At 41.7% G+C, this 114507-nt stretch overlaps 2 protein-coding genes and 1 long non-coding RNA gene across 5 annotated transcripts; 1 reads left to right on the top strand and 2 right to left on the bottom strand.

Annotated features, from left to right (window-relative positions):
- Nucleotides 1–29789: 29789 nt before the first annotated feature.
- On the bottom strand, nucleotides 29790–64740 carry PPA2 (inorganic pyrophosphatase 2). 2 transcript variants are annotated; one of them, XM_038135598.1, is made up of 12 exons: nucleotides 64384–64740; nucleotides 62686–62750; nucleotides 60968–61012; nucleotides 52540–52593; nucleotides 50001–50120; nucleotides 47542–47628; nucleotides 46112–46238; nucleotides 38496–38623; nucleotides 36630–36715; nucleotides 35556–35625; nucleotides 31009–31048; nucleotides 29790–29975 (listed from the first exon to the last, which is right to left on the bottom strand). In XM_038135598.1, the coding sequence occupies exons 1-12, from the start codon at nucleotides 64511–64513 to the stop codon at nucleotides 29947–29949; spliced, it is 981 nt and encodes a 326-aa protein (XP_037991526.1). In that variant the 5' UTR covers nucleotides 64514–64740; the 3' UTR covers nucleotides 29790–29946. The 2 variants fall into 2 exon arrangements, with proteins under 2 accessions (XP_037991526.1, XP_037991524.1); XM_038135596.1 differs by lacking the exon at nucleotides 60968–61012 and having other exon boundaries at nucleotides 64384–64580.
- An 8604-nt stretch (nucleotides 64741–73344) lies between these two features.
- ARHGEF38 (Rho guanine nucleotide exchange factor 38) lies at nucleotides 73345–112725 on the top strand. Its single transcript, XM_038135079.1, has 14 exons — nucleotides 73345–73813; nucleotides 84352–84551; nucleotides 87017–87140; nucleotides 91440–91587; nucleotides 94589–94606; nucleotides 98609–98808; nucleotides 99300–99433; nucleotides 101132–101236; nucleotides 102416–102538; nucleotides 104300–104620; nucleotides 106421–106561; nucleotides 107747–107945; nucleotides 108127–108386; nucleotides 109103–112725. Exons 1-14 carry the CDS (start codon nucleotides 73627–73629, stop codon nucleotides 109286–109288), a joined length of 2346 nt encoding a protein of 781 aa, XP_037991007.1. The 5' UTR covers nucleotides 73345–73626; the 3' UTR covers nucleotides 109289–112725.
- Nucleotides 81638–107889, bottom strand: LOC119700275. 2 transcript variants are annotated; one of them, XR_005256725.1, is made up of 3 exons: nucleotides 107559–107889; nucleotides 105581–105683; nucleotides 81638–81688 (listed from the first exon to the last, which is right to left on the bottom strand). It is a non-coding gene; the product is annotated as an uncharacterized LOC119700275 (long non-coding RNA). The 2 variants fall into 2 exon arrangements; XR_005256724.1 differs by lacking the exon at nucleotides 81638–81688 and adding an exon at nucleotides 101285–102216.
- Nucleotides 112726–114507: the final 1782 nt, after the last annotated feature.

Here is a 114507-nt window from a genome sequence, read left to right as displayed (position 1 = left end):
AAAAACCCCAAAACCATTAAAGCTGAAAACCTCAGGTATAATATAAATCACAATCTACAGAAAAGCAGAAGCAGTAAGAAAGTATGTCTGAATCATTACCAGGATGTACATCCTTGGAGGCATCAGAAAAAACCTTGTTCTCCTGGTCCCTTTCTTTAACTTCAGGGGATATCAGGACTGAATTCTGAAATAACCTATTCTGTGGGAGAAGATAGGAATTGCTCTCTCCACAGTTGCAAAATGTTTCTGTGACAATAACAAGAATTCTCAAGCTTCCTTTTTTGAGAGCCTGAGTTTGTCACCAGCACTGGTCCCCCCATCCATCAACTCCACACACCTTGGAAAGCCCCCCTGCTACACACATTCAGATCACTCAGTGTCTTGGGAACGTGGTGATTTCACACTCAGCAATCTGTAATGTTCCCCCCAGCCCTCAGTGTATTCCCAGATGGGAATGTCTAAAGGCAGGCTAGCACCCTTCAGCAGCCAAGTGCTGCCCTTTTCGGTGCAAAGGTGCACTTTCCTGCATCAGCCAGCTGAACAGACAGATGCACTGGCTTTAACAAAGCTCTCTCAGCCCTTTAGCCTTTCTTGGAAAAGAATCCTGCCATTAATGAACATCCCCACTTATGCCTTTCAGCATAATTTCTTCAGTGCACTTCCAGAGACCTCGTTCCAGAGGTGCTAACATAGCACAATGTTAGCCAAGACCCAGAGAAGTCAAACCAGACCTTCCCAGGACACTTCTCCCAGGAACACAGGCTCTTCCTGAGACTTGGGTGGTTTGCTGCTGTGCCTCAGGGGGCCGTGACCACTCACTGTCACCACCCAAACCACTGGCTGTAGCCATCATACAGTGGTTACTACTGGGAATGCCCAGCTGAGCATCCAAATAACTTCTGCCTCACCTTTTCTCTTCACTTCCCTATCTGTTGTGTCATTTCCCTCCTTTTTTGTTTCAGAAAAGCTCAAATCTTAGTTTTGTTACATGCACATTGTCAACACACTTTCAAAGAGGAAATGTTTTAGAAAAGCTCAAATCTTTTCACTCAAGTAAAGCCCCAAGCAGAGGAACAGGACCTTGTATTTAAACATGAACCCTGTGGTTTACCCTGTCTCAAAACAGAGCTTATGGAAATGCACATTCTCTTGCCTTTAGGCTGTTCCCAGGAGCCAGGCTCTGCCAGCAGAGCTCTCTGTTACTTCTACACTTGTGTGACAAGTGCCACCCCAAACCTGCAAAGGCTTGCTGGTAATCCAGCAGCACTGGCACTAAAACTGGCACATATCACCTCAGCAGCAAATTAATTCTCTGCTATTTTATTGACACAGTTACATTTGTTTTTTTCCTGAAAAAGATGCATCCATCAAGTTCCTGTTACACTCAACTCTGTTTACCTAATGCAGACACAACAAATAATTTTGAGGCACATTTTGTCTCAGAAGACTGACAGTTCCACCCCCACCAACCCATGAGCCACAATGACTGCTCTCCAGGCATCACTCTGTGACACACTCTGCTTTCTAACTATGTTTATACATTAGGCAAGTCCATTTACTTTGACCTGTAAATTATTCCCTAAGTTAGCTTAATTAGGGAAAATATTGTGCTAGGAGAAATTCTTGCAGAATGTGGGAGATAAGTCAGCTCCATGTTTTATTTGCCCCACCTCTAACCAGCAAAGGGAGTATCTGCCATCAGCACAGAAAGTGCTGCTTAAAGAAACAAAAAATGCTCATTCTTAGAGGGAAGAAAAATCTTGCACCAGGGGCAGGAACGTGAGAAAGAAGGAAGAGGTGTGTTAAAGATCTACTGCTGCCCTCTCTGATGGGAGAACAGTGAAGCTGGAAGCTGCTTACTTGACTTGGATGTTGCAACATGGGGGCACTTAAGCCCCAGACAAACACCACTGCTGCTGCAGCAGAGTGGGGGCCAGAGGCCCCTGAAGGCGGGATCCCCAGATGCTAGGCCATGGAGAAGGGAATGACATACTTCCTACAACATGCTGTAAACACATCTCCAAGGCTTTTCTGTTTAGAAATCTCCTCACTGTTGACTTCGAAAGGTCCCCTTCCTCGCAAGTTTGTGAGAACAAGGCACCATTCTTTCTCCCCCAAAACCATTTTGCCCTTAGTTCAGGTGCTTGGAATACTCACAGCCTTGGCACTCAGGTCCTCCATGTCTGAACAGATTCAGATCATCATCATTCTAAAAGGCTTGAAGTACTCTGGGGTACACAAAAGAACATCCCACCAACCCCCTCCATCCCACATCACAAAGAAACACTTCCTGCCATTATATGAAGGACTGAGGGAAGCCTGCTGTTCTACTTCATTTTAAAATGAGGTTTAATCCCCAATGTTAAAACCAGTGCCACCCTCTTGTTTCATGGCCCCAGCAGAAGCAGAACATCGCTGCTGGAGGCAGCCACAGGAAGACTTGCAGGGATTCTTCTTTTACAACCCAGCCAAGCCAATCTGTGTTAACCCTCTCAAGATTTGCTTCAACTACCACACTAAATACTTTGTCTTCATAGTATTTTACACAAGGAAAACCATCCCAGGGTAGGTACATTTCCTCCTAACATCATGGCAACACAGCTGTACACTCCTAAATCACAGCAGAAAAGCCAGCCTGGCAGGAAGAGCTTGGGATTGTGGTTCAGCTTCCTTTTAGTTTCCACTGCATTAGCAATTGGAGCCTCATTGCATTTTCAGGCGTAATCATTTTCCTCTTACTTTTCTGCTCCCATTGTGATTATTTGTAAAAATGACAGCACCATTATCTTCTTGTATGCAAGGCTTCATACAGACCACTTTGGTAAAGAGATTTAACTGGAGGGGATGGCTTAAAGTGCAGTCTGCTCTGAAAAGGGCCGGGTAAAGTGGCATCCTGGGGCTCCCAGTCTGCATTTCAATTATTGCTGTAGGCCAATGTGCCTGATTTGGAAAGGGGGGGTGGCATTTCCCCCCTCCCCCCCATCTATCCCTCCCAAAACAGATGTACCAGATCTCCTCTGACTGGCCCTTCTCCCCACCTGTGTAGTCCTGGCTCTGTTGACATTTGTACAGGCACAAAGCTGGTCAGATGGCAGCAATCCAGTTATAATTAATGGGAGCAAATGGTTTGCTATAAACAGAGGAAGGGTTGGCATGGGGGAAGGTGACAGATGTCAAGCAAAGGGAAAACATCTATTAGCTGTTCCATCCTCCACTGCCACCCCAGTGCATTTGTTTTGCATGACAGCCCTTCAGTTCAGGCCCTGGTTTAAAACATCCAGACTCCAAATATTGGGTCTATTGAACATTTGCAGCATTTACAAAGCCCTCCTAAGCCAGGACACTGGAAGGGACTGTATAAGACAGAATTTTAAAACCTCAGGCTTGCCTGCTCTTCAGGAATTTATACAGTCTTATAATCAGTAACCCTTGCAAATCTCCCCTCTCTTTGTCTCTTCTGTGAATGCTCTCCATACCAGAAGCAAGCAAAGGTTTTGTCAGAAGGCTGCAGTTTGTAGGCATTTATTCTCCCAGCTCTTAAGATGAAAATGATTGCTCGTTTGCACAAAAGAATTCCAGTACCTCTGGTGCAGGATGCAACCAAGAGCAGCCTGTTTCCACCTTGGTTCAGCTCCTGCAGGAACCTTAGGCGAGCTGCAGAAACTCCTCAGCTCAGCTGCTCCAGGGAAGACAGGGACCAAGTTCACAGCACAGCGCACGTGTGTCACAGAGGACACTCTGGGCTCCTCTTGTCCACAGTGCCATGCAAGAAATACTAGCACAGAGGAAAGTCATCTCTACCAAGACAATGCTGCTGTGAGGGAATACCAGCCAAATTAAAGCAGTACAGCGAGGAGGGGGGAGTCTGACAGTTCCTGGAGCACTCAAATCGCCAGGCAGAAATCCCAGCCACATCAGGTGACAAGACAAAGGTGAGCCTCTCTCATAGGACTACCAAGACAACATTTAGATTTGCTCTCTTGGTAATTTTCCCAGCAGTAACACACTGGCATTTTACAGAAGGATTTGCATCTCAGGACTCCTAGCCCCAGCACAGGCAGAACACAGATTCCAAGTTAAATCAAACTGAAAACCAGATGTGCTTTCGACAAGGAAACCAGGTCAAGTGTAGCCACAACATTTCAGATCTCCTGCAGCTGTGCCTGTTACATGAAGAAAGCAGTGCTGCCTCCTCCTCCACCACAGTCTCTGTTGCTGCACAGCAGCAGCTGCTTCCTTGGGAAAGCCAGGCAAACATCAGTTACACATTCTCAGACTCCTCCTGGAAAAATACATTTTAAGTGCAAGGGAAAGAAGAAAACTTCACAAAGTCTGAAGAGAACAAGTTTCCATGAATCTAGCAAGTATTTCTATGTGCTCTCTTCATGCATTGGCAGTTAGGCACTAAGGAACTACCCAGATACACAGCTAAGTATACATCTCACAGAGGATGGGTCAGGCTGGAAGGGACCACAGTGGCTCATCTGGTCCAACCTCCCTGCTCAAGCAGGATCAGCCTCGAGCACATGGCACAGGAATTGCATCCAGATAGTTCTTGAGTCTCTCCAATGAGGGAGACTCCACAGCCTCTCTGGGCAATCTGTTCCAGTGCTCAGTCACCTGCACAGTAAAGAAGTTCTTCCTCATGCTCAGGTGGAACTTTCTGTGCATCAATTTCTTGTCTCTTGTCCTATTGCCCGGCACCACTGAGCAGAGCCTGGCTCCCTCCCCTTCACACCCTCCCTTCAGATGCTTAGAAACACTGAGGTCCCCTCTCTGTCATCTCTTCTCGAGGCTGAACAGATCCAGCTCCCTCTGCCTTTCCTCATAAGAGATGCTCCAGTTCCCTCATTGCCCTTGTGGCCTCTGCTGGACCCACTCCAGGAGCTCCATGTCCCTCTTGTGCTGAGGAGCCCAGAACTGGACACAGCACTCCAGATGTGCCTCACCACGGCTGAGCAGAGGGGCAGGATCACATCCCTCAACCAGCTGGCAGTGCTCTTCCCAAAGCACCCCAGGATGCCATTGGCCTTCTTGGCCACAAGGACACTGCTGGCTCAGGGAAGGCTTGTTGTCCACCAGGACACCCAGGTCCTTCTCTACAGAGCTGCTTCCAGCAGGTCAGCCCCCAGCCTGTGCTGGTGCCTGGGGTTATTCTTCCCTATGCATATGGTCAGGTACAGCTGACATTTAACTAGCTGGGAATATTAGAAGACACTTCCTTCCTCTTCCTAAGAAAGCAGCTTGCTGACAATTGATAGTCACAAGTTGCATGTGGCTGTTAAGTTACACTGTGAAGATCTTTCTACAGAGAAAGCCACGGATTGTCACTCTAGGTTAGGAGTGTTATACTTGGGCTGATAAACAAATCAAAGGTTTGCTGCATATATGGGGCCTGCCTGCTTGCCTCTAAAGCACAGACCAAGCAGTCAACAGACACTCTTCGATCCATGGAAGGTCCTGCTGCTAGCAAGTATTCCCTAACAACTCCTGCAAAAGAGCAAACAAAGTGCTTGCCTGCTCAGTTAACACTGATCAATCAACTACAGTTAAGAAGAGAGATTACACATTACACAATCTCTTGCCACAGAGGCTGGAAAGATATCTCTTACCTACCACACACACAAACATCTCCCAAAATGCAGCTGGGTTCCTGTTAGGAGGCATGGTTGCTGTTGTTAAATGACTGCCAGAAGAGATTCAAGCCTTCAGTGCAGGGGAAAGAGCATTAGTCCAAGACATGCACCTCCTTGAGGAAGGGGATTCCTCCTGCCACTCAACCCAAATTATAATAATGCATGAGCTGGGCCAGAGGGAGAGAACTGCCTAAGGGGAAGCATGACTCTGTAGTATGGGAATGAAGAGCTTTGCTGCCTATTCTCATTTCTGCTTATGGATGTGATGTTAATATTAAACAGTGCATTAAAAGACAGCGCTCAGAAATGGCACTTGACCCCTGCCTTCCTCTTCACAGGCAAGCACCTTCCCCTGTAGGCTCTCTCCTTTCCTAGCTACAATTTAAAAGCAGTCAAAACAGAGGTGTGATGCTTGTCAGGAGCTTGGCTCCCCCGAGCAATGAGTCTACTTTGATCACAACTTTGGCAAAGAAACTCTTCATTTTGGGGTCAGGTCACATTTCCCTATGAGCTGTGCTGTGGGACTCCCATTCCAAGCAGTCCTGAGTGGGCATGAACAGAAAATCCAGCTGGTCACAGATGTCAGGGAGGTTCCTCACCTCCAAGGGTAAGTAGGGACTGACCAGGGAATAGACAGACTACAATCTGGATTTCAGCATCTAAACTCTGCTTAGAACCTACTTTAGATATCCAAGCCCCTAAAATCAGTTTCTAGGTCACAGCTGACTTCCAAAAGGTTCTGCTCCAAACCACATGGGAATGTTACAGCAATAAACATATTATCAATTTAAGTGTTCAGATACTGTGTAACAGCACCTGATTTCTGTATGCTTGAATGGGGTGAGCTCAACTGCTTTTTTTCTGTTAATGTTAACTTTCTTTTTTTCCTGCTTTAAACTTCCACTCTTATGAGGTAAGACCTATCAAAACACTTATCTTTTCCTCATCTTTGCTTTAAAAGTACCTCCTTTAGAGAACTGTTCTATTGTCAAGCAGTTTATTTAAAAAAAAAAAAAAAAAAAAAAGAAAAAGAGTGGGTGAGGGAGAATGAATGAAAGAGACAGCTTTCTGTAAAATCTTCTAGCTCATGGAGTCCACCTCAAAGCAGGTATAGAAGAGAATAGCTGCTCAGTGTGCGTGTAAAATTGTTTTACTAAATGTGGAAGGCAAAGCATTGATTCAGTCTCACAGACACAAGAAGTTAGGATTGCACAGAGCTGCCATTAGTACTCTTGCTGCTGTGAAATCTGAAAGGAGTGGAACGGCCACTTGCTCAGAGGCCAACATAAAGGCAATGAAGGAAGCCAAAATTACTCTTCTGAATTTCCTCTCACTGCTGCTATAATTGGGCACCCCAAGGTATTTTCTTCTTGTCACAATGCTGAGCAGTCAAACCCATCACTGCATACATAGTAGGCAGCACAAAACTGCCAGCTTTTTCATAGATTTTTATGATCAAATATTTCACTATGACCCATAAAATCCTATGTGCATCATCAAAAGATGGGAAAGATGTCGAACAAAAAAAAAAAACAAAACAAAATACTAAAAAAAAAACCCAGAAACAGAGATGCAGATGTAGTTACTGCTTTTTCTCCAGTAAAAGTCCATACAAAATGGTTTCCTTTCCAATTTCAATCACATCAAGTACTGGTGAGGGGAAAAAAAACCAAACACCATTGGCCAGAATCAACTTTCAGCTGGAGAAATGCCACACAATTCAGCAACCATGCTTGCAGTTGCCTCAACAGCCAGAGCAGTGTAACAGGACTGGCTCTCAGCACTACAGGTACACTGTATTCCCTTGCTTGGAAATAACAGCATGAAACACTAAACAAAGCAGCCCCCTGTGCAAACTTTACCAGCTTGCAGTGAACTGCCCCAAATGTCAAGCTGAAAAGTGCATCTTGCCACCGGTTGACAGCTCTACAGGCAGAAAGGCCCTATCCCAACTCGTCAGCAGTGACCTCGAAGAGCTGATGGGGACTGCAAATGGCTCTGGGGCAAAAGGTGTCTTCTACTCAAATGCATTCTTTGGCCCATTGGGGTGAGATAATTAGAGGTGAAGACACTGAAATTCTCTTCCTTGAGTGTAAATCCATGTGTGCAGAAAGCAAAACCCCCCATCACTGCGGCTGAAGGGCCATTAACTTTAGAGCTGGACTTGATGATCACTGTGGGTCCCTTCCAACTCGGATCATTATGCAAAAGAATGAAACGAATCTTGAAGTCTATAGAAAATATGTGGCCAAATACACTACAAACTCTGGAACCTTAAAAGCTTTCAAGCTGTGCATGCTGAAAACCTTGGAAAGCCACCTGATTATTGGAATATAAACAGGTACTTCAACTTCTTTTTAACAACTCACATTAACTAGCCAACACTCAGCTGGCCACTTTGAGAAGTATTTGAGTGCAGACTCACTGTGGATCTGACTACAGTAACATCCATTTCCATACTTATTGAAACATTTTTTTTCTTCCCCTAGTTGTAACTGGGGGAAGAAATCTGTAATTTGTAAATTTACAAAGTAAATATTTTTTAAACAATTTTTGATTGCTCACAAAACAGTCCAGATATATTCCAAAACTTAGGTTTTGCAGTGTAAGTAGTAGAGATTTTGGGAAATGGTTATGAAATGCAGAGCTTTCTCAGAGCCTTGCTTTACAGGGCTGAGCTCAGAGAGTGAGAGCTGTTTCAGACAGTGCTGCCCAGACCCTCTTGCCTTCTTAAGATCCAAGAAACCCTCACAACAGCCTAGTTTTCCAAAGGTCCTTCCCAAAAGGCAATTCATAAAGTTTGAGAGCACTAAGATGACAGTGGATATGGGACTTGCAGGAAAGCTCAAGGCAAGACAATGCAGCCATTCTGCAGAGTGCTGCAGAATAACCACGAAGGTGTAAGAACTGACATGGAAGGGAGTGAACTGCGCTCACCCTTGGCCATCAGTCAGCAGTACAACAACCGGGCAGAGTTTGCACAACTCCAGGCAGGCTCACCACAGTTTTTACTCCAAGATGCACACAAGCTACACAGAACCAGAAGCATCATCTGGTAACTGCTACCAATCACAATAAGATGTGGACTGGGGATTTCTGAGTGGATCATAGGTGACAGAGGAAAGACTGGCTTAAAAGAAAGAAGCAGCATTTTCCTTTATCTCATTCCATATTCTCCTTATAGAAAAGAAAAAAAAAATTACCAGAAGTAGTGAAAAACAGCACAATTCTAGCACAACACAGAAAGAGGAAGGAGAGGGAGTAAAGTCTGAGGAGATAAACTGTGACTGTTTTTTGCTGTGGATGTGATTTCACCATTGTTACAAGCTGCAGGAGTCAGGCTGAGACAAAGAGGATCATTCACACTGCAAAGACAACCTCCTGAGTGTCCAGTTTCTCCATGGGCCTCCATAAGCAGGGACCTGAACACAAACCATGACCAGACAGCACTACCTACAGAGCAGCCCCTGGGAACTGAGCTCTGTGCATCCATGGGAATGGCAGAGAAACTGATCCTGGCAGCCAGAATTCAGTTTTCAGAGCTGCAGCATGGGACTACCAGGACGTCAATAAAAACCACAAAAACCTCTCAATTTTATGCAGGACTCTGGGAGTTTCTGCAGCTTGCAAATTCCATCAGGGATTTTGAAGATTTCCTTCTTTGCATCCATTTTCAGGTGCTGAAGAAATCTATTCGTACAACAGGCTGGAAACAGATTTCTCCTAACAGAGAAGGAGGGTCTATAGTAAGCACTATTTCCAAAGCTGTTACTTCTGCTTGGGACACCCAGACTTTTATGCATCAGTTACAAGACCTCTTACATCATCTAAGAAATCCTGCTTTCCTCATCCCTCAATAGTCTCAGACCTTTAAACCTCACTGCACTGTGACTGCAGCTTTGCAGGAGCCTTTCAGAGATGTCCCCTCTTCTACCAGGATGACCACTCTAACTCAACAGCATCAGCTGGTAAAGAAATTTTAAGAGCAAAAATAAAAAGCCATTCTGAGAACTATTAGGTGAATTCTATTTGCCATTGTGCTATATCTGTTCACAGTGGAATATTTTAATAAATTGTGTGCGCATGCACTACCTTCCATCAGTCAAAAAAAAGCCCAAACCTGTTTATGTCTTCATGACATCTTCCTGCTGTGGATCTTTACTACTGTGGTCATCAATACTAATCCCAGGAAATTAACAAAAGCCTTCAACCATCAACAGGTGCTCACATAGGACTCTACAAGGGAACATCACACCAGCTTTTGCAGCCACCAAAATGCTTGTCAGCCAGAGTTTCCAGAAGAATCACACCTATGAGCTCTCTTCCTTCCCCTCCTCTCTTTTTGTTTAATCCACTCTACCCCCCTTCATAGCAACTCAATAACCTGCTTACCATGCCTACAGAAAACAGCATCATAAAAAGAATATTTGTGACCTATACGAAAATTAATAAAAAAGCTTATCTCACAAAGTGGCAAGGAATGAGATCTAAACAAAGATCTAAACCTCAAAATTCATTGGTATGCATTGTGACCCTTTCACATCTTCCACTTCAAGAGAAACAAAAAATACAACCAATAAAGTCCTTCACTTCAGATACTTTGAAAGGAAAAGTCAGTGAACAACACTCTCTTCAAGGACTCTCACATGGAAGCCACACTCAAAGTTTTTGGGTTTAGGACATCTTGAAAATGAAAAAGTTAAAATGGACCTGGGCTGGAATTCCCTTGAGCTGGAAGACAGCATGATGACTGGATCACTAATAAAAACAAATTATATTCAGAAAGTCTAGGAAACAAGTAATACACTCTAATGTTACTAGCAAACAGGAGGTAAGGAAACCCAAGGAGCAAACACCAGAACTTCCTCACACATTAGAAGCAAGTCAGTCCTACTCTTTTTCAATGTCTTTCACAGGAAGAAAACACCCACACTTCTGTGGCCCAAACAGAGCTCTTGTAAAATGGCCTGACTCATTCTGGATACAGTCAGCAGGCAAGTTTATTTATTTGGTCAACTGGCAGTAGGTTGTGTAAACAGTGTAAGATCACCAGGTTCCTTCACCTGCTCCGTGCCAGCCTTGCTCACACTGGGCTTGTCCCCATTGGAACAGGGACATTCCATTGCTAATGAGCACTCCAAGCCTCCACCCTGCCCAACCGGGAGCTGTCTCAGTTCCAATAGTTACCCTCCTAACACAGGGTGCTCCCTATCAGCTGAAGGGCGAGGTTTCAGCCTGCAAAGTAAATGCTTGCAAGCTCCACAGGAAGAGAGCCTAAGCTGTGGCTCCTTCTGTAAGGCACAGAAAGCATTAACAGTGAAAGTAAACAGAGAGAAAGGTCAGTGGCAGCCATTTAATAAACTAATTCATGCTTCGTAACTGGAACTCAGTCCCAAAGTTAGTAAAGATCTAGCTGAAACCTGAAATGTTTCCACATGCAGGCAGCATCTCAGATTTCTCTTTGGTAACCCAGGATTCAATGGCATCGCTCCCCTGGACAGGAGGTTTTACCTGTTTTCTTGGGCCCCAAGACACTAACCTAATTTAAACACACAAGCTCTTGTGCTCAATCGCGTATTTACTTCCAGAATGTGTTATTACACTAACAAAACAGTCCTACCAATGCTGTATTAAAAACAAACAAGCCAACCAGCCAGACAATCATTAGCTTCAAGAGCATTTAATCACAGCCTGAAAAAGGTTAAATGCAAGAGCAGACTTGTCCCTAAATCACAAAAGTCCTTTTCAATTTCCAGTGACAACACAGACAAGCTTTTCACTTTCTCACAGCCCATCAGAAGAGCCTTAATGACAGTCTCACACTCATTCAGTCGCTCATCAAGCCAGAACAGCTGCCACACCCCTTATCACAACCCATCCTTGGGTTTGCTCACCCCTCCAGGCAAGGAGCCTGGGACGGTATTACAGACCCTCTCCCAGGCTACTTTATCACAGGTAGAGCACAGAAGGAACATGGATAGTTACACCACAGCACAACCCAGAGTGGTTTTATAATTTTCCAGATGGGTTTTTTATTTAATGGGTTTTCTTATATTTCTTTTTTCAGAAGTCATATAATTAAAGCAATTAACCAAAAAAATAAAATTCAACTATCCCTTGTTGGTTACCAGGTGCTTTATTACACAAAGTATTTTCACATGTTTCAGTGATTTCTTTTCTGACAGTGCTGAGGGCTAGCAGCAAGGAATTCAGCCACAGTGGGACCCGAGCAGCTCCACAGGTGGCATTGCAGGGTATAACCAAACACAAGGCCCTGGGTGGAACTTAGGACTGTGTCAACAGAATCACTGAGCTCACCCAAAGTCCAAAGACAATCAGGTTCCTCAGGAGATGCAGGCAAGTGGCAGAGCCCAGCCCCCCTGGGACCTTCAGGTTTTTATGAAGAAGCAGCATCACTGGTCTATGATGCACATCCTCTGACTAAAAGAAAACACCTCCAGTCCTACTTACAAGGCAGGAGTCATTGCTTTTAGACCACGACTAATTGGGCATTTAGCTGAGATGTGGTAGATTAGGCCTAAAACCTTCTCCATTTGGGAGGAGATCAAATTTTATAATTCTTAGCTCCCAAGAAAGCATCCCAACACTTAAGCCAATAGTATCCCAAAGCCTGAGCTTTCTCCTCTCTTCCAGTGGCTGCTCATGCATTTGTCATCATATGGAGAAGAGCACGAAACACTAGAGCCTCCCTCTTCACTTCAGATATAGGCATTCAGACCACAAATCTCTCAGGTTGCAAGATTAATTCAAAAAGTTATGATGAAGGATGAAGGCTGCTCCCACTGAACAACCAATTGTTTCCACCTCACTGGAAAACTCCACTCCAAGGCATAAGGTGAGGACTCCAAGCCCAGAGCCCAAGGAAGGAGTTAAATTGCTGCCTCCTCACAATTACCTACTACCATAAACTTCTTTCCCCTTTTATTGAGCTTTGCATTGCAGCCACAGCTACCATTTCATGATAGGAATTACACTTCCACAGCACCAGAACAATGATACCCAAGATGGCCGTAAAGAACAAGTCCTGTTAAATCCTGTCAGAGCAGTCACACTGCAAGGAAGAGTAACACATACTCTGAGGTGCAAGCATGGTGGGAAGGGTAAGAGGCAACAGAAAAGACAGCTGGTACTCCTCTCCAACACACTCTTAAAATCCTTCACATTTTAAGCTTCAAGATTTCTTGCCAGTTACACTGCTCAATGCCTTCCATGCACACCAGTAGTAGGTATTAAACTGAACTCACCTTAACTTGTTTTCCCCTAAAAGCTGCCATGATCTACCTTGGAAAGAGACCTCCCCTCCTTTGCTCTCATTTTGTAACCTCACTTAAGAGGCAGCAGATGTACCCTGGGAAGGGAAAATCCTCCCCTCACTGCTGGAGAGCAGCCCCCAGCGCAGCACTGGACAAGTCCCAGTCACACCCACTCTGCCCAGCTGCAAACCCTCTCAATCACCTAACAGAGAACAGGTGAACATATTACTAAAAAGCTGTAGCATTGTGTCAAAACCAGAGTAGTTTCAGCTGGGTGCTCTCCTCCTTAACAATGCCTGTCATTTTCACCTATAAACTGAATCACTGTGCCCTTGACCGATTCTGTCTCATAGGTGCGCCAGTTTACCTTTAAAAAAGTGGAAATGACAAAACCTGCTTTTTGCATTCCTCACAGTTAATTGGATTTAACTGGGTGGGGAGGAAGGGAAAACTCTCTGCCCTGGTTTGGTTACCTGCCGTGTAACGGTGTAATTCAGCTTTTTCCTGACACTACAGAACCCAGCTATGCCTTGCTTAACAGCAAACTCCCATTCTGGGAGTCCAGACAGTTTCTGTGGCTCCACAGCAGACTGTCTGAGACTGCTGTCTGGGGCACAGAAGCATAATTATACTAATTATGAGAGAGAAAAGATAATAGATACAGAAGTTCTTTTCCCTAATCAGCTCTAGGTCAAAGCTTTACCTACAGCTAACAAGGAAATAATCTATTAATGAGACCACGTCAGGAACTGGCATAGTCTCAGCAGTGCAAACACAGAAAGTCATAATTTGCAACAAATGAGTTAGAGCTACATTTTTTAAAAATTGCAGTCTTGGGCTTATTTAGCTAAAGACATTATTATCTTTAAACTGCAACTGCCTTGGTGCTTGGTCTCAGCTTAGAAAGAAAGGATTCACCTAAAGCAATGAATATGATATACTGACATTTCAGAGCCAGGGCTACCAGAACAAATGCTGAAAGTACAAATCAACCTGAAATGAAATGAAATCAACCTGAAATGAGAATGCCAATGCATTATACTAGGTATTTGGAAGACAGTTTTTCTTAATCCTCCTGCTAAGCACGTTGCTTGTTCAAGAGAAAGACGCCATCTATTCTTGAATGATGCTAATGCATATATCACAGGACTCTGGGTGTTAGACCATCCCAGGCAGCTTAGAGCTTTCTAGAAAAAGTGGACTGTATTTTTTTCTGTACAACTATTTTATTGTGTACCTTATATACCCTTATATACAGTACATTGTGTACTGTATATATATATATATATATATATATATATATATATATAGTGTACTCTATATACAGTCTTTCTTTTGTTTTTTCTTTCAAGGAAGAAACAATTGCACAGATGTAAATCACAACTGACAAGTGCTCTGCTGGCAGCCTGTAGTAAAGGTGGGACATGTGGTCTGGGCTTTAGGGTAGCTCCTCTAATTCTATTTCAACTGTCATAATTGTATAGTTATTGGGGGAGTTAATGTATATTTTATATGCAGCCTGCTGGGAGGAAGGTTTGGGAAGAAAGCAGTGCCAAACGCTACCTTTCCTCTGTACAAGCACATTCTTCCAGAGTATTGTGGTGTTAATGGCCCCTAAGGAACAAGCTGTTAATCTTTTTGTGGACCTAGGTTTTTGGAACAGCAGGGCTGCACAAAAGGACATAAAACTATTGCAGTCTCCAGATTTTGCAGCAGAAGCAACAGTTGTGATTTCAGCAAGTAAGTTCTGCATGCAATGTGCAGGAAAGAGCACAGCCCATGTAAACTGCTCCCTGCAGCACAAGCTGGTTCAACCAGCGCTGGGGAAGCTCCTTAAATCCCCCTCTTCAGGGGCTCAGGCTGTTCATGCAGGGCAACAGGAGGCCCTGCTTTTTCTCTGCATTTCAGCATGCTGAGCTCTGCCCTGCCTACCCCTTTGCTCTCATGAGGAAGGGCAACATCTCTGCTACACAGCATGAGCAGAGGAAGCAGCAGTTTCCTTGCACTTCCTCAGCGGTTACAGCGCTCATTCAGGATGTGGGAATAAAACATAGTTCCGTGTCTACACGCTGGAACTCAGATCCATCTGTTCAGTTTTGCAAGGGCTGAATTTCCTCAGAAATTGGAGAACTGAACACTATGAACCATTGTGTAAAACGACCTGTCTGGAAGCTGCTTGGATGGAGCACTGCAGGGAGAGCAGCTTGTGTATGGCTCAGGTGACACAGATGTGCCACAGCACTTAGCCATGAAGAAAAAACCAGAAGTGTTTCCAACAATGGCAACAGCAGGAATGTCCAACTCCAAGGATTTATGTATGAAAACCAAGGATCACATGGTTTCCAAATTTAGATGGCCACAAGCGGGCTGCAATAGGAGCTGTATTAGTACTTCCTGCAGGCCAGGACTTGTGACTTCCATGCTCCAGATCAGAGGCAGGGCGAACAGCATCTCACATTGATGATAATCAGGCCCACCAAAACAGAGCCCAAGCACCCAGACATAAATAAATCATAGGAATATCTGTTCATTCAGAAAATTAAACAAATCATATCCAAGGCCATGCTTGCTTCCCTGTTACTTATTACAATTTCCCAAAAATAAACAACGCTAAAGCTGTGTACCTGCTAATAATTTGCCCGTAATTTCCCATGTTTTATGGCCAACCAGCAATCCAGGACTGCAGCCTGAGAAACACTCGAACAATGATGGTTCTTCAACTACTACCATCCTTTTCTAAAAAAATTTAATTTCTGAAGATAATGGGGAGCAACTATCCAAAGCCAGGCAAGGCAGTGTCTCATCTTGTGTTAGGAAAAGTCTGACAACCTCATGTCAAAGACAGAGGTCATAGCTGCTTTTTTTTGTGATCACAGTTCCCAGTTCAGAGACAAATAAGGAAAGCACTGACTGTAATGGAATTGTTAGGTTCAGCTGGGAGAATGGGAGAACTAACTTACACTCCAAACAGGATGAACCAGCTCCTACCGGTTTACATAAAACACCCTAAATAACAATGCCAACACCATGTGTCAAATCACTGAACCAACAGAGCATAAGATCAAATTGCTGTTGGATAATCAACAGGGCCTCTGAGCCAGAGTGTGCTTATCTTCAAAGAACTGCTATTCACCTACTGATTCTTAAAGGCATCTCATGCTCTTACACCCTAATTTTCTTTATAAAACCTTTGAATGCCAAAAAGATGGTAAAGGGAAAGTACAAGCATATTATAGAGAACATCTGATCTTCTCTTTTCAAATGCACCTTTTCTGGCTACCACAGGACTCTCAACATACACAGGATGGTCCTAAGCACTGCACTCCTCTCGAGTCCCCTCCTCACAACCCTGCATTTCTAATATTATCTTCTAGACTCTCATCCAGCTGAAGTGACCTTGGCTGGTGTGCAGAAATTACTTTATATTGCTACATACTGAATTTAAACATCTCTGCAGTGCACTGTGTTTCTGGTCTGTCTGGCTCGGGCAGCTCTGCCTCAGTACGTTCCTGTGCTTTTATTTCTGTACTGCAGCAACCATTCAATCACTGTACCATTCTTAAATATGATTCTAGAAATGAAACAACAGAAGTCCATTTTTATTTGCATCAGCAATTACTGATTACTGCCTGCTTCTCAGCTTTTGGGGTGATTTGCTTGTTCTTGAGTTTTGATGCTTTTTAGGGATAGGATTCTGTTTTGATTTGAAAATAGGAGAAAGAGAAGGGAAAGTAATTGTTAACCTTAAAAATCTGTATACATGAAAGCTTTGTGTTCTTTTTCAAGTAATGCAAGTTATTTCCCGACTTTTTATTTGTGATTGCAATTATTCTTATGTTGATAATGTAGGAGTCAGAAGCCAATCTGCTTGCTTTTAACTATGTTGACCATGCAAAGGAGATTTTAATCTAAACAATAAGCAGATTTAAGCCAGAACTAAATGTTGGTCTCCAAATAAAGGAAGCCTACAGGATATTCCCAAAGTAATATTTTTCAGGATTGGTTCCACTGATATTTGTTAAGTGAAATAAACTGGCAACAGTTCCCTTACTGACAATAATAACAGAAACCACAGTCATTCTAATAATGATTTCCACTTCTTAACATTTACAGAGACCACTAGTTTTTTGGGCTTTCTGGCTTTTGGGTTGTTTCTTTTCCCTAAATGATTACACAGCATAGATGTAGTTAAACAGAGGATCCAAAATACATCTGCCCACCTTTGCCAGCACTGCATTTCCCCTGACTTCAGTAAAAAACAAATTACACTCCAGATATATGGGGTCTGAAAAAAAGCCATTAGTGAGAATTTGATTTGCATAATTGAAGTATTACCATGGAAAGTAAATGTTATTTATTATCACAAAAAAGCAACAAAATTGAAGTGGTGTTATTAGGTGTTCACTTGCATTGCAATGGGGAGAAAGGTCAAAAGCATTTAGCATTTTTTAAAAAGCAAAAATATCTTCAAAGTCGCCCACTTCCAAACGCCTAATTCATTCCTAACAATTCACTATAGCTCCCATAATTTATGAATCCCGAGGATGCACTTAAACATCTGCAATTTCATGATTTCATATTTTATATCATTAGCTTAAAATTTTGACGAGTCATTGTGCAGGTAACAAGTCGAGAAGTTGAATATTACTACTGCAGGAGAAGCAATGAACACGGCTGTTCAGCCTGATCAAGAAAGGATTATTTCCTGTGACAGGTCATAGCAGAGGATTTTCTTGCTGTTGTTTAAACCTGCAACAGCTGAAAAAACAGCTGCTTGGTTTGAACATTTCAAAATTCCCCAATGAGAAAATAACCTTTGTTTTTAACGGCTTTTGTGTTTTAAGGAGGCTTGTTTGTTGTGTGTTTTTCAAGAAAAAATGCAGAGCTCACAACCAACTCATTTGAGACCTTTCAAATTCATAAAATCCCACTCCTCTTTTACCAAAGCACAGCAGTTTTCACAAAAAACAGCAGAGTAGATGTATCATAACAGCCTCATGAAATAAGCAAGGCTGTTTTATATATATACATTCAGCAAAAGGCACTGAAAATTTGGAGCATTTCCGGAATGGCAGTGAAATATTATGGAGCCAGTAGTGAAGAGCCTCTCATTCCTGCCCTTCCACAGAAATGGCCACAGCCACTGGTAGGGCAACATCCCTTGAAGATATCCCTTGCCTCACAGGACTTGCCTTTAGCCAGAGTCTAACCCCTGATTCCAGTTTTCTCTCCCCTTGTTATTTCAGGAAGTGAAGCTGAGGTCTCAACTACTCCATGGCTTTCAAATTCACACACTTTCTCCAGGAGTTGCTCTATCACAACCCATAGGTGCCTCTCACATCCTTTTCTGATGTGTTCCGTGAAGCCAAAGAATTACAGGAACAGCACTAAATTAGCCACTACCCTGTCTGCTTCTACCTCCTCTACCCAATTTCTGCATTTAGTGTTGGACTAAGTTTAGAGAAACTCTGTCTGATTCAGCAGTTCTGCTAAGGATCACACAAGGAACACCACTACTGGCTTGCTGCACCTAAATGGTAATAACTCCTTTTAGAAGCAGCATTCCTTTGTGGCACTGGAGTTTCAAACAGGCTGAGAGCAGTAATTCACCAGCTTCCCTTCGTCTAGGTCAGGTTTCCCAACCCATGGTTTCCACACCATGCGTGATGTGCAATGCCAGTTTAAGAGATATGCACTAAAACCAGACCCGCCCACAGTTGTTTCTGTGGAGGAAATAGGAGCAGTAAAAACTGCCCATGCAGCTCAATACTTCTTCCTCTTGTGCCTGCCAGCAGTCCCAGACCTGCCACCATGTCTCTTTGTGTGAAAAAAGTTAATGCTGAAGGTGGAAGTCAACAATCTTTGAGTATTTACTCATTTGGACAAAACTTCTTTTGCTGTCCTCTAGGCCTGGGTTTTCACAGAAGCAGGCTTTGTTCACAAGGGTATTTATTTCACTGTTTTCACTGCCCAGCATGAAGTACAGCATCAGAGATTCTCCACATGACAGTGGGTACCAGCAGTCCCCCTGCTTTCCCCTTCCCTGACTTGTCCTTCTGAAGTAACCAACAAATTACTTAGTGAGGATGTGAATAATGTGACCATGCAGCCATGCAGCTGTGCTCAGTCATCTGACTGCCATGTGGCATTAACTTGGAAGCTAATCTGGATGAAGCCGTCATTTGCTTTCCCTCAGCTCACCTTCCTTCTTTCCATACCTCATGAAAGCCTCCTCTAGGTTCAAATGGCTTTTTCCACTCAGGGTATTGCAGCATTTGCCACAAACTCGTTTCAACATCAAGAAAGCAAACTTCATAACCAAGTCCTGCAGGGGGGGCGGGAGAAAGAAAAAGCAACGGCAGTAACTCCCATCTCCATGCGCACCTCCACAGGCAGCAGCACGCTCCCAGGAAAGCGCTCCTCTGAGCCGACACCCTGCACCACTTCCCCTTTCCTGTCGCCGTCCCAGCGCAGGCAGAGAGGGGGAGAAGCTCTGCGGTTGCTGCCTCGGCCCCTTCTGCCAGGGAAGCAGGAGCAGGCAGGGAGCGGCGCGGCTGCCCGGGGAGCAGCGGCGGAGCTACCCCTGCTGCTGGCGGGCAGAAGTGCGGGGCGCGCCGGCTCTGCCCGCGGCCGGCCCCGGGCCAAGCGCAGCGGGAGCGCCGGGAGCCGTTCCCCGCTGCTCAAGGCCACGCTCCCTATGTGTAGGTGTTTAACCGAGTCACCCAAAGGTCACTAAATGACTCGGTCTGCAATAAAACTTGAAAGTCCTGATGCCGTAAATCTGCCACTTGCTGAAACCACTAAATCAGGTATAGAAATCAACATCTGTAGTAAGTCTTCAGTTTCACAAAGCGTGACCACGCTTCAAATTTGGGATCTGGAATGCAAGAGACAATTTTCCAAGTGCTTCAGGAGGGACAATTAGACTGGACTTGAGCCCACTATTTGTTTTCGATAGTTTTAAATTTGACTTAATATTTACATAGCTCCCTCCTCCAAGCATATTTCTTTTCATTTGCCTGCACCACTGAACTGTGCTCTCCAATCAACTTCCATAAGTGATCATCTTAATGAAATAAACCATTGTCTGTTCTAACTCGATACAAGGAATTGGACCAGGTCACTGGACACAGGGCAGTAAAAAAAAAAAAAAAAAAAAAAAAAAATCCATTAACAAAAATTGGAAAAAACACGGTGAATGCATGGATCAAAGGTTTCTGCAAACATGGAAGTTTGTTCTACTGTTTGAACTACTTCTGTTCCACCTGACATTTCCAGCTGCCATTTTTCTTCCTGGGTCCTGCATCCTACAGGATCTTTTCTTAAGGCACTGTAACAAGGAAAATAACACAAGATAGATTGAGAGCTTGACAGCTTTTAAGAAGTGAATGAATCAACTGTTCCCCCTAAGATTATGCTCCTTTCAGAAGTGGTTGGGGCCTAAAATAACTGGGGAAGTTGAGGCTACCACCTCTCTAATCCCTCACCACAGTTTGACCATGTTCTCAGAATGAGAAACAACCTGCTGTGGTCAGTGTGTGTCATGGGGTTTTGCAAATGACACAGAAAAGATGATGGGCTCTGAGACACAAACCCAGGCAAAAGGGGTCTCTTTCATTCACTCCTGCTCACAAGTATAAAATCAGAACTGTAATGCACAAAGTGGGGAAAAAAGATCTCTCACAAAAATCTGCTTCTTTCAACTTCACAGTCTCTCTTTTTCATACATATCACCTTCTTTCACCTTCAGCACCCAGACAACTCCAGTTCCAACACTTCCTACAAATCTGTTCTCCAAAAAGGAGCGCACAAGCCCTCAGCTTGCCTGCACCCTCACTATCCCCAGTCTCAGAAGCATCAGCTCAGCAAGCAGAAAACTCTCTAGAGCTCTACTGCTGCCTAATCCACATGCAGATCAATTTTTTCCTCTGTGTAAATTCCTCAGCTTTTCATTCTCCACTGTACAGCTCTTCTGCTGCCTTCTTGTCTCAAAACCAGTCTGCTTCTGAAGGCAGACATATTTCACACGGGATGCCAAATTCCATCTTCTGCAGAAATCACTAGTGGCTGGATCATACTATGATGCTAAGTTCTTGTCAGCCCTCTCCATGAACATCTGAAATGGGCCAAACTAGAATTAGCAACTTTGGAAGGGCAATAGGGAGGGAGAAAAAAAAAGAAAGAAAAAAATGGCCTAGTGTTTGCCAACAAACAAACCATAAAAGTTCCGTTGAACTTCTCCTTTCTGCCTTCCTCAGATGGTTCTCTTTTTCAGATGGAAAGGGGAACTGTATAAAGAAAGACTTTTCTGATCCTCTTTCCAAACTGGCTTAATGATCATCCATAGTTTGAGGTTGTTGTTAGGAGTTGGGTTTTGGTGATTTTTTTAAAGGCTGAATGCTTATTCAAATTCTGCACTTCATGGTCACATCATCCTAACCCTAGCTGGGACCCCACCAAGTAAGGCTCTATTCCTTACTGTTTAAAACAAAGTACAGAGATTTTATTCTTGCATTGCAGTTCCATTTCTGACAATCTATGAACAGACCATTTCCTCCGGCTGCAACAGAGATGGCCATCACTAACTGTTCATGCCTAGCTCAGTTACCACTTCCTCAAATCTGCTGACTTGTTTAGTCTGGTTATCCATCTGATAGACATTTCTATCAAAATGCCCTTGCTTCAGTTAAATAATCAAAGCTATAAAACTCTGAAAGACTGATCTGAGAGGTGGAAAGCTCATGAGGAATTTGCTACAGTTAGATATTGTGCATCAACAGCCTTTTGGGGACAGTCTACTCAACGGCATCAGTCTTACCCATAAAATCTCTCTTCCACAACTACTGCTTAATTTAACATAGCTAAATTGTGTATTGTCAAAAGAAAGACAGGTAACATTTTCTAGTTCCCTAACAAGAGGAGGGAGGATGGAATAAAATTCTGTACATACTCACCCTCCTATCCCTCACTCTCATGAGCTTCAGGTTCAAGCAGAATACCTCTTGGCATTCCCCCTCTACACTGCTGCACAAGGGATTAAAGTAGTGATTAGAGCACAACTTCTAACAAGGACAGATCTGCCTCAGCCCATTTGAAAAATCAGAGAGGAAAAAAAACCCAAGACATACTCAATTGATTATCACAGCTGTTTTTTGCTAGTAATACTGTAATTCAGTTAATAAAGTTGCAACTGAGTTTAACTTGGCTCCATGTCCTTTAATGTAAATTATCTGCTGCTAGCATTAAGCATGTTAACATTTGAGCATATGGTCGAAAACACCACACTTCTACTGAAACAAACATCATCAGCTTGAATAAAAACCCAAATACACAGACTCCTACACCGGAACATCTTATTAATGGAAATTTGCTAACAAATATAGTTGCTTATTGGGACTCTATGAACAGTTCAGCTTGGATAACTACAGTCTCATCATACAAATATTTTCAGCCACCCTGCCAAAGGAATTGCATCTAGTTTATACTTTCATTAACATACAAGACTGGAAGTAAGAAGAAAAGAAGGACTACATTAGGTCTGCATTATGTGCAGAAATTTCTTCATGTATTAAAAGATTTCAACTTCCCACCCCTGCCACCATGTGTGAAGTGAGAGATCTCTGTCAGTGCTGCAGAGGTATTTTACAGTAACACAGGCTAGGTAGGTGAGTAATCTCCAAGCCAGCTCAATGGGTTTGCAAAAACACTTTAAATGATGCTAGCTTAACCCCTGGAAGGCAGCAGCTCTTCACTCAAAAACTCTTCAGTCTGGTTGCATGTTAGAGAAAGACATGAATCTCTAGGATTCAGCTGACAAAAGGACACAACTGATAGGGTTTAGTTCCGGGGAAAAGAACTTCCTTGAGCTAAGTCACACTTCTACATCCTCTGTGAACACAAGGCTTCCTTTTCTGGACCTCTGCAACATGTGGTACATAGGTCAGCAAGACATTAAGATACAACACCATGCATTTAAGGTCCCAATAGCCTACATGTTTACTATGTAGAGTATGCTAAATTCATCCTTACATGGCTGTTTTGTGTTACAAGCAGCCAGTCTCCTCCACATAACACAGAACTGTCAAACAATAGCACCATGACATTGCAGTATGGAAAGTGAGGGGTCAGGGTCTGTATAAAGCTCACCTCTTTCACATACCAGCCACTGCCCCTGAGTAACCAACTGGTGTTCACGTGCTCCTCAAGTTCTCTCCATGGCACAACAGGAAAAGCATTTCATTCTTCTACCATATCTTACCTTTTTCTTATGCTTATGAGCGTTAGATCTTTGAGGTGCTATGTATATTTTGATGCATCTACTACAATGCTCTCTGATCATGATTACTAGTTCTAATAGATGCAGAAAATGGTTATGGCAGCAAAATTAGGTTTCTCCATTATTCATATTCTGGAAAGTAGCATCTTTAAAATCAGAAAAAAAACCAGTTTTCTAGATGTTATGCAGAATAAACATTTTTATGGATACTCTGTATCATTTGATGGGTCAGAATACTTCAGTATTCTGAAACATGGTTTTGAAATGAGTAATTTAAAAATAGGCATTTTTAAATAGAAAAATGTATAATTTAAAAATTCAGAAAGCAAAACCCAAAGAGAACCAGGAATGAGTCAGCTACATCTATTCACTATGCAACTAATCACCATAAAGAAACCATTTCTGCTGAACTTATTTTAATAAACTTATATTTAGAAACAGATTAGGCTTTCAAGTTAAAAGGAAAAAATCCTAAAGTTTTAGGAGCTGCCGTGCATATGTTCACTAACTGCTACAGCTTGCTTCGTCCCTTCTTGGGAAAGGACGTATCTCCCATCCTGTCCCTCATACCTATTTCTCCCGCATCTTTGAAGAGATTTCCTTTACATGAGATCACCAGATCACATACTCAGTGAAAATATCACGTGCTGTGCAACTTGCATACATTACACTTTCGGGCAGACTATAAGGATATTGGTATGATTCAGATTAGCTATACTGTGTATGCAACAAAGAGCCCATACGTACAGAAATATCATTATGGTATTTTCAAGAACTGTGTCACTTCTTCCAAGAAGTGTGAATTAAAGAGAGACATCTAAGACTAATTTGCATTTCAGTTGGAGGTATCTTGAACCATTCCAGCTCAAGATAAAGTGCTAAGTGAATCCAGGAGCAGACTTTACAAAGCAGATTAGTAATCTGGGAAGAACACCTTTACAGGGCTTGCAAATAAGGGACAAAGAGGTTGCAGTGACACTTAGGTCCACAAAAACACATCTCCAATCTCTTCTTGTATTGGGACAGGAGATGCCATTTCCTTTCCCACATCTGAGTCCCCTTGGTCTCTCCTCTTGTTCTCCCAGTTGCATGACTAGCTACAACTTTCTTTTCATATGCACTTCACAATAGCGCTTATCCTGACTATTTTCTCTTGCAGGATTTCCATTCTACATACACACAGCAATAGAAACTTTCTTTGACAAGATCCCAAAACTCCTGAACACTGAGAAGCTTTGTGCTGCCAACCTACAGGGTCGGAGAGACATCTGTTAATAATCAGACTTCTTTGATCTTTAAGGTTTTTAAGCCACTAATGTCCACAACATTACTGTAACATAAACAGATACTATCCCTATTTAGAGACACAAAAAGTGAGGGAGAGGTTTGTGTGGTTTTTCAGTTAGAAAACTCTTGATTCCCAAATAACATACAAGGAATCTAGTTATAGCAAGGCAGTATGAGGCAAAAAGTGAATTTCAGTGAACAGCTGTCAGGGGAATTTTGTCCTCACCTGACTGTACCTTCCCTCTCATCCCAGCTCTCCAAGGAAAGCAAGTTTCCACTCAGATGTGATTTTTTACTACACCATAAATGATTAAGTAGCAGGATATTTTTACTTTGACTCTCAAACCAGCTTTGTTCCCAGGTCTCCTATGATTTAAAGTTAAAATGCTCAAAACTCTCAGGTGGTCAGGAGTTATACTTTGAATTTGGCATTTCTTCACTCCAAAGAAACCCCATGAATAGACCCATTAGGGGACTTAAAGGCCTGCTTAAAAATTGAGTCTAGTCTCCTGAAGAACTCACAAGAACAAGATGCCAATTTACACCTTGAACTTTCATCACCACTGATGCTCTTTTCATTCTTTAAAATACTTATGCCATCAGACAACCCTTGGGCAGATCAGTCTGACTAGCAAAGCCTGCATCTTCAGCCAAATCCTGCAGAAAGCCTGTCAGTATAGCCCACTCCTCACTCTAAACAAAGCTGAATGAATCCTACATTTTCCAAGACACTGGAAGGAGTTCACCTCTCAATGTTGGGATAAGTCTCTATCAAAAATCAGATCACTCATAAATTTGTACCCATTTTACAGGTAGAATAAAGATGACTTGGCCTGCCCAAGCCCACGATGTATGCCCAAATCCACTATGGAGAAGCAGAATTTAAAGCTAATTATTTGTACTCCAACGTAAAGCTTTTGATTACAGGTAGATGTTTACTCTTCAGCAAATTAAAAATGTGAAATACAAAATGCTTGAGAGAATCCCCAAACTTGTAGTTGGTACAAAAGCAGCAGGCAAATTACACAGTACACCAACCAGTTGCTTAACATTCCAATATCCCTATCCTCATACACACCAATAAATGAGCATAGGACTAATAATAGCTACAAAGTGCAACCATTTCAGTGACCACACTTACTCTCTTCATCCCAAAAGAGAAGCCTACAAGACAATCCAGTGATTTTTTAGAAATGGACACTGCACAGAAAACCGGATTTTCAAGTCTGAAAAAAACCCCTGAGTTTCCAGGCAAGTATTAGTATGTACACAGAAGCAAACAACTAAGTGTGCAACTGAGCACACAAATTTGCATATGTGCTCTAACACCTGAGTCATGCATTTTTCTTCCAAAGATAATGAACAAAAAGGTTAGTCATAAGCTTGGTGACATCTGTAAAGAATCTACAAACTTTATGAGGATGTTCTTAGGGAAAAAGCTGAAGGGCAGCAGTGCACTGGCACATAAGAAATAGTCTTCATGCACAGAATAGTGAAATTATTTCTGGCTTCTGCAGTTTCCCTTACAAACAGAAACTCCTTTTTTTGACCCTTGCAAGTAGAGCAAATCATCAACAAAAATCTTACATACTGACTGAACACACTGAATCACTGACAAGACTGATTCATTTGTAACTCAGCAGATCTAGAATGAAAATTTTAAAAAAACATGCAGCACTACTTGAATTCTGCCCAGACCATTTTAAAACTTCTGCTACAAGAAGCAGTGAAGAATGAATTAGCCAAAGCTGACAAATAATTGCAAAGTGATAATCTGCTGCAGTGAGCTTGGCTTTTTTTGGTCTACTCTCTAGACCCCATCTGTAGCTTCAGGAAGAGAATGCAGCAGTAACAGTGAGCTGTGAGAAATCAGAGACTCTGTGTGGGTGTATCAGTCAGTCAACACTGCTGAGCACCCAGGTCCTACCTGCACAACCCAAGAGACTCCCAGGAAATCAACAGTAGATATGGCTGCTGCTTTCCATTATCTTCCCCCACTTAAGTGGCTAAAGATTAAAGCACTATTTCTGAGCACTTAGGGGATGCAATTACAACTTTTGTGTGGTAGGTAAACTTTCTTCCTTGGCAAGTGCATCCTATTGACCTCTCCAGTTGCATGAAATCAGCATTGTTACGTATTGCCCTTATTTTTTAGGCATGTTTTAAAGCATTTCAGTCACTCCTATTTAGAATTCTATTGTTAATTTTTTTTTTTTTGCTTGAATCTCTTAGATTCTTTCTGTTACCTTCAAAATAGTGAGCTTTTTCCTATTTGTTCTCTAAATCCCAGAACTCCAGTCCATAGGGAGTGGAATCCAGGTTGTCAAACCTGATAGGAAATCACCTTACACTTTACAGCAAGGGCAGAAAAAACAAACTCTTTGCACCCTAGTGATGTAACACTGGGTCTGCCTTTTCACCAGAAAAATCAAACTACAAGGCATTAAAAAGATTCAGTCCCTGTGAAAGCAAAGGGAAGCATGAAACACTTCAATCAGTTTAATACTGCTTTATGCTGTAACTCACAAGTTTTAAACACAGAAAAGTTATGGCAAGGAGTAATATCTCCTTGCATAACATCTATGAACAGTTCTCCCAAACACAGCTCAGAATGACTTCCTGTGCTTCCAGAGGTTTTCAGAGTATATCCATTATTACTAACAGCATGAAAATAACATCCTGACAGGGGCAATACCATCCTATTTTCACAGTCCTTTTATTTTCACACTTTAAAGAATAATTAACATTATTTCTGTGTAAGTAAAACTCAAACCCTACTTTTGACTGGGGGGATTGATGTGTGAACTCCATGCCAGTGAAAGGTACTATTCTGAGCAGCAGCTAATAATTTACGTGAGTAAAAAGAACTCTCACTGTTACAAAAGCAAGGGGAGAAAAAAAGTAACTGCTCCTTTCTCTGCAAAGAGGAAATCAGGACGAAAATGTACCTTGAAAGAAGTATGTACATGTGAGTATTATATATTCAACATAGAAAAAAAATACTGTTAGGATGGATTTACTTCCAGGAGAAAAAAGTGATGTTTCTCCTAATGTCCTCATTTCCAGGAGATATTAGTATCAGATATAAAAAAGTTCCTTTCATAAAACTATTGAAAAGTGGACACTGCTATAGTTACCTTCCTGCTAAAATGAAACCAATTTTAAATAGAACCATATATGCAAAGAAACACAAACAGAAGACCTAGCCCGTGAAAAAAGCGAAATCAAAACAAAAGAAATGCGTACTTCAGACTTTTTTTTCTTAGGACCTGAAAAATATATTCTAGTTTCTCTGTCCCATCTCTCTACAGGTCCTTTATTATGCTTAATTTCTGATAAATTTCAGTGGCATCCAGTGCATTCTTGCAGCAAGGCTACGTGTAACAGCACATCTTTATATCATACCTGGGAAAAATCTTCAAAGAACCTGCCTTTCCTCCAAACTACTTTCACCACGACAGTCATCTGCTTATATATTCAATATGAAAGAAATACTTAAACATTTTCAAATTTATGGTAGTATTAGGCATCTCTGATCACTTCAGTTTTCCCAAGTACTGTTTGTTATTTCCCTGCCCAAAGCCTTACCTGATTTAGAAATTTATTTTTGCTTCTGATATTCATAATCAGATTCCATAAATATACTTAGAAATTAAAAAATACTGCTAAAATTTACGTGAACTAAAAATGAATAACTTATGGCGTATCTTGACAGTTCAGCAGGGGTGCATTTGTAATCAATGTTTGGTTTTCACATGGGTGCAACTTTTCATGCAATGTCTAAAAAAAAGTTAAGAAAAAGGACAGCAGTGACCATGTAGAGGGAAAATAATTTGATTTTACACAGTGCCCTTCATTGTTCAGCTGTCCTTAAGCACTTCACAAAACAGCAAGCCTCCTAGGTGTACTACCATATGGGAAAATACAGCAGCTGTTCTGCGAGCTACAAGAGCTCACCTCTAACCAGAGGAATCTCATCCTGAGAGGCTGCATGAGAACACAGGGCACTCAAGAGACACTTATTCTGTTTAAGAAAACCTGGGGGTATAATGCTGCACATACTTGGAATTCTTAAGTATAAAACAAAGCATGGAAAATCAGTGCTGTAAGCGTATGTTGGATGCAACATGTCTCTTGACTACAAAAAATGTAAGTAGCCCTAATATCTGAGGTTCGTGTTGCATTTCTCCTAATCACACCTAAACCCTGAATATAAAACAATGCAAAACTCTATGCAGATGGGAGAACTTCATCTCCTCCAAAGTGCTGAGGCCCAGACTGAGACCTCTAAAGTGACTGGTGCTTGTACACTAAACAATACACTAGAGGAGTCTAAAGATGGGAAATTTTATCCTAAGTCAGAGACATTCCCAAAGATGAAACCTTTCTTACTAAAAACTTACTTTTTGTAAGGAAAAGTTAATCCTCTCTGGCAAGCCACAGCCTAACTTTTGCAGTTCTTTGTCTTCCGTTTCCACCCTATGTCAGCAGCGCTAACCTTCTGTTTCCGCCATCGGACAGAGCAGACAATGCTCACCTTTGGTCTCAGTAACAAGCTGGATAAAGCTGTCTGTCTATATTATCATTTCCTCTCTTTCTGCTTAATAGCTGCCTTTTTTGTCTTTAATGAACACTGTGGCCAGACATAATCCTGCAGTAGGAAAAAAGGGCATATATTTGTACCATGAAAGCACAAAGCTCAGTTCTGTACATTTTATTAACCTGGTCTCATTGAACAAATAATTATCAAAAGTACACACAGTTCTAAAAATGGAAGCCTTCCATAAGGAAAATCCTTCCCGTGTGATGAAACACACAAGTTATCAAAACAGGATGTAGAACAGAGAGCACACGTGCATCCTTACTTCAATTGTTATGGCATTAGTCCTTCCTAGTCAAATTAATCTTTGGAGGAATGTTGTATTTTTTTTAAAGCAAGTATGCTCTGTTCCTAACTCTATGAAGCCTGAGAGACAACTGGGCACACAAGTAAATGCAACTGAGGAAACAGTCACCTATCAAAGAACATGGTAAACTCCTAAGCCTCTTACATAAAGATTACTGTCAACTTCAAACGGATTATAGTCAGGGTGGCCAGAAAAGTCCTGAGACAGACATTAACACCCAATGCACCCAATGACTCAATTATTCCAAAATCTGGAGAACAGGGTTGAAGACAACTTATCTTTCATCTCATTTGGTACACTCCATGAGTGGGTAAGAGCAGTTCTGCAGTTTTGAGATTCAGAAACAAACAAGCAAGCAAGCCCCTCCTCTTCCCTCTGCTCCACCCTACACAGACATAGAAAGGAAGCATTCATTTTATAATGGCAGAGTTTATTTACATTAGAGAAGGTTTACACAAGTTGAAAAGTTGTTTCAACAGGAATCCAACAATCAGTGCTTTTGTCCATCTTCAAAGAAAGGGATGATTTTTAAGATTTGATGATGCACCTTCAGAAGATCTTGATCATCACTTGGGAAAAAAGTACCAGGAATCAACTAAAACAAACAAAAAATACAAGAGTGACATTAGTTCTATAAAACTAGTCATACACAAACACTTGAAAAAACAACATTCTGCCCTTTCAGCTACCTTCCCTCCCACAACAATACTGCTATGTTAGCAGTATTAGCTGTGTCAGCTCTACTCCCCACCCTGTGAAAAGCATGGCCTCAAAATAATATCTGTCCATTTTAACAGTTTGGCTGTACCAATCCTGCAACAAGTTGTGACCATCCCTGGAAAACATCACAGAGCAGACAGATGATGCTCTCACAGTCTGTCAGAGGTCTGAGATCTAATACTTTGGTAAATAAATGCTATTTATTGGCATGCCATATAAAGGCAAATGGAATGCAACTTGCTTTCCCATGACATGGGCTCCACAGATGTTGCTTCTCAAACACTTTGGCACTCAGCTCATAACTAAGTTTAACTTAGTATTTCTGTAACTCCCTCCATCTCAAAAAGCACATATGTCTTCTACAGTTCCTGCCAGTAGAAAATTTTTGAAATAGTTAAAACTGAAAATGCAGGATGCATTCTTATTTCTTAAAGAAAAACACATGTTCTGTTAACATGGAAAATAGTCATAACAGTGAAAGGATGAAATTTTGTCTTTAGAACTTACACTTTAAAAGTAGGTATGGTAATATCAATTTTAGGAAAAGCAGCTGTTTATTTGATTAGTTAGCTACTGTGCAGAATGACAAAAACTAAGGCAAAGCAACCTATCTCATTTAAAAAGGATAAATGTCATGCATTTGCCTTGCAAAATCAGTAAGAGAAAAATTTTGTCTTGTCTTTTTATGTGGACGACACTTTCACTCAAAAGTAATCTTCTCCCACAAAGCATTCATGAATTTCTGTTCATGTTCTATTTAGCAGGAGACAGGCAATACCACATGACAGGATATAACTATTCTAATTTTCATATACACAAAATTTGCTTTTTGCAACAAAGCAGTTTTCATGTCCATTTTTAAAGCCAGCAATTAAGAGAAGTCATATGACATCTGAGAAAAAAGATACCTTCTGGTGAAATAGGATCTCCATTCATAAATGCTGGTGCCTAAAAAAGAGAAAAAAAAATAGGAAAAAAACCTAAACCAACATCTCAGTACTTACTTAAGGTTTCATAGATAGCACCCAAATTCAAAGGTATTTTAATTCTCAAGTGAAGAGATATTAACTAAACCAGAATTTTCTGTTGCCCTCACAGGACAATATTCTACCTTACAGATTTCTCACCCCCACTGTACAAATTTCTTTGTTGCTCATAAATGACAAAAAAAGCACATGAACAATGAGTGATTGATTAACACCCTACCTAATGCAATGGGGATTTTTGATGACTGTATCACCTTTCAGAATAACAGGATTTGTTCTTTACATCTAAAGAGTATAATAACTAGAAAGGTATTTTTACATGTTTCACTGTCAGGTATGCATGTGAATGCATACACACACATACAATTTACATTAAATATAAGCAAACCATATAAAATAAATGATGTGTGATATAAAAAAATGTGTGATGATACTCTTTTGCAATTCCATTTTGACAGAATAATTCAGTTCTGTAGAAAGTAACCATTTGTTTTAGAATTCAGGTCTGGCATTTCAAAGATGGATATGCCACTATTGAGTCACAGGAGTGCACAGCCTGTCTTGTCCTGCAACTCAAAGCACAAAACTAAAAACACTTTTAAGACATCTGGAATCACCCTGCCTCATGATGAGGATGTAACAATTTTCCACTGCCCTTTCCTTAGCACAGCAGCACTCGGGCTGAGCTGCACTGGTGTGACACAGCCTTCCTACATCTGTGCAGGCACAGGGCTCTAAACACTGAAGAGCAGAACAAAGCCCCTGAGGAGGGAAGGAAGAAGCAGGATTCTTCTTCCCACTTTACCCAGGATAATTACCTGTGTGGGGGGGTTATGTGACTGGTCTGAAAGGAGGTGCCAGTATGACAAACATAACCTAGATCCTATCAGCAGACTATCCCCTCTCTTTGCAGCAAAACCCAAGCTTTATCTCATAAGGCAGGGAGATCCAGAGGTCACCATTTATAAGCAGGTGCCTGCCACTTCTGCTCAAAAAGCTTGAGATAAGGACTCAGTACTTTCCCACCATGACCAGATCAAAATCTCATCTCACTGAACCAAGAATCTTTTCACCACACAACACCTTCTTCTGAAACATCATTTAAAAACCAAATAAAATAATTAATTAATAAAAACACACGCCAGACTAACAACCTCACCAATCTTTTGTTTCACAACTGGCCACTACAGAAAATTCTACCTTTACTAAATCACAAATGGAAACATCCTCACAGAAAGCATGTATGGAGAAATGCAGCAAACAAACTTTCTTGATTAGATCTGAATTATTTAAAACACATCAATAAATATACAGATTCAAATTTGGTCAGAAATTTCTTTAAATTATCAGGAAAAGTAAAGTATTTCTCCCTGTACAACACTGTTCTGCATTTTATCAAGAGACAAGCAAAGCTTTCCTAGTTCACTTTCCAGTATTATAAGAAAGAATTATGCGATAAGTCTGAGAAACATTGCTCTACTAACTATATATAGATTGTCTTGGAGATTTTCCAACTTGCAAAGTCCTCAGCAGCTTCTTTATAGAGCAAGTAATTCTAAGGATTAATATTAAACAAAGGTTTGGTGGTTCTGGTCAGTTTTACAGACGGCAACACTTAAAAGCCCGAAATAAACAGTGTATCTTAGCACTAACACATTCATCTACAAAGCTCTATGACTCCCGGGTTTAGTGTGCAACATATACTGACACTGGAGCTGGGACACAGATGAAACAATTTTCAGAGGCTAGAGAACACCAGAAATTTTCACTATGTAGTGTTAAAATTCATCTAGATTTGCAGTTGCAGGGGTCTGGTGTCATTTTGGCTGGTTCAAATGTTCAGTATTTGCTCTCAAATGCACAGGTTATCTTCTATCTCTTTGGAATTGATGGTCATGGCAATTCACCTGCTGTGGAATCATTCTTAGTTTGTCCCCAACATGCCAACCATCTAGAAACTCCCTCAGTGGAGTGGAAATTCCCCAACCCAGACAAGCCATTCTAGTTCCTCATCTGTAAAGTAACAAAAGGTCAAATAATTCTGAGAACAACTGGACTACCTTGGGAGCCACCCAGTCAAAATCTATAGGAAATTCTGATTAGTGCACACTTGGTAAGGATTTGAATGTTTTCTGTTTGGTTCTGTTATAGTTCTCTTGCTCACCATGAAAACTTCCACAGCAATAGTGAGTGCTGCCTCTTGGCTTTTGGTCTCTTTGGGTTTTTTTTGTTTTGTTCCAGGGTTTTTTTGAGAACTCAGTATATCTGATTTAAGGCAATAATTACTCGCTCAAAAATGCTGCAACTGAAATCTGACTGGAAAAAGAATTGTAGGGAAGCAGCTCTCACTGCAGAAATAGCTCAGAAATTCTGCAGTAGGTGAAATACGTTTCTCACTGTACTTGCATACAAGACCTGCTTCAGCTTTCATTATTTTGTTTTTATCCAGGACCTAATAGGTGGATATAAATTAGAAGAAAATGTGTCTGGTTTTAGTTTAAATTAAATAAAAAAAACCATCCCAAAAACCCAAACAAAACCCTCTGCAAACACAGGCAGCTTTCATTTGAAATCACCACGGCCATTAAAATTCTGCAGCCAACACTCACGTACTTTCACTTCAGTATGAAAGAGATGAATGTCTGACAACCAAAGCATGCAGTGTAGTGTATTAGACAAAAAGATACCTGCTTAAAATGTGCACGTCAACCTCCCTGCTTATATTTAGAGTTTAACTGTCCACAATTCCTATCTCAAGGCCATTTTACTTTTTTAGTTATTGCAGATGGGCAACAGCACGCAGTATGAACAACAGCATTTCTAATACCGTATTGCACATTTTCCCTGTCTGGAAAGCACCAAGAGGCAGCACCCTATAAAGGTGTAATTAAAATACTTGGACTGAACTGAAACAGAATGATGGAAAGGAGTATGTGGAAACAACTTCACAAAAACATCATCACTTAAATGAATGTGAGGCACAAAAAAAGACAGGAAGTCATACTATTTGATAAGAAGGGAAGTTTTCAAATAAGAAAGGCATTACAGTTTGATACAAGGTATCTATTTTATGAACTGATTTTACTAACTTCCTCTCCTCCCCAAAAACCACGGGAAAAAAGATTTGTTATTGAGAAACAAAGTAAGACATACTGCTGATTTAATGATTATTTACCCTGCATTCCTCAAAGTACAAAGAGCAGAGAATGCAAAAGGAAATATTCCTTTGCACATTTGTCACAATTCAAATATATTTGAACTTGAAACTTTAGTTACATTTAAAGACTCATAGTTATTGTAAACATGAAAGTGCAGAGAAGGTAAATACTTGCTTATAGCTGTGACTGACATGTCTAAAATCATATTTGAATTCCAAAATGAGTTTTTCTTTCACTTAAAATTTACAGTCCCATTAATCAACATTCAAAAATGCAACACAGAGATGCTTTAAAAGAAGGGCTGAAAGCAAGGTATCTGAATAGGAAAAAAGTTTAGTTTGACACATCTTTATGACTTAAACCAACATTTCTTTCCAATTAAGAGTCTTACTTGCTTGTGACAAAACAGCATCCAGGACAACACATTCTTACTAAAAATGCTGTTGGAATGTTAACTGCACAGACAGTGGACAGCGTGTCCTTTGACACCTGAACTTGCATAATTGCTGTGACTGTTGGGGCGAAACACTGGGTGCCCTGGCAGCCATGCACACCTGCAAAGTACCTCATGTGGTCATGAGCACAGGCTCAAGCACAGCCTATGTTAGAAAAGAAAAAGTAATACTTGGGGGCACATTTCTCCATGTAATTTCTGGCAACCTTGCTTAATTTCTGGCATCGAAACTAGTGTATTTTGAAATGGAAAAAATTCTCCTCCGCTAACATTTGCACATGAAAGCATCAAACCTGCAGGACATTTTTCTTGCCTGAACAGGAAACCTGCATGTTTTAATTTTATGTTAATTTTCAGAATATGACAGCTATTCTTTAAGAAACATTCAAATAAGCATCCCCTCTCTTACAGCATTGCATTTAATTATGCAAGTAGACAAACAAAGGACCTGTTTAGTGATTAGGGACTACAGTGAGCTCGTCAATGAGTTCTAACACTGGGTGGTAACTCATGGCAACAGGGGAGACAGAGAAGACAGCAGGCTAGATGCAAATAGCAGTCCATCTTGCTATTCAGGATCAGAAGAAACAGCACCATAGAAGGAGAAAAAACAAAAGAACTCCTCCAGAACAGTAATGAACCTTCCAGAAAGCACAACTGGACCACTGCAATGAAAGGTTTATATCACAACACTTTCATTTACCCCACAACCTTTCTGCTCCTCCTTTTACTTAAATTTTTGCTTAAGGAAGGACCATTTCAATTTAGCTACTTTATTTCCGTTTTGGAGCTCTGAACAGTCTTTTCCAATTAATCATTAAGAGAAAAAGGGGGTGAAAAAAAGTAAATATCCTTACTGACTGCACAATCGATCGGGCATCCTCCTCACTGCAACAAAATGGGCTGCCACTCACCAGGATATTTGTGCTGAAAAATAAAATTAAAAACCTGCTTTATCCATCAGCAGAAAAGAGCCACACACAATTCAGTACTTATGGAAAAAACCCACCATCACACGTAGAGCTCAGAAATGTGTATCTGCAAGAGATGAGGAAGCGAAAGCCACAAAGTAATGCTGGAGGGAACAGGTGTGTGGAAGGGTGTTCTTTGTTTCTCTGAGTTTCAGGAGGTGTCTAGGCTGTGTATTCTGCATTAATGCAAGCAGTGCTCACACTCAGAGCTTCTGGCTGCTAGCTTGGGTACAGTGCAGAGGACCACAGCCAAGAAGCTAAATCCTCCAAGAAGTCAGCAGAAATAAACTGGCCCTTCCCAAGGGAGCTGAGGAACACCTAGATGGCTAGCAGAGATGATGTGAGTACACCCCATCTCTTGTGCCTTGCAGGATGGCCAGATTTGGAGGCAGATCATGGAAGTAACAACAGGTCACTTCAGCAACCCACCTGTAGTATCTAACAAGAAGAAAAAACAGGCCAAAATTCTGCACCTACATAAAGCAACAGATACCTACAGAATTTCCAAACTCTGGGACCACATCCTTGGCAGAAACGTTTCCCTATGAATCTGTATCCTTTCAAACCAAAAATGAGTTTGATTGTGAGTTTCTAAGGTCCTACAGAATAACTGCACAAACTTCAATTCCCCAAAGCAACAGAATGAACAGTGACAAGAGGCCCAAGATTCTCCCAAAACAATTCTGAACAAACACTCTGGGACCATTTCTTAAAAGCCAAAGTAATGAACGCCACATCTATGTAATCAATACATTTCTGGAGCCACTTACCAGTAAATCATCATCATACAAGGAGCAAATAGCCAATCATGCTTTATTATCAATTAATTATCAAACCCATTAATAGTCCTGTCATCTCAAATTTTAAAAAAAATCTAAGCAGTTAATGGACAGCTGCAACTTGTTGAATAGCACCAGTATAGTACAATATGAAGAGCTAGAGATGAGACTGGATACATACCACTTTACAGCACCTCCATCAACTTTTTTATGAAGCAAAGCTTTCCAGTGTTCATGGGTAGATTTAATAACTTCAACAGCAAAATCCTATTTTACAACAAGGAAAGTTTTGTAAATTAAAATGTTATTACACAGAAAAAAGCCACAGAACTAGTTTATTAAAACATACTATTTCCTATGTTATTTCAAGGCACCTCCTTTGAGGCCTCATTAAATTTCTGGAGAATATAACACCCTTTTTATGTAAAGAAACAAATTTCACTATTTATCAAATATATTGGCAACACATTCAGGACTTTCCCTCAGTCTGCAGCCACAAAACATGAATGCTACGTGAAAGAAATGAAATCAGCACTAGATGCTACAGAGATCCCTACTGCTGTAGAAAATTGAACCAGGCTCTAAATGGGATCAAGTGTGTGAGCTATGACTCCACCCTTACAGATGCAGGTCAGAATTTGGGTTTCCCCTCTAGAGGCATAATTTGCATTTACTTTATTAATGCCCAATCATATACTTAAGCATTTGCAAGAACATAACATGTCAGCTGCTTAACAGTTTCTGCTTGTTTGAAAGAAAAATAATATTGGGGGTGGGGCTGGGATGAAAAAGCTTCCAAAAATTAAAGTAAAATCTAGTGTCCAGATGATGACTGCTAAACTTGCAAAAAGCTGCCAACTAAACATTCACATTTGTTAACAAGGAGTGACTTGGAAAAGTGCCACTGGAACATTGTGAACTTCACCAGAGCTGCTGGAGCACAGCCACAGCTGCCTCGCCACATCCTGGGTCTCTAGAAATGCTTGAGAATTATTCAAGTGCTCCAAACCAGCTATCTCAGGGCATTTAGCGCCTTCACGCTGAACTCTAATGGCCTGACAGGAAACGCTGCTCTACTGTCCCTCTACAGTGCAGAACACCTCTAAGAGCAGCTCCTGGGAGAACAGGGGAGAGATCAGGTTATCAAGCCTTCCAACTCCACAACTGATTGACTTAGAAGGCAGTTTTAGTGCAGAGGGGAGTCAGGGCATTTCTTTAACCAGACAAAGCATGTGAAGTTGCCTGTGCTGGTTAGAGGGCATTATGTGACTTTGACAGCACCTGGCAAGGCTGAACTGGCTGACACATGGATATCACTCATGAGAAACCTGTGATTTTTTGCCAAGAATAATCTACACAGAGTATGCAATACACAAGTTGCAAAGCAATTTTACTCAAATCACATCCAATTTCTCTGGAAAAATCCAGGTATTTCCTTCAACAAAGTCTATTCCCTAGTCCAATCTCATTTCAAACACCAGTCATTCTCACTGTAAGTAGTTTTAAAAGTTGTTATTAAAAAAAAAAAAAAAAAAAAAAAAAGAAGAAGAAAAAGGCAAGTAATTTTTCAGCCTTCAAGCCAAACATTTCAAATGTTTTACAGAGATTTACCAGAAAAAAGTATGCCTTGAGCAAATGCAAAATACGAAAAAAATCCATAACCCATTGTCTTAAATTGCATACCCTAAAAACAAAGGTCAGAAAATTTTACCAACAGGACTACAAGAACACCTGAAAAGTCAATCTGTTCATTACTCTGACACGGAGAATGAAAATTCTTTGAGAAACATCTACAAACACACAGATGCATGTGTAAATCTCATCAGGATTAGGACTAAATTTTTTTTTCAGACTTTCTTTAATGACCTATGCATTTTTCCTGAACAAAATGGAAGGCAGAAAACATTATTTAATCCTAGCCTAATAAATTGTACACCGAAGTCCCTCCCATCAAAATTCTTTTCATTAAGCCTCCTCCTTTAAAATTCCAAAAATTCTAGAGTCCACGTAACAGAATGATGTATTTTTAATTTTGCATTATCTTCACCTTGTTTTTAAATTCTCCATTAAAAGCAAAGTGATTTTCTGGTTTACCATCAGGGACTTTATATAATTGGAACCAGTCAATTGTAGCCTCAAGATAACCCGGTTTGTGCTTCTTGACATCATCGATATCTGTAGGTTAAAAAGATTGAAAAAAAAAAAAGACTGATCATTTTCACTCACAGGTTTCAGAACATTATTTTTTTAAATTTTCCTAAAGAATCTGCAGCAATTTGATTTCACTGAACACTTTCAAAGTCATTGGTAAACTTCACTTTATTACATTAGCTGCTCATATTTGCTACCTTATGATTTCACAACCACACTAAGCAGGCAAAGCAGTCATCTCCTGTCCTTCATTAATTAAGACCCAAAGGTACAATGAATAAAAGGACCATATTTGTGAAAGGAGAAAATTCCATATTTATCTCAAAAGGTAGCTCTTGCAATACTTAGATTATCCACTGATGCAATTTTTTCCTCCAGCAACTGCAGGGGCTATGAGCATTTTTTGATAATGGAAGAATAACTAGAAAAACAATTTCAACGCATGGATCTTTAAACCAGCACCTCTAAACAAAATACAGACTTGACTTGTCAAAATTATATTAAAAGACACTTTTTTGCTCACATTAGTCCCAAATTAATCCCCTTCAAGACGTGACAGAGATGTGCCAGGAGCTCTAAACACTAACTTCACTGATAACCTTGTGGTATCTGTATACTCACACTGAGAAAAAATTCTACCTCTACAATCCTGATGGACAAAGATGTGACAGGACACAAAGAGGAATGTATTCCATTTGTGGGACACCCTTGTGAAGCAGAGATGAACACTGCCATGGTGTGTACAGAGAGATGAAACATCACAGCAATTCAGCTTGAAGACTACGCTGCCATATCAACGAGGCAGTTCTTGATCCTCCACCCCTTACCTGCTGTGCATATCAAATTTTAACGGGTTGTCCTTGGAGACTGCCACCACTTCTGTCACTTGCAATGGCGTGGTCCTATCAACCCCTTAACAAATAAATTCCCTGGCAACATGTTTACATGGAAAAACACTGTTCTAATTATTTTGATGTAATAAAGGATTTCATCCATCCCAGAAGCCAAATACTTTGTAACTGGTGTAGTCTTCTATTTCCTTTCCACAGTCACTTCCGATGGAAATGGGAGCTGACTTTTTACTGCTGTAGTCTATCAACTGTTTCATAACCTCACTCTGCTCAGGCCACCTTCCATGGTGTTACTCTCTAGTGTTTTGCAAGTCACTCACTCATGTCTCCCTTCCTTCTTGCTCTCTCTCAATACTGCCTGGTTCCTTCATTATCTTCTTCCACAGGTATGCCTCACTTGAGTCGGCAGTGATTTCTGCTAAGATACTCTTCTGTCTATCCAGTTCTTGAAAATCAGAGTTGCTTAGTCCATGGAATTGTTACCTAGTCATGTGCTTTCCATCTTTAAGTGCCTAAATGTCTTTTAAAATTTCACTGTGAACCTGAACAGACATTACAGTATTTCTGAAGAGAACAATAAGAGAAGAAAAAACGTCTTGTGCTACAGACCATTCAACTCTCAGTAGACCACCAAGAGAGATGACATGTAGACTGAAGTGGGAGGCCAGACCTATGTCTCAGAAGACATTCTGAGTGTTAATAGGCATGTCATAGATGCCACTGCCAAATTCCACTGCATTACCACTACCCAAAGAATAAAGCATAAAACTTTGAAGAACCCCATGTAAATTTTTGTTTTGCACACACTTTACAGGGCTACGTGTTTATAGGCGCAGAGTAAAACACATTTTGAACTTGGCTGCTGGCCACCTGTCTGTAGGAGATCAGGGAATTTCACTGGCAGAATCCCAGACAAAAAGCAAGGGCACATAAGGCTGTGCTAGAGGCAGGTCTTCTAGCTGAAATACGTGTTTAAGAGCACAAAAAGCTTTTCACTAGGATGGGTGGGCGAAACCAACCAAGAAAGAATGATTTAGAAAAGGGTGGGATCTTGGTTGGAGGCTGAATGCTTCACTTGGGCACTAATAACAGTGCAGCTCCAATTCAAATCAGTTTCAGGACTCCAATGTATCATCCTGTTCCCTCCAAGCAAGAGAACATCCCTCTTCCAACTGGAGCCATTGTCATCTTTGTCACTCTTGTGAAGTTTGAATTCACAGTATCTAACACTTGTTGAAGACACAGTATCTCCTCAAGTTCGTAAAGCAAACCAGGCTGCTGCAGCAATTTCCTTGGCTCCCAGCAAGGGACAAACTCCAGACCTCTATCTCCAGACACTATTTAAATTCAAGCATACTTTCTCACACTGCTGCTCCTTTTTTCTGGTTCCTGTTCCAGCAAATGTCTCTCCTAACTCTGCTTCTCCACTCCCCCTGCTTGGTTATTTGCCTCCTACTCCCATAAAAACTGTTCATCCAAAGTGCTTTACAGTCTACTAACTGGCACTTGGTACTTTTCTCCATCTGTTGTCCCTTATTTATAGGTTTTATTTATATTTATTTGAAGGACTCAAATATTAGGATAGGCTTTGAGACAGACTTTCACTACGTTCTTTTGTTAGAGGTTCTATCTTCATGGATAGAATTGTCTCCCTGGATTTCACACTCTCTCTACTGGAAAATACCTTGCCTAAGTAAAATGACTAAACACGATCGTACTACAGCATTATATAGATGGATTACACTCTGGTTTTGAGGACTTAAGAACGGGGGCATTGGATGCTTTTATTTCCTGGGTTCCTTGCAAGTTATTCTCCTTCATCCCTATGCTTCACTTCACTATTCTTTACTATAAAGGACAGCTGCTGAACATCAAATGAAATTTGAATGCTTGATTTTAAAAAAAATACTTCAGAACATCTGCATTACAACAGAAGTTGGTGGCAAGCAGAAGAAAGAAGTGCAACAACGCAACAAAACAAACCCCAGAAAAGTATCAATGCTGTGGAGTCAGCATGTAATACAAAATACAAGGAAAACAGCAGCTCTTGCGTCACTCACTCAACAGCCACCTCTTCAGTTCATTAAAAGTCACCACAGAAAAACCTGAAAGACAGTTTGTCTGCCACCAAAATCTAAACAGCCTCTTTGGGATTTCAGGGGGGAAAGGAGAAAAACCACATTCAGAAAACAAAAAAGTAAGCAAAGAAAGGTGGAAGAAAAGATCACACTAAGCAGTACAATAATATACTACATTAATATCTACAGAAGATAGCTTCAAATTATTATGATTTTTTTAAAAAGCAAACAACTTATATATCTTTTCTGCAGCAAACACTGTCAAGACAGTATTTTTTGATGTTGACTGCTTATCTTCCCTTAGAGCTATGTACTCACACTGATGTTAAAAGGGGCAGGCTGGGGAGCAGCGAGTGTTTACGTGGCCCAAAGCAGTTTCATCTCGGCCGGCAAGCCCTGCTTAAAGTGGCAGAGCAGGTCAGGCTCCCGCAGGTACGTTATCAGCATGTCCCCATGGCGCTCTAAGTGGGAATTTCTCTACACTGCCTGCATACAACCATAGGTCTCTTTTTTCTGGGCACCAAACTTAAGTGCCAAGGGTTAAAAAGAGACAGCAGATCACATTAAGGGTTGCAGTTCAGTGTCTGTAAGGAAAATCCCTAGAGGCTGGCACCATGAACTGCTGCTACCTCTCTGTCAAGGGAGTGAGCTAACATGAATGCAGATCCCAATTCTAGCCAGCTTCACAGAAGAGAGCAACAAAAGCATTTGTACAAAACTACCATTTTTAGTACAACAGATGCTGCTTCTTGCAAGGAAAGCTAAAACAACATGTTTGCAGCAAGCTTTCTAAACAAGGTCTGTGGGAAGAGAGGACATATGCTTTTAATAACATCTTATAAACATTTACAGGAAGCTGCTGCTACATCCCATATAAAGGCATTTGGTGCATTTTGTGCAGGGGGTAGGAAGGGAGCCTTGGTACAGAAAATTAATTTCTTTTACACTGAGTGCTTACACAAATCCACAACAAAGGTCTTCTGTGCCTCTGCTGCTTCTCTGTGAATAAATACACTCACATGCAAAGGTCTGTAACAATATTTAGTACAAAATATACAATATGCCTTAGTTTTGCCATTTAGGGTTTGATCACTAAACCCTATCTTGAGATGTCTATTGTAAAAGCAGCATGGCAACACAGCACAGTTAACTACACCAGCGCCAGCAAAAGGCAGCACAACAAAGCCAGCAGACATCACCAACTGCTGTTGAATAAATCCTGGCATCTTTCCAGGGAGCAATGGCAGCAAAAATGGCTGCTAAGATTCCTCCTAAGTAACTCACCTCCAAAATGCCATGGACTCATACATGATTAATCCAATTTGCTCCTTTTGCAAGCCAGACTTCATACACTGCTTCAAACACAATTCCTGCTTCAACTGCCAGTGATTTTTAAAACTTCTTGTCCAATATGAAGATGGCACAGACATTTAGACCAAATCACAGCATAAAATTATCACTCATCCCTTCTGAACCCAAACTAGAAAAGCATTAGATATACAAGTGAACTCCAATATATCTAATATATTAAATTCAATCCAGACTATGAGATAAGCAGACAAGCAACCTTTTACTACAAAAATTTACTTCTCCTCCTGGCTATTTTACAAAAAAAAAAAAAACAAAAAAAAACCAACAAAACAAAACAAAAAAAAACCACCAACAAAATAAAGAAAGCAACCCAGCCTATTATACCACCAAGATTTAGTGCTTCAGTCTGCAAGGAGGAGCTTTTAGGTATTTTCTCAGAGTTGTTTGGTCTAAAGTTGCTCCGCTGGTCCACTAACAGCCATCTGCCTAGCAACTGCCTGAGCAGAAACACAACAGCCATGAAGACAGATCTTAATGAAACAGTTGCTTTTAGACTTCAACCAGACATGTTCAGATTTATCTTTCTCACACAGATGTCTGCATCTGACATATTGCTTGTATTTGGTGAGACTGTCCCCATGCCCACCAGAATTAAGTGCTATTATTTCAAACAGATTACCTTATAAAGTCAGTCCAAAAAGACACTAAGACCCTGCTATTCCTACTGATGACACAGTTCCCACTTAAACAGGTACTAAACACTGCCTTTCATTCCTGGGTATTGTCACTGTCAACAAGAGTTTCTCACTGCTCTGTGTGAAACAGAGAGCTCTAGGCAGGGTTTCCAATTTAAACCAGTCTTTATCAATAAATGCCTGCACAACACAGTCCAGTGGAGTGCTGTGAATAAACAATGAGAAGCACTCAGAAGTTGTGACTTCTCAGTTCTGAGTTCTGTGAAGTCTCAGAAAAATCAATTGCACTCATGAGAAAGATCGCAATCCCAGAAGGAGAATATCCCAGGAACCTGGGGCGTGCTTAAAGAGGCAAGGGGAGTTAACACACGGTGCGGGCTCAGGATGGGGTTTGCAAGTAATCACCACTCTGGTGTCTTGAAATTATCTTTTCCAAATATTCACTGGGGGCTCTGCACATACTGAGCTGAAAGCAAATGCGATGATTCTCAGTGCAGTTGGAAATCTTTAACAAATGATACAGAAGTGACTGGACAGGATTAGAAGGCAACACTTAGCCTCATCTTCCCCAGGAGGCCACCTCCGTAACACAGCAGCACATCAATTACAGAGGGAGAGACTGGTTTTATCCATAGCTGCCATCCCTTTATGCTGAAATAATTAACAACTTTGGGAAGGGGGAAAAACAAGTACAAAAGGACATATTGTACTGCCTGCTCTGACAGATTTGTTTATTTTCAGACTGAAGAATGATTGCTGTTAAACACTGCGAGCCAGTCGTGTTTTCTGAAAGCAGACAGGGGCTTTTCTCCCCCTTTTCTTTCTTCTGTAAATTTTGGGCTGCAACTCCAATCCCAAGGGGAAATCATATTAAACTGGGTAAGTAGTTCTACACTTCACTGAATCTCAGGACAGTTCTCTTCTTGAAGTTTTGCACCTATTTCCTCATAAGAAAGGATGTACACAGGAATCAACTGCAGGCAATGGTTTGCCCATTCCTCCCACTACTTTTTCTTCTTTTTTTAAGACTACAGCTCTTACTCCTCCCCTCCCAAATAAACTAAAGCTGTAACAGAGCTGATATAAATCAGACATTACCTGGGGGAAAAAAACCCCAAACCAAAACCAACCAAAAAATAGAGAGAGCTTTCAAATACAGACAGTTAACCCCAAATAATAAATAATATTGGAATAAACTACAGCAGTTTTGCCCCTGCTTAGTGGACTCCTTCTGAATTCTCTCATCCACTTTTCTGACCACATTCCCTCAGAAATTGCCAGGGAGAAAAGATACGTCTTTAAGCAGAACAGTGTCTAGAAATCAAATGTTATTCACTTTTCTTTTAACTACTGACACATCGCATTTTACTGCACATTACAGAGTGGTTTAAATTGATACTGACATTAACAGCAAACTATTACTTACTCTTTCCTTAAGCTGAACTTCTTAATCTCTAACTGTCAAAGTAGTTAAAGAGTCATAAACACTATGCAGTAATTCATCTGCCCAATGATTTTAATCAGCATCAACCCAAGAGTTTCCTTTTCCTCATCTCTTCTTCTCCCCTTCTTTCCCCACAAGTCAAGTATTCTCCATGTGAAAGTAACCTGCAAGAAAACTGAGAATGAAGGGCTAGTCCAGTGATATACTTTACAGTCAGAAACCATGAAAAAACCTCAATGGCTGAGAAACACACTTCTTTAAAGCTACTGGATTGCTCTATTCCTACAGAAAGGCCACTCTGCACCTTGGTGCTCCCTTACCAACAAAGAGCAAGCTCTCATTGTACATACCTGATGGCATATATGGTTTTTGGTTTCCTAACAACCAGTTTTAGACAAACCTCCTCACTTAAGTCTAATGATTCCCAGTAATATTCCATTTGAGGAAGTAAATCTCCGTTTATCCAGAGAAAAACTGCACTTTACCTGTGCTGTGAAAACCTAATTTCCTGCAGTTTTAACACATCAGAATTACACCTCATGTGCTATTCACATGGACACACTTCAATATTCGAGTTTCATTTGGATACCAGAAGTCTGATCACAGAGAAGACAAGTCTGAGCAGGATATTTCCCCCTGCACAGCTCATCATCATCAAGGCTGATTAGGGTAAGCAGCATTAGCACTGTATTTTGCCAATTTTCAAGCTAAAAGGTGAAACCTAATTGCTCATGCTAAGCAACAAACTCTGGAAGCAATCCTCTTAAAAGTGGCAAGATATTGGAAATGCCTTTTCAGAATGCAACACAATGCCTGTAAATATAAGAAGAAACAATGTACACAAGTACATAAGCCTGTAATTATTGGAGGTCACTTTCTAAGGCAGTTGTGTTTCAGAAGCCAAAAAACTTTCTGCATGCCATGTCTGCTTGAAAATCCAAGCAAACCATTGTAGAAGTTTAGTGTGAAAGCACGTATGTTCTACTTGAAGGAGGCACCTGACCTAAACAACAACAACAAAGCCTTGCCTTTCCACTGTCTGCTTCTTCTTATCCTGGAAGGCCTAAACTCATGCACCATTCTGCTGTGCAAGTTTCTGACATAACTGCATTAGGAAAGACAAAAATACTTGCCATGGATTTTCTGAGCTTCTGGGTCATCAGCACTGATGGCAATTATCTTCCAATCTGTCTCTCCTTCATCAACAAGAGCTAAAACACCCAAGACCTTCACCTGAACAATCTCACCAGAAGAACGAACCTGAAACAGAAAGTAATGCCACAAGGATTTGGAAAACAACATGTAAAATTTCTCTTTTACCTTAAAAAAATAGTTTTACATTTTTGACCAGCAGGCCATAATAAAATTGCAAAATAGATCTGCAAACCCAGTACACATCTATTTAGTATTTCTAGCCTTTCTCCCACAATTACTATTCTCCAATCCTCAATTATCCAGTCAGCATTTATTTAAGTAGACAAGTAAGTAAAATTTTTTCCTTCCCTTTTACCCTAGTTCCCCCACACTTTCTTGGTGTTCCCTCCAAACTGTAAGTCAGAAGTGTCTCGTATTCATTTTTTTAACTTCTTCCTGTCCCTTGACTCTCTACTTTCTGAACTCAGGATCCTATTTTCTGTCTTACTATTCCTTCCTCTGGACTCCAATATACACATAAAAACACAAAGCACTCCCCCAGAAATACCAACACAACCATCTTTGCATTTTCTTTGGAACCTTCTCCCTTCCAGCTAATATTTCCTCTTTAACTCTTTCTAGATCTCTTGAAATTAATCTCTAGGTTTCTTACCCCAAATAAAGCCACTTTCACTGAAGTCATCAATTAAATTTCTCCTTACCTAAATATCCTAAGAGATCCCTCTTCCAAACTCATCCATTTCATAACCTCATTTTCGATACACAGCATTGCTCCATTCTTTGCTGCCTCTAGATATGCAGAATTTTCTTTCAGTGAGCTAAACTTTTCTTTCATACCTACTAATGGTGTTTGCTGCACCTCTTTTTCAGCTATCCATTCCATGACTCATAGCTCTGCAACACTGCAGCAGGTTCCTGTCTTCTCTAGAAAAGAGGATCTACTTCTGTTAGCACCCATGAGTAAAGTCAAACCTACCTCCTTTGTGGGTCTGACTTTATAATTCTAATATGCATGATGCTGTCATATTTCCTCATCTTTCAGCAACCCCTTCCTAGCCCCAATACTGCTAACAGGGAAAAAAGAAATAAATCTTTTTCCTTCCCCAAAAATCTTAGCCATCACTTCCTTCACCCAAAACTTACTGTCCAACTACACAACTTCAGGATGTTATTCTTTTATTTTCCATTTTAACCAGTAAAAAGACCATCAAATCCTACTTTCCCCCATCCTTTTTAAAAATCCACCATTTTCTTACCTACTCTCTCCTTAGATCCTCTATTGATACTTTTGTCAGTCCCTAACATAATGAACACATCTTTTCTTGCTTTCTGTCTGTCTCTTTCAGAAGTTGCTACCACATTATTAACTTAACCTTGATAAACTAAATTAATCCTGATAAATACAAACCTTTGAACCAATTTCACACACGTCAATAGGATCATTATCCCCACAACATCCTGTAATGTTATCCGTATGGTTTGGATCTTCCCAGGTCTGCCAGGGAAAAGAGAACTATCAGTTAGCTGCTGAACTGCAATTACAACTCATCTTACCACTAAATTACAAAGATTAGCAAAAGCAACAATAAAAACATCAGCTTTCTGAGAACAGGCTTGCTCAATGGGAGAAGAAAAAGTAAACAGCCAGGGGACTGACACTGAGTAACTCATACTCAGGACAACTGACATGAGGATTACTGAGGACATATTTTTTCTGTGTCAATGACTCAACTGATACACTTTACCCAATTGCAGCGATTAAAGCACAAGAGGACCCTGAATATGGATTTTTCTAGTTACTAGTGATAGTGGGATCAAGCTAGGACATGTTACAATTACATTTTTGTTATGCTTATTAAATACCATGATATTAACATAAATTCTTTTCTAACACATCTAAGCTCTGAGCGAACCCCACTCCTATGCATACATTTGTCAGCACCCAATAAGCTTTTTAAAGATTTTAGATTTAGGTATGAAGTATTTCTGAGTATTTTGAGACATGTACATTCCAAAGGACACCTAAGAGTTTAAGGCCAAAGAGGCAAGTTTAAACCCCTGCTCTGAGCACTGCACAAGCAAGGAATCCTGAGTTATAGTAACTTAATTACTACACAAGTACTTGTTTCTACTTTTAAAAGTAATGAGTAATTCATCCTACAGTTGAGAAGCTTTTCTGTTAAGAATTGAGAGTCCAGTTAGGTGTTGTTGAAAAGATTATAGAAACCTCTCTTTTCCAAGGAACTACACTGCTAGCTTCTACTGTCTGTAACCGTAACCACCTCAAACCTGCTCTTAAGAACTTGACTGATACTGGAAGACAAAGTGGTGAAAAGAATATGCTTAGGTGTTTAGGTAGCAGAATCATTACAAAAAAACTGCTGAAGTGAAATCAAGAGAGAATTTAAACTTAATATTTATTTTTCCAGTACTCTTCACAGAATCAACTAGGTTGGCTGGAAAAGATCTTGGAGATCATCAAGTCCAACCTATGACCTAAGACCACCTCAGCAACTAAACCATGGCACTGAGTGCCACATCCAATCTTTTTTTAAACACCTCCAGGGACAGTGACTCCACCACCTCCCTGGGCAGCCCATTCCAATGCCCAGTCAGTCTTTCTGCAAAAGTTTTTTTCTAATGTCTAGCCTAAACTTCTCCTGGCACAGCTTAAGAGTGTGTCCTCTTGCCCTTCCAAAGTGCTTTTTATTTAGGGCTGCATTATACCAGTACTTCTCTTCTGTCCAGTCACACCTCTTCACCTCTAGGTTAAAAGGAAGGAATAGCATTGCTCTCTGGACAGTGCACCAACTTCTGCTATGATAGCGAGTAGTCTAATACAGTAAAAACTAAAAATTACAATTATGTTCAGCCCTCCCCAGCTCACCAAGTAACAAGGGATGCCAAATTTTTTTCCCAAGGAAAGTATTCTAAGTCCAAAATAATGCACTTTGTGCACGAAAATATTCACATTTTAAAATAATTCTGGCTTTGAGCTAAGGAACACAAATTTCAAAACATTAAATGGAGTTGCTGGTTTCCAACTACACCTACTTGGAAACTTTGTCTACTGACACTGCTGACTGGACAAGATCTTCACTGCTGTATTCAAGAACCTGCCTAGTATTTCCTCTCGAGTGATCAAATATGTAAGCAGATTTTTGGGACTCAACTTTCATTGCTTATACAGTTACGTGCAAAGAAAATAAATTACTATTTTCAAGGTCCATCATGTTCTTCAGTACTAACTGAAGTCTAATGTGTTATTCACAGAAATGAAAAAAGTTTAAAGCTTTTCATTATGCTCAAAATTTCAGCCATTAGATGGGCTTTTTCAAGGCTCAAAGTTTTCAATGTATCATGATCAGTAAAGTCTCACAGTTCAGAGAAATGTTAAGGAAGGCAGTTGAGGTTTAATCTAAAAAAGAACAGTCCTTGTGCTTCTCTTCATTAAAGATATTAAGAAATCCCAATTAAAATTTAAGCTGCAGTACATGAAAATCTTAAATGAGTTTTTAAATAAATGCCTTGTTTAAGCAGAAAAGGTCTACTTGACAAAATATTCTTGAATGGCAGACCATGACAATTTAATTCTATCACTACAATACAGAAGCACAGACTAAAGATTTGAGACTTCTTGATCATTTAACTCCTTCCTGAAAACACAGCTCCTATTTATTCCTGCACCCAAATTCCGATCAAAATTTATGGACACAATAAAGTTCAACATAAAAACATCCCAATTTACAAATGTATCAAAGAGTATCACCCCTCTTGCAGCTGATTTGCATTCAGGCAGTATCCAAGATTTACAAGGCAATTTACACAGAAGACAGAAAACTTTCACCATTATAACAAAAATGTTACCTGTGGGAGGGCACCATAATTCCATATATAACCCTTGTGAGGAAAGATATTTGCCACATATCGAAGCTTGCCTTTCTTTGTATCATGTTTAATGGGATTCAATGGCTCCTCAGTGGCAATCTAAGCAGATCATGAAAAAGGGTGGGGGAGCAGGGAGAGGGAAAGAGAGAAGGATAATGTTAAAATGGAAAGTAATTAATTCCATACCCAACCAGTGAGAAAGATCCATCTGGCAGCACATGCTTGTGGTTTGAGGACTATTAAAACTACTATAGCCTCACTCTGAATCTCAAGGGTCATATTCAAAAGGCAGCTTATTAAGGTATTAAATAATGCTGTAAAGTATGCAAGAAAAAAATGAATCTAAAAGAGAAAGTAATAAATTTCTAAGGAGGCTGTCATGGTCAAACATAAAAACCAAAAGGAACTTAAGGTAGAAGCTCTCGCACTTTATAGTACAAGTTCAACAGACATGCAAATGGTGGTACAACATCTTTTAACAACAGGGGCTTTGACAGCCACAGAGGAAATGTTTCATGTTCTTGCCCTCTGCTCCTTGCTCTCCAACTGCAAACACCCCTTCTTTCCATTACCTCTCAGCATACAAATGCTTTTTCCCAAGCACAAGTTCCTCATAGTCATCAAACACCAACTTAATACAGATTTGGAACAAGTTAAGCTACCATTTGAAGAGGGCATTCTCATTCCTAAAGAAGCACTCATAGAAGAGCTGAACTACAGCTGAACAGCAACATCCTCCCCCAAAGCCCAAGCACAAACCACACACGTATAGTCACTGCCTGAGCTACCCACCACAGCTAATTTGCACTATAACCACTCTTTGACACTCCACACCACAATCCAACCCATGTTAGCTTGGCTCTTGCTTACAAACATTCGTCTAAGTGGCAAAACATTTGTTACAGGCTCAAGTGATTACACCCAAGTTGTGCATAGCTTCCCTGCATGAGCACACAGCCCTCAGCCCATATTCATTTTATATCCCTGGCCTTTACCTGAAGCACCATCACCAAAGCCATCCCAAAGGAATTCCACCTTTAAGAACCACCAACCTCAATAGTATGTACTCATTCCAAAAGTAAACCCTCCCCAAGAGCCAAGATGAAGGTTCACACATTTCTGGCTTCACACTGGATTCTAGCTGCTTCTGGTCATAACCTAACAGTGAAGAGCTGAAACAGGCCACTTGGGACACTGATAGAAGTGGAGCTCAGCAACGCTTTTTGTTCATGGAAACTGGGACAAAGAGGAGTAACTGAGGGCACCAAGGGAAGAAGAACAGAAATGTAACAAGCTGAAGAGCAGAAGATGCAAGAAATGTAACAGTGGGTAAATATTCATACTAATACAAGGTTTGATGTCCTGAAGTCTCTTGCATGTGAGGAGAGATGAGCAGACAAGATCTGGTAATAGCAGGCATCAGCAGCTTACCATGGTCTAGAGGGAAGGACTGCCAGGACACGATGGCAAGGCAAGACAACTACCTTAATTGATGCGGCAAATTTTAAGGATATTAAAAGTTAAATATTAGGAAACTACATCTAGTCTCCTCTATCAAGCCTCAAAAGCCTAAAACCAGTGATTCCTAAACCTAACAGGACATTCTAGCCTTGACATAATGTGCTGAAAGAAGCATAGAGAGAGCAACCTGAGCTTTAGGCAGAGTTCAAGTAGCACTGTCAAAGGGATCCTCTGCAAAAGAGAACTCAGCTGCCACAATAAATCATGAGCTTAAAATAAGGGTTAAATATTGGAGGTAACCCTGCTTGAAGAGTAACAGCTGTGATGGCAAGCACAGCTCTATCTTCAGGGAAAGGAGAAAAAATTCTCAAATAGCAGGCTAAGGAGGCTCTTCGGTATTATTTTCAATAATTAAAAGAGTTAACAGCTCAACCACAAACTTCCTTAAAAGCATCTGGGAAGCATGCCTAAAATTAATGCAAATGTTCAGGAAGACAGGACATACCCTGGTGAGATCTGTTGTTTCACAAACACTACAAATGCTTTTACTACTTGTAAAATATCTCCCTGCAGGAGTTCATGCTTTCAATCAGTGAAGTCCCCAAATACTTTTTTTTGGTCATAAGGAAATACTCTTTTAGTTGCAACTCCATTTGTTGGGATTTGGCCTAACACACCATACAGTGGAAATGATGAATTAAATCATCTGAGTGGAATGTTCATAAGCAAGCAAGAGTTAGTCCAAATGCTGGAAAACACCCTACAAGTCAGTACTCCAGGACTCTGCTGCAGATACGCTGCACTCTTCAGTGAGAGGGCTGTCAAGAAGCAGTGCTCACCTGCTTTTCCTGTTTCCACCAAGAAAACAACCAGTAGCTCAACACTTTCTGTAATTGCAAGGAAAGTGTGTACACCACTTCAAACCAATTTTTTAACAGAGAACATTTTAAAGCGCAAAGAGCAATCCAAACTGTGATTAAACTCAGCCTACTGGAAGCCACTGCATTATTGTAACTTCCACAAATAGCTATATAATCAAGGTATTTTTCTTAATTACCTCCATTTTTGCGTTAGTCCAACGAGGCACTTCTACAACCATATTAAACAGGACCTGAAACAAAAAAAAAAAACAATGACAGAACGGAAAATAAATTCCACTAGGCAATTAGTATTTTACAGTAACACAAATTCTCTCCTGAGCATTCAGCAGCAACATACATCACATTTCTCTGTTACAGCCAATTTTATTTGTACTGTTCCTTCACACCAACCTCCATGGTTCATCCTTTCCCTACCTCATCCCTTTAAGAATATGGACAACAACAAGCAATGGAAATACACCCGATGTTTTTTGTTCCCATGTCAATATCACCCTTCACAAAAATGTTCAGAATGTCCATGGAATGATTTGCCATGATGCAGACGTTCAGTCTACTTGTCAAAGAGGATTGAATGTTTCCATAGGACAGAGTTAGCTTCCCTTAGCAGTGGAAAGGACAATGTTTTGGGTTCTTTCAGGCCCTCCTCTTTTGGCCTACTATTTTTTAAAAAGTCATGCAAATAACACTTCTGTTTCTCAGTCAAATCTGGTTCAAGTGAGCCGATACTAATCCAAAAGCCATGGCAGAGGAAGAGCATGGACACAGACACCTCACATTCGTGTTAGCCTTCTTCCTAACAGAAACAAAGCAAAAATTTTATAAGAAGGCAGTGTCAGAGGAAACCCAGTAAACATGTAAACTTTCATGTTTTTAGAAGAAAAATAAGCAGTCTACACCTTCTTACTGAGGAGGTTAAAGCAACATTTTCCAGAGAGAAAAATTCTGTGTAACTGCCATAAGATTTCTTCTTATGAAGCTGAGTTAAGGCCTACCAAGGAGCAGAGTACTATTGAATTGGGTAACTAGAACAAACCATCAAGCAAGGTCTACAAGCTATTTTAGACTACCACAATAACCTCAAAAATATCACATTGCCTGGGACATCTCTTCACAGCCAAGGAAAACTCACATTGGTATTAGCAATTGCAACAGGTCAGGAAAGCCAAAATACGTTTGTGCAGAAATTCATAAGAAAAAAATATAAAGTTGAATCAAATGAAGACTTGCACTGACACTCCAACTACACCACAATTAAGGCTCCAGTGAACCCTTAAATATTTGTATTTTTGCTCCTTGTACGCTGAAGCTGCAACAAACAAACAGCATTACCAGGGTCAGATTACAATGTCACAGCCTGATTAAAGTAATTCCAATGGTCCTATGATCATCTCCTCCCAAACAAATCTGGAATGTGGAAAGTAAGAAAGTAAAGTAAAATCCCAGCTGTCATTCAGCATTTCTACTATGAGATCACAAGCTATGCACAATATGGACAGCCAATTCCCAATAAATTTAAACTATATTTATATAAACTATAAACTACATCCGTAAGTACTGTGCCCATAATGCAACCAGTGGCACGTCAGATGGAATCACTTCTCCCAATCAGGTCATGACCAATTAAAAAAAGATTTAAAAAAATGAAAAAAAGGAGAAAAGTTTCAGATAAGTCTCAGTTTCATTAAATACACCTTATGTATGTAAGAACAATTGAAACTAAAGTAAAGAGAGCTCAAAAATGTCAACACCAAGCAAGCAGATAGAACAAAGCAACATACATGCATGAGCAGGTAAGAGAAGGGTTGGAAGAGAGCCAAATAAAGTAAATAAAGTATGCACATCCATCTGAGAAACACTTGGAAAAGAGAAATGCACAGTATGAAAGCCAGTGCTGACAAGAAACTCTTAAGGATCTGCCAAGCAGGCCAAAAAATTGTTCTGACTGGTAGCTACAGGCAGAAAACTTACAAACCACTGGAATTATACAGGATGTCTTCCCCTCCACCACAATCCTAGATTTTTGTTGTTTAGATGCTGCCATAAGCTTTCCTGACCATGCAGAATGCAAAGGCTTCAGCGGCCTCTATGCTTGGTTTTGAGCTTTTAATTAGTCAACAGTTGGTCCAGTCTTCACCAAACCAACCGTCAGGGCTGGACTACACTGGACTGAAATGAATGCAATTCTGCTCTCAAAAACAGAATAAACCACTTGGATTCAGCTCAGCTTGAAGACCAGGCCCTCATAATTTGTGGTATCAGTCAAACATGAATTGTCAAGAGTCTTAAACGTGACAGCCTGACAGATTAATTTGTATGCAAAAAAAATCCCCAAAAGTACTCTCTCTAATGCTAAGCTGCCACAAGCATTTACAAAAGATTAATGACTTCATTCAGTGTTTACATTTAAAAATAAAAAGTTTTCTTTATAGGGCAATCAAATTTTCACAGTGGTAAGACTAGATTCACTCATGTGGAAAGGAGAGCACATACTAGATATTTTGACAGACTGAAAGAGAACTAGACTACCTAGTATTATAGGGGGTTTTTCCTCCTCTTTCCTATCTTGTTTTCCTCCTTGACTAAGTATCACACAGGAAGGTTTCCATCACTCTTTATTCCCTAGACCAAGCACCTATTCTTTCTAACCACTTGAAAGGTGTCTTCCATCCCTTGCTGTAAACTGTCCCTGTCTCAGCTGAAAACAGAAATGCAAGTGTCAGACACCACCTGTCTCCACAGATTACCATCTGCATGTGTCATTCAGCGGTTAGTTTTGGCCGGTGAATGCATCTGGTAATTGATATTTTTATCTTAAATCAGTAAAATAAAAAATTCCACCTCACCAACCCCCTAAGTAAGCACTTCTATCCCCTCAAGCAATGGCAAGACTGTTTCAACAGCCCATTTGACACACCTTCAAATCACAGCAAAAAGACCTCTCATTAAACAAAAACTATTGCTTGCAAAGTTTACCATTTAACTGCCTTAGTACAACAGCAGTCAATTGGCCTGCCTGTGAGATCACTGCAGTCCAGATTTAACCCAGCTCTGCAAGTGCCTCATGTAGAAGGGACTCCACTTCATGAGTGCTGACTGTGCAACAGGCTGGCTGACGGTTTCCTCAGGACAGTATTCCTGGAGCATGCAAGAAAAGAGGAGGAAAGTGTCCCAGATTCAGAACAAGGGACAGAATCCATCTGCTAGGGAAAGGGAGCTGAAGAGCCCAGAGGGACACTTAACCCAGGGTATTGCGTAGCTTGTGTGACTTTGGGTCAATGTGAACACAAGACAGATATTTGTACTTGAACTCTATTATACCTTGAAGAGGTGATGGGGTAGGGGAGGTCTGAAATCTACTTGCTCCACACGGAGAAGTCAAAAGTACATTTCCTAATTCCTACAACTGCATAAGAACATCAGCAGAAAATTACATCAGTAGGAACAACCACTATGTGCAAATGATACCCTTCATTTCCTAAGAACTACACCCTACGTAGATTACATGGGAACTCACGCAGGTTTTTACTGTTTGCTTTATTCGGGTGTTGTCTTTAACACTTCTTGGCACCTTACTGCATTCCATTTCAGCTGAACATCATTTTTAATGTATCATGATATAGTTTTTGTTGAGACAAGCAAAAATGTCTCTCTTTCAAACAGCAATCAGTAACAGTTTTTGTTTTTGAAAAAAAAAAACATAGAAAGATAAAAATATATACAAAAACACTTCAGCATATTTGTACAGCAAGTATTGAGAAAAGCAAGGAAAATACAGACTGTTGTACCCAGGTAAACTGTTAGTCATCATTCTCTCCTCTAAGACTGATGGCCTTAAAAACAACTAGTTTTAATTAGTTAAACTACTTTAAAAAAAAAAAAAACAACTAGTTCTGGCTGTACAGATTCTTACAGAAAATAACTCATTTTGATCTGGGGTTGTTTTTAGAAACCTGAGTTTCAGAAAGAAAAAAAAAAATCCATGACCTTTCTGCTGCCTGCCTTTCTGGACTGCCCTATATCTCTCTCAAAACCAATTCTTCCTTATCTAACTTTCCCTTTCTTGTTCAATTAGTTTCTTTTCCAGTCATTCCAAAGTTCCTTATTTCATACACTTGAGGGAAGGGTTTTGAATAGTATGATTTTGCTCAAGGGTTGCAACCCTTAATGCTCAGCTTTGAAGGTTCAGATCATTTGAGGCAGAAGTGGAACAACCTCTATAGATTGCAATTTGCCATCACAACACATGACAAGATATATGCTAAAGCTTACAGTTACTTTGGTAGTTTTTATAGTAGAACGCTTTAAAAAATCTAAAAGCACTAGAGGCAGCATTTGAGGGCTGCTGAACCTTCGTCATAGAGAAGTTCTGAGTCCAGAAGAGAGAGAGAAGAAAAAGCAGCTACCATTTCCTATTTTTTCTGTCTGCTCGTTTACAATCTGGCAGGGATTCTCATGAGCCATCAACTGAACATGGCAGCATGCACCTGAGGACTAGCAAGAATGAAAATCATGAGCTGCAGTCTAGCAGTAGTGTGAACAAAGGGTGATGTTTAAAAGGAAGAAAGCAAATAAAAGAAAAAAAAAAAAACGGAAAAAAAGGAGAAGTTAAATACGGACTGTCATTAAATATATCCAGAAATAACTTGAGTGGGACTTCCTCATCAAATGAGTGGCCATGTTATAAGCATTCCCAATGTAACACTTGCTATAAGGTATTTGCCAATTAAAACAACAAACCAGATGCCAGCAACATCTGGACCAAAGAGAAAGTGGAACTTCTCCAATATAAATTAACATGCCACATAGCAAAAGAGGAATGCAATGTCCAGCATAAACACAGAGTGCCTGCAGTCTCTTCACAGGGTACTTCCCTCCTGTTATACTGGAAAGGGAATCACAAACACCATGTAGGTACAGGTAGGTTTCACACACAGGAATCTCACTGGTGTCAGGCACGTTCTCTGATGAACCAGTTATGGTACACATTCACCTGCAAAACTATGCCATGTACAACCCTGACATGGATAAATATGAACCACTGGCTTTCTCAAGTTTAAGGAATCATTTATTTGAAGTTAAGTTGGATCAAATCATGGATGCAACTTTCCCAGTAAACCAACACTCTGGGTAGATTTCAACTGGACTGATGAGTGAAGATTACTTCCACTCTCAGTATTTGTTCATCTGTAGGAATACAAAGCAAGGCTGCATCTAATGGACACATCCATAGCAGAAGTCTGTGCGAGTTCAAGTATCAGGGTGAAAGATTCACTGATAACCTAAAATTTGGAACACAAATCCCTGACCACATAATGGACACACTGTAGCCCAGGTCACATACACTGAAAAACTGTCTAACATCACCAAGGACAGTTACAGAGCTGGTAGTTAAGGCAGAATACAAAGTCAGCACAAAGTGTGCACCTGTTCTGCACAGAAAATGATGACAGCTTCTCCTTTCCTATGAAGCATACCAACTTTACCAAATGACATCTCTGACACCAGTTTTGAACACTGCTGGAAGCACAAGGTCAGATCACCTATGCAGACTGATAGCACCCTGATGAGCCCTTAAATCTCACCTGACTAGTTAATTTATCAGAAGTTTTTGGCTCTCAGAAGCATCTCAGCTGAAGTCCACAAGGGCATCCCAGCAATGTGTAATCCACAGGATAAAACAAAACAAAAGCTGTCTTGTCTTTCTTTCTTTCTATTTATTTTTTTTAATGCTCTTGGGACTGTCTGCAAGTTACAGGACCATAATCTCTACATGTTTAGACAGACTCGTTACCAGGGCCAGCATAGGAAACATTGTATTTCAAGAACACCTGTGTCCTCCGAAAGACACCACATGTGAATACTTCTCCAAAGATATACAATGACAAGTAGATTAGAAATCCTTTCAACTACAGCAGGGAACAACATGTCATGTTGGCCTTGAAAAGAAAATGATGACCTCTTCAAACCTTCTTCCTGCCAGACAAGGAAGACCATATTCAACAGTCAGGCTCTGACAGTTTTGACTATAAACCTAGTGGAAACATCCACTTTTCCAGACAGAGATGTGAAACTTTTCAAACCTGTCACAGAGATTTACTTGGGCAGGAGTAGATTCCAAGAGCTTGTAATGCTTAAGGCAATACAGGGGCTCAGACCCCTGAAATTAATAGCAAGCTGCTAGTAATTTTAAGACTGAAGCTGAATATTACTTCTTTCAGCATAGTTTCTACCTCAAAGTAACTTCTTTCTTGTCCTCAAACAGCCAAAAACCACCTGCAAAAGCAAAAAAGGTCAGTTGTCAGCAGCATCTGCAAAGCTAAATTTAACTGAGATTTGGGAAGGTCTAAAATGTTACAAGAAGTGGTTGAACTAGTGAAAACAGTTAATACAAAAACATGAAAGTGTTTCCCTTAGAAATTACAAACTGAAACTGCAAAACAGCTGACACAGAGTGATAGGATGTGTGCTCTCTATCCTACAAACGTTGAAAGCTGAAACTCCTCTAATGTTGAGACCTTTTCTGACATTAGGAGCACCAAGGACAACTTAAAGTAGATTAGACTGACTAAAGAGACTCTTCCAAAATTATCTTCATTTTCCATAGCCAGACTGCCACCTGATAAACACCAGTTCAGCATGATTTAACAAACTTAATTTAATTTAACACTTAAAGAGGGTTTGCTTTTGTCCAGAGTAACAAATAACTGCCATCCTAAATGCAGAAGTTTCAAAGATGTGTTTCCAGGGCAAGAAGAACTATCACTTTCAAATTCTGGTCAAATTCAGTGAAGGATCAACTGAGTATCAACAGCTATCAGCAGCAGCCTTTGCATTCCTATACAAGAACAAGGAGTCTAGGGCTTCAAAGGTCTTCTGAAATCAGTACATGACATTAAATTCCTTTATTCCCTGATTAAGCTATGCTTTCCCTGCATACCAGCACACAAGGATGCATCTCTCATCAGGCAAGGTGAGGAGAGCTGCTGAAGAGCCCACTGTAAGAAGAAAGTGCTTTCCTGAACATAAAGATCCCCCTGTTTTCGCTCTCCTCCCCAAATCCCCAAGATCATGATGAAAAAGGTGTTCTCACATTTCACCATCTAAGCATGTTTGGGAAGCTTACAGCCTGCACATCTGTTTGCCTAATTGTATCAAAAGCCTGCTAGGATTGAAATGCACATTTGCCTTTGCTCATTTTCTGTAGTTCTATTAAACCACAGTCCAGAGCTGTCCCACAGCAGGAATTACGTGAAGCAGCTCTGGAGGCTACACTGGCCAACGAAGCAAGAGCTGCTCAGCCTCACTGGCATTTTACCCCTCTTTCCACAGGCTACTAGAAACACGGCTTTCAACAAGCTACCATGCTTCTCACAGCACGACAAATGCAGTTTTGAACAGTTTCAGATGCTGCATGAAATGTCTTTGCACTAGTCAGTATTTATAAGCAGCTAAGACACAGAACACTTGACTTGCCAGCAGGAGCTGTAAATAAGAATTGATGTTGCAAGACAACGATTTTTGATAAAAGTCTACCAGCACATACTCTTTCTCCTGAATAGTTCCCCTTTGAGGCATGATTCTACATCTACTAAACTGTTCCTAATTGGCCATCAAGCTACAGGAAATCTAAAAAGCCTTACTTAGGCATCCTAGCTTGAATGAATCACAGAGCAAAGGGAGAGGAAACACATAGTACAGGACTGTGTGGGGACGGCTGTGCAGCACAAGAACCAGTGCACCACACACTGGCTGCAAAACTCTGAGAACCCAGACAGTTAGGACTGTTCTCTCACATCAGATGGGTAGCTACAGTTTTGCAATATGACTGGCCAAACAGATAGGAGAAGATAAGGATTGGAGCCCACACCCGCCCACCCACATATATTGGCCTTAAAGCATAGTTTGGCTCATTTTTTTTCTATCAGATTCTTTTACTAAGTTTTAGATGAGCCTATGCCAGGCAAAGCACAGCAAAAAAATTTGCATTTTGGAAAAGACACTTGAATAAACAAATCTTGTTTTACAGTAAAAGCCTGAGCAGACCTTCTATGTTTTCTAGGCTTCTATCAGCCTTAACTTCAGTGCTGGATAATGCTGAACCATTAGCAGATGCGGTTTTTCTCCCTTTGGGCTTCCCAGCTGAGTACAGAAAACAACATAACCTCAGTTCTAAAAAGCAGCTACTCAGTTCAATTTCTACCCTAACATACTTAGGATTTTTGAAGTTCTGTATATAAACCAAAGATTATCCACAGTCAGAGAATAATGAATATTTCATTAAGGGAGGTTTTACTGCAAATATTTCTGAACATAATAGCAAAAAAGATAACACATCTACGCTGCAAAAGTCATAACAAACCTTTGAAAGACTGGCGTAAGTGTTTGCCTTTGAGAACATCTTGATGAATAAAGGAATTCTGACATTTCGGGCCCATTCAAAGAGAAGAATATTAAATCCCTTTAAGTCTTCTCCTGAAAGACTTGCATTTGAAGATAAGTCAACTACATTCAGTGACAGCAAGTTCACTCTGCAGAAAAGTGAGGTTGGAAAGGAAATAGAAGAAATAGTTGGAAAAAAAAAAAGAAAAGAAAACTTAGCAGTACCTCAGATCCAGTAGTCTTTGACCTCTTTGCAGGAATTTCTTTATCCTATAGGGAAAGAGTGAAGTAAAGAAGTGTATAAAGAACACTAGAAAGCAGCACTGCATTCACACAAATACAGGCAACAGTACTTTGCAATGCAATTGAAACAGCCCTTTGTGAGCACAAAGGCCTAAATTATAACCTTTAAAAGTAAGTACTCAGCTCTGTTTCATTGTGAAATTCTAACCTTCGAGACATTAACAAAGGAAGATAAAAAAATGTACAAGGACACATTTACTTTCTCCCAGCTACCAAGAAATTTAACCAGCAATTTAGGCCTGTACTCAACTGATTAAAAAACAGCCATCCTTCTGTTCAGTTGAAGAAGACAAAAACCAATCCAAAATAAACAAAACCAGTACAAAAAATAAGGCTGGATTTATCCATCATAAACTCCATAAATCTTAGACAAGGGGCTGGAAAGACTGTAGCATAAATCCTTAAGTCATCCTCCTACAAGCAAGGCAAAATTAACAGAGACCTTAACCATGACTTCCTTTCTTGCTTACCCTTCAGGCCTATATTGGGTAGAATGCTATTTCTCCATTCACACACCAAAATGAACCTCTCTCCACACTGATCAGACACTGCTGTACTCTAATTTAAACTACTGGCAAAATCACAGGCTATAAGCTACTCCCACAAACTTTTAACTCTAGGTGCAAGGACAGCAAGGCTTTTGGGAACATGAGATGAAAATGCCCATTGCTTTTCCAGCAATAGCACGGACTGAACATGGCATCTTAATGATACTCTGAATGGCCTGCCTCTCCCACTGACAAGCACTTGAGTCTGCTGATCAAAAAGGTTTAAATTAATTTCTAATCTCTCAGATTTAATAATTTAAGAGATTGGCTCATCAGTTCAGGAGTCTCCATCTGAACATGTTCAAACTACTGACCTTTTGCACCACTCATATCACCCATAGAGACTCAGCAACAAAACAAGAAAACGACTAAAACTCTCCCAGCCTGTTTGTGTCACAAGCACCCTGTGATAAGCAAACCTCAGCCTAAACCAAAAACTGGCAGTTCTCCCATCAGTGACAGACTAAACAGCCGTTTCATTATTGCTGTAATGAAACCCCAGGGAGGGCGGCTAACAAGACGTGACAGTGCTCAGCTGCACCTCGCGCACTGCGAACCTCCAAAGGTGTGATTACAACTTCTCTCCTGGGCATTGCTGCTGGCTTCCAAATCTAATGCTCCTTTTGGGAATTAAAGACATACACCGGAAGTTATGCAAGTGTGTGCTGTACATCCACGACAAAGAAATGTACACTTTTAATGACAGGTGCAGAAAACTGCTAATTCAGAAAGAGTAACAGTAGAAAATTAATTCAAGCACAAACCTAAACGCAGAGAATTATCACAAGATACAGTGAGGGTTCTCCTGCCCTCAGTCACTTAGAGACTTAAGAGACACCTAGGCTTGTATAAACAGCAATCATTATGTTTCACTGCAAGTTACTCAACTCAGCAGAGAAAATTTGGTGTAGTCATTGTACCTGTGTTAAGACATCAGTCTGGGTTAGAGTGGCCCTTTCTGGCACTATATGTTTCTCTGTTGATTACCAAAAAAAAAAAAAAAGCTTTTAAAACTTGCACTTTTATCTAAAGAACACCAACAAAACTATAAGCATTTTGAAATTAATCATGTTTCAAGGCATAAAAACATACCTCTTTAGATCCAGCAAACAAGGGAATGTCATGGAATGGGGAAATATATTTACCATCTGCATTCTCTGAAAGACAAAACGAAGTAGCATTGCAAACCTAAAGATATGGCATAAGGCGCTGGCGCTGCTAAACATCACACAATACAGAAATGTATATATGCTATGATTGTGCATTGGTTAAACTTTTCCTGAAGTTCAATTTTAAGCATGTACCGACATGGAAGACAAGGAATTTGAGTGTTTTGACCAGGAATCATTAGAATGAAAGTTATTGCTTTAGAATTCAACACTGTGCTTCTCTTCTACCTACAAGCTGTATAAGGATGAGAAGATTCTTTCATTCTTTTCTGCTCCCTGGCCATACACAACCATTAACAAATTAAAAAAAAAAACCCAAAGGAACCTCATTTCCATCAGTGGTAAGTGAATTTCATCTGGGCTTCTAGCAATGTTGCCCCTGTGATTGCACTGCATTTCTAATAAACACAGTTTCATAACCACAAATCCCCCAGCATAATAGGCCAAATTCTGATCAAGAGTAATTGAGGGATGGGATCATTGCTCTAAGCCCTCAATATGAAACATCACACCCTGAAACCGGCAGAAATTGATCTTAACTTAATGGGTGCCCAATCTCTACCTCAGCCTTGCCCCCACTCAAAAAATAAACTAATTTCACTGGAGTGTATGATTAAGTTTTTCAAGTCCAAGTATCACATCAAAAGAGTGCAAACACTAATTCAAATCCCAAGAAATTTCTCCTCTGCTAGCACCCTTATTCATAGTAAAGGCAGACAAGGCACTTCACTCAGCTTCGGACTTTTAACCATCTCAGCAAAGAAGAGTATATGGAGTTGGTGTGCGATTCATGGAAACCTCCCAGATGCTCCTCCCAAATAAAACGAAATTTAGTGGTAGGCTGTTTATTCCCACCAAATAAAGTGACTTTCTCTAGACGATCTCCTGCACTGGCAGCCCCATGAATGAGCACAAGGGAGCTCTGGCAGTGCTGCCAAGCGGGCACACGCCGCCTCCGCCTCTCCCACACCAGCAGACGTCAGAGCTGACTGTAGGTCAATGGACCAGAAACGTACAAACCCACTGCGACAGAACTGCCACACAAACAAGACAACGCAAATGCGTAATACTGAACACGGCACTTCCTCGGCTCTCGCTGGGTCTTGAGACGCCTCCTGGAGCACTGCCCGTTCCCTCGCACTGCCGCTTGCCGGGCCCCGCTCGGGGCCGGAGCCCCACGTTTAGGATGCCAGCCTCCCGCCCCGGTGACGTGTCTGGTGGGAGGGAGGGCTGCCCTGCTCACAAGGGACAGGCTGGGCTGTCACACCCCAGAGCCTCTCACGCTGTCCCTGGGGTGCCGCGGGCCCCCGCGGCCAGGCTGCCGCTACACGGCACCACGGCGGCGCTTCGCCCCCGGCGTCCTCCGGGGCTGAGCAAGGGCACGCCCGGGCCGGCGCTGAGCAGGCCCAGCATCCCCTCCAAAAGCCGAGATGCCCACAGGATCCGCCCTCACTCTCTACAAAAACACTGCTCTCCCCCTGCAGCGGTGGGAAGGCTCGGGGGCCATACCTCAGCCAGCCCGAGGAGCCGCCGCGGGAGCGGGGAGCCGCCGCCGCCACCTCCGTGCGCCCCGCGGGCTGGGGAAGGAAGGGGTTTATGGAGTCCGGGGACTGCTACTTACTAAAGTAGAGGCGGTAATCGGGCGAGTTGGGCCGGCCCCGCTGTTCCGTGCTGTAGCGGGACATGGCGCCCAGGCGCCCCCACCCCCGCGCCGCCAGCAGCAGCCGCGACAGCCCCGGCGGCGCTCGCATGATGGCGGCGGCCGCGCGCCGCCTTCCCTCCCCTTCCTGCGGCCGCCGCGCCGCGCCGGCCCTGCCCCGCCTGCTGCGGCCCCGGCCGGGCCCAGGGCCGCGCCGCGGGGGAACGGGGAGACTGAGGGGCTGCGCAGCCTCCGGGGGGGGCTTGAAATGAATAGTAAGGAAAGCCAGCCCCGCCGTGGGGCAGTAGGTGACCCCAGCGGGAGCCAGGGAAGGTGGCGCAGGTGGTAGCCCAGGTGTGCCCAGGCTGAGGTGCTCGCAGGCCACCAGCACTGCCGGAAAGGGACGTGCCAAGAGGATGGAGCCAGGCTCTTCTCGGTGATGCCAAGCACTAGGACTCGAGGGAGTGAGCGGAAACTGGCCCACAGGGATTCCCACCTGAACTTACACTAGAGCAGGAGATTTTCGTGATGGCCTCACACTGTTCCGCCATGTACTCTTCTGAAATATGTCAGTTGGTGCTCTGGATCTTTGATGAAGCTGTATTCTAGTGCATGGATTTCCCATTACAAGAAGCCTCTGGGGGGGGGGAAGCTATGGTCTCCTCTGATTTGTGCCGCTGCTTGCTGCATTTGTGACAATAGACATCTCCAGGAGAACAGAGAGGCAATTTTGCAGGGTCATTGCCCACTTCTACATAAGCTACAAAATAGTACTTCATATTTCATCAGAGGAGTTGGTATCTGAGTTCACCAAATGCAAGGTTTTCAGGGGTAATCCCCTGAACTGAACATGTAGGGGTGAAATTCTTCATAGAGTCATAGACCTGGGGGGAAGGGTCCTTAAAGATCATGTAGTTCCCCCCTGCCATGGACAGGGACACCTTTTACCAGACCAGGTTGCTCAGAGCTCCATCCAACCTGGGAATGAACACTTCCAGGGATGTGGCATCCACAACCTCTCAGGGCAACCTGTTCCAGTGTCTCTCTCACAGTAAAGAATTTCTTTGTTATATCTAATCCTAGACTTACTCTCTTTCAGTCTGAAGGCATTCCCCCTTGTCCCATTGCTACAAACTTTTGTCAGAACAGAAGTCCCTCTTCATCTTTCTTCTAGGTTCCCCTCAGAAACCAACAGGTTTCTGTAGTCCTAATTTTTTTAGGTTTGTGTAGAAGGCAAGCAATCTGTTTTTCATGTGGAATAATAAAAAAAAAAAAAAAAAAAAAAAAAGAAAAACCTATGTAACTTTTTTTTTCTATTATAATAAAATCCATTATGTGCTTTCTTTGTTTCTTTGAGTTAGCCTGCTCCAAAATGGGCAAGGTTAAAAGGAAACACGTGCCATAGGCCTAACATTCCACCTCTGCTTAGTTCTGAGGAATCTTATTTCATTTATGGAAGGTCAGAGCCTTTGAAAATCACTTATTGAGAATACACACAGGATTTTTACACTTGCAAATCTGACAGATGGGTGGAAGTTATTCTAGTAGGAGTCCAATTTATATTTATTTTCCTCCACAAGCTGGAAAGTGAAAAACACTGCAGTGTCCAGGAGTCCTGGTAAAATGCACAAAGTCTGAGCACAGAGTTCTCCTTTGCCTTGTGTTGTGAACATGGTCTTACCTAACACTCTCTCATCTGTAATGGGAAATCAGCTGTGAAGCACTTTGAATTTATGAAATATAAACGAGTTTCTGTGCAGGCGCTATTTAGATGCATAAATAAATGCCATCATATTACCTAGCAAGGGTAGATGATACAGCAGAAAACCACACTGACACCCTGCTAGTGCTACCAGAGCAGAGAACATGATGTTTTAGTACTCCAAGGTATCCAAAATTATCCTAGTACTGCAGAAATAATAACGCTTTAAATATGTTTGATTGTATTTTCCAGTATTGTTCATTATATTACACAGAATACAGCTGAAGTATGCCAATACTCCTCAAGTAATATTTGATTAAGACCAGCTCCCTGGTTAGAATAAATTTACCTACCATCCTTCAAATCAATGTTTTGGTTCCAGTATTTACCTTGAGCAAATTCTCCAGAATTACCAAGTCTTTTACTGCCAAGAGATTTTTTCACATTCATTCCCAAGCATTTTGCATCTAGCTCCTTGCATATCATTCCAACTGGGCCAGCAAAAAGCATTTATAGGACTGATCCCGTTCATCGACCTTGTAACAGCTCCCGCTGAAAAACAATGAAAATATTGCTATTTATTTCAATGGAATTAGAGCCAGGTCCTTAAGACTTAAGTAGAACTTACATGGTGCTTAGGTTTTATGCTTGCCCTCTGCACAGGGGTGAATCTCATTCCAGGAAAATGCCACTGGAGTATAGCAAAAGCTCAGAGCAATATAACCATCTAAGCCTGAAGGACGTCCTTATTTTTAAAGTTTGTACTCTGCAGTGTACACTTACATGGATTTTAGATAAATTTTTAGATACACACATAAATATTTAAAAATTAATGTTTTGCCCATTAAAACGCTGTGCAAATTAAATGCAGAAAATATTATCTATATTATAATTTAAGGAAACCCATCCTCCTGAAGGAAAATAATTTTCATCTTTTCACCTAATAAAGCTTTGAAGAATTTCATTAGTACGACTACGTGCTATTTCAGTGCGTTTGCTCTTGGCTGGTGATCGCATCATTATCATTAAATTTTGCTGTAATAGAAGTTCTATCTCCATGGCTTATAAGACCGTTAATCTGAAGGAATCAATTCCTGCCAGCCTTCGGTTTTGCTGCTACCTGTGTGCAAAAGTCACAGCCAGGCTCCCTCCCTGCCCAGCCACCTCGGTGGAACAGGTCACTCCCTGGGCCTGCTGGCGAACACTCACTCCTTCAGCCAACACCATCTCCCCCACCTGCCAATGGATCAGCTGGAACCAGTGCTCCCTGGGGCACATCAAGCCACGTAAGGCTACCTGAGGCAGCTTAGGGACTTCAGGCTAAGTTATTCAGATTGCTTTTCAGCCAAAGCGAGTTAAGGGCCATGAACAGCTCCTGCAGATCTTTGCACTGACAGTCCTCAGCAGGAGAAGGATGACAAATCACTGGAGTCGGTGGCCTCTTTCATTGGCACAGCTGGATTTGGCAGAGGATATCTAGAGAGGATGTCTACAAGCAGCCAGCTCACATACGGATTTGTGTATTGCTTACTGGTGGATGCCTAATGGCAATGAAAGACTGTGTCATCTAAATGAAAGGAATAATTTCGGTATATTTCAGTGTATTTCAGTAACTAGAACTAGGTTTGTCAGGTTCCATTACTTTCCATCTCAATGGGAATAAGAACAGAGGCTTCTATCCCGAAGACCTTGGGTCAGAGTGTGAACCCTTGTTTTGTAGCAGTGAACTCACTTCAGTAACCCAGTTGCTTTAAAGAGACTGATCTGTCTTTATACAAAATTTGGATTTAGTCATAATACTCCTTACTGTTAGGAAGATTTTAAGTTTGCACCCTGTTTCTCCCTGTATAAATTGTTTGTCTGAGCTGTTTTGTCTAAGCTGTTTGTTTCTTTTTAACCATGCTTTTTGTTAGGCTCCCCTGTGAAGTGTGTTAGGATTCTCTTGCCAGACTTAATTTCTCTGGACCTCTGCCTAGAAAGTGATTTGCCTATCAAGAGGCCAGGACACCATGACTGAGTCTAGTTTTGTCAGATATGTCCATTTCTTCCCTCCGAGGAATCTGTACTGAGTTAATTTTAAGCTCTGTGAACGAAGGATTTTCAGCCTACCCCAACTCCCATTAAACTTGTTTGTGAGTATGAACTGAAGCTTTTTAAGACTCTTATCTTTGTTACTCCAAGGCAACTCCCCCGTCACAAAACAAAAATCACCAAATAGTATTCTCTCTGGTTCATTCTTTGACAAATGTGCACAAACAGGAACATAGAGAAAAATAAAAAAAGGCTCCATTCAGCTGTAAAAATACTGTCTGGAAATATGAAAATCTAGTGTAAAGCTGCAAATCTATAATGATTCAAAATGGTGACCTGGAAGGAAAATCTTTCCAGTTGCTCATGATAGTCCATTTTTAGGTTCCATTCCTCTCTTGATTTGTGAATTGCCAGACATAAGGTTCTCAAAGAATTCCACAGAAAATATTTCATCTTGGTAATTTCTGTGCCCTCTTATTTTACATTGAAACACACCAATAATGAAGAATCATCTTTCTGTTCTTTTACCTATGCCTCGCTCTCTTGCTTGTCTTTCCTCATTAGCTTTGATATCACAGTGCCATCTACTTGATCAACAGAGTCAGGTTATTTTCCTCAGAAAATTACACGGCTGCAACACTGAAGAAATCAAAGGGCTGCTCAGTTTCCTGGCAAGTTCTCTCTCCTTCTCACCTCCCAGCCCTTTCAAAGCATCACTGCCCTTAGATGTCCCCCTTTGGGAGCTGGCCCAGCTCCAAGCCTATCCGACCTACACAAAGCCCTGGCTGGATAGTGACAGATCCACAGCTCTGTGAGGACAATTCAAGCCCTGCTGACCCTTTTCTCAGCATCCCTTCTCCTCTCTGGCAGATATTTCAATTTGAGAGATGGGTCCCCCTCTGTAGGCAGAAAATACGTCAGCCTTTTTTTGTGTGTAAACTGGAGCAGAGGCTTTGTTTGGAGTAAGAAAGCATCACAGCAGTCAGAGGAGATGGATTGCATATCGTGAAAGGTTGAGCCATCCCTTCTTAGAAATATCCACAGCCTAGCCTGAGCCCTAGTGGGCATGTACTTTATGAATTTTTCCTGCAAATATTTAGACAAAAAACACTGTAGACAGGGCTAAAAGAAATTATCACTGTGCACTTACTTCTAAAGACCTGTTTCTCTACAGGAATCACCAGTCTGGCAAGATCAACAGTAGGAGTGAAGGTGAGACTGCCACACTAAATAACTTTTCACCTACAAGACAGGCTTTTTTCTCTTTTTGTACTATTGAAGGGTGTTTGAAGTTTTTTTCTATGTATATTTCAAAGTAATTTTGATTCATTCATTGTGAAAAATCAGCGTGTAGACTCCATTTTTACCTGTCCCTAAGCCTTATCTTTTTATTGCTTTTTTCCTCACCTGTCACACTGTTCTTATCTTACCAGTACTGTTGCAAACAGGTAGAGTGTACATACCAGCCACTTTCCTGTGCTCAAAGTCCTCGATGGGCCTTACACAGGATTGTTCTTATCAAAGCCTCCACGTTTTGTCCCTCAGAAGATGTCTTCGCTATGACACGTGCATACAGGCTGAGTGACAAGGTGCAGGCTTGCTTTTATTTGCACTGAGGCTTCTCTGTATGGAGATGGGGAGCTACAGAGACATCTGCACTCTTTGCTGTCATGCTCCACCTGTGGGAAAGGCAGGACAGCTTTCTGCAGCAGTACCACGGTACCGTTCTGCTTCTCCACTGACTGTCAAATCTGATCTTTTTACATAGGTGAGACTGGCGAAGTCACTCTGCACCTGCAGACTGAGACTTTATTTTCCTTGGTGTCTGTGCCAGCCACTGCAGTGAGCAAACGTGGAAATGCCAATCCCATGCCATTGCCACAGGACTCCAGCAGTGGTCTGTGCATCCACCCAAATGGGAACAGGCATGGTGGTCAACCCACACCGGTATTTTTTGTATAATTTCTAGGATCCTGAGTTATAAAGAAATCTTCTGTAACAGCTGTGAGGTATGACAAGAAAACAAATAACTGTTTGCTTACTTAATGGCCATCAGTCTTTATGGCGCTTCTGGTTCATTTGTAGCTCAGGACTGAGATAAAGGTTGGCATTGACCATACAACAATCAGCTCTTGTGTGTGGCCAATACAGTTGCTGGGGAACACAATGCCAATATTTTCTGTGTTGACACCAGCACCTGTTCTGTTTCTTAAGCAGGGTGGCTTCTGTACAAGTAACTCCTGTGAGTGTTTGCATCAACTGGATTCCAGTTTGCTCTGTAGAACTGAGCATAACAGAGTAGTAAAAGAGATTTCCACATTCATTGTAAAAAGAGCATCTTGTCCACTTAGATACCGTATATTCCTCTTGTCTTATGGATTAGTGACTTTGGTACTGTTTTCCCGTCAGTTGCTAATGGGGCCAGAAGAGAGCAGGAATAATTTGAAATTGAGAGAGTGTTCCTCATACTGTTGTGAGTGGCATGAATGCTTCACACACAGTTCTGTGTTGTGAGTGGCATGAATGCTTCACACAGACCTGTGCTTTCTGTGGCATTTTTTTATAGTCAGTAAAGATCAGCAAATAGTAATAAAGGTTTATAGGAGGTCTTGCTCAAATGCACATCTGATTGTTTTTATGTAATCCCTCTGCTGATTGCACAGGCATAGCCCACTGGTGTAAATCCATGGTGGGATTTAATGTGATGATGGATAAACCTGGTTGTCTCTCAAATCTCCCTCCCTCCAAAGGGGATGGGGAAACAGCCAGTACTGAACATGTCCCCCCCATTTGGAGTATCGCAGAAGCTATGGTATTTTCAGCCTTTCCTATGTTGGGTGGCACAGAGGAGATATTTTAGGTTGCAATAAGTTCTCATCTACATTCTAAACTGTGGTGTAGGCCTGCTTTGGGCTCCTGGCTTTCTCCAAAATAATGCTGCTGGCTAAAGTCACATAAACCATTCCAAGTACAACAGCAGCAGCAACTACAGCTGGCTTTCTCCATAACAATTTTGTTGCTAAATGAACACATACTTTTTTACCCCTTGTGACTGAGTTGAAGAGGAAGAGGAAGACAACTTTTGCATGTGGGGAGATTGCTGTCGTAATAAACACCTGAGCAAACTTTAGCGTATCCTATCTTGGCTGTAACTCTGCACATGTGCTAGAACTTAAAATGCCAATAATTCTATTAAGTTTGTTCTTCCACCTTCCCCTGGCCAAGATGTATTCCCCGGTTCTCCCCCCAAACCTTTTTAATTTAAATAAATATAAGGAAATCTAATCTAAAATGATGGGTCTCTGTTTTCTGAGAAGCATGGCACTGAAATCCTGGTGGGGAGAGATACCTTCTCTGGGTAATTCTGGCCTAAACAGCCATCAGCCCTACCCACAGCTGCTCATGTGTGCCCCGCGTCATCCCCTGCTTCGTGCTGCCACTACTGCTTCCTTTGCTGGTTGAGGAACTAATCAGAAACACAAATCCAGATGGAAAATAGCCCAGGGAAAAGGGGCGAGGGAAGGAGTTTTCTGCCAGATCAGTTCCTCCATCTCATCTCAAATGCGTGTGTTTACACCCTGCAGCAATAATGGGAACAGATTCATCTGGAGAAGGGAGGTAGTCAGGGTGGTGACTGTTTAAACCAGTTTTCCCACCCTCGATGAATACCAAGCTATTGCTTCAAATAAAAGCTCCTCCCAAAGTCCCCAGTGTAAGGAAATTGTCTGATTGATTTTCCTAACTCCCACTTTAGTCTGTGTACTACTTGTTGCTAGAGCTTTGATGCTTGTCACAAGTGTGTCACCAGTCTGTCCCTGCCTACGCCTCTCCCTGCTGTCACCACTGCTTTGCCTTTCAAGGAAGTTTTGTGGTCTGACTTGCAGAATAAAGAGTTTCTTAGGAAATATCAAAGAGGAGGCAGGACGTAACACATGAATTGCCTATGTAATATGTGACTTCTCTGTGTGAGCACAAAGTCTTCCCAGTATTCCCCTCACCACTTTATTCCTCTGCCAGGCTGTGTTTGGGCTGGACACTTTGTGCAGCACTGGCATGGTGCTGCAATTTGACGTACTTTATTGCTAAACAGTTTCATAACCTCTTATTTTCACTACTGGGTAGAAATGAAGGGCTTTGATGAGGAGATTGCATTAAAGGACCCGTTTTGTAAAGAAAAACAACACTTGGAAATGAGGTTACACTACTACGTCTCATCCCAGCTTGTTTTTTCCTAGACAATCCTTCAGGGACATAGCGTGGCAGCGCTAAAGCCAAACGCGCTCTGCCAGCCTCTGTCAGAGGGACATTCGTTGTGTCCCCTGGCAGATGCTGTGGCAATAATTGTGCGTTAGACTGACACCGATTAGGCTGCACCACGGGGCTCCCACCAGGCACTTCCTACAGCAGCGAGGGCTGCAGGGTTGGGTATCACAGCAGCAGCAGTGATTGCTACTGATGGCTGTTGGGGCTCTTCCCAGGATAAGTCCGGTCCAAGCTTAGATGCCAGCAACTCCTGCTGTTTTGACATGAGCTTGATTAGACTGGCGCTACGGAGGATCACTAGACAGTACATGTGTGCCAGAGGCCACTGATAACAGACAGGATAATAAGATCTCTTCCAGGGGCTAATCCAAAGGTATTATGAACAGGTGTTTTGGTGTCCACTCCCCTGGCTATCATAGCATGGGGGTTAGCTGTGGTATCCTTCACAGGTCCTTGGCAGGCTTTCGCCTTGGCTTTGGCCCCTCTGTGCACAGTGTAGAGCAGGACAGAGCCTGGTTTGAGACAAGCATCAGCTCCATGCTGCTTCCTACCTCCCGGAGGGGCTTTCATGTCCTTCTCAACCCTTTCCTTCATTGTCCTGGGGGATCGGTCGCCTTTCAAACCTGTAGATCCGGAGTTTCCAGCCCAAAAGCTACACGTCACAGTGGGGTCAGGAGACTGGCAGATGCAACTTGATATGCAAGGAGCTGGGGTCCTGACCAGGCTGCCGGGGTGAGGGTAGAGCGGGTGCCTGGCCTCCCCTTCCCATTGGCCTTGCTCTCTGCTTCCACCTGCCCGGCAGTGCAGAGAGGGAAGGGGTCTGCTGTGCCACTTTCGGGCATCTCCCTGCCAGAGCCGGGAGGAGGCAATTCCCGCTCCTCTGTGCCGGCACCCCCGGCCCTGCGGCGGGGTGAGCAGCGTGCCCTGCAGCGGGGAGAGGGCCCGAGGACGGCTGCGGTTTGGGGCTGGCTCTGAAAGCGGCCCCGCCAGGCGCGCTTGCACACAGGGCAGGTGAATGCAAACGCTGCCCGGGGCGGCAGCTTCCCGGGGGTGGAGCTGCTCCGGCACAGGTGGCAGGGCTGAGCCCGGGGCCCTGCGGAGCCTGGAGAGCCCTGCTGCGAACCCAAGCCCAAAGCAAGCGGCCTTCACCTGGGCAGGGAAGTCACCTGGGCAGGGTGGTCCCCCTCCACCACCACCAGCAGCAGCACGCAAGGCTGTCCGTGGCGAGCATGGACTGTGCGGGGAAGGAAGGCACCGGGGGAAGGAAGAGGAATTTGACCCTGCTAAGGAACAAGCTGTACATGGGGCAGAGGAGGAGGACGGAGCCCGTGGTGGAGAGCACCCCCGCCGCCGGGGACCACGGCAACTTGAGGAGGAGTCAGTCCGACAGGACAGAGTACAGCCAGAAATTGCAAGGTACTGGGGAAGCTTGTTTGGTGCTCTGCTGCCAGGGATGCTCTGAGCCGGGCTGGTGTCTCCATGCCCTCCAGGCTGCAGCCTTCAGATAAAGAAGGGAATGGCAGGCTCTGCCCCCCCCACACCCACAGCTGGAATAAGCAATGGCCCCTCTCAGCCTTGCCCTCCACCTCCAGACTGTGACGTGTTTCCCCTAATTTTTCTAAATGGTGTTTTGTAGACGGGACACAAAATATAATTGAAAGTTTTAGTGAGTGCCTGCAAAATTCGTATGCAACCAAAATCTTTCTCATTCACCAGATGCATTTGCAATACAAACAGTAATGTGAAAATAGGATGGCTCCATCCTATCTGTCTTTGGCTGTCGTATTAAGCGGGGCATGTGCCAAGTCATAAGAAGCATAAAGGACTTTTTTTTTTTTTTTTCAATTAAAAATATTGTGGCCTATAAACTGTTGCATAGATTGTACATGCCTGAACTAAAGTATGTCCAAATACATGTTTGGATGGATATACTGATGCGAATTATACCATTCTGTGATTATGGAGAGAGTTGCTTTTCAAATAACCAAATTGCATATGGACCACAAATTGTAGTAAAGTATGTCAGTACTGGGTTTGTCAATCAAAAATTAAATGTGATGCCACAAATTGAGGAAAAGCATGAAGAATGTGAATAGCAATTTCTGGGAGTGCTCTGGAACACCAGCTGATGAATTTCTGTGGGTTTCCAGGGTCTTGAACAACAGGGCTTGGGTACTATTATACTATAAGTGTGTATTACTAATAGTGCTATAACAGCTTAGTGGCAGTCATTCTTGCGACCATAATCCTTTATGAGGAAATAAAATAGAAAAATACTTTGGATTGCTGTATTGTGGTTTTGATGCACTTAATTAGGAAGTAGCATTGCTTCAGAGAGACAATAAAAGCAGAAAATAAATAATAAGCCTGAAAATGATAGGTTTTCTATGGGTACTGCATATGCCGAGAACAGAGAGGTTCATCAATTGTGCTTTTCCCTCCTCATGATAGCTAATCAATGAAAAGGTGAAAAATACTCAGGTCAGGTCCACGGTTCAGGAATCTGGCAGGGGTGTTTCAGGGCACAAGCATGGATCGCTGTGGCAAGCTCATGGCACAGGTCCCATCAAAACAGCAGATTTTAACTCCTAAATGGGGTTGGCCAGGTGAGGTGAAGGTTATCAGAGAAGTATCCAGCAAAAAGGTGTGAAATCTTACTGTCCTGTGTCAGCCACATTCAAACCATGAATGTCTCCTGTTTAAAATCTGAAGCCGAGGCGGTGGGGAAGCCCAGGAAGTCATGGCAGAGCGTGAGGTTATGTTTATGGCAGCAGTCCAAGGAGACAGTAAATCCAGCTTTACAGCTCCTGACACATGCTGTGACTGCCACGGCCGCATACTGCAAAGCACGGGCCGGTATCAGCTCACTCTGCTTGTGTTTGTTTGAGGAAAACAGCCATGTGTTAAAAAGGTACCTGCAGGCTTTGCACTGGATTAGAAGTTGTCTGTCCTCAGAGTGAAAATACAAAGGTGGTAGAAATTCCTATAAAGTATATTTGCAGTTGCCATAGAATTGCAGTTGTGTGCCGAGGCCTGACCTGGATCAAATTATTCTGAGGAAGATGTGCCTGAATGTGATAACGATCACGGATCCCGGACCTATGCGCTGCCTGCCAGCACTGACGACGTGCTGTGCTTGTACACTTTTGTGTTCTGCAGTTTTCTCGTACCACTTGGATGCAAAGCAGCTTACAGCAAGGAAGTGGTTTTGTTGGCGCAAGGCTTTTGAGTTTTTCATTCTTGTTAAGAAAACCAGCGGCTCTGTTGGTGACAGCTTGTCTGGTGTGTGTGTGTCACCTGGTCGGGACTTTCTGATCACCCTTAGAGTGGTAAATGCTTTGTAAAAAGATACAAATGGTAATTTGCACTTGCTTCCAACAGGAATTGTGGGAAAAGCTCTGTGTTTAGTTGCCTCTCCCTTCTATTGGCTCCTGTTAATATGTTCTCTAACACATAATCTGCAGACCTGGGGTAGGTATTAGCACAGACAAGGATGTGTAAGACAGAGAGGTGCAACAGCAGCAAGCCCTGCAGAAAGAAATCTCCCATAAGTGGGGCGGGTTTGCACAGGGGCTGCAGGACCCTGCTCTGTGCTAGTGGCGGGCAGCCAGGCAGAGCTCAGGGACCACGGTGTCTTCACACACCCCGGCGCCTGCACCGGCATTGCAGTACATTCGTGCAAGGTGAAGCGTAGGCGAGGCACCTCTCAAGGGCCCTTCCAGCCCCCTGCAGACTCTGAATGTTTCCCCGAGTAGAAGCCGGACTGTTGCCCTCCACAGCCATTGCTAGCAGCTCTGAAGTATGTGCTCAAAATGCGGCTCGTGGTGGCAATAGAGGCCCCCAAATAAAAGCCTGTGAAGAACACAAAACAAAAAGCCCAAGAGAGCAAGCAGTCAGGCATAAAAACTCCTAAGAATTCAATTTCTGCGCTTGGATTTCTTTTAAGTTTTGTTTTATACAGTAGACCAATGTTTTCTATGAAGAGCGAGAAAGAGACTTTCTCACTCTGGATCTCCAGGGTAATCGAGGTGGTTTGTTCTGTCAGTCTACAAACAGCAGTGCACAATAGCATTGCCAAAGGTGAAAACTTCTGCAAGTGTTTTTCACTTTAAAATTAAGGATTCCTTAAGACACAAGAAAGCATTTTCATGGTTAATGACTATAGTAGATACATCTATTCAATAGCTTATCTGGTGTGAATGGCCGTGCAACATTTCCTGACTTTACTCTTTTTAAAAAGGAAATAAGATGCAAAGTAACTATTACGTTCTCAAGGAGCTTGGCAAGCATTCGTGCCTGTACTTCAGCTCATCCTGTGAGATAACCAAATGCCTGCCAGCCCCATTTTAGATAGGGGGAAATAAGGTGATTGCCATCAAATGCCAGGTTCATGATAAAACCATGCAGTCATTTAGAACTCAGATTACACTCGCATACTTGGAAGAGTCCAGGAATACCTTGATCAGGCAATATATATTTCTTCCATCAACTGGACATTACTTTTCTGAAATGGGAAGAGTGGGATTGAGGAAGACATATTCACTAGCATCTGTGGTGAAGGTGCAGAAATAATATCAAGGATCATTATAAGAGCTAAGGCAGAGCTCCTGTGACATTTCTATGCATTGCTCTGCTCTACATTCACTAGAAAATTCAGCAAGTATGTTCTTTCAAGAGGAATGAAGAAGTTGCAAAACAAAAAGTGTTATTTAGCATCTCTATTTTCAAATGTATTATCTATAACTGGTTAGCTGGTATGAGATGTCTTTTCTAAGGTGAAAATCCGTCAGTAGCAGCTTTAAAAGTAACTGTATTAATATTTATGTATTGTATAAATGTTGGGATCAGTCTTTGAATTAACCCAAAGCTTCCAGTCTGTGAGTACCTGTGTATTTCGATAAAAGGGGTTTGCTCGATGCAGTTATTGGCACATAAATGTTTGCAAGATCAGGGCAGATTAGCATACAGTGTGTCATGGGGATAGATGCTATTAACTAAAAAGGGCAAACCATGAAAAGGCATTTGAAGCATAGTTCACTGTCTGTTAGGTTTTGGGCAGATTGCTACTTTTTGTTAATAATTATATGCCAAACTTGTGCTTGCTGTGAAAAATGAGCTATTGAAAGCTGTGAGTTTCCTGAAGGAATCAGAGATCACATTTGCAGTGCTCAGCAAAACAATTAATGCCTCAAAAAAGCACCTTGTCTTAAAATTATTACATATTAACTCCCTTACAGCTTTGGCTGTGAATGGGTCAACTGCCCTGGTCAATGATTTGCACACACTTCAATTTGAAATGCATCAGGGACATACCTGGATGAGATAGTGATTCAAATCACACAGCTACCACAGTACACTGCCTCAGAGCTCATGTCTGAACCCTGAATGCCGTGTTTTCCCTGTCTAATATAGTTACAAGAAATAACTAACACCAGTAATGATGCAGAAACAAGCAGAATTATACAAATTTTGGAAAGCTACTATCCCTTGGTGTACAAAAGCCCAGCCAGAGGCTACTCAACCACCTTTGCTCCATCTCAAGCAGGGCACCTTTCTCCATCCCATCCTCCTCCCTGCTTGCAGAGCACACCACTCCTTCCTGCACGGGCTGGATGCCCATGCTGTCAGCTTCTTGGACCTCCCACCAGGTGTAAAGATCTCCTGTGCCACTCCCCAGTTCCTTATTTGCTTTGTGCTAGCTTTCTCTGGACTACAATGCAGATAATATCTTATTTCACTGCAGAATGTATTGATCCGTGGAGCGGCTGGCTTGCTGAAGTACAGTAAGGAGTAAAATTTCAGGTTATTTCCTGACATGCAGGAGATGGCTTGATGAAAATTCTCCCCCCTGTGCCCTGGGATGAGAAGTCACAATCTAACAAATACTTCTATTTTCTCCCATGCAAATTTAGGCTCGGGGGATCTAATTCTGTTAACTTGTGCTGCAGTAAAGCTGGAGTTATTCCTTGAACTTATTGCAGTGTCTGTCAGGGAAGTGAGCTCGTCTTTTCAGAGCAGAATCCATTTTGTGCCGCAGTGTTTGCACAGCACTTAGCACAACCAGGCCCTGCCGTGGGGCTGAGGACTCTTAGGAGCTACCACAGTAGAACTGGGAACTGCAGCCGGAGGGAAGACTGGGACACAAGGAGAGTTACGGATCCTCCTGTGACCATATTAGCAAACATTGTAATAATTGATATACTTTGCATTGTGGGCCACAGTTCATACAGTAATCCATGCCAAATCTTGAGGTGCTTGTCCTGGAGGAAGCAGTTCAGGTACAGCCCTTCCTCAGTTCCTGCTCTATTAACATATTAGCTCAGTGCCGCAGGGGTGGTGTATTTATACCGGTATGTGACACCCTGGGAAGGTTTATTTGTAAGTATTGGAGCTAACAATAAGGGCATTCTTCTGTCACCTGATGATAAGCTTTCTTCCCTTCCACCACGGTCACATGGGAGCTCTCTGTAGTCCTGTCAGCACACACATAATTAGAGCGGTCTGCTGTCAAGGAATTGAAGAAAGAACCTGCACGTTGAATGTAAATATTCTCTGTACCTTATGGAACGGAAAAATGATCAAAGATTGAATGGCCTAATTGCACGGAAGTCTCTGATGCAGATTTTATAAGCAAACCTGTTGCCCAGGAATACGGGTGCAAGGTCATTCTGGTCCTGCAGTGTATTCTTCCTGGGTTCAGAAAAGGGGCTTTTGGCCTGTGTTACTCACAGCCTGTGCACAGCAACCCGCTCCTGAACAATGCTGCTGTCATGAGTCTCTCAGTAAAAGTAAAAAAAAAAGGTTTTCCTCAAGCCCCTCAATATTTTTCTATTTCGATGCCCAACATGGCCTAATTCACACCATGTTTGCATGATTTGGTTGCACTGTAAGGACTCTGGTGGGAACTGTAAGGCACCCCATGAGGTCCCTCACAAAGGGAGGGGCATCCGGAGTAAAATTCTGGTGTGTTATCTAACGTGATGCACTTCACCTGCACATAGAGTCACACTCCATCTTTCCCCCACTGCTTGTCCTGTTTCAGGCTCCCTCACTTCCAGGGATCCCAGTGTCTCAGCGCCCTGCAGCCTTCCCAGCTCCTGCAGTGGATGCAGGCATGTGGAGAACAGAGCCAGAGCGACAGCATGAGGAGGGAGAGGAAAGCTGCCATAGCAGCAGTCTCTGGACTTGGCTGCCTGCATTTCATTCCCAAATCCAGCTGATAAAAGTCGGTGTACATTCCCTTGTGTAATTGCTAGGTTATCTGAGGGTAAAGGCTATCTGAGGACTTGCTTTCACAGAGGAATAATTTATCCAGGGTGATACAAAACTCATGTTTAACATGTGAAAACACAGTCATTCTGTAATTTGTTTGTTATACCTTGATAACTTATGCCTTTCCCAGTCCTTTGTGCCAGGCAAAATCCTTGTATCTGCACAGTGTGAGTGCAGAACTTAGATTCCTTTGGCATCTTTCAAATGCTGCCTAGGTAACAAAAAGGTCTGTAACTCACTCCATGCACCAGCATCACTGTACTTGTTCCTGTATTCTGTGCTAGTTCCTTTGGTTCTACATGGGAAGCAGTGGATGGGGAGAAATCTGGGTCCCCACACCAAGAGCAAACGTAATATCCAATCAGAGCGTCTTACCTGGGAGGAAGGATGGATAGAACAGACCTCTTGGAGCTGCTCACTCTCCAGGCATGAAAACCAGGGACATTTATGCACAGAGATCTTGCAGGCCTGCTATGGCTGCTCCTCTGGTCGCTTGCTGAGGGTCCCTGTAGTGAACAAGTAAAATGTAAGGAATGTTTCTCCATTACCTCTTCGAAGATTAAGGTTTGAAAATTAAAGTATTAAGTTACCTTAAAAAAAAAAAACTTTAGAAACTGCTTTATTTTAGAAAATTAGTCATCCTGTTGAAAGTTATTCATAGAGCTTTTAATTGATACATCAAGCAAGCAGCTGACTTTTGATACATCAGAGCAGTGAGCAGCAAACTTTTGATACATTAAGCGAGCAAGCAGCAAACTTTTTGATACACCAAGGAGCCAGCCAATGAACTTTGTGAAGTGGATGTGACAATTGCCTCTCTCAAAACCCTCTAAAAGCAAACGCCTAAGCTGTCACTGGGGGCTGCGCTGCAAAAATCGCCACAGTGCTGGAATCTTTGCTGTCTGTGCTGTCCTTCGCTGTCCTGGCTGCTCCAATGAGGCTGCCCATGCTCCCCATCCCGCTCTGGTCCTGCTGCTGTGGCGCTGCTCCCTCGCTGGCTCACTGGACTGCTCTCGGAGAGACTTCATCGGAGAGAGACCCACTGCACCCGCGCGGATCTCCCCCATCACACTCTATAAGCCAGCGCTGGACCCATGGTGGTGGTAACCCCTTTCCTGTGCTTCTTGTAATTATTCTGGCATTCTCCTACTCTTCTGATTTCCAGATTTTCTCATCCCTTTCAGGTATGTTTAGAGCCTGGTTCTTTTCTGCAGTTGTGGATTGAGGCAAACCTGCCTCTCCTTCCTTTAAGCAGATTGAAGCAGTCCCCCAGTACCTGCCCTGGGCCTAGAAGAGAGCTGCTGCATTTGCACATTGCAAGCTCTGTTCCTCCATGCTCTCACCACATTGTGGGATGTCTCCATCTGGGGGACATCTTTAGACTTCACACTTGCAAGAAATTGTTTTTGTAAGATATGTGGCTTCTTTGTCCTTGTCATCACATAATGAACCTCTTGTTTCGTGCAACTAGAGCTGTGTACTTCAATGCACAGTTGAAAACCTAAGTCATCTCCAAAGGAGTGTCCTCCAGAAAGGCAACTCCTGCAGATAGCTGGCATCACAAAAGCATTGATTACAAACATTGCCTTCTAACTTTTTTTCTTATGTCTAGTAAAAGTACCAGTTAGTTTTTTTGTAAACTGGGCTTAAGATGCAATGGTTTAACAATCTATTCAACAGACTATTTTTTCATTTTTCTATACCTGGTATCTCTGAGGACAAATGAGTCAAATTCTTACTGTAGCAGTTAATCCTCAGCGATGTCTTTTCCTGCTAATCCTCTCTTCAACTGTTCCAGGGCTGGTACACATTACCAGGTAGAAATGAGTCTGATTATATTCCAGATATGCTCTCACTGTTTGTGCATTCATTAAACTTGCACTTATTCCACAAGGATTTCAGTAAACTACTAATGTTCTCAAACTGGTCAAAAGCAATCAGCTGAACATGAAATCATACGTTTTGGCTGTAATCATCACTTCAAGACCTTGCTGTTGCATTCTATAGAGACAGATATGCCTGAAAAGAAAAAGTGAACATACTGAGTGAAAATGGAAAATTATATTGCATTTAACTAAAGGAAACATTTATTAAAAACATGTTTTCTATAAGGAAATAGCATCTAACTGATCATTCTCATGATTACTTCTTCCTGTTGGGAATAATTTTTCTTTCCCGGCATTATTATCTATCATGCAATAATGATAATAGATGAGCCCTGACATAATTCAAGAATCAAATTTGATCAGGGCTATCTAATGACACAAACTGAAAGAACAGCCTCTCAAGGGATTGTGACTTCCAGCCTGAAGTGAAATACAGTGGCTTTATTTTGCTCATATAATGGCCTCCCCAGCCACCATTATAAAAGATTAGAAAGTTTTTTTATACAGCATCTTGTGTTTACCTTAAAATTCCATCTGATACCATAACATCTGTGTCTGAGACAAAACTACACTTCTGCGGTCTTCCTCTCTGTGCTTTCTCAGGAGTTGCCCGAACTCTTCATGCAGAGTTACATGCATGCAAACAGTTTTACACCCGATCTTAAGAAAAGTCCTGGTTTTGGTGCAAAAGTGAAATAGAAATGGATTGTTCATATGGTTCCTTGTGAATTTATAAATGTGGTTATGTACTGTAAGTTTTTAGAAGAAAAAGTACCTGCTGCTTTAGTATGTCAGCAGCAGGCAAGGTGGTCCCGTTCTGCAACCCTAGCAGTAAATTTCTCTGAGGGAGTTGTGAGGGCAGAGTCTGTAATATTCAGCACCTTTGGTGGATGAGCTCTGCAGCAGTGCAAACTCTTGTGCAATTCATGCACTCACACCAGCACAAACTCATCAGGGCAAGGTTAAGCCTAAAATTCTTTTGATAGCCAAGGCCCTTGCAGAGGAGAGACATTCTCTTCATGTTTCTGTTTCATTGTCTCTGTACAAACTTGAGGACAAAATGTTCATGCCTGTGCTATACACAAACTTCAAGGCTAAAATCTCCAAGCTGAAAAGTGTATCTAAATACAAAAAAGTTTGAGAAAACAGCTCCCCTACTCCTCTGCCTTCCATTCCCCCACCCAGGTCTGTTTAGGTTCTTGGCCCCCACTGTTTCAAACTAGTGGTGTAGAGACAGAGGTGCTGTCCCAAAACCAGCTATTTAAAACTATCTGTGGTCACATCAGTCTTACTTGAAAACCTGGTGGGAGAGTCATTAATAAAAAAACCTGTCCTTTCTGAGTATCAGTGGGCAGCATAATTGTGGAAGGTATGGGTGAAGATGATACATTTGATTTATTGTATTCTACACCTCTTGTTGTAAGATGGCTCAAAGCCCTCTGTCCTGAAGGCTGCTTGGCTCCCACAGGTCCAGCTGTGGGCTATCCTCTAGCCCCTTGGCTGGTGTTGTACAGGCCAGTTGCGCTGCTCAATGCTCACTGGAGTGCTCATGACCATACCCTTAACAATGAATTCAAATAACTGCAATATCATCAGTGAGCAAAGCACCTGATACTGCTTTTTATTACCTCCTTCAGTACAGTCTGTACAAGAAGCTGACTTGAAGGTGTAGCAGTCTGATTGTCAGCAGAGATTCCCATCCTTTGCTGCTGAGCCATAAAAGCCGGGGCTGTCAAAGTGATGCAGACTTGAGCACGCTAATGATATGTCCATCTTTGTTGGTACTCTGCACCATCTTGTGGCTAGCAGAAAAACACCAGAATGGCCTCTGAAATCTTCCGCTTGGGCCTTTTTTGGTTTTGTTTTTGGGTTTTGTGTGTGTGTTTCTTAATGAAAAATATGGATTGTCAGTGCCTGTTTTACAGCTGACATGGATCTCTGCAGGCTGGCTTACAGATCAGCAAGTGGGAAGACTGTCATTAAAGATAAATAGGTAGTGTGCAGGTCCTGTAATGTACATAAATTACCCTTCTGTAGAAGAGTCACTTGCATTTTCTTGTATTTGAAACAAATCAGATATCCTAGGTGTTAAGTACTGAAAAACAGTGAAGAATATCCTAATCCCAATGATCTCTGTTTGAAGAAATGGTTGTTATTGATCATTAAAGGTTTTCTCATATTCTCCTTGAATTCCTTTGTCTCCTTCAAAAAATTGTTTTTAAACAGAGCTGGAGGATACACCATCATTGTTAGTAACATTGTCTTCACTTGAAAGTTTGTCATCCAGTACTTGCAGTCCTCAATTTCCCATGAACAGACTCAATGTTACATTGTACAGAACAAAGGTTATTATTGTGAAGCTTTTTTATGGTAAACAGCCTTTTTCTTTCACAGGAACACATTTTTTTCCATCCTCAAAATCATAATAGATGTCAGACCACGACTGTTTTCAAAGGAGTAGAAGGGCATCAGCTATCCTGGAATTTCAGTGTGACAAGAATTAGACTCTCCTGTGCTCCATAGAAAATTTCTGCCCGATACCAAACATCTAAACCAGAGGAGCCGGTGATGGGTTATCCCCTTAATGCCAAATGGATGAGTTGCTTTGGCATACCCCTGTCCACTTTTAGAAGAAGGAGATGGGATGACCCTCAGTCTGATTTGGGTTTGCCATTTCTTATGCTTCTTTTCCTGCTTGCCACGGCCATTTGTCCACCACCCACAGTCATGCAGGGCAAGCTGGGTGAGCATGTGGAATTATGACGCTCCTCACCAATCTCTTCCTTTTTTTACCAGAAAAAATGGCTCCGCAGGCAGTGTCCTCAACCCCTGCCACCCCGCCGCAGGAGGACAAACAAGAAGAAGAAGAAGTCAGGCGACGCATGATGGCCAGGAGGGTGAAAATCATTGCAGAACTCTTGCAGACGGAGAAAGACTATATCAGCGACCTGGATCTCTGCATCAAGGAAGTGATTCAGCCCCTGAGAAACATGCAGGTGAGTGCTGGGGGCGGAGGATGAGGCGGTGATGCCAAGGTCTCAGCTCAGCCACATTCTGCTTGCAGACAATCTCCGTGCAAGCACTAGTGTCAGCACGAGAGTGACATGGTGCTGGGAGCAGGTCTGGAGCCAGCGCTCTGGGACGTGATGTGTCAGGGCTCTGGTGAGGAGCGTGGAAGGTCAGATATGCTCCTGACCACTTGTGCTGAACTTGCATAAAGCCTGCATCGAGGTACTTGTCCAGAGGTCAGCTTGGATATTATATCCCTGCCTATGGGCTGCAGCAGCAGCTTCCAGATCTCCTTTCTGCTCTGTAGTTATAACCCTTGTTACGTGCCACGGCAGATGTTTACTGGTACCTCAAAATGAAGTGTTTTTCCACAGTAGAGACTGGAATGGCCTGAACCTCTGCATCAATGCTAAATTCAATTGTTAAGATAACTTTATCCATCCTGTCAGACAGTTGTAGTGGATAAATACCATGCTTGACAGCCCAGTGAGGACTTGAGATATTTGTATTCCACACAAAAGAGGTACATTTAAGAAAGAAGGCTCATAAACTACCTTTCATGGAAAAGACCTTATTAGGCCAATGATACCTATTTTCTTTTTCAGCTGAGACTTCAAAGAGCACCTTTTCCTCAACAGTATTTCAATTTGTAGAAAAATGGTGCTGGAAATAGAGGAGTTGTCTAGAGAAAGATTTGTGTTTGTGAGGCCTGAATCATAGCATCCACAGAGGCTGCAGAAATGATATTTGCTGCAGAAATAGAATAAAAATAATTTTAAACAGACCTTAAACCACGTAATCTTTGTGTAGAATTTTGTATTAAACTGGTGACAAAATGCAGGTGCAGAGGCCAAAGTGCCTTTAGGTGACATTGGCAGTGCTTCTTAACCTGTGCTGCTAAAACTCCTGCAGGACATTTTTGCTTTCCTAAAACTCCGTCAGAATTTGCTCCAACCCATTCTCAGAAGAGCTGGCATCTGCTGACATAACTTTAAGGAGTTCTTGACTTCTTCTTCCTCTCTCACTCGTTCATCCACTTGGAAGTAGTCTCCACTTGACTTCCTCCCTAGCCTGGCCAGCACCAAGCAAGAGTATTCCCTGGTTGAACTTGCTGAGATTTTTGACAAATGTGCCGTGTTCTGTCACTCTTTTTCACCCAGCTGAAAACATTCTTTTTGATTCAGACCTTTGTCACTGTGTTAATGTGTGGAAGTGTCCATGCATGATGTAGTTCCAAATATTATGCAGACATGCGGGGGAGGAGGTCAGAAGTCCTAAGCTAGATGTATACAGGAAAAGTAATTTAGAGATTGTAACTGTCTTAATCTAATAACATCTGCATTTTTGAAAGGCTTTCAGGAATGTTATATGTTTTCAATGCTAGCTGTCCAATAAACTACCATATTGAAAAATTTTAATGTGTTTAGAAAATTGGTCTAGGCAATGGATCTGTTTCATATTTCCAAATGGATAAAACATGTTTTAGCCCCTATAATGCTTATAAAGAAATTAACTGCATCAGTACTGAAAGTGTATTTCTGATTTTGTTACAATAGCATGCAATTTGATCCTCCAGGCATCTGGTAAGCTGCTATGTAAATTAGCAATTCTCTTCCAAATGGAGAGGTAGGCTCAGAGAGTATTGATATGGGTGATGAAATTGGTCTTGTCTTTGTTCTCAGCATGAGCACATTACCACTAGTTATCTCCAATGATCCCCAAATAGTAACTATCGCCCTGCTGTGCAATGAGAAGTACATGTCCTGGAAATCTTTTACTTCCTCTAAAATGAGTAGGGACACAGAACCAAATTTTCTGTTGGTAGAAATTGATACAATTCACTGAAATCCATGTTGTGTGCCCAGTCTCTCTAAGAAGTTCTTTAGGTTGTATTAATATCCCGAATTAGAAATGTGTTTCTTTTAGTGGAAATTACATGATCATGACTTTGGATTTATAGGACAACTAACTTCAAATGGCACCAGCTATCTAGAAATCTTTGTACCTGGTAGCTGGCACCAAAGTGCCAAGCTCTCAGTTTACGTAGTGGCTGCTGATAGTGAGTGGTAATCAGGGAATCAAACCCACTGCCAACTATTGTTTTCCCCAACGGGAAAGTAAACAAACATTTCAAAGCCAGCTAAGGATCTTTTCTTTATTCAGATGATAATATTTATTTCCTTCCTAGGTAAAGAGTTTCAGATTAGGGATAGTTCAAAATAAGGTTACAAACACTTGATAACATGCACTTTGTCAACTGCGTCAACAATATTATACTAATGTGAAAATTGTGTATGTGTCCTTGAAGTCACGAGGATGTTTATATGAGGTTTTGCAGAAGTGGGGCTTCCTGGAGTGTTGAACACTCAGGGCATAGCAAAAGAAGCTGTGTAATACACAACGTCCTTCTTTATCCTTTGTCAGTAGCTGCTTAATATTTGTATTCCATTAGATTGCTCGCTTTGACGTGGATGGCTTGTTTAGCAACGTTGAATTGGTCCATCAGCTATCAGCCAAACTGCTGTCATTGTTGGAAGAAGCCACAACAGATGTGGAACCACCCATGCAAATAATCGGTATGTTTACTGTCCTCTTGAGTTCTACAAAGCTATGTGAAAGAATAAACATAACACTCTCCTGTCCTCTGCTCTCATCAGACTTAGCTAGTACCCCTCTCAGAGGCTGGCGTGCTAGAAGCTGTCCAAAATGACACAGGAAAAATGACATGTGAAACCTGTCCACTTGCTATACTGTACTTGTATGAGTATGATGCTTTTTTTTTTTCCCATCCATGTGTATGCTGAGGGGAAGGAAGGAGAAAATGGGTTTAGAATGAGTAAAACCTGTTGCAATGAATTATACAAATTACTGCTAAGATCCGTTTCATCTAGTTTGATATTGCCTACCTAAATCCATTTGTGCTGACTCAAACTCTTATTTTGCATACTCAGAGTTGTACCATTCAGGAAGAGCATTAAAAATTTTTGGAATAACAAGCACGTCAAACCCCAACCCACCCCAAACACTCTAAACATGTATCTACTGGTGATACAGTTCCTGTAAGAGGTGGTTAAATGTGCTTGCCAGGGGCATGGACAGTAGAGAAAGATGTAATGAATCTGAAGTTTGTGGGATTCTGTGTGGGAATGTCTGTAGGAAACACAAGTATTTTCAGCAAACAGGTTGGCCCTGGATATGTCACAACAGTCACAAGTTCTGCAGGTCAGATAATGAGCATTAAGGCTGTGATTCAAGTGACATTCTGGCACAGCTGGAGAGATTTAAGAAGTTACCAGCACACATCAGCTCTCCCCTGACTGCTTTGTCAGTGCAGAGGCACCTTAGAGAAAGCTACCTTAAGGGATCAGGTGAGAATTCTTAATTTGCTTCAGTGCAAAGTCAGACAGTTTAGTTTAAGAAATTAAACAATTCTGTTTAAAATACTTCCACCTGTGATTCAGAGGTCAAGAGGGGTTCTTTCTTTCCTAGCCTAACCACATACCACAAGTAATACCTTATAAAAAGTCTCCCTCTTCTCTCAAATAATCGGGTAAAACATATTGGTTGCCACTTTACTAAGAAACAGGATATTAAAGCATAAGAGGTTTGGGAAAAGTATTAATTCTAGCACGTCTCAATCTGGTTTGCCAAGGCAACAGCTTAACGTAGTTTGATGCGTCTGTGTTGTTTGGCAGTATTTCAGTAAAAGTGCATCATGATGACTCATACTCTTAATAAGCAATGTTCTATTCTAGCAGGAAGTGCCTTTCTCACAGCCAAGAGAATCATTCTATTAGTTCCCTGCCACATTCAGAAGTTAAGACAAACAATTTCATCCACCTATTAGGGTGTATTTCTCCAGAATGAGACAAAGCACCATGAAAATTCATGGGATCATTGATCACAGAGTTGGCTAACTTATGACAGGAAAAAGGTTGTCAAGTAAGGTGTGAGACATTCTTCCGAAGGCTGAGACAAAAATAGGGAGAATAATTGCATCACTATAAGCAGTAAGTTAGTAGGTTTATTGTCCTCTGAAAGTACATCAAAGTAATAATTTTGTTTTCAGGATCTTCAGTGTAAAAGTTGTTGAAGCCAGTCTACAGAAAAAGCACAGTCATCATATTCTGTCATGTTTAATGTAATTAAAAATCTTGTATTGAAGTATCTTACTTTGGAAGGCAAACCAGTCATGGTGAGGTTCAAAAGAACTGATAATTCACTGCTTTGAAAGCAAAACAATATGGTTGTTCATAGTCACGTCTTATTTTATTCTGTATTCTCCACATTTTATGCTATGTCCACATTGACAAGTGGTAATATCCAACAGGAGCAGACTTGCAGAGAGTTTCTGCTAAGGAGATGGTATCCACACTACACATTTTAAGAGGTCTTATTTCAGCTTGGCTGTAGCCTGTGCCTGTGGATTGAGATGCCCCTTATGGTTGGACTGTATAAGATGTGCCCTTGGAGTGTCTCTTCTGGTAATTATCATCCTCCAAGGGGTCCAGTTTGTATCACTGTGACTGCTCCACCACAAAGCCAAGGCATGGGAGATGAGGACTAATGAGTGTTTGGTTTCAAAACCCATCTCCTAATCTGAGCTAAAATAGGTTAAATACCTTTTGTATTTTGTAGTTCTTCCATGATTTTTTTTCTCCTCTCTGTTCTGGGTACATATTCTTCATATTCCTCTGTGTATGGAGGAATATGAAGACTTAGCTTTAGCTATTAGATTTCTTCCTCCCTCTCCTACTGCTGTCTGTACTGGAAGCACCACTGAGAGCAACATGGAGAAACTGCTCTGTTACTCAAGTCTTCCTCCTAGGAATTTCTCTTTGAGACTGATGACCAGCTCCAGAAGAGGCCTCAAGGAGCTTTGCATCTCTCAGAGTATTTTTAAAGCTGTGCCAAATACAATGTGGTTTTGGTTCATAAAGCAAGCTCCCACAGTGAAATGCCCAAAACTCATCTGATTTGGTCCATACAGCTCAGAACCAAGACAGGCTTTAGGTTTTAGAAATCCATCTGCTGTTAAAAGGCCATGTTCATGAAATCAGCACATGATTTTTCTCAAAATTGAGCATCAATGGAAGTATCTGTCACTGTGGCACAATACTTCAGTGAACAGAAGTTGCCCAGTTCTTTCCTTTTGGAGAAGCTAATTTTCAGCCTGTAGTATACATTGAAATGAACTGTAAGGCTACATTGCACTTTTCCTACTGAGAAGGTGACCACACTTGAGGGCTTAGCATAATACAGACTGCGCTAAGCACTTGGAGCTCTGCTTAATGTTAGTGCAAATTGTGAGAGCTCATGATCTCTAGAATTGGGTGCCAAGCATGCGGGATCAAGGTTAAGGCTTGTTAAGGTTTCCCCTTAGGTTGTTGGCTAATAAAGACCTGTATGGAGTTCATGGGAAAGCCAGGATGCAATGTGCATTGTTAGCCATCAGCATTAGCAGTAAGCACAAGGCAGAGAAGACAGCTAAACAGCATTTAACTGTAGGATGCTGGTGCTTTTCTGACTGTGCCCTTACAGTAACTAAAATGTACTGTGGTGGTCTTAGCTCCTCATTGTTTTTTCCCTTATTTGCACCCTGAAACCAACATGCATTAGACAGCCCGGTTAACCTTCGCTGCTAGGGCAGAAAACCCAGGGCTGTGTTACTGTGGTAACTGAATCATTTTTCACTTTAAGATGGAGCAGTTCAATGCAATGTATTATGGAACAGCACACTCTGGTCAGGATGAAACACGCAGGATGCCTGACAGCTCAGCGCTTGCTCTGTGAATGAATAGAGAGCTCCCAATTAATGCAGTGTTCAGCTTTTAACTTTAATAGTCGTTGCTGTAACTCAACAGGAATGTTTATAAACATCTATTTGGACTGGTTGCTGCATAGCTATAATTTTCAGTAAATGCCCGACAGGAGTTTTCAGCATTGCTGTTGTTTATTATATGCATTTCCAAAGATGCTGATCGGGGGGCTGCTGCATAAGTGGGTAAGAACTGAACTAATATCTCAGCAGAAGAGATGAAGCATGCTGTCCCTGCTCAGATTTCTTACATACACAGAAACAGACACAAGAGTTTTAGGCTGAGAGAATTAGGCTCCAGAAGTAAATGGGAAATGAGTGTAGGACTACTTTAGTGCCTCTAAAATTCCCAACTGTTTTTTATGGGAAAATGGTGGTGTGGAGGACTGGAAATGGAGGTGTTCTCCCTCTTCAGCTCTATACAAACCTAGATATTTTAGAAAAATGGCTGTAATCCATGGTGGTTTTATTTAATTAGGGGAGGGTTGGAGGTTTTTCTTCTGTCGTGTGGAGAAAATTCTCTATTCTAGGTCATAACAATTGCCATTTCAAGGTTTTGCAAAACAGATAAAATTGAAATGGCTAATGGAAGATAGAGTCATTATTCCTGTTATTACCCATTTAAGTTCATATTCATGAAAAAAAGTCAAAAGGAAAACTAACAGGCTTACATTCATCCTTCCTGCCAGCCCATGACACAAAAATGGTCTCCCATTATTAGTTAAGCTCTCCTGTGTGTTTTCCAACGAAGGGGCATTAAGCTGGGGCAGTGAATTAGGAGGTTGTGTTTGAAGGGGTGTGAGGTATAGAGATTTCATGCTTTTCCCCTGAGGGAATTTTTGTGCATTAACACTGATATAATGGTGCCTGCCTATGACAAAGATGAGCAGCTGAGAAATACATGTAATAAATAATGCACATAAACACGCAAGATCATTTCTAAGGGAAGCAAAGTGGAAGCCAGCCTTTTTAGCTCACGGCTAATGTGGTGGAATAATAAAACTCCTTCTGAGATGCTGTTGTCTGACTTGACATGCTTTGTTTTTCTCCTTAACAGGGGAAGTGTTCTTGCAGATTAAAGGCCCACTAGAAGACACATATAAAATCTATTGCTATCACCATGATGATGCACACACCATGCTGGAATACTATGAAAAGGATGAAGAACTGAAGCAGCATTTAAGAGACTGTGTACAGTCCTTAAAGTAAGATCTTTTCAAATGATGATTTCCGTCCATAGTCAGTTGCCTGGCAGGGAACATTTTAAATGGATGTAGATGAAAGGTCCCCTGTAAATCCGGAGTTTTATAAGGCTTGCTGGGAGCTCTGGCTTATGCTGCTTTCATGAAAAGATGACAAGCCAGGGGCCATGATTAGATTTTTTTTTCTCTCTAAGATGGCCAAAAATAGCACAAGAAAGGTTCTCTTTCCTTAGTTTCAGTGCCCCATACTGGCAAAAAAAAAAAAAAAAATTGCTGCATCATATCATGGGCTAATAGGAACACCTTTTCCAGCTCCCAGGAGACTTGCTGCCCCCTGTCTTCAGCAAGTCTGCTCCTTGAATTGGAACAGGCTGTTATGGAGCTACTCAAGTGCACTGGCAGCTGCGGGCTGCTGCTACAAGGCCCCAGGATCTGGAGCTGCTGTGTGGTTCCCAACTCCTCATGATGGGGGTATCTGAGAGGAAACAGTGGTGGAGCAAGCTGCCAGCTCCCACCAGAGGGAGGTGCTTTGTGCCATTGGCTCCAATGCCAGCCCCTCAGGAAAATGTGTAGAGAACTGGGGATGTTGCCAAATAATGGATCCATCTGTCTTCCAGCACAGCTTCCTCCTGCAGATAGTGGCAGGGACCAGCTCATCCACTCCATGGAGAGTGCTTCTCTTCCCACTCATAAATCCCCTTGCCCCTCACTTTTTCAAAAGCATCACACAGAGCTGTCAGGAGGGAACATGCCACAGATTCTGACCAGAGGTCTGGCACCAGCTCCAGGAAAGGCCCATGCTGCACACTTGTAGGAGAGATGTAAAGTTATCACAAATGAAGGAGTGTACATCAGCAACAGATATTTCAACCACACCTTAATTTGTGATTGGTCTGCAGAGATCTGTTAAGGCTTAGGAGATGGGAAGTATGTCCAAGTGAAATTTGGAAAGAGTGGCAAAGGAAAATATTAATAACATTAAAAGAGAAATGTTTGCTTTGAAGACGGGTTATGTTGAAAATGAAGCTTATCTTGTGCAACATGTTTGGCTCTTAAATATATAACAAAGTATATGTGCAGGGTTCTCAAGTTTTAGCTACCCTGGAAGTTGAAAGAAATAAATTTTCATATAAACTCAGGCCTTCAGGCTAATAGATGGCCAGGTACTTTCCCTAAGTGGGTGTTTTGGGGCTGATGCCTACAATAATCTTTCCTGACTAATCAAGAGAAGCCACTGCTGTCATTCATTTACCATGCTGCTGAAACAAAGGGACATAGAAAGAAATAAAGACAAAAAATTACATCCATGTACATCCTAGGGTGGATGTTGCCACTTGTATTCCAGAGCCAGCAAGAGGTGCTCCTGCTCCTAAATCACAGCTGGGCTTTGTGAAGAGAAAGGGTATTTTGTGCTGAGCCACTGAAGCCTTTGCTAGCAGGAAGTGACAAGGACTTCCTTACAATGAAGCCTTGTTTTGCCCTATTCTTTCCTGATTAGCCTTTAAACAGGAACCAAACATAAAAGCACTGGTGTGTGTTTATTATGTAGTGATTTTTCCCAGTGCCTAAAGATTGCAGTCAATTCAACTATTAAGACCTGAAAGTGCATGATGAGATTCAGAACTGTGGTCATCTAAAACTTTCTACCCATTGGAGAATATTTGCCCTAGGAAGAAAACTGTGCAGGATTGTTACCAAATAAGTTACAGGCTGTTTTCCATTGTGAGACATAACAAATGTGGGGGCTGCTGCTGACTATCTTTGAAAAATGTTTACTTGTTAAATAGTTTTTCTTTTCCCTTGGAAAGAATATTGTTCCACTTTAAAAAATCTTAAATGAGCTGACATTAGTAGGGGCTTCTGTTCCTCCACTGAGTAATATCTGACATGTGAAAAACAAGTTCTATATCAGGAGCAATTTGAGAGTGGCACTCTGCACATCTGTACAGACAAATCAGATTTAATTAGCTATGTTGAGATTCCTGTTCCTTTTGACTGAAGAGGAAAAAAATCCATCCCAAAATGTAGGTGTCTGCATTGGAGACATGTGCAAATCCAATTTCTGTAGAGTCCCATGTTTCAGCAGTGATTATGCAAACTGGGGATGTTGTTTGCTAGCCTAGCCAAAGAAATGCAGCTGGTAAAAATGAAAGGATGCTGGCAGCTACCTGCTCAGCTTTCAGCCTGAAGTAGCTTGGTCAACTATTACAGGGGCAGAGGCACGTCACAAGCACACAAAATGCTGACAGTGCAGAAGCAATGAAAGCAGCAGCTTCCAGATGCTCAGCTAGGCACTGGTGGGCCAGGAGATAAGAGTGCAGGCAGTCAAAAAAGTGTGGCTGAGGATGTGATGTCAGGAAAGCCTGATGCAGAGATGGAGACATTTGGGTCTCTTGCATTTGAGTGTATTCATACCATAAGAAAACATTCTATGCACGAGTTTGCAAACTGCAATTTTAAGTCCCTGATGCTTTTGGTATATGTATCAACACCATCCTACTCTGGAGAGGTTTCAGTTGATGTGTGGGCTTCAAAAAACTTCACAGCTTCATGGACTCTACACCCTAAAAGGCTGAAATGTATTATTTTTCTTTTAAAAATACATTTCTGTTTAAAGAGAGCAGACAGATGTATGTAAAGTGTAAGAATGACCTTTAGTTTTACTTTTTGTATTAATAGCTTGATGTTACCTACAATTGTTAGCAGAGTGATCCAAACTTCCTTCTCTAACAGTGTGAGGACAAGGCTGGGTCTCACAGCCAAAGCCAGGTTTCTGACAATCCTTTCTCATTTGGGGCTGTCTGTTCAAGAAGTTACAGGGTCAGATTCACCAGTACTCTCTGGCTGCCTTGTGCAGTTCTGCTGACACATAGCAGCCATAAACTTAAGTTATCTTGCCAGTTATGGCTACCCTGGGTCACTGAAGTGTATCTGAGAATACCTGGTCTGCATAAATCCTTTTAGGAAGAGTCTAATGCATGTTTTGTTTTCTTTTCTTTTGCAGAAAGAGATATGAAGAAGAGTAAGTACTATGCCTTTTTTCACATGTAAAATAATCTTTAAAGTATCTTTGATTTATTTTTAGTATGTTTAGAGCTGTACAGGTGGAAATTTTAAGAACACAAGCCTTTTGTGTAACCTGGAGGATTTTCCAGAACATATGCAGAATGCTCTGAGGTTTGCAAGAGTGTTTGTCAACAGCATAGTGTCAGTCTTTGAAATCCAATTTCCTGCTACAATTTTAGCAAGCCTTCAGATAAAGCTATTTCTAAGCTGACAACCCCTTCAGTAGCCCTATGTGAGAAGCCCACCTTAGGATCTTCCCCTGACAGTGGCTGGAAGAACATCAGAAAAGAACAAGATCATTGCAACTTAGCCAGAAAAGTCCCCCAGCCACTGATGAGCTGTGCTTAAGGGACTTCTGTGCCATATGTGACATCTTTGAAAAGCTGTGAAGGAGAATTTCTCACAGCTGCAGTTTCTGGACATCCAGCATGTTGGCTGCCTTGAAATGCAGCACTGCCTGTCGTTACCTGCAGTGAGAGGTCAGAGGAGGGGTTGTCTGAACTGAAGAGAAAGATTACAACCCCAGACAAAATGTTAGGAGAAAGGAGGAGCAAGTGTGGTCTGTACTGGCAGAAGAGGAACAGACCTCAAGTCAAGTCAGAGAATTTGTTATTCAGTCAGTCAATTGCACGTTATACCTATGATCTGCAAAAAATACACTCTGAAAGACTTGTATGTTGAAACTTTACTTTTGGAGGTTTCAAGCTTTTGTCTGTGATAGGAAATCGTTTCTTTGCAGTTTGTTTCGATAAGGGATATTCCTGTGTACTCCTGTCCCACAAGGAGTGTGGCTCCAAGAGATACAAAATATCCAGAAGGTCACAATATGATCATGCGAGGCAGCAACACATACAGAAATCACACAAGACTGGCTGTTCTGCCTTGTGCAACCCTAATAGATATGAATGTCTGGTTTTCTCCTTCAGTTTCCAGTGGAGTGTAGGAGACAACTCACTTTCTGAGTTTAAAAGGACTCTCACAAAGCTGTGCAGAATGCAATGAGCAGGTTTAGCTGTGGGACCCTCCCTGAGCTTGGCTACCTCACCGGCAGGGCACTCAAGAAGACCCATCACCTGCAACTCAGAGGTTGCAGAGTTGCAACAGCCCTTGGGCAGGACTGCGCCCAAAAACCTGATTACTCTTGAACTGGAAAATACAGCATAACTCCCCCCAAATGGTCTGTGATGTTGCTGCTCCCAGACTGCTTTTCATTCAAGCATGATCAAGAAAACAATTGCATAAATACCAGACAGTGCTGCCCTTTGCTAGCAGCTCAATAGGTTAAATTCTGCTCAACAACTGTGCAGCCTCACTGAATTCCCTGGGTTTGCTTGGGAGACTTATGGCACAGTGAATTATTTGCCCTACATGTCTTATACTAAAATAAAGGCATGCATAGTAGACCATGGAGCCCAAGATTCTGAGTCCTGCTGCAGCCCGATTCCCGCTCACCATCTCAGAACTGGCAGCTGCAAATCACACCAGCCTCAGCCCGGCTGCACCATGCTGCTTGTCATGTTTGCCACTGGACCAAGCTGCCTTGCAGTGAGAGCAAATGAAACGAAATCCTGCCTCACCTGCCTTTGTGTAGCTCACCACCACGGGCTTTTTAAGCAAGTGGGAATGTGTCTGCATCAGCGACTTTGTTTTGTTGGGAGGCAGGAGGCAGGCTGTGCCGTGGAGCTCAGTTTGCCAGTACTGCAGTTTGCCAGCTGCATTTACTGCAGCGCTATGGTAATAATTTGCTGTGAGATTAGTACAGTTACATGTGACTTAGAGTACTTGCTAAATTCAAAATAACGTGGGGGGAAGGCTGAAGTAGCATCACAAATGAATTATTAACTTAATTTTCTGCACAATAGATGCCACAAGGCGTTACTCTCCTGCTTGAGTGGTGTGGCAAGGCCGCGTCCTGCCCAGCAGCCAGTGGGTCCTAACAGGGTGCGCTGCAAATGGGACTGTCCAGGGAGAGTGGCTATCTCAGCTAATCTTGCTGGGGAGAATTAGATGAGTCAAACTTTGTGGCATTTAGTGCCCCAGGGAGTCATTATCTTATAACAAACCTGCTATCTCTCACACCATATTGCAAGACTGTGTCATGCAGATACCAAACAGAGGGCTGTTTATCACTTGGGCAGCTGTCCAAAGTGCAACTATATAAAGAGAAGACACTTGAAGATTTTTCCATTCATGAGGCAGCTTTTATAGATTTGCATTCATAGGGCTTTTCAGAGAAAACAATAACAATTTAAGATTTTTTTTTCATTATTGCTGCCAGAAGCTGAAAGAAGGAAAAACAGCTCTCTATTTAATGTAAGATGGAGGGGAAATGAGGGGGATTGAAATGATGAGAATGTTTCAGGACATGAGGAAGCCTTAAAAGGCATCTACTGTTAATTTTTTTCATGCAGAACTTTTTTACAGATAATGCCTGTTTGAGAGAGATGGTTTAAATATGCAGATGTCTCTTCTCAAAGGCATTCAAATTGTTAGTTAATTAGTCAGCAAGTGAGGATTGGCTCTTGTACTTTTTACACATATAAAAGTAGGAATGAAGGCTTTTTTTTTTTCTTTTACGCTTTCTGTTGCACAAAACAATAGATGTCAGCCTGCAAAACCATGTGGCTGTTCCCTATTTTTTGTACTTTCCTTCCACATTGTGTTATTTCATCTTTCCATATGCAAAAATCCTTCTTTGTCTACCCTTAACTCCTGCATAGTTAATGTCAGAAAACCTTTTCTGCTCCAAAAGAGCCTTTTTGGCCATGGAAAATGGAAAGCTTGCTCTGTTTTATTGCCTTCCACACTGTCACCAGGAGCTCATGTTTAGTGTCAATGGAGAGGTGCCCGGTAGCTGGTGCTGGAGCTGTGCCTGGTTTGCTGAGGATTGTGCTGTCATGAGGGGAGGCTGTGGACATGTCTGTCCTGCTGCTGGAACCTCAGCAGTGGCTGGCCCTGGTCTTGGCCACCTGATGTTACCCGTTCTGGGGACACCCCATGTTTCTACCCACCACACGGAAGGTAATGAAGGCACACGTGGTTCAGTCCTTTCCTGTTTCCTTTGAGGCTGTTGTGGCAGCCCACAAACTGCACAGCCTCTCCCATTCCAGCCTGGAGAGCGTAAGCAAAGTCTGGAGCAGGGCTGGAGCGTGAGTTCAGCTGGCTCAAGAGCTCAGGGGGGCCTTCATGGCCTGAGCCACTTGAATGCCTGGGGATGCTGCTCTGCTGCCCCTGCCCAGCCAGTGGGGATTGAGCCTAGAGCCACGGAGCATCCTTGTGCCCAGGCTGGAAGCTGGGACTGTCCTGCTCTCATCCTTCTTGCCACCCTGGCCAGTTGCCTGCTTTGTCTTTATGTAAAGGAGTCTTCCAGCAGGTTGGATCAAGCCTGTTTGGATATCCCGTGTGTTCAACATTTCCCAGGCCAGATTTGGTTCCCTTTGGAAGCTGAGGCACCATTAGAAATAGCTGACTGGCAGCCAGCAAAGAAAAACCGCAGGTGAAAGGCTGTAAAGCTTCAGGGTCTCTGTGCCAAGTCAGGGGTGTTGTGAGAAGGGATGCACTGTGAACAGGCATCCCAGTTACCCACAGCGTGGAGATGTTGCAGTTTGAAGCCTGAGGGCTCAGAGCAGGATGTAACAGCCCTGCTCTCACACGCATTTCTCAAACTTCCTGTTATTTGTTCTTCCACCTACATCTCCCTTCCTGGGTTTTGTGATGTGTGAGTTATAGCACATGCACCTTTAGACTGAGTGGGATGGTTTCAGAGCTAATGTCTGCTAAGTTTTGAAAACAGAGAATTCAGAGACCTGGGGTGTATTTCCCATTGAGGGGGTGACAGCAGGGTTTCGTTTACAACACGCCTGTTCCCTCACAGATGTATCTTATTTTTTGACTTGAGTGGTAATTGCAATTCAAGGAATTTCTAATTTTGTGACAATTATTTTGGTGTCAATTACAGAGGAAAGCCAAATCTAATGGACCTGGGATCCCTATTGATCAAACCAGTGCAACGGCTGATGAAATATCCCTTGTTACTCCGTGAGCTCTTGAACTCAACTCCTGCTTCTCACCCTGACCACGAGGCACTACAAAATGCCCTTTTTGCTATGAAAAACATTAATGTGAACATCAATGAACTTAAAAGGAGGAAAGATTTAGGTAAGAACAGAGCACAGAATGTTCTTTCTTTGTAGGTTTGGGCTGGCCATTACGAGACATATTTCAGCTCAGATATTTCACTGTATAAATTTTAGCTGGTGCCACCCAAGTTGTGTAATACATTGAGTTTCAAGAGGGTAACAATGCCCTAATGTCCCTTGTCCTCAGCCAGCCTGACTGGTAACTCCAATATGAAAACAGGGAAAGAATTAATGTTATAGTGTCTGTAATGCAGTTGCAAACACTGATAATAATTAAGATGCAGTAAAAGCAATATTTTTTTTTAGATTTGCCAGGTGGAAGCCCTAACTTCACTCTTCCCAAGGTTAGTGTTGATAGTGGGGTTTTCATCCTCTTGAGCATTTTCACACGAGATTACCCTAAATGACATCAAAGTGTCTGCTCTCAAATGGTTTCATATTTGTGTGCCTGTCCCTGTGAAAAGTCCTGCGAATACAGACTATTGATGTAATGAAATTCTCTGTCTGCAGTGCTGAAGTATAGGAAGAATGATGATGATGAAACCCTTAAAGAAAAGTTTTCCCGACTGAATATTCACTCCATTAGCAAGAAATCCAAGAGGGTCACCAGCCATCTGAAAATACTGACGAGGGGAGAACCTCAGGTACTTACTCATCCAACTGCAGATTTGCATTGACAGCTTCAGTTCTGCTTTTGCACAGAGTGTTTTTCAAAACGTGTTGGAAATGGAGTTTGTGGTGCTGCTTTTTTTCCTACCTAATTTATAACGTCACTTTCTGACTGTCACAGAAGACAGGAAAGATTTTTGTGATTGAAATAGAAAATAATGTAATGTGTTCTCCGCCTTTTCCTTTTTCACACAAGAGTTTCTCAAACTTCTGATCTTCAGCAGAGAGGAAGTGAGAGGTAGTTTTGTGAAACTCACCCCAAGGTCAGCATTTTGCAGATACCCTGGCAATAATTATTGTCGGGGCTGAAAACGTGTTCAGTCCATCTTGCTCATGTTGTAGCATTAAGGTTTGGAATCCACCAAGGAAGATGAGCAATTCCTCTAATTAGGAAAGGCCACAGGGTTTGCCTCTACATGTGCAAAGACCTGGAACCCTCAAAACTACAAAGAACTCTGTGATGAGTCTGATGGGCGTTGGGCGGCCAAAAGTAAAATCCTCCTTCATAATTTCGAAGTTGTAATTCAAAACCTAGCAGGATAAACATTTTCAGGAAAGCTTAAATCGAAATCTCAAAGAAAATCAATTACAAATGACCTTGAAAGTGATATGCAGTGCACCTCACTGCATGAGATGGCTGATTATTCGAGGTCACTTGCCTTTCTAGATGTGACTTTACAAGATACATGTCATTTTTTCCTGGTTTGTTTTTTATCAGCGTTTCTCCTCTTTCTCTGATCCAAATCACCCACTTTTTTTTTTTTCTGCTCATTTATTTATACAGTGGAAATTTTTGTATTCAGAATGTGACAGACACTAGCAAGGCTATAAAATCAGAGAAAAAGGGAATTAAATTTGATTAAGAGGATATGTGATTTTTCTTTTCCCTTTTGTTTTCTTTAGAAACTTCTAGTTTATGTTTTTTTGGTTTTGTTTCTAATTAAGCTTTAAACATTTGAGGATCATTTTAGTATCAGAATGCATCTGGTAGAGATTCAGCCGTCTCTCCTGCTTAATTAGACTGAGAAAGTTCCCAACTCACGTCTTGAAACACGCTGACACCCCCCCGGCAAAACCATTAAGACGTGACTTGAGATTTCTGAAGCCCCTGCAGGAAAAGACGGGCAGAAATGACCGCGTTTTCAGGGCGGCATCAAGAACTTTCCCGAGGCCATCGGCGGCTGCCGGCGTTTCCAGAGGAAAGGCTGGCACGGCTCTGGGATAACAGCTCCACCTACAGCCGCCGTGCGGGAGAGCGCCCGGCAGCGCGGGTGCGGCCACCGCTCCCAAATACCCAGCCCACCTTTGCCTCCCAAATACCCAGCCCACCTTTGCCTCCAAAATACCCAGCCCACCTTTTCCTCCGCAATATCCATCCCACCTTTCCCCCCCCCATCCTTTCCTCAGGTGGGACAACAGCACACAGGAAAACGAAGTGTTTTGTCAGCCTTGTAGTAAAGCAACTCCCTGCTCCCACAAGGATTAAAAATGAAATTCTCTGCCGTGTTGCCCAGTGGTTTTGACTTTTCTTGAATTACAGCTTGGCAGAATTAGGGGTTGATCTGTTTTCAAAGGGAGGAGTTCAGGGATTTTTCTAGCAGTGCTCTGGATGTTTCTTTCATTAGCCAGGCTCCTTTGGGCTGCCAAAATAACATTGCAAATGTCTATTTTAGGTGAAAGATGGAACTTTTAATAAGGAAGAAAAGTTGTTTCAAAGTCTAGAGAAGACTGTGAAATTGTGTGTGAAGAACATTTCGCTCTGTTCACAACATCTCCAGGTGGGTACAGGCCCTTTTGCAATCTGTGGTCACAAATTTTGTCCGTAACCAGTTTGACACACATTTCTGCCACTGGCTGGGCAACCCCAAATTATTTATAAGCAGGGCTGTCTACATCAGAATATTAAATAAATAAGCTTTGCTGCCACTGCATTACTTAGCCCATGGCAAAGAAGTTTTGAAGCCCACACTTTTGCATTTTTCCCCTGACAGAGGGGAGACCCACAGGTGCAGAGAAGGTTCTGCCTGGTGGCACAGTCAGGACTTTCAATCTCTGTGTGAAGCTGTCACCCCCATCTGCTGCAGTGGAGGACCAAGTGAGATTGAATGAATCTTCTCATTAAAGATTGAAGAACTGAGCTGCAGCCACATGAATTAAAACATCCTAAAATACATATTCTGGATGGAAGGACTCCTTCCCTTTCCCCGTGTTTAGGTTGTGTTGAGGGTTAGCGTTAGATGTGCAGAGTGCTCGAGTTCTCTGAAATGTCTTTGCTTCAGCCCTCCTCTCCAGAGCTGAGGGTTGGCTTGTGATTTATCAACCTGCCCCTCCCATGGACTGCTTGCCAGCTTTGTAGATGGCATGAGCCTGTCCAAGTGTAAGTGTGCCCTAGCCAGGCAGGGAGGTTGTTTGGGAGAAAGGCAAGGTCAATAGCCAGCTGGCCAGGGCTCATGGCAAACGCACCGTGTTTGGTTCTGCAAACAGGGAAAGGCCAGGGAGCTCAGCCAACGAGGGCTGGTGCCTGGAATGCTGCTGACAGCTCCTTATCCAAATGGATCCACACTTCATTGAGATTTAAATTCTGAGTAACTGAAATACACCACTGTAGTCCTACTTAGTCCCCCAAAAGAGATTTTTGAGGATGCAAGGTAAGCTGGCTTCTTGCTGAGGAGTAGCTGAATTCCAGTGGCATATTCATTAGTTTAGGGCATAATTCTTTCAGTTGAACATTAACAGCTTGATTCCTAAGTAGTTTACACTGAAAATAGACAAAGCAGAGGAAAATATTATCACAATAAACAGCCTCACAATGACTGGAAACTGCACAACAACTGCACAGGTGTCAGAGATGGAAAATATTTCTGATTCCAGAAGTATTATTGAATAGCTGCATGAGTGAATGCAGCATATTAAAATGGATTGTAATAGTTTCATCTTCCTACCATCTTTTAATTTAGGATTCTATACGTCTGGCTGCCCAGAATATAATTGAGCTTCAGGAAATCCTGCAAGATAAAGATGACAACGTCAATGACTGTTCGGAAAAACAGACCAACACTGCAAATCCGTGTGAAGACTTTGTAAGTTAATGCAATGTCCAGTGTTACACAGCTATCTGTATGTCTGAGAAAACAGCTGTATGTGAGGAAGACTAGGAAAAAAAAGCAGCTCAGGAATCTGTTGGGAAAGATAAGTGGAGGTTTTGGTTGAATTTCTGTAGGAACTAAGATAAAATACAATATAAATGAATTGTATTTTCCTTAGAAGAACGAAAGAAAACCTGTCAAGCTAAATTCTTGGGTTTATATTAAAATCTTTGTGTTAAATTTGTATCACCTGAACAATTCTGTATTTGTTTCACCAGAACTTCAGAAAAGAGTAGCAGATTGTCGCCTTGCTACTTTTGTTACCAGCACTTGTGGTTTGAGTGACTTTTGTGACTGATATTGTGCTTATGTACTGTTAGCTCCTGGAATCACAGATCTGTAAAAATCTCAGATTCATTAACTGGAAAAAGGCCTCTCAGATCATCAAGTCCCAATAATAACATACAGCTGTCAAATCCTTCATATAGGGAAAACCATGAAAAATCCAAATATAGCCCATAGTAATTAATAAAGCAATTTTAAAAATAGTAATAGTTTTTCAACTAGTCTTCTGCTTTCAGAATTAAAATGAATTCTAATGCCTGGCTCTAATAAGATATTTAACTGTCTTTTCAAAATGGGATAGGCTGCTTATTCAAACAGCTGCTCAAGCTGGAAAAATAGAGAGGTGGAAGTGCATTTGTCAATAATGTATACCTTCTTCTCTCATTATATTTTTTGAAAATTTTCAGGGCAGAAATTCCCAGTAGCCTCTTTTTAAGAAATCAGGTCCAGCAGTTTGGAAGAATTGTTTTCTTAATGCATCAAAAATCGGTTCGCTAAACACAGCCCAGTTTTTCAGGTGGAAGTAAAATAGGAGCTATTTAGCCAGTGTACATCATCTTGGCCTTGGAGAGCAACTCTGGGGCTAAAAGGGATCTCTCCTCAACTCTGATATGTTTTTGAGAATGCAGAGGCAGCTGCTTTTTTATTCTCACATCCAACCCAACAACTTAATTCACACAGAATGTCCAAGAGCTTTAATACGATGATGAATTTCACTCACTACAAGCCTGTGCTTTATTTGAACAAATGACTTACAAAAATAAATTTTATTTCATGCAATATTAATCCCATGAGACAATTAGAGACTAATGGAAAAGTCTGAGGAAGACTGGTTTTTTTACCAGGTGTCTAATTTTGTTGATTACTAGAGATAAAACCAACAAGCATAACCTAATTTAATCAAATCAAGTGATTGTTTGTGTTTGCTTAAACAGGAATTGAGTTACAGCTGTTTCCAGGAGAGAGGAAAAAAAAAAGGAAAAAAAAAAGAAAAGCAGCTTTGAGAAAATTCAAGACTGCCACTTAATTATCTCATTGGCTTTAGACTGTATATTGATGTGGGCCTTCCAGCTAAGGAAATCCCAGTTTTATTTGACCACTTGACCAATCCTTGCTGTTTTCCCCCAGTGGCAGCTCCCTAGGGCAGTACCTGAGGCTGCATGCTCCAAGGGACCCCTGCCATTGGCAGACACCGTAAGCTGAAAAACTAACATCTAAAAAATTAACATCTCCCGTTATGAAGGAGATTCTAAATCATGCTGGACCCTGCTTGAAACTGCCTCTGGCAGCAAAGCTTTGTGAAGAGTGATTAACAGATTGCTTGATGGGTTGCCATCAGGCTCAGCCCCTTATGGCATCTGATGGACTGTAGGAATAAGGTAACGAGTGGGTCTGGTTTATACTTTCCAGATGGCTCAGCTGGACAAGCTTGTCTTGACTCCTCTCTCAGCACTGCAAGCCCTGTTTCCAGGCCCTCAGAAGCTCATCCAGAAGCGCTATGACAAGTTGTTGGACTACAACAGCTACATGCAGAGGTCTACTGGAGAAGAGCTGGAGCTGGCAAAGAAAGACTATGAGGCTCTAAATGCACAGCTAGTGGAAGAACTTCAGGTATTCAACAGAGCAGCCAAAAAGATCGTGTTGAACTGTCTACATTGCTTCATCACCCTCCTCAGGAATATTATGTTTGCAGCTCTTCAATCAAACTCTGCTGTCGTGGTGCCTGTTCCAGTAAGTACATTAGAAACAGGTGTAGGTGTGCCTTAATTTCTCTTTTCTTCTTTCTGTATACTTTGGCTAAAGTTAAGTAGGACACATATCTACAAAGCTACAGTGATTTACTGATTCTGTGACTTTGTTCTGCTGAGCAAAGTTAGATTTGGGTTTTTTTTTCTTTGCAAGCTCAGTACAGATTAAGTTCTTGAAATCAAAATGGTTTGGTTGGAAGGGATCTTAAAGACCATCTAGTTCCAATTCCCCTGCCATTAGCAAGGACACCTTCTACTAGAGCAGGTTGCTTAAAGCCCCATCCAACCTGACCTTTAAAGCTTCCAGGAATAAGGAACCCACAAATTTCTTGCAGAAGCCATTTCAGTGCCTCACCAGGGTCACAGTAAACCAATGTAAACCTGCCCTCTTTCAGTTTAAAGCCACTCCCCTTTGTCCTGTCACTACATGCCCTTGTAAAATGCCCTTCTCCAGCTTTCCTGTAGGCCCCCTTTATGTACTGAAGGCCACAGTAAAGTCACCCTGGAGTGAGTTTTGAGGAACTTCTGTTCTGAACTTTTGTCAGTCCTGGGTTTTTCATTGAGAATGATCCTAATGGAACTGTTCCTGCTGTTGCAGTGATAGTAATGGCAAGAGTATTACAGGGAGGCAAAAACAAGGCAGCTGCTAGCATATCTTAGCATGTACCCTGACTAGCCCAGAAAACACAGGAAATTATAAGAAAGTACATGAATAGCTCCTTTGCTGCTAGACTGCAGGGTCACAGATGACTGCAAAAGAGAAACAAGTTAGGAGATCTGATGAAATAGTTTTTATGAAAGTCAAGGTGCTTTAAAACCCAAATGTGATGCAGAAACTCCTGCAGATATCTCTCAGCAGTAATGAACAGCCTCACCTGGAGGACTTGAACTCCCTGAGAAACACAGCTGCAGCCACGCCTTCCACACATACAAATCCACTCACCTGAACAGTAGCAAGGCTGCTTGGGAAACACACTCTAGAAAGGCAATTCTGGAGTATTCCTTTACATCAAGGCTGGCACAGAGCACATTATAGTAAGGGGCAGCTGAAAAATTAAGCAAACAAGGTCTGGATCAAAACACAGAGCTAGGGTGTTTAATGGGAAAATTTAAGGATTTTTCTGCATGAAGAAGTTTCATCCCTGTAATTTGATGTTTTCATGTGTTGAAAGCTGTAGTTTTCTAACTACAGCTGTAGTTTTCTAACAAAGCTGTAGGGCATTGTTTTCTGTGAGGGTCTGGATACAAAATTACCTTCTTTTTCATTTTTTTCTGTTTACATCAGCAAATGCATTTGGTATTAGGCATATACGAAAATCACTTATTCAGTGCCACAGACAGAGACTCAGTTACCCAACAATTTCTAACCTGTTTGCAGCTCTCAGTTGCACAAACACACAGCTGTGGGATAAACTACTCCAAACCTTGCAGCACATTGGCCACTCTGATAGCTGCTGAGATGCCCATTTGCATGTGAAAGCAGGTGGCTCAGTAGCATAAATGCAATGCTCTTCATCACCATTTGGAATATTTTTAATGATTTAACTTCAATTTCTATGTCTTTTAAATGTAACAGCATCTATTAGAAACTTTCTTTAAGCAAAGACCTTTCTTCTCTTTACATCTTGTATGTACAGATTGCACTGCTTATGGGCTCTGCAGAAAATAGTCATAACTTGTCAGATTTCCTGACTCCTAGCACTCAGCAAATTAAATTAAATCTGCTCTCTCCAATCTCCCTACCATTTTGTACATGAGATCTAACCCACATTTGTGTTTGCAGCTGTCCTCCTCAAGCATCTGTGAAGTGCAGAATCAATTGATAGAGGAGGTTCACAAGCTGAATTTTGTAAAAGAAAACATCAGTACAATCTTTATTGAGAGAAAATCGAGCCTGGAAAAAAAGAAACCCGTTCCTTCTCTGGTGAGTACCATACATCCAGATTGTGTATGAAGCATCCTCTTTCGATCACTTTTGAAACAAATCCATTTTTATGCTTTGTCTCTCCATTTGGGCTTTGTCTCTCCACTGTGACTCTGAATCAGGTTGTTGGAGTAAAGTTTTCATTGACTGGTAACCTCTGAAGATTTTTCACTTTTTTCATGTTAATATCTTGAAAATCCACTTGAAATTACCTCAAATGGCCCTTAGGCCTTTTAGCACATGGTAAGGCTAAGGTATATGTAAACTTTGGTAACTTCTTTTGTTAAATACTCTTATAGTGCATCTTAGTCTTCTAATTCAGAATTTTTTCTTCCTTGTGCTCAGCCTTGGTTATGTGCACTGGTGTTTACACATATATGCACAAACATACACACCACAGCAGAAGATTCAGAAAATCCACCAGGAATTCTGCGTTCCCAATCTTATCAGGTGTTTCTGGAGGTTTTAGGAGTTTATATTTTACAGTAAAATAAGGATTTGGGTGCAGGTTTACAGGAGAAGCTGGGGTAGTTGTAGAATTCCTTTCAGCATCAGTGAAAGCACAGGTGCTCTTGCTTCTGTGGTATGTTAAGATCCCATTGATGTGCAGTATCCCCCTCCCTGCCCTCTAAACAAACCCTGAAATGAATATGCTTCCAGCAGGTAATGGCGTCTTGCCCTCATTTAGAGAGGTAATTTCACACAAAAAGCAGATATTTTGGGTACCACAGATTTTTTTTTTTTTTTTTTTTTTTTTTTGCCTAATGCCTTATTATACAAGTTGTTATGTGGCCTTAGCACACCTCAGCCCATTTTTTGGATTATGCTTTTTTTGTGATATTACACAGGAATACAAAGGTCATGGCTATGGAAAACCAATTAAACAGGAGAGAGTTCACCTACAGAGCACCACCTCTTTGAGAGCAGAGGACAGACTAAGAGGTCTTTAATTAGGGAAATTCCTACATTTCTTTAAAATCTGCCCTTTATTGCTCACCTGTTATTACAGCAGTGGGACAGGTTCTTCCTGCATATGCAGAGGAGATTTGGTCTCAGTGTTAAGTAACTCCTTGGTCTGTGAGTGAAAATGCTGGGTCAGTTGCCACATGCAGCATTTTTATCCAGATTTTTATCTGGAAATGGCCCCAGCATTACTGAGGATGAGTATCATCTGTTTGAATCCAGCTGGAGTCCCCACGGCAAACAGAGGAGCACAGGTCCAAGCTGCTGTCCATGTACAGCACCGAGTCGCTGTACCAGGCTAAGCGCAAGTGCAACGCCGCGCAGGAATTCGATATTGACTTGCATGAAGGAGAACTGGTGGCTGTTATGGAGCAAAAGGACCCCTTTGGAAGCACAAGCAGATGGCTTGTTGACACAGGAAGTAAGTTCTCTGCACAAATATCCCAATAACAGCTTCCCTTTGGGATATTGATTTCTTTTCATTCTGGCCCCATCTGTTTGCCTCTGTCACACTGACAGCTGCATAAAACGGTTGGTTTTGAAATTATTTTAGCAGCGTTTTGCTGTTTATTTATTTTCTGTCTCTTTATTCTGGTGTCTAGTCCTCACAGGGTATGTGTATTCCTCCTTCCTGAGGCCTTACAACCCAGCCAAAGCGCAGAAGGATGTAGCAGAAAATGGCTTTGGTGATGATGATTTTGATGACATCAGCCTCTTTGTCTCTTCACGGCCTCCTACTGACAGCAGCACAAGCAGTCCAGGGTACAAGAAGAGTGACAGCAGCTCATCTTTCCAGTTCTGTGAAAATCCTGCAATTAATGGCACAGAGACTGGTGCTCTTCAGGGTATGGATGATCAGCAGGTAAGTATGATACACACTGTGCCTGTCTTCTTGTTGTTCCTGTTTAAAATCTAAAATTACACTGTTAGTAATTAAAATGGTTTCCTTTCACACCAGAAAAGAGTGGCACCAATCTGTCAGTGTGACATAGGAATTCGTTATTCTCTGCTCTTAAATAGCGGTGAGGTAGGAAAAGATAATCAGTTAAACTGTGAATTGCAGTCCTGTGTCACAGAAAACACACTTGCATTATCCCACCCCATGTATGCCTCAAGGCTCTCATATGGAGCAGGAACTTGCAAAATAGCTCAGTCTGGGGGATTTTTCAACTTACTGGTGACAAGAAAGCTGTGAATGCTGATCAGCAAGGCACAGAAGTGACTCATGTGCCACATTTGAGCACAGGAGCTTTAGGAGAGGTGATTCTCCATGAGGAAACCTTGCTGAAAAATTCTTCATGCAATCCATGGCCACTTGGTGTGACATGGAAACCTTACCGGTCTTGTAAGGTGATGAGGTCTTGGAGATTGGTTTGTTTCTCATGCAGAATTCTGGATGCTTAAATTTTACTTTTTATTTTGGCCCTATCTATAAATTGCATGCCATGTAGTTGAACACTGGTTTGTACATGTTATTACATTTCTGTATACAGAACTCCTACTGACACACAGCTACACAGTAACATGTGGCTACACTTTTCAATTCTGATTTTTGTTTATGTGGCTTTCCTTTTTCAGATCTTCTATGCTGTTTATGCATTTCAAGCTAGAAGTGATCACGAACTCAGCCTCCAGGAGTACCAGAGGGTGAGGATACTTCGCTTTTCTGACCTGAGTGGCAATAAGGAATGGTGGCTAGCTGAAGCAAAAGGTCAGAAGGGATATGTACCATCTAATTATCTAGGGAAGATGACATATGCTTAGGAGGAGAAGGGCCTGTTGAGCCAGACTCTCTGAAGCAGACAGAATAATCATCTGTTAGGTTTGCTGCAAGCAAAGCAAGCTCACAAGTGATTGACAGAAGCCATGGTATCCAGCACACAGATGATACTGAGAACCTCTATTCTCCAAAAGCCATCACCTTGTCAAGACCTGAGGGAGGAAACATTTAACAGGAAGACTGATTCTGATTAACATGCTGAAGAGCTTGCTTTTCTATTACCCCATAATTTCCTCTTTTGTCAAAGCGTCGTACATCAAGACTCAACCTACAAGTACAAATCACAGATGAAATTACATTTTTCTTCCATGATATTTAGCAAATAATATTCAAGATGAAGAGAATTAGCCTTGAAAAAGGACAAATTCAGTCATCAGGGATACTGTAGGCTGAGTTGTTCCTGAACTGTTATCTCAGTGAACACACACACTTCTTAAAACTTGAGCTTTTTTGATTGTCTGTTTTCATCCTCAGCCGCTTTTATGAAGAACCTTTTTTCTCAGTGGAGATTATTGGATTGGGAAAAGAAAATGGGGTTCATTTTTAAGGAAACATTTCAACTTTAGACATACCAGGTGTGATGGTACCAGTGACTAGTCCCAGGGAAGAAGGTATGTTTAGTTAAATATGGAAATGCAGGAAGGAAAAGAGGGGACACTAGAAACAGGTACTGTGACATGAAGAAGTTATAATTTTCAAATGAATTACACAACTGCTTCATATGGTAGAAACAGTTTGCAACAATATGGAAGTGCCCCAGGTTTGAAATCCACATATGTCTCCACACTAACTGCTTTAGTGCAAGATCTGTGTAGTGAAACAAAACCTGTGTTATTAGTCTTGGGAAATTTACTGATTAAAAAAAAAGAAGAAAGAAGAAAAGCCAAGTGGTGCCTTTCAATGAATATTTAGTAAGTCAGACACAGGGATCATTATACCTAGTCAGTAAGTTTCTTTAGGTTCACTGACTGCAGTGAGTCCTAGGTCAGGCTGGTGCCCTGCACTTAAGATAGACAGAATAGTGACAGCAAACAGAAAATGCCTCCTTGTGATTCTCCTTGGTATCTGAGTGATCCACACAAGGTATTTCACCACAGCAATGCTGAGGTCCTCTAGTGATTAGTGAAGAGCTGGTGCAAAGCACTGCAAAAAGGAAACAAAAAAAGTGATTATGCCTGCTGCGTAGTGTAACTGAAAGGAAACTCCTGTCAGGTATTTTCTGGTTTGCATAATTGTTTGTGCTGAGGACAAAAATGACAACACTGTTACAATCAAGGGGGTGGGGGGGCAGGTAGTGTTGCTGATCGAGGGTAAACAGAAATTGTTCTAAAGCTTTTGTCTGAGTTTCTACTTCCCATAGTTTGAAGGTGAGGTTTGAAGATGAAGTGATTCAAAATACTTAGTGAGATGTAATAGAAAATAACCTGTCAGCAAAGAAAGGATAAGAAAAGTTAGGGCAGTTGCTACACACAATAGCTTCTGCTATGCTGATGAACCGGGTTTCATTTTCTTTAATGTCCTCAATTTTCAGATTCTTTTAATAGAAGGGTAGAAAAAGTTGTCAGTCTTGCTCAGAGACTGAATGCAGCAGGGGAAAGCAGAGATTAAACCTGAAATTTGTGCTGGATTAAATTATATGATAGAGAAACTTTTGGAGTTCTCAGAGACAGGTATCCAGAATCTGGTGTGGGAATCTCTGTGTACTGCTGCTATCCAGTGAGCATTATTTTGCCTAATTTTACATCACCTCAGGCACTTAAATCTTGCTGTTTCCATAGCAAGCAAAAAGGGTTCTCAATCACTTAATGAATGGATTTAGCTGCTTTTATGGAAAGCTTCACCTTTAGTTAAATGAAGAAAATAAAAGTGCAGAGGGAGTATCAGCTTGGAAGAATGGACTGAAAGACTCACCGCTACCCTTTTACTGCTTTGGCATTTAGATTTTGAGATTATGGGGAAAATACACACAAGATGGTTTTCAGTTCTGTCTTACAATTTAGAATATTTTATTTGGAGAAGATCTATACTTTGCAACAGCTGAAACAGTTTTAGAAATGACTGAATTGTACTTAATAGGCTTAATGCAGTCATGTAAGCACAATGATGAAGTTTTGTATTTCAGACAGAGAAATTAATCAAGGGAAAGAGGAAAAAAAGATTTTTGAAGTCTTAGCACTGAGAACTCAGCTTGAGTCACAGGAGAGCTCAGATTTTGAGTGTTAGGTACATTCTCCATGAAGAATCAGACTCTGTGAAGGTGTCTCAAAGAGTACTCAAATGCTGCTCTCCAAAATATAGGTATCCTGATCCTGAAGTAACAAGAAATGAAGGATGAATATACTGGAGTTGACCACCTGAATTTCAGGGGGACCTGGGAACTCTTAATAGGTCAGATGAAATCCCTGTAGGATTAGGATCCATAATAATTTTTATATTGTGGGATAATTATATGACTTTATTGTAGCCTTGTAACTTGGGATCCAGTAAAAGTTTGTAATTAGGTACCCAGGTGGATTGGCTTAGTCCATTTCAGAAATTCACATTGTTAGCCATTCTCATTTGATACTATGAATGCATAGCAAACTTTTATTTTTGTTTAAAACAGATGAATGCAAAGAGCAATTATAGAAAATTAAGAGATGCTCCTTGAATCTAATGCCTTCCAAATTAAGGATTTTCAGCAATTCATATTAGACTTGCTCAGTCACATTATTGTTAAGACAGTGCTTTAAATACTAGAAACTGAGCTGTGTTAGGGCTCCAGAAATTACTAAGGGTATGCAATGGTTTTGCCACTGGATTTCTTTGAATATAGGGAAGGTTACAGTATTCTAAGAGCTTTCGTATTCTCATTAATGACAAAACTAATTTATTTTGATTGAAGCAGGGACAGGCTGCAGTTTACTGGATTGATCTTGCATTTGTTCCAATGTGTGTTTTACTTGAGCTGTTGTGACAATAAATATGTGCAAGTACTTCCAAGATTGGGTCCACTCAAACTGAAGTGCTTCTCCATTCAGGGAGTATTTTTATGTGTTGCCATCGATAACCTGGAACCCAGAAAGTGTCCAAGCCAGTACACAGCAGAGTCCCAGGCTCTGACCTCTGGCACCTCTGCGCTTCACCATCTTCCCTTAGGCTGGGTGATCTTTGAGCAGGGGTTCAGCTTTTCAATGCAAACACAGATTGAAGAATTAGTCCTTCTGACTTTTCGTCTTTGGAAGCTTCACTGAGTAACTACCCGCTTCAAACACTAAAGTATACTTTTACTGTCATTTTAAGATAGCTTTTAAAAATGAAGATAGATGAAGTGAACCTACCACCTGCGCTAGGAAACATGGCCATGATAATCCTTGTTCCCATAGATCTGTTAATGATAATTCCTATTAAAATATTGTTTGCTGGGAAATAGAAAAAAAATCTTCTTTTAAATTATTGTAATAATAAAAATCTATTTTTGTAAAGACGTTTCTTCTTATTTATTTTTTAAACATGATGTTTTCCAGAAGCTAAGAACTTTGCAGGCAGATCGTGGATACCATGTAAAGTTAGCAGAGAAAACAGCTGCCTCAGATAAAATGCTGCATTTCTAGGATCCATCCTAGCTTATTGATCAATACATTAGAACTTTCCAAGCACTATCAAAAATACTAAAAAAGTTTAAAAATACACTTCAAGGTTCCAGATGTCAGCATTGCTCTATTCTTTTCCACCTGCTTCCGAGATTGTGACCACTATGAGCTGTAGTAGATAGAAGTTTGTAAATCACAGAGCCTTGTGTTTGACCTTCCTTTTTAGACACAGATATTACCAGCATCCCCTAGTCCAGCCAGAAGGAGCAGTCATGGAACCAGAGTAACCTATAATTTCACATTTTACTGAGGGTATGAGAAGTTGGAGCATCTATGAAAAAACCATCCTATTTAAGTGGAAGTAAAATACTACCATACCAATTTCTAAAACATTTAAGAAAAGTCAGGTAGCTATTTTTATAGTACATCACAGAGCAATTTGGTTTGGGAATAGAAAAATCACAGGACTATTTTCCAGTTATTTTTACAAAATAGGAGGCATGCTTCTCAAATTTTAGACGGGCATTCCTTCTTCCTGCCCTACACTACATTCCTCAACCTGACACACGACTTCAGTCAAACAAGCCTGTAGAACAGACTCCTTTCCTAAAAATACAGTTGTTAATTCCATCCTAACTATAACATCAAAGCAGAAAGCAACTGTTCCCTTCAATCTTCTCCATTTTTCAGCAGTGCCTATCTAACATATTCAAGCTAAACACTTGATTTAAAAGACCTGGTCTGTGCTATAAATCCTTTCTGATATAATACTTCAAAGAATCACAATCCTAACTGACATTTTTATACCAACAGAAGACGACTTTGTATTTCATTTAGGAAGCTGGGAAAGTTACGGTGGAAGAAAGTCTTTTGCTGATGCAAACTGTACCTGTATTGCAGATTTGGCTAATGCAGTGCTATCAATGAGTGCAGCCAGACTTGGTCCTATTGGAGGGAAAAGAGAGGCACAAAAAGCACAGCATCACTTATTTCATTCTGAAGGGAGCGACTCCACAGTCAATCCATGACACAGTTATAGATGCAAAGACATCAGGGCACACTTGGATCAGATCTCAGGAGTATTGTAAATGGCACTAGCTACAATTTAAAAACAAGGATCATTCTTTTTCTGCCTGTGTTCACCTCATTGGTGGTTGGTACCCAAAGTAATGGGCACAGTTGAGATGCAAGCTCCTGCACTTTCATGAGCCAAGCTTTATGTCTGTTCAGAGGCAAGACAGAGGCACCTAGCACCTTGAAGACTCCTCTGGGAGCAGGTTTTACTACTGCAATGAACACTTCACATAGGAGTACTCAGCCATTTAAAGAATCTATCTTCACTCTACTTCTTAGTGTAGGCAACAGTCATCTGATTAACACTTAGGAAGAAAATATGCCTTCTGTTTGCTAAGGGAAACTGCATCAGTGTCTTTTCCTACTATGCTACCATTAAAAACCCTCTGTGCTGGAAAGGAGGAAGGATGGGCTGATCAAAAAGCAGTAGAAGTTCTGGATTCCTCCTCCTCATGCTGTTATTTTTACACAGCCCTGGAAGCTGCAGGCACTACAAAGATAAAACCTTTCTTTTCTTCCCTCCACAGGAAATAATAGCTGAAAAAATATGCAAATTT

This window comes from Motacilla alba, chromosome 4 (genome assembly GCF_015832195.1).
Source record: "Motacilla alba alba isolate MOTALB_02 chromosome 4, Motacilla_alba_V1.0_pri, whole genome shotgun sequence".
Lineage (NCBI taxonomy): Eukaryota > Metazoa > Chordata > Aves > Passeriformes > Motacillidae > Motacilla > Motacilla alba.
Note: the sequence above shows the minus strand (reverse complement) of the source record. Positions and strands in the feature narration are given on the sequence as shown.

Bases quoted from the DNA above. Each gene is read 5' to 3' on its own strand.
- ARHGEF38 (XM_038135079.1), top strand. From the start codon at position 73,627: ATGGACTGTGCGGGGAAGGAAGGCACCGGGGGAAGGAAGAGGAATTTG. The intron at 84,552-87,016 runs GTGAGTGCTGGG...GTATTCCATTAG, and splicing joins AGCCCCTGAGAAACATGCAG to ATTGCTCGCTTTGACGTGGA. The intron at 98,809-99,299 runs GTAAGAACAGAG...CTCTGTCTGCAG, and splicing joins TAAAAGGAGGAAAGATTTAG to TGCTGAAGTATAGGAAGAAT.
- PPA2 (XM_038135598.1), bottom strand. From the start codon at position 64,513: ATGCGAGCGCCGCCGGGGCTGTCGCGGCTGCTGCTGGCGGCGCGGGGG. The intron at 62,751-64,383 runs GTAAGTAGCAGT...TTTGTCTTTCAG, and splicing joins CGATTACCGCCTCTACTTTA to AGAATGCAGATGGTAAATAT. The intron at 35,626-36,629 runs GTATGTATCCAG...TTTATTTTTCAG, and splicing joins GATGGAGGTGCTGTAAAGTG to CACAAATATCCTGGTGAGTG.